Source organism: Anastrepha ludens, chromosome 4, assembly GCF_028408465.1.
Source record: "Anastrepha ludens isolate Willacy chromosome 4, idAnaLude1.1, whole genome shotgun sequence".
Lineage (NCBI taxonomy): Eukaryota > Metazoa > Arthropoda > Insecta > Diptera > Tephritidae > Anastrepha > Anastrepha ludens.
This window is the reverse complement of record NC_071500.1, coordinates 6215515-6359693: the sequence shown is the minus strand read 5'-3', so window position 1 is coordinate 6359693 and position 144179 is coordinate 6215515.

Genomic DNA, 144179 nt, shown 5'->3' with positions numbered 1-144179 from the left:
TACGTCGATAAGCCAGCAACAATTCAAGAGCTAAAGGATGAGATAATTCGGCACATTTTCGGCATAGAACCTCAATTGTTCCATACGTAATTCAGCCATACGAATATTATCATAATAAAGAGATATGACAATAATTTCCTTTATTCAAAATCAAAACCGGCCTTTGAAACTTAACAACCCTTTAGATGAACCTGTTGCTGAAAAAATTTTAAGTTGGGTAATTGTGACATTTTTTTTTTTGTTTTAATAATTAGAACGAGCCTTTAGATGGACTTTGATTTCACAAAACGATGCAGTGAATATACCGTCACCACAATTTAACCAGCGACAGAAAGATGAAAAGAAAGGATAAAGAGGTTCTGTAGTCCATGACATAAAGTTGTTCTTGTGCATTGGAATGGTTCAAGGTCAGTTTTACCAGCATCGCCCGCATATGGATGCAGCTCCGTGACTGAAGTTCGTCGTTGGTGCAAAAAGGATTAGCCTGCTGTAGTGCTTGAATAGAGTACCGAACTGTTTGCCCGGTAATCGGCAAGTCAGTAAAAGATGCTCCCTATTTGCGGTGGTTGAGGCTTTGGTAGAAGCTCAAACTTTTAATCACGATGTAAACTGGTGAAACAAAGTCGGAATAGCCTTAGCACATTGAGTGAGAACCATAACGTTACCTTAATCTGGGTCCTGGGACATCGGAACATTGAAGGTAACGAAAAAGCAGATACACTAGGAAGAGGATTGTCTGCCATGAAGAACGTTCTTGTAGAATGGATATTCATACAACTGGGTGCAATCAAGAATACAATTTCCTCAAAATACTGCATCTCTGAATCTCGTATTGTGGATGGAGAGGCTAAGACGGCATGCAAAAATAGTTCCGGCGACACGAGAGTCTCAAACACTTGTGTGGCTTAGCCGTAAGCAACTAAATAAGATTCTTAAACCGCGCAGACTGGATAGCGCCATGCCGTAAATAACCGCTATGCCAGTTGGTAGCAAGGATGTGGCAACAAAATGGTGCGGAGCCGCATGTTGGGTGCCGAATGAAACACCATTTCAATCAACTGACCAAGAACAATAATTGTTTCAAACTTTATCGTAGTATGAAATAATAAAAAAAAAATTAAAAACCCTCATATGTGGCTATGTTTTTTGAAATAAAGTTAGACGAGGATGCATCAAATGTGAGAGTCCTGAACATATTTGAAGGATATTTAAAAATCAATATATAATAGTTGAATGTGTTTTCGTACCACATAAAGACTTTGTATGTCAAGCAACGCAAATGAATTTTCAACAGTTAAGTGTCAGGTCTGAAAGTGATAGAATCTGAATCTGCAGTCGCAAAAATCTTTCCATACAATGTAGTCCTCCCTAATGTGTAAGCATGCCGATCTGTCTGTTGTCATTATTGGTAATGGTCGTCACTATTCGCTCGCAATAACTGAGGGCGCGATAGCTGCGGTTGGGAAATGCATATTTTAATGCGCTTAACACAGCAGTAACATTCCATTAAAATTTCGCCAAAACGTATCGATTTTCCCGAACAATGACAGAAAACACCGGCGATTGCATAAACAGCGCCGATAAATTTCCAGCAAAAATGCATTGAAGAGCAAACTCCTTCCACATCGAGTGAATGCCCATTGAATAAGCCTGCGGCAGGCATCCAGCGAAGCGAGCGACAGTAGTGAAGCATCATTGGAAGTGGTAGGTCACAGGAGCTGAAAACTCTTTTGGAGTAGCCGCTGGCAACAATTTGCAGCAGTTTTGTCGCTGTAACGCCGCGATAATCCGCGTTCATGCAATGCACAAGCGTTGCCGCGATTGCCGCTTTTAATGTCATTGTTGTTGCTTGCGCTGTTGCTACCGTAGCTGACTTTATGGCATTTTAATGGTCACTTAATTTTGTTTATGGATAATGGAAACATGTTACGGACGCACATCGATTATTAGCCAATAATGATTATTACCGATGCTTACTCTTATTAAGCAGCAGCAGCAGCAGTGGCAGTCGCAGTAGTTCCAGCCGTGGCGCTGGCATTGCGTCGCAATTCGCTACTTGCGCGTTAGTACTCACGCTGCGGCTAGTCCGCCTGAATACCATAGCCGACGCTCGCCGGCGGCGCTTTGTTGAACTATTGTTAAAGTAATTGTAAATTTGCCCATTACCGCATAGTTGGTATGGTTATTGTTGTAAAGTAAATTGTTCGTAATTTTTCTTTAAATTGTTGAGCGGCACAAATAGCGTAAAGAAATTTATCGAAGTGCTTGCGCTATCAGCCTGTGCTGGTAGAGCTTGGCAGGTGTTGTACGTGTGCTTTTTATGTAACGAAAGTAAAAAAAAAAAACAATATTTGATATCCTGGTTTTCTTCACGTCAGCATCGACATTTACATTCACATGCAATCGCTACTTCTACTACCTAAATGCGCTGGTATTAGTGTTGACGCTTGAAAATTCTAGGGTAGAATTCCTTTTGAAAATATTTCTTCTAAGACAAACAAATTGTAGCGTTTTGGCTCTCTAACCTGATCTTTTTCGGTGATTTCATAAATTTGTTAGGCAGCGTCATACACTTCTGGTATATGGGTGGTCACAAAGAACAGATACATTTGTTCAGAGTTGCATTTTATCTGCATACGTATATGTATGTATGCCCATAGTAATGGAATCGGAATATACTTATATAAGACCGCTTCGTATCAAAAGACGTTATTCAATAATTACTTCTGTGCATTCTAAACCTTTCTGGATATGGGGCGGAAATATTTCTGCTCCATCTTTACTCATATTTATAGCCATATCCATATCCATATCCATATCCATATCCATATCCATATCCATATCCATATCCATATCCATATCCATATCCATATCCATATCCATATCCATATCCATATCCATATTAATATCCATATCCATATCCATATCAATATCTATATCCATATCCATATCCATATCCATATCCACATCCATATCCATATCCATATACATTTCCATATTCATATCCCTATCCATATCCATATCCATTGTCCATATTTAAATCCATATCCATATGCATATCCATATCCATATCCATATACATATCAATATACATATCAATTTCCATGTTCATATCCATATCCAAATCCATATCCATATCCATATCCATATTCATATCCATATCCATATCCATATACATATCAATATACATATCAATTTCCATATTCATATCCATATCCAAATCCATATCCATATCCATCACCATATCCATATCCATATCCATATCCATATCCATATCCATATCCATATCCATATCCATATCCATATCCATATCCATATCCATATCCATATCCATATCCATATCCATATCCATATCCATATCCATATCCATATCCATATCCATATCCATATCCATATCCATATCCATATCCATATCCATATCCCTATCCATATCCATATCCATATCCATATCCATATCCATATCCATATCCATATCCATATACATATCAATATACATATCAATTTCCATGTTCATATCCATATCCAAATCCATATCCATATACATTTCCATATTCATATCCATATTCATATCCATATCCATATCCATATCCATATCCATATCCATATCCATATCCATATCCATATCCATATCCATATCCATATCCATTATCCATATTTATATCCATATCCATATCCATATCCATATCCATATCCATATTCATATCCATATCCATATCCATATCCATATCCATATCCATATCCATATCCATATCCATATCCATATCCATATCCATATCCATATCCATATCCATATCCTTACCCATATCCATACCCATATGCATATCCATATCCATATCCATATCCATATCCACATCCATATCCATATCCATATCCATATCCATATCCATATCCATATCCATATCCATATCCATATCCATATCCATATCCAAATCCATATCCATATCCACATCCATATACTACATATGCATATTCTTATCCAGGTAACTCTACCCTCATTCCTTAGGAGTAAAAAGAAAGCATCCATTTACTTAAATTATTATTGTTAATTATTTTTTACTAAATTTTGTCTCATATACGTCCTTGCTTTAAAATTTGTTGCGCAAATCTGATTCGCTTTATCCCGAAACTGTGTCAAAAGCGAAGTTTTGCCATGACATTTATTATCAGTGAAACAATTTGGTCGTGTGGCATGTCGCTTATCACTCCTTAGCACTTCGTAAAACTTTAAAAATATTTTATCAGCAAAAACCAAGCAAACGAAACGACATTTATTAAAAAAAATTCAATTAATATCAGTTGTTGGCGCAATATAGCCAAGTTGCATGCATGACGGCGCATTTAGTATGGCGTGGCATATCGTTGTGGCGTGGTTGGCAATGCGTGGCATGACAGCCGCATATCATAGTCGTATGCGTGGCGCATGTAAATGCAACGTACCAATTTAAGTATATGGGTATTTATGTACGTATGCCTGTATGTACGAGTATGCAAGTCCAAATTAGATAGGCGCTAGCAGCGTGCACTAAACGGCGCTATTGCTGGTGGCAGAGCGGCCGACATACATACGTACCAAACTACATACATACCGACACTTGTATGCTCATATTCATATGTATATATGTATGCTAGTATCTGTTTGTGTACATTTATGTGCCAAAAAAGCAAAAAACTCTAATAGAGCTGAGAGAAGAAGCTGAGGCAAATTTAAGAAAAGCAACAACAATAGCAACAATAAAAGACAACAAAGCTTGCTAGTGAATTTGCGGAGGCGTTCAAGCATAAAATGCATTTGCTGCACGGCTTATTTGTTATTACATTTTAATTTATTTGTCTGCTCGTTGAAGTAAAATAAATTATCTGTAGCACCTAACAAGCTGTTAAGCGGCAAGCGGTGGAGGGGCAAATCGAAGTGGGTAGACTTGGGGTCTGAGGCTGCCAGACGCGTATGGGCGGTGGTGAGCCATAAGCAGCGGAGAGCAGAGCATACTAGCGTGGAGGCTGAGGCAGATAGCCAGCGCAGACACGGTAGACAGGGCAGATTGGCAGTTGGTAGTGTCTTTTGACAGGCGGCAATAAATCAAAAAGTAAACTTCAAGTGTAAGCTAATTTTCATGTCAATTTATAATAACACCTCGTTAGTGGGGACTCTACACGCTTAACTAAACCAATTTTTCCACAAAATCTTTTATTTGGAATTTTTATTAATGTTCTTTAATATTTGCGCCTACTTAACCGCACTGAATACTTATGTGTGTATATATGTATGTATGTGTGCGTGCATATGTATCAATAAATATTTATGCAGCAGTGTCTGCTATGTTATTTATTCTGTAATGATGCTTATAAAGACATTCAATTATTTTTAATAAAGTGCAGCAATGAAATGTGGCATGCTGCATGCAACACAAGCCGCTCAGTTGACTATACGAAAAAGGTGTTGGCGCCAGTTTGTTGATTTGTTTACAGGCGATAACGATTTTTTTGACAATTTAAGTAAAACAGCCTGACTGCGCAGACAGAAGTTGAGGTGTTCTAAATAATTGGTTACAATTTGAAAATGCAAAATAGTAAAAAGTAAATAGCAATAATAAATTGATAGCTGCCAAAAAGTGCCAAGCGACCACCAAGAGCGCGTGAATGTGTCTGTCATGCGAATAGTCTGCGGTAAGTAAGTTTCTTGCATTTTTTAGGCTAGAAGACCATAGTAACTTGACGAATTCTAAGTTTCAGCAACACGTGGACAAATATTTTGATAAACCAATTTTTGAAGGAATAAACTGACCGCTATAGGTAGGATTTCGTAAGTCACTATCATACGACTAGTCTTGCTCTCTCGTACCATAGAATTGAAGGAAAAGCTCTTTCGAATAGTTACCACTGTGAGTAGTGACTAACTTTCGAGCGTCCGATACTCCTCAACTTTAATCCAAATAAATAGGAATTAAAACTATATCGATCTATGAGTTAAGACCTTATTTCAGAATAACTTCAGGTTGTTTAGTTTTGAGTTTAAAATATTTTTGCAAGGTGTCGAAACATTTTTTTGTCAAATTTGTCGCGATTTTACATTTTTCGTTACATCTTCGATATTTACAACTGAACCTTGAATTATGATATGTCGTATTCTTATCTCTTCCTTCCCAAATTTCAGCTCTTCGTTTGCATTGGCGTAAAGTATCTCTTTCTAGGACTCACCCACCAGATTTCAATTCCTACTCACATTAGGGTGGTCAGTAAACTAATAAAATTAAAGCTCGACAAAAGTAATTCAACTTTAGCTAAAGAATAACTTCAATTTGAAGGCAATAATTTTGTATTGTATTGCCCCACATAGGGGTCTCCTTTATATATTCTTCAAAGTTTTATCAACGCTTTTGTCTCAAAAAATTTCCTTTTGTTTCAAAAGCTAACAGTTCGATCAAAAAAATCTTATCTTCGAAATTACTTTACAAGAATACTTACCAGCATACGGCAAATCTTTTTCGGTATTGTCTAATGAGTACCACAATTTGCATTTCGAAGTAGTGAATAATTCCTAGACGGTACCTTATTTTACGGCAACTTTGATATTTGTCAAGTAGGTGTACAATTTTACGCGAATTATTGAGGCTTATTATGAAAATCTGATATCGTGAGATTTGAAAATTCTTCGGGGAAAATAATCGTTCGAGTCAAGAATTCAAAGAATGGTGAAAAAATTTCAAGAAACTCTTTCTGTTGAGGATAGAAAAAGGACTATCAGATAAAAAACTGGACATTCAAAAGAATGAGTTTTTCAAATTTACTTGTTAAGAGCCATATTTTGAATAAAAATAGTGAAACCTTTAAGAATCCAAATTTTTAAATGCTTTATTTGAAAACAACATATAGGCTTTTTTTTGGAAAGACCCATTATGATTATGAGAAAATTCAATTTGTGTAACCTCTTCCCAGAACAGGCGCTGCCTAAGTTACAGGTACCGAGCACAATGTCTCTCTTATTACACGGGTATAAACAAAAATTGTACCCAAAAATACGAAGCACCGCACAAAGCGGAGAAAGAGAATAGCTTGTATGCCGTAGGCTTATACATTTCGTGACGGTTTTTCGTAACGCTAGCTCGAGTGTCGCGGCCTTGAAATTATACTCTGACGCCCGTAAAGAAGTTTCACTTCATAAACGTTGCAGATTCTGAATGTCTGTAGACTCCAAAGGCTTTCAATAAAATACTTGCTAAGATATACAGAGATGTCACATTTTCATCCGGGTAACCGAATTACATTCATATTATTATTCACTTCATAGGTATCTTCATATTCGTTCTTTCAGGAAATCCTGCGGAAAACCACCTCATTTCAAAGCAAATACAAGTGCTGGTGAAGTTCAGCCAGCAGTCTTAATACCTTAGTGCGGATGGATGACAGTGCACCAGAGAATTGAAAAAATACTGCCCGTTGCACGCTTTTTATTTTGCTCCTATATCCTGTTATTTCTAATGCTGGCCACCAGCCAGACACGACTTAGAAAATGATGGGTTTGGCTACGGCTGTGCACATTTTCTTACGGCTGCTTTGTATGCAGAACTCATAAACAATATAAGTAAACGAACTATAAATTCCGGAAATAAAATTATTTTGTACTAGAATCCAAAATTTTCACAATTTTATGCCGCCTCCAAACGGCTGATCCTTTTTTTTGTTATGAAAAGCTTTTTCACGGAGGTTAGCTATTGTCTGCTGAGAGAGTCTGGCGACCGCTAGTAGAAAAATCAACTAGAGTTTCGTGCCCGGTGTTTCGAGCCTGTGCACTTCAGAGTGATAGTTATGTAACCAACCCATATCTCTACGTCTCTATAGTCTTTAGATTTCTGTATAAGTAAAATCTGCACTTCTGTTGTATTTTATTCAAAATTTCGTTGGGATTTTGACGTCACGGACTCACTCGTTATGTTAAATAAAAAATACAGTGGGCTAAAGTAAGAGCGGATCTGGTTCGTCCGCACGCTCTACCTAATTTAAGATCCCCGAGAGGTTTCAAACTCCTAAGTATTGTACTATATAATTTCGTTAGGGGGTTCATATTTATGTTGCCGGTCTAGAAGTGTTATTTTAGAGTTGTCAATAAAATTGGCAAAAGATGTACTTATATATATACCTTCCACAACAAAAATCTTAAATCTATCACTACCACATGAAACTATTTTTATTTCGCTCCAGTTCAATTCACTTGGTTGGTTGGTTGGTTTAAGGGTGACCCCGCATCGGAGTGCCACATAGACCGCAAGTTGGGTCCGTTGTGTTGCCCTAGAGCTCATTATGTTATATGATTTCCCCACCTAACTGAGATTTTTATTGTAGATTTTGGTCAAAGATATTAATTCGTTTCGAGAATTTGATGAGAGATTTGATTTTGAGGTTCGAGAGTACTGAAAGATTGTCAATTGTTGGAGAGCCAAGAGCGAGTCGACTTCTGGCTAGACCGGGACAACTGCACAGCAAATGTCTGCTCGATACTTCCTCATCTTCGTCCTCGCAGTATCTGCACAGGTCGTTTTGAGGAACCCCGAGCCGACGTGCGTGAGTGCCCAAAAGGCAGTGGCCGGTGATAAGAGATATTATATGCCTTAGTTCGTATTTCGAAAGACTTATAAGGGTTTTTGTCTGTTTCAGATTGCAGGATGGCCAGATTTGTCTGGTCGTAACGCAAGTAGTTTCCACTCGCCACCTCCGATCAGCAATGCTGTGAAATTCTCGATCAATGAGCATTTTACATGTTGAGAGCGGAATGTGGATTGTGGGTAAGTTACTAACATTTGATTGCGCAGCTCCAGCTCTTGCGAGCTCATCAGCTTTGCAGTTACCTTCGAATCCACTGTGACCCGGTATCCAGATAACTTGGACAGACTTCTGAACACTTATCTCGTTAAGAGATAAGAGACAGGATCGAACCACATCTGAGTGGGTATAAGAGGAGCTGAGTGCTCGAACGGCCGCTTGACTGTCGGTGAAAAAGCGGATATCCTCTAGTGATATTCTATTTTCTAAGAGAGTTTTCGCAGCATACCAGATAGCGCATACTTCCGCTTGGAATACGCTACAGTAGTCGGGTAATCTAAATGATAGATTGATGTGAGGGGAATTGGAAAAGATTCCAAATCCCACTTTGCCGTCTTGTTTTGAACCATCTGTATATATAGTCAGAGGGCCATCGATTTCGGTTAGATTTGTCTTCCATTCTTCCCTAGTTGGGAGTGAACAGGAGAATAGCAAGGGTGGTGATGGAAGACTTACATGATAGTTTATGTCGGAAGAGATAACAGTGTTCCTGTTCAGTGTGGCCGAATGGCCAAGATACTTATTCCATTTCGATATAACATTCATGCGTGTCGCTGCTTTCGCTGCAATCGCTTTGCAAGCCAGATCGATAGGGAACAAGTGAAGCAACGTATTTAGAGCCTTAGTAGCTGTTGTACTTAAGCATCCTGTTATCAGGAGGCAGGCTGTTCTTTGAACTCGATCAATTGTGGCTACTCTACACCGTTTTTCGAGTGCTGTCCACCATACAACCACACCGTTGAAGAGTATCGGTTTGATGATCGAGGTATATATCCAATATATGATCCGAGGTGAAAAACCCCAGGTTTTGCCTATAGCTTTCTTACAAGTATAAAGAGCTATGAAAGCTTTTTTACATCTGTTTTCGATGTTCAATTTCCAACTCAACTTCCTATCTAGAATAACTCCTAGATATTTAGCTGAATCAGATAGGAGTAATGATTCCCCTTTTAAGGTTATTGTTTGCAGTGGAGGAGATTGTTGTTTCCTATTGAAGAGAACAAGATCTGTCTTTGCTGGATTCGCATTTAGTCCGCATTCGGTGCACCATTTTGACAAAATATTGATTGAGCGTTGCATGAGCTCAGTGAGGGTATTCAGGTGTTTGCCTGACACGCAGAGAGCAATATCATCTGCATAGGCTACAACCTTGCAGCCTGCTTTTTCGAGATTTCGAAGCAAACTGTTTACAGCGAGATTCCAGAGAAGGGGTGAAAGTACTCCGCCTTGAGGAGTGCCTTTGACGGCGTACATTCTCATGCGGCTTAACCCAAGCTCTGAAGTGATTATTCTATTTTGGAGCATTTGTTCGATCATCTTTCGGATGGAGTAATTAATACCCAATTTGGCAATTTCAGACAGAATAGCGTTGGGCTCAATATTATTAAAAGCACCTTCTATGTCCATAAATGCGACAAGAGAGTACTCCTTATTCTGAAGGGAAGTTTCCACTGTTTGCACCAGTGAATGAAGTGCCGTTTCAGTCGATTTCCCTTTAGTGTAGGCATGTTGTGCCTCAGAGATGAACTTAGTATCAAGTTGGGTTTTGATTTGCTCATCTAAGACTTTTTCAAAAGCCTTTAAGCAAAAAGAGGTTCGGCTAATGGGCCTGAAGTCGTTTGGTTTGCAGTGTGAAGGCTTCCCCGTTTTCGGAATGAATACTGCCCTCGATTTCTTCCAAATTGTCGGAAGGTAAGAGAGATTTAAACACTTGTTAAAGATCCTTGTTAACCAAGGCAGTAGAATTTCCAGTCCTTCTTGAAGTTCTGCTGGAATGATGTTGTCAGGACCTGGTGATTTAAATTTTTTAAAACTTAGTATTGCTGTAGAGATGCTATTAGAGCTGATTAGATCTGATCTATTCCCATAATTACTCTGAAGAGTGCTGGGAAGTGCAGGTAAGTTGGCAACACAGCCTGGAAAGTGAGATTCTAGAAGTATTCTAAGTGTGTGGTCAGTTGAAGTAGTCCAAGTTCCATCTTGAGTCATGATAAAACTGGGAGAGACTGGGTTTGATGCAAGAATCTTGCGCAGTCTGCTTACTTCTGAAGTGTTCTCTAATTCTTGAGTGTATGGTCGCCAGGATGTGCGTTTTGCACTTCTGACAGCTTTCTTAAAGTCTTTGAGACATTGTCGATATTCTTCCCATTCGTCTGTTATTTTAGATTCGTTAAAGCGTTTCCGAGTTCGATTGCGAAGTTCTGAGATTTCTGGAGTCCACCAAAAAGGTTTATGCTTACCTCCTGTTTTTGTCAGGGGACAAGATTGTCGTGCTGCGCTTTGACACGTCTGCGTTATCATGTTGACAGCGTTTTCGATATCGTTTTTATTTGCCATTTCAAACTGCCTGATATCAGGAAGTCCATTGGCAAGATGTTCTTTATATTTGATCCAATTCATACGTTTTTTGTTAAGGTACTTCATGGGATTTGCCCTTTCGGCTTTTAAAGTGAATGTTATATATTGGTGGTCGGAAAAGGAGTGCTGTTTATCAACGCTCCAGTCCTGCACCAGTTGTGTACATGATTCGCTAGCAAGAGTAATATCGAGTACCTCTCTTCTAGACGAGTTAAGAAACGTAGGGGCATCCCCTCTATTACATATATCAAGCTTATTCGCTAGAATATAATCAAAAAGTTGCTCACCTCGTGTGTTGTTGTTTGTACTGCCCCAAACAATATTATGTGCATTAGCGTCTGCTCCAATAATGACGCGTTTCTGGTTCAGATGCGCCGTATTGGCGAGCCTTCTCACTGCTTCAGGAGGAGGCGCCTCCGCTGCGTCGTAAGGCATGTAAGCCGACACAATCCAAGTCGGGCCGTGGACAGCTTCAACCTCTATGGCAATGGTGTCAGCATTGCTAAAGGGAAGAAGAAAAGCATTAATATGTTTTCGAATGAGAATACAAGAGCGCGATCTAACGTTAGCCTCACCTTGAAACAAGGTGTAGTGCCTATCTTTCAGGCCGCATATCTTGTTGTTTGATATCCAAGGTCCTTGGATGAGAATGATGCCTTCTCTGAGGTCAGAGAGACGAAGAATAAGGGCTGCCGAGGCAGCCTTAGAGTGGTGCAGATTAATCTGCAGCACTTTTAGACGAACATTCAATGACTGTGGCGTTCGCGTCATCACCGCTATCTAAAAGTCTATCCTCGTCCTCGAGTTGAATGTTAAATAAGTGTCCCACAAGTTCGCTGTTCGATTCCGAGTCGGACTCAATCGTCGAAGCTTGTGAGAGAGGCTTATCGACATCCATCTTGGGGGCCGCCGTACTCTCTTCGCTGGGTGCGAGGAGATTTTTCGGCTGATAGGTCCAAATGGTAGTGGTGATGAACCCGAACGCCACAATCCCCTTGCGGTCGTCCAGTGCTTTAACGCTTTCCTGGTCCAGGAGCAGCGTGATATGTCTGGAGTTTCCTGAAGGCTCTTCCACCTTAACTACCCTCCAGTTTTCGGTGGGTAGGTTCGGGTTTCCGATCTTCAGTAGCTCCAGAATAGTTTCCGGATCGGATGGCTCTAGAGGTATTCTGGCTCTGCCGCGTGGTTGGTTTGGTATTTCGCTCTTATTGACGAGCTTGAGATTCGCCCCGGGCCATACCTCGACGAGTAGGTCAAGGGCCATGCCGTATAGGTTGACAGAACGTTGATCCGAGCACGCGATCAACTTGACCCTTGCCTGGAATCATCCCGCGTCAGAGCAGAAAGGAGTAGGCCCTGGTTTCTGCTTCAGAACGTCCAGGTATCCCAACTGAAGTTTTCTCTCCACAATCTTCCAGTTTGATGGAGAGATGAAACCGTCAGGGTGGCTCTTATCCACCACCGCCGTGACCAGACTATCTCTGGCAACTTCGCAGAACTTGCATAGTTTGACCTCAGAGGAAGCTTTATGCTTCTTGGGGTCGTTGGAGCTAGAAGGATCCTCTGCAGACCGCTGCCGCTTAGCTGCACTCGGTTTCTCTTTGGACGCCTCATACTTCCGAAGGAATTCCCGGGCCCAACCGAGAGTTGACTTTTGTTGGTCGGACAGCTCCTCCTCAGGGGTTTTGCCGAACTTTTCCATATGAAAAGTGGCGCGTCTTCGATCTCTGTATCGACGGAGATGAGGGGGGATGGGTTTTCTGGAGACTTCTGTCCGACTTGTTTTCCCAGTTTCTGGCAAAAGAGATTTGGTGATCAATGGGTTCTCCGCAGCCGAGTCGGTTTTGGAGGAAGAAGCCACAAGGGAGTGCGGTGGTGTCTCCTTGACGGTCTTGCTCTTAGTGAGCACTTTAGCCACCAAAGGGGTGGTTTTTGACCCCGCCATAAGTTTGGTGGAGCCAACAGGTCTTCCGAGTCGGGAAGGAGTTTGTGGTGTTGTTTGTTTTTTGTTTGTTGTTTTGTACATTATTTTGCGGTGTGGTCACTCAGCTGACGTGTCAGCAGTCATGACCTGGGATTTAGATAGGGAAATAATGGGGTTCGCCACGCCAGAGCCCTATGCCGTGGTAAGTCGAATTGAAACTGGGGTGCGACAGGTACCCCAGAGTCCGCATACTAGCGACTTAGCTCACCCTAAGCCATGCATCCCTCGGCGTGTGCTGTTCCACCTTGGATTGGTAGCCTTTGATATAAGGAAGTGGCCTTCTCCCCGTGAGTCCATGTTTATTCCATTCGTATTAGCAGAGACATGACCTACTAATACGAGTGGCTTCTCGCCTTCCACCGAAGTGGATATGGGTCACTGCCAGCAATTATGGCAGTTACGGCATGCGTGCAGTAACACTGCACAGCATGTTGTTCCCCCTACCATAGTTGTTGGTTGACGAGAACTAGGCTGGTTCGCGAGTAGGCTTTTACCAAGGCTATGACCTACTTAACCACAGAAGATAACTGTGGCGTACCCTATCCACCACCTGGGACGCACCGCAATAGGTGCCCAACCAAAGGGTTCAATTCACTTAATATTATTTCATTCTCTAGCTGTCTTCTCCACGTGTGCGCTGGAGTCCGGTTCTGCCTGATCCCTGTGGGTTCCATTAGATCGCTAGCCTCGTAATATTTCGCGCAGATTTTCTATACAATATTTGTTTTGGTGCGCGTATGTCTAGTCAAGTCCTACAGCCTGTCGCTGGATATAGTTTCTGGCCAACTTATCTTTAGTCTACGCCAGTCTAACAACGATTTGTAAAAGATTGCATGCGTTGTATTAGCCGTGGTGCAGTATTCTATGTTTGGCATCCATTTAGTAAAACGGATATGATGTTGGAATTAAATATTCTTAATTTGGTGGCGCGCGACAGGAACGAGGATCTCCAGGTGTTTTTCGCGACTTATTTCTCCTGTTTTCGATGTCTTCGGCACAGCCGCTAGAAGTCGAAATAATTCATCCTAGATAGCAAAAACTTTGAAGTTCCTCTATAGGTGTTTAGTAGAAATGGATGGGTGCTATTTGTATATATGCGCATGACTTTCGCTTTAGAGATATTGATGTTGAATCCCACTTTGGATGCCTGTGTTGATATTGATTCGATTTTTTGTGCCATGTCGTCGTAGTTGTGTAATCGAGGTCGTTTAAAGATCCACGGAAATCCCACGACTTTCTGACTAACTAGAGCCTGAAAAAAGATAGGAATTCACCAAAAGTCATAGTTAAAGGTTGAGTAAGGACAACCCACTTTTTTTTTAATATCAGCTGAGAGGCAACCTATTTCCATATGCTTAGAGGATTTCAGGGAATCGACTGCTACTCTTTCATATATTACTCCTTTTTGGAGTTTTTTACCGTGCTCCTCCTCCTATTTGTGATGTGCGTCTTGATGCTGTTCCACAAAAAGAGGGACCTACAGTTTCAAGCCGAACGGCAAATGGGGTTTTATTGCTTTTTCATTGTTTGTCGAAGGGCTTCTGCTTTTAGAAAAAACTTTTACTAGTATTTGGTGTCTCATCCACTGAGGTTCGAGCCTGCACACTTCCGAATGGTAGTCACTGCCAACCCATTCAGCTACGGCCGTCGAACTCCTACTCTTTTAGAAATATTAAGAAAACCTATTTCCTACTCAACAAATCTATAATTTTTACTTCGAGAATTCCCAGCAAGTGCACCAGAATAGGTGTAGATAATCCGAAGAATAGAAACCGCAGAAATAAATTGGAATATTGGCCCTCTTCTTTCGACTAAGACCATATAGAACTTTTCGACTTAAAGCAATATTTCTTGTATGTAAATCTTGCACTAACGGCTGTTATAGGTGCCAAAGTGGCTGGCGGGCCGGTAGTTTAAAGTTTCCCTTGCCAAACAAGTGTGATAAATAGACTTCAATCTAAATGAAAATTAGCTGCATGTAATTACCACAAACTGCCACTTCGGTGACCAGTTTCCACACACACACCTACATGCGTACGCACACTCCTAACAGAACCATTTCGTTTGTGCGTGCGCTTTGGTGACTGCCACCGCCAAACGCCACGGCCACTACCACCAACGGCTGTGGCAAGTTATACTCGTAACTACTTGTACAGTTGATCGTTTTTATTTTTGTTTTTGCATTTTTTCACCTTTTCTTCTTTTCGCTCGACATAGTCGTGTAATCGTGCCGTGTCGTTTTATTAGTGCAAGTTCACACAGACAGAATGCATTTTTAATTACCCACAGGATGCGAAAAACCGCGCGACACAAAACAAATTGCCATCATTTCACAACAACACCGTCGCCGAGGTGCTTGCAACAGCAGTAATAGTCGCTTTATGCGTATTTATTGTTGTTGTATTTGTAGTTATTGCAAATGCTGCTGCTGCTGCTGTTGTGGGGCAATGGTTGATTGTGTTGCTTGCTGACTTTTTTCTGGGCACTTCATAACACGTCGATGGAGGGCTGGCGGCGTTATTGGTGGTGGCAATGGTGGCAGTGAGGAGCGTAATTCGGAGTAAAGCAGACGATTTAGGTTCCAACAGTGACAATCACCGCAGTCGCAATGGCAGTAGTGATAGAGTTAACGGCCGTTAACGAGTTAAGTCTGCTGCGGTAGCTTTATGTGGCAAAATTTGTGAGCCGATCAACCAGTCGGCTTGTGGGCGCACACACCCGCGCCACTATGAAGTCCTTGCGTACACACAAAAAACACCCATTTTCGAATGTAACCAAGCGGCGCATCGTATTAGTTGCATGTTGCGCGGTGGGAATCTGCACGACTTTGCCACTGACCGGCAGTGAATTTTCAGCAGCCTGCATGTAACAAATTTCCCCGGTGAGTTGAGAAGTTACCGTGAGAGTTCATCTTCATGCGAATGTGTCTGTGTGCAAGGTGTAATGCAGCGGAAAAACCACACCAGTGGTTGAAGCAGCAACGGCAACATTGAGTCAATGAGGCATGCAGGCAAGAGATACATAAATACATACTTTTATGCACTGAAAAAAAATGAATGAATAATAAAAAAATGAATGAGAGTGAAACAGTTTTATGAATGCAATGAACGACTGAACCTTCTATTAGGTCGAGAAAAAAGTTTCGCCCATTTTCAGAAAGATATCTAGAAGGGAAAGCAGAACTATCGGGAAACTCTTGAACACCTTGCCCTGCGTTGGCTAGAACCTGAATGAAATGTTTAGGAGCTCTACAATATGAGAGGTTAGAATGACTCTCCGGGTTAGAGCTTCAGAGTTTACTTAGATTCGCAAAAGACGCAAGCTTATTACAAGAAGCCTACTACCAGGAACCGTAAGGGTGAAGCTCCATCTGGTAACACTAAGGACCAATAGGTCTATGTAATGGCTTTCAGGCAGTCAGGTCAACCAAACCTAACCTTTAGAAATATGTTTTTAGTGTCACATTAAAAAGATTGTGTGACTGTTTTTCTTAGCTCCAAGAGTCTATGGCTGAATCTGTTGTATGGGACTTAAACCCAAATAAGCCCACCCTCAGGTCTAATGGTAGATCTGCCTGGAACCTCACTGTTAAATAGTATGTCGGGAGGCCATCTGTTATTGTCGTTCTGCCGTAGTCCGATTTTTTGAAATACAATGCGTTAACGAGCTCTTTCTACGGATCTACGAACGTATTTCCCGTATTGAAGGATGTTCATGATATGTGCGGCCATTGTACATATCGTTTTCCAGTTTTCTTCATTTTCGCACATAACTATGGGGCATAAGATTTCCCCAAACGCTCTCTCAAGCATATTTCGCTCATTAATGAAATGCGGCCATCGCAATTTTGCACTGCGGGCTATAAGGTTCGTTCTTTAGATGGAGTCTGTGTAGTTATCCTTTGAAACAACCGTGCTTTGTAAGCAAATGGGTGGTATAGAAATCGATTTCTTTGTGTTTTCACTCAATCCACCTCGCAATGTTTAGAATCAGTTCAAAAGTCCATCGACCTTTCTCGGATATGACTCCCACCGAGTCTAGCATTCTGAAATTGTCCGCAACGTTTCTTCTTTCTTAGTTGAACTCAAAAATCTCTGCCCAATGGCATTATATAACCGAACCATCTCAACTGTGAGAAGGTCGATAGGCACTAGAGGAGGCAGTCGTGGAAACTACTAGCAAATAGCATTGGGACAGAAACTGCCTCGTACCACGATACCGCGCCGATGGTTAGAAACACCTTGGGGGCTTGTGCATTGTCCCCAGACATGGTCAAGTTCGACTTGGCTCTATACAAGCAGCTCAAGAACATAATGCCTAAATTCCATCACATAGATACCCAGCTTTCCGCACCGCGGGAGGAAAACCGGTCAATAATCGCAATACCAGTAAACATCTTTGCGTCCTTCATGACTCAGAACTCGTTTTTGTTTAGAAGAATCACCTGAACCATTTGTCCCATCTGAAGTCAACCATAGCTCGATTGGAGTGCCTGTGGGAGATGAAAACTTGAATGCCCAATACGTACGACTTTTGGACCGTGTCTTATGGGTGGGCATATACAACCAGAGATAGTCCACTTACCGGCAACATAAAAACTATATAAGTAAACTAAGCCTGTGACCACTCTCAAGGCGCCATTTGTGACTGTTGTGGGCTTGATGAAGCTGCTTAAGTGTTAAAGCGTTTCAAGTGGGAGCTAAAAAATAGAAGAGTCTCTACATTATTCAGTAGCACTACGACTCGAATCAGGAGGCTAGACTGTTTATACAGTTTTGAATGCAGTAACAAACAAGGGGTTCCAACGTTTCCATTCGATACGTCAATCATGGAAAATGTTGATAAATTCTGGAAATCGTGGAGTTGGGTTCCATCGCACGGGATCTGAATATTAGTCACATAACCATCTAAAATCGTTTTCATAAAGCTGAAAATGGTTTTGTTCAAGCCGCGTTAAACCAACTCAGACGAACGCCAAAGAAGGTTAGACGGCTATGTAGTTTAAGAGTTACACTTAGAGATACACTTAATGCGAATTGAAAACGATCTTGGTCAAGCTGCGTTGAACCAACTTAGAGGATCGTCAAAGCCCGGATTACCAGTTAAGAAGTTTAAGGGAGTGGAACGGAATCACTCACTAGAAGTTATTATCATCGCTCCAAATACTAAATATATTGAGGAAGAGATCGACTAGGGCAGGATGTTGTATTGCATTAAAACAACGAAAGACCGCACAATTCTTTAGCGATCGCTTTGTAGTGTAATCTTAGCGTCAAGAGATTTTTGAATAATTTGCAAACTTTTATTTTTAAAACTTCAAGCTTTTTATTAATAGGGACGAATGCCTCTTATTATTATCAATTTACCTTCAAAATGGGTAAAAGTTGTCCAGCAAAATCGGCGCATATTTTATCTAGATTGGATAATTCTATCTAATTTATTTCAGCGTAGAAATTAAACGGTTTTTCTTACTTGTTTTGTCACTCTTTTTAAATTTAAATCGTTAATATTTCTGCGTGCACGTTTCAGTTGGAATCTGAGACCAAGCCAACGCAATCAAACGGAATTGGGATATCAGTGTCGTGTAGAGTGTTTTTTCCTTTCTGCAGCGATACTGTGAAAAGTTGATTAGGTGACATTGCTTTGCTCTATGTAGGTGAGTTGTGGGCACATCCGGGAAGCAGGACAGCCATCGATTGACACTAATAGCGGAAGCAAAAATGGAAAAATATGCAAGCTGAGATTGAAGAGTTAAGTGACGCATGCTTGGGAATGAAAACGTTTAGAAATTTAAAGAATTATCATTTGGAAATATGTATGAATGCTTATATCTAATGTAGTTACTTGAATTGGATATTTTCACCAGTGGAGGTTTAGAAATGGCAGATGGTGATACTTTGCATAATTCTGTTTATGAAGTCGTGCGTAGAGTGGAATTTGTCTATTAGCTAATAATGGATTTTATTTATTGTTTCAGTTAATACAGAGTGCGCCATCTTTTATGTCGGCTTGTAAACGCTGAATAACTTTGTCATTTACCAACCGATCGATTTCAACGTATATGTTTTCGATAAGTCAGTCCAGTGCAATTTCAAATATGGATCGCTCTACACCGAAAATAGTCGTTCTATTGTTCTAAATCAACACGCACATCGCAGAAAGTATCGCGGCAAACAGGCACCGTCTGACAATACTATTCGTCGTTTGGTGTCGAATTTTTTTAAGCACGGGACAGGAGGAGATCGTCAACATGCCGTTCATCAACGACCAAGACGTTCCAATTAACTTGTTGAAGCTGTGAGGGAGAGCGTTGCCCAGGAGCCAACAGTGTCCTATTGTCGTCGCGCTCATCATTTTGGCTTTAGTGAGACCACAATGCGGCGCATTTTAAAGGATGATTGAAATTTGTTTCCGTATAAAGTGCAATTGACACAAAGAATATTGTCGACAGGCCATTAACGTCGCTTGGAATACGGCCAAACAGACGCTCGAATGGTTGACACTGAACTCAATTTTTGGAAACAAATTTTCATAACTGACGAGACATATTTTAGCCTCTCTGGCAGCGAGAATAATCAAAATAAGCATTCCCCAAAAACTTGGGGAACTGAGAATCCACACGAGATCAATGAAAAACCATTGCATGATCGAAAATTAACTGTTTGGGCCGGCATTTTCGCCAAAACCATCATTAGGCCATATTTTTACCGAGAAAATGAAACGATTGATGGAAACCGATATCGATGGATGTTGGCTCATTATGTCTGCCCGCAAATGCGTGAAAAAGATTTAGACGGTTACTGGTTTCAACAAGATGGTGCACTATGCCACACTGCGAATGCAACAGTGCAATTTCTGCAACGATAATTCCCGGGATGTCTAGTGTCAACAAGAGGCTACATCGACTGGCCCCCCAGATCACCTGACTTAATCCCCCCGGACTTCTTTTTGTGGGGTTATCTGAAAAGTAAGGTTTACGTCAACAAGCCGCAGACTATTGACCAGCTTAAGGCAAACATTCGTGCCGAAATCGACGCTATAAAATCCGAAATGCTTGACAAACACAGAAAAAAGATCGCAGTTTGTGATTGATAATAAGGTGGCCACTTGACTGATATTGCATTCAAAATATAGTTTTAATAAATTGTAAATAAACAAACCAAATAAAAATATCTCTCTTATACAAATCAGTTTTTTTTTTCGAAGTTATTCAATGTTTTCATACCGACATAGAAGATGGCGCGCCCTGAATAGTTTTTTATAATAAGTACTTGTACATATGTGTGTACATAACGATGGCCAAAGAAATTTATTTGCCTTGATGCTACTTCCTACTTCTTTGGTCGAAAAAAGGGTCGCCTAAGCGACAATCACGTCAAGTGATTCAAGTATTTTGGATATTCGCGAAAATTTTCTAAAAATTGATTTATTTTTATTAATTAATTAAGAACAACAATAGTAATCTTAATAATAACTAAACTAAAAAGAATTTTCAAACAAATTTTATAATTTTCAGATTTTTTCAATGCTGAAAGTTTTGATAGGGAGATCTTTAAAATGAAATAACTTCGGTTATTTTAAGAATTTGTTATTAAGTTTTAATTGCTACAATAAAATATACTAAAAAAAAATTAATTAAAAAAAAATTAAATATACAATTATAAATAAAATCTTATATGTAATTATAAAAATTATATATAATAATAATTTTTTTTGTTAATTTTTTTAAATAGTTTTTTTGTTTTTGCTTTCATAAAAAGTTAATTTTTTTGCTCGAATTTTTTGGGAAGAACACTCATCCTATAATTTTATTATTAATATTTATTTATATATAAATATATATATATTTATATATTCTTAATATTTAATATTTTAAAATAATTTCTAATTTATATTAATAAAATTTAAAATAATTCAAAAAAAGTTTTTCTTTTAAAACTTTCTTAATTTTTTTTTTATTTTTAGACAAAGCTTTCAGCATCAGCTTAGTAAATAACGAAACAAGTTTGAAAAAATCAGGGGGACGATGTTTTAAAAAATTACTAAAACGAAATTTCAGAGAAAATTAAAAAATCTCATAAACTATATCTTAATTTAAAAGTCAAAAATTTAGAAAATATTTAAAAAATCTACGATATTTCACTTTTCAAAACCTTTTATCAAATTTCCAACATCGTATAAATCTTAAAATTATAAATTTTGTTTCACTTTTTTTTTACTTCTTATTATAATCAAATTTACATATAAACCAATTTTCAGAAAATTTTACGTCAATGTCAAAAATACTTGTATCACTTGACATGGAAACGCTAACCTTTTGTTTGTAGTTTTTTTTTTTTTTTTATATAATATACTTACCCATGCCGCCAACGCGTTGAAGATTACTTTGAATTCAGATCTTCCTTAAATTTGGTTTAAAATGTCGATATTGCTTAATCGAAAGATCGATATTAGTTCTTCTTTCTTTCTAATTTCCATTCACAAATGTCCAATAAATAATAGCCTATGTATGTTTTATTCAAAAAAATGTGTGCTATTTTTTATAGGGACACTGAAAGCAGTTCAAAATTAAAAAAATTAAAAAGAGAAATTAATCGCTTTTTTATTTTTAGTATCATTTGTGGCAAAAAAACTCCTTTTGAGCCATCTTAATATACATACATACACACACACATGCACACAGATAAGTATATACAGGTGAATAAAAGTAAAACCAAAGATTTAAAGCACAAACTTGTGTTTTTAGATATTTACTGGCTTGGAAAAACAAAAGTTATGGAGAATACGACAATCCGAATCCAAAAAGAGCAAATACATCGAACATTAAGTGACAACAATAACGCGCCTGCATTTAGCATGAGACAACTTGTCGTCCTCGACGCGCACTCACTCGCTTACAGCTCCCCAGCTGTATCCTTTTCAATATTTCCAATGCCGCGGCTGCGGTGCACGCCATGCCATGCTGCCACAAGATTGCTTCGCCACGCTACGCTACATTGCATTTGACTGGTCCCATTCATCGTCGCCTTGCCGCTGACGTGCCTGTTGGTGTTGCCCTGTTCAAGTCACTCTCCACCGCACTGCCGAAATGTGGCCAGCTCGCTTAATGCAGCACAACTTCGTTTGCATTCGTTGCCACTCCTCGACCACTTCTGCATTTTCAGTTAGTATACACTTAATATTGTAGTTGTTGTTGTGCCGCTGTTGCAAATGTAAGTTGATTTATTGAATGAATAGATTAAGTTAGCGTATCTGTTGGTTCCTTTAATTAATTTGTTTCTTTCACCAAATCGAATGTTCATTCTTCGCATTTGTACGCCAAGTTGCACACTGCTGCTGCTGCTGCTGTTGTCGGCCATGAACGCTCATTCATTGATGTTACTCGGTGTTGCAGCTTGGCATGCCAATTCGAAGCGCTGATCCACCATATTTCGTATATGTGCATTTCTGTGCGTGTGTTTGTTTTGATGTCACGCGGTGTCCTTTCCGTTGCCTTCCTTTTTCAATTGAATGAGTTCGCCGTTTCGTTGTTGCTGTTGATATTACTCTGCTCTTGATTCCCTGTACTTACGCCGCCCTAGCCACGTTGTGCCATAAATTCAACATCGTCGCGCTGTCACTTCGACGCCATTGACATTTATTTATTTTACATGTCATCTGATTCACCAAAGCGTCCATTGCGTCGCTCTGGGTATTAGTAAGATTGTTGCATATATTTTCCACTTATATGAAATCATGCATATGCATGTATGTATGTATGCGCGTGCATTTGGTGTTATTTGTGGGCAGGAAGTTGTTAATGAAATTTTGATTTTGACTTATTTTCTCTCGTAAAGTGAAAATTAGTGATTTGGCTTGACATAAATTTTGCCAAGTGACAAGTACATTCAAGGATTAAACTTCTTTAGAGACAACAGTAAAATAGTGGTAAGGAAAAATGATGCTAGTAATATTCATAGTTTTCTGAATTTTTTGGGGCTGTTCTGATTATTTCGACCCAGACTCGGTTAAAGTGAACGCACTTACAATTGACTTTTTGTACGATTAATTTTTTTTAATGAAAATCTACAGAACACTAATTATATGAATATACTATGAGCGATGGCTCGCCGCTCTAAAATAATTTCTACAAAATGGTTACCATGAAGATGATCAGCGTAGTTGGTCTTTGCATGGCAATTGATGCTTTTACTTTTATGCGTAACCGCCAACCATCAATTTTATATTCAAAATAAATTGAATTGTGAGGCCACGTGAAATAATAGGTAGAATAAAAAAGCAATCTTACAAAACCGAAGTGCAACAGTTTTAAAAATTCGAAAAAAACTTGGATTAAAAAGGAAACGATATGGCTATAATGTTTCTTTTATTTAGTTTTTTATGATTTTACTTGTGTAGCAATCCCAATTATTTTGATCTTCATTATTCACAATCTTCATAAACTGATTAATTATTGTATAAACATTTATAAGTTTCTATTTTTTATATTGTAAAATTTATTTGTTGTTGTGTATTATTAGTTTTTTCGACACACCCCGAACACGATCATGGCCAAAAGAATTCAGAAGATATGTATTGCCAATGTCAGTCTGTTGGAATCAGCTGATTTGCTGACGTAACCGGGCTATCCTTAAATACATATTTATTTATTTATTTATTATTAAAAAGGAACCTTTATCTGTAAGAGTTTTTAGCCTTTTACAATACGGGGGCGGTTCTAGTAGTATCCGTGTTTGATGACAGAGGGCGTTCCTGAGGGAAGTTGGTATTAGTACTGTGTACTGGCATCTATAAAATGACGACAAATCAAAGTTCAGACTGATTGATAGGTTAGTTTGGATTTAGCAGCTATTCAAGTAAGACGTGTTTCGTGATTTGCGCTAAGATGGAAGAAGGGTAGCATCGTTCGGTAATTCGCTTTTTGTTATTGGATAGGGGGGAAAAGCAAGAAGATATATTAAAAACAAAGTTGAATGCTGTTTATGTGGATGCTTCGCCAACTATGACAACTTTCAGATATTGGCTCAACGAATTTAAACGTGGGCAAACATCCGTTTTTGAAGAGGAGCAACCAGGACGCCCAGCAGACGGGGTTGTTGAGGAAATGGTTCAAAAAGTCCACCACATGATTTTCGCTGATCGACTTACGAAAGTGGCGAAATAACAGAGGCCACAGGTGTGTCGATTGCAACGACAATTGATATTTTATATCACAAGTTGGGGATGAAAAAGTTGTCGGCGTATGGGTGCCGAGATTACTCACAAGCAACAACAAGCGGATGCGGTCGAGTTGTCATCATTATACACCAGAAACTAAGCTACAATGGATTTCTTCCGGTGAACCTGCTCCAAAGAAGGCGAAAACAGTCCCACCGGACGGAAAGGCCATGACGACGATTTTTTGGGATGCGAACGGCGTCATCCTCATGGATTTTGTAGAAAAAGTAAAAACGATCACTGGACAATACTACAGGGAGTTATTGGCTTTGACAAAAAATTAAAGGAGATACGGCCGCATTTGGCGAAAAGGAAGTTGGAGATTCATCACGAAGACGCACCAGTACATTCATGCGGAGTTGTCGCCGCCAAACTGCATAAATTACTTTGGGAATTGCTGCCGCCCATATTCACCCGATCTGGCTCCCTGCGACTTTTCCCTAACACGCAAAAATGGTTCGCGGGAAAAAAGTTTAGTTCAAACGGGGAAGGCATCGCCGAGACAGAGGCGTATTTTGGAGAGTTCGATGAATCCTGTTTTTGGAGAAGTTAGAAAATGCCCGGCGCTTTGGGAGAAGTGTATTTTTGAAATTCGGGGTCTTTGTACGTCAACTGGTCACAAAATTCAAGATCATATATATTTATACAAGGCAAACTTAAAAGTAGCTATGTATAATTAAAATCGAAAGAAACTGAGATATAAACATAGGAATAGTGAGACACATAAACCGGAATCAATAAGAGAAGGAGTAATAGTAGATATTAGAGAGACAGAAAAATGGAATCATTTAATAGAATTAAAGTAATCGTGTATTATACCTTTTTGGAATTGAATACCAGGACCGCCCAGCATTAACCACTTTGATGAAGACAAGTATGAATATTTCGGGACAATCAGAGTTTGATGCCTAATAGAACTTATAAAACTTAACCGCTCGTAAAGGTATTTAAGAGTTTTGAATTCACTTAGCTTATACAAATGTATATATAAAATTTCTAGCCGCCAAATAATCAAAAATGCTGCCCCCTTCAATTTTGCTTTTCCACAAAGAAATGTGGTCATATCTTTTGAGACCTTAGAGGAAACGCGCAACATTAATAAACGCAACAACCATTTGGAGAAGTGAAATAGAGTCAATACAAGGCAGAGTAAAAGTCAGTATATTACATAGTGGGATAGTTTCTATAACAACTTTTTTTATATGGTCAGAGCAGTTGAACACAGAATTAAAAACAAAGCTAAATTTTTTTAATCTTATTAGTAAACATCAGGGCAAACAATTTTGACCATATTTCGGCTAGAAAAATTATTGTGCACCCATTGTGAAAGTGCAGACAAGTCACTTTCAATTTTAAAACACAAATCCTCAACTAGATCAGTTCTGCGGGACAAATACAACGTAACGACAGAAACATTTCCTTATCTCTAAACGTCATCTTAAAGTCAATTTCTTAAATATTTTCAAAGCGGCAGCAACATAGCAAACGTTATGGAAACACATACTTTAGTTGGTGGCACCTTAAAATATTTGCTTTCGGTAAAAATAAAATATTAATGTTCAGTTATAATTTTTGGTGTAAAAATGAGAATAAATCGATTTAATTGTTTTAAATCATCGACTGCTATTACATTTCAAAAAGCATAATTATCTTATTGCGTGTTTTTATTAAATAACGGAAATGTTTAAAATTTTACAGACATGTCATACTTTAGTGACATTTAATTTAGCAATGTCGATAATTGAAGCCCTTCAGATTAACTGCCTTATTGTCGCCTAAATAATTGTGTTCTAAAAAAGGTGTGCTTCCGTCAACGTGCTTCTGATGGCCAAACCTTCTAATCTATTATTATTGGGGTATCATAACAAGCACGTTTGATTACTATTGTGTTGGGGAATAAGTGCATAGCGTTTTTGTATTTTCTTTTATTTTGTTTGCTGTTTGGCAAGAGGGTAAGTATTCATTCGATAGAACCCTTTCCGCTCTACAAAATTAAGCTAACTGTATTTTTGAATTATTTGATTTTTTATTAGTTTTGAGACTTAGAAGGTAAAAATCAAAATTTTCGACATCTGCTCTTCTTCGCTTTTTATCGGGGTCAAAAAGTTGCCGAAGCAGCCCGCGACATTTGCGACGTGTATGGGGAAGGTGTCATGAGCGAGTCTGCAGCACGGAAATGTTTTGCAAAGTTCAAAAATGTCGACTTTGATGTCGATCACCAACGAATTACCTTCATTCAATGGAATTTACCGAAAAATTAGGAGCCTGGATGCCTCACAAACTCAACGAAAAAAAACAAAGAAAATTGGCTTACTTCTCAGCTTCTCGCCCGCCATCGAGAAACACGCGGTCATAAACAGCGCTTTTTGTACCGAATCGCCACGGGAAATGAGAAATGGTGCCTACACATCAATATGAAGCTGAGAAAGTAGTGGCTGACTCCAGGAGATACGCCAAAGCCGAGAGTCAAGCCTGATTTTCTTCCAAAGATGTTCGGAGAATTACGGTGTTAACTGCATAAAAATGCTACCATGCCCTCTGCATCCTCCCCAGTTTAGTGATATTATAGCACTTCCGAAGAGCTTCCCACCAAACCAGGCATCCATCCTCCACAGAACCAGTTTCAGAAATTTTTCACGAATCTTTTAATTATCGATTAATTCGGACGAAAAATTCGAAATTTTTAAAGATCGACCATTTTCATAATAAATTTCAATAATTTTAATGCGTTTTCCTATCGTGAGGAAATGTACATCTGTCTACAGCACAAATGTCAGAAAGAAAGGTTTCAAGGGTGAAATCACCTCTTCTCGTGCTGCTCTAGACCAACTCATCAAACACTTACCTCCCTATATGGCCACAATCCATTGAAAATACTCGACTTCTGAGCTTTCAATTAGTTGACGTCGACGACATCAATAGCTGTATGCTGTTTGGCTATCCAAAGTGGAAATTATTGATGGGATATCTATAAGTAGAATAGTCCCAGGAGTTTCAACGCTGATATTGTAGTTGTTAAATAATAATAAAATTAGTTATCAAACTTACTTCTAAGAACGTGAAATGCTGCAAAGGCAATCTAAGGCCGACCAAATCTGTGGTGCAAACTATGCAGATGCAACTCAAAATTATTATCTAACAAACTTTACGACAAGTGCGCAAATGTGTGCATGAAATGTAAGAATTATAATAAAATAAAATAAGTAAACACGTGCAACGGCAGCCAACATGACGGCAAACATGCCAGCTGGTCAATGTCAACAACACGTTTGGGCCACGTCAGTAGCGAGCGCACCAACAACAATAACACTAAAAAAGCTCTATACTGGGCGCCGAAGGATACTGGAGCGCGCATTAAAAATGTTGCCAACGTAACCAGAGGTCCACTGCAGACCGCATACTACGGTAAATGAGCCAATTTCACAGGCAGAGCAACAGTAGTCGACAGCTGCAAAACAGCAAACATGCAGCGATGATTGACCAACAATTTCATTTTTAATGCTCATTTTTGTTTCTCCTTTTCACGTTGCGTTCCTGTTTCTTTTCGCGTTGCATCCATGGCGATATAGTCCCAGCTAGGAGTATGCGCGAGCGGCGTAATATGAGACAAATATGTGACTCGAAGTTGACATGGCGAACAGCAACGGTGGCGGTAGTTGATGCTGCCAGAAAAACATTTTTACATTTTTATATTTTTACATGTCATGCGCGCCGCTGCGTCAAGTGACCGGTATCCGTTTGGTGGTGGCTGGTTGGTGACTGCGCATGCGCAATGGCAGTGGCAGTGGCAGTTACGCGTAATAAAAACGCATGAACGGTAGTTGCGCCACTTGCTGCTGTTGTTGAGCGCACTTAATGCTTCATTCACTTAAATGTACGCGTCTACATATCTATGTGTTTGTTTGTCTGCAAAGGCGAAAAGTAAAAATGTCACACAAATCAACAGATAACGCAAGTCACTTTGCCACGTCGTAAATTTCGCAAAAACATTTTTTTTTTTTGTGTTTTCGCCGCTTTTCCAACGCGAAGAAGAGGTTCTAGTGTATTTTTTTTCTACAGCAGTGCAAATTTTAATTCTATTTATTGAATTAATTTTCCTTTGGGTGACTGTTTGTAGTTAAGGTATTGTACTTGGAGTTTTGTTGACGTGGATCCTATTGGGATGTGGTTCACAGGCATGGCAACATTAGTTAGACTCAAAACCATCATGTTCCGCTTGGCATAAATGTCATGTTTGGCGTTGGCAGCAATTATTCTTTGGTCATCAAAAAAAAAGTATAATAATAATAATAAAAATAAGAATAAAACTAGAAAATGAAATGTAGTAGTGGGAACGGAATAGGACGACCCTATAATAAATAAAGAAGATAATGTAAACTATACACTAAGAGAAAACCTCAATAGAGAAATTATTAACAATTCGATTTTAGTCTATACTAGCAAACCCGGCCCGCTTCGCTGGGTACACTAAAATAGAATAGATATGGTTTAGAACAGAAAACATATGGTTTTCATATTATTTATTTCTTTATTCTCATACTATTTATTTATTTATTCAATACCACGTTTTGGTCTCTATCTCGAGACCCTAGTCACGGAGCGGCATGAAAAATACTCTGAACTAAAGCATTCACCAACAGCTTCCATTTGATACCCATATTGTACATACACATCCGAAGGTTACCCGGGTCCACGTTTTGACCTATATCTCGAGACCCTAGTCACGGAGCGGCATGAAAAATACACTGCACTAAAGCATTCACCAACAGCTTAAAATTGATATCCATATTGTACAAACACATTCTAAGGTCCACGTGTTGGTCTCTATCTCGAGGCCCTAGTCACGGAGCGGCATGAAAACTACTCTGTACTAAAGCTTTCACCAACAGCTTCCATTTGATACCCATATTGTACATACACATCCGAAGGTTACCCGGGTCCACGTGTTGGTCTCTATCTCGAGGCCCTAGACACGGAGCGGTATGAAAACTACTCTGTACTAAAGCTTTCACCAACAGCTTCCATTTGATACCCATATTGTACATACACATCCGAAGGTTACCCGGGTCCACGTTTTGACCTATCTTTCGAGACCCTAGTCACGGAGCGGCATGTAAAATACTCTGTACTAAAGCATTCACCAACAGCTTCGAATTGATATCCATATTGTACAAACACATTCTAGGGTCCACGTGTTGGTCTCTATCTCGAGGCCCTAGTCACGGAGCGGCATGAAAAATACTCTGAACCAAAGCATTCACCAACAGCTTCCAATTGATATCCATATTGTACAAACACATTCTAGGGTCCAAGTGTTGGTCTCTATCTCGAGGCCCTAGTCACGGAGCGGCATGAAAAATACTCTGAACTAAAGCATTCACCAACAGCTTCCAATTGATATCCATATTGTACAAACACATTCTAGGGTCCACGTGTTGGTCTCTATCTCGAGGCCCTAGTCACGGAGCGGCATGGAAAATACTCTATACTATAGAAGTCATCAACAGCTTCCATTTGCTACCCATATTGTACATATACGTCCGAAGGTTACCCGGGTCCACGTTTTGACCTATATCTCGAGACCCTATCTACCAATAGGTATTCAAACTATACGGAAACCCTCTTCAATACCTACTTAACAATGTGTGTAAGTTTGGTTTAATTCGGTTTAAAGACACGGCGGGTCCACGTTTTGGCATATATTTCGAGACCCTAGTCATCAATAGGTGTGAAAATTACCCCACATTAAAGCACTTATCGACAGCTTTCATTTGATGCCCATATTGCACATCCACAACCAAAGGTTACCCGGGCCCACGTTTTGACCTATATCTCGAGACCCCAGTCACGGAGCGGCATGAGAAATACTCTGTACTAAAGCATTCACCAACAGCTTTCAATTGATATCCATATTGTACAAACACATTCTAGGGTCCACGTGTTGGTCTCTATCTCGGGACCCTAGTCACAGAGCGGCATGAAAAATACTCTGAACTAAAGCATTCACCAACAGCTTCCATTTGATACCCATATTGTATATACACATCCGAAGGTTACCCGGGTCCACGTTTTGACCTATATCTCGAGACCCCAGTCACGGAGCGGCATGAGAAATACTCTGTACTAAAGCATTCACCAACAGCTTCCAATTGATATCCATATTGTACAAACACATTCTAGGGTCCACGTGGTGGTCTCTATCTCGGGACCCTAGTCACGGAGCCGCATGAAAAATACTCTGAACTAAAGCATTCACCAACAGCTTCCATTTGATACCCATATTGTATATACACATCCGAAGGTTACCCGGGCCCACGTTTTGACCTATATCTCGAGACCCCAGTCTCGGAGCGGCATGAAAAATACTCTGTACTAAAGCATTCACCAACAGCTTCAATTTGATATTCATATTGTACAAACACATTCTAGGGTCCACGTTTTGGTCTCTATCTCGAGACCCTAGTCACGGAGCGGCATGAAAAATACTCTGAACTAAAGCATTCACCAACAGCTTTCATTTGATACCCATATTGTGTATACACATCCGAAGGTTACCCGGGTCCACGTTTTGACCATTTTCCCGGCAATGATTCGAATTTTTCTCACCTTTTAAACCTTCCCTAGACCTCCACGAATAATTCAAGACCAAGATAAGATAAATCCGTTCAGCCATTCTCGAGTTATAAGCGAACATAGGGACAGATTTTCACATTTATATATATAGATAGATTAATCTCTATCAAGAATTATAGAAACAAGATTGCGCCCATCAGAGAGTGCGTGACGTCACTTTTGCCACGTTGTGCAATGTTGCCAACCATTTGCTCTTCGCAATAAATTTAGTGCTTTTTTATATATCAAAATGTGAAATTTTTTAAGTTGGTGTTTGTTTCTTTTTGTTTTTAATTTAAAGCTACCGAAACTGTATGTTAAAAAAAAAACTGTATTATTAAACAAAAGAATGTGAAATAAGGTCACTCTGAGAAGATTTTAGTACTAATGCAAATTTGTTAATTCTTATAAAATTTGATATTTTGAAAATGTAAATTTAATTTGCTCCTTTTAAGGTTACGCAAGAATATTAAATGTCCCTCTCTCAACTCTTCTTAACATTGAAAACCTTTTTACACATTTCAAAAAGCGTTTGAATTTACTGAATGCGAATTAAAACCATAGTGGAGTAATCGTTTTTTCTGGTCCTAAATCCTTAGTGGAACATAGGACATCAAGAGGTGTATTCATAGTAAAAATAGGCAACAAAATACCAGAAAAAAACCATAACGACATTTTTACAGAAAGAGTACCTTATCTAGTTATATAACCTCAAATATAGCAAAAAAGTCGTTCCCTTAACAAAAGAGACTCGCTTAACAAAAAAAACTCATAAATTAAATTTTACATAAGCATAACACATTTATTAAAAAAAAAACGCACATTCTAAAGACAATTTGTCACGCATACAAAGTTCTTTAAGTGATTCAATAAAAATTTGGTATTTTCATTTCTTTAAATGGGCATTTTAGTGCGTTTTTATATCCAAAGCTAGGCAACACTGCAGTAGCGAGAGAGAGATTTGACTGCTGAAAGCAGAAGAACACCAACAACAACTGCAATCGCGGGCAATGCGACCAGATGTTAAAAAAAGTAAAGCTAAATAAATCTGAGTGAATTATTGAACTAATTAAAAAAAAAATGTATATTTTACAAAATTATAAACATTACTTTTAATTAGAGCAGGCTAGAAAAATGTCATGATGAAAGAACTAATATTCCGAGACTAAATAACAAAAAAAATCCTAAATCCAGTTACGAAAATGGTAATCTGGCCATACTGGAGCTAAAACCACGTCACTCATTATCAAATTCGCTGAGCGCAAAGTAACGGCACCACGATAGGCGCCATCTCATTATTCTTTCAATCATGAATTTCTTTTACATATGTCGACTCTCTTTTCGTTTCCTTTTCCTCTTCTTCTTTTTAGCTTCACAGTCTGTGGTAGACCACAGTTTCTCTTTTCGTTCGTTCGGTCTGCAAATGAAACGGATAGGGAATGATATGGTCCGCAATTACGCACTTTCAATATTTTTCGTTCAGATAGCCAAATGACCGGTATTTAAGCGGGCTGTGCTCTTTGCCTCGTCTATAATTATGCAATCTTCAGAAATAAGATGCGTTTATTGTCATGGTGAAAAGTCGAGAACATCGTTATCCCGCTCTCGGCGAAGAATTTGTCAAAATCCGCTGATAGTCTGTTGTAGCCGGGGTTATGAATGGGTTTGTTTACAAAAAAACTGAGAATGTATTAGTGATAAACGAAAAAAATTAACACAATGTCACTTCGTTCAAGCAACGACTGATTGGACGAGTGTTTGAATGCATGTGAAATGATCGTGCCGACTTCGGCTGGAGAATACCCCGTGACGTGGCAGCCGAAGTTCCCTTCACAATTTTGTTTTTCACGTTTTTTTTCAACCATACAAGTCGTAAATGTCGCTGGCAGCTTCGGCACCATTTTGCCCTCGATGAAGAGTAAAGAAGAGCAGGTGGCGAAAATGGTAAGTTTTGCCTCCTGGGTATTCCATTAACTCAGTAATACAATTAATATATGCAGGTTTGTAAAGCAGAAAGAGTTCTATCGAATGATCGTTGTAAAATAATAAAAAAACATAAAAATGCTACTAACTTATTCCCCTTCGGCTGGTGGTTGTTTTGTTTGAGAAATTTCAATTAAAAAATTTGTTTTAATAAATAAATATTTTTTAGTATCAGGGGGCTAATTCCCGTATTTGTCACCTACGATCCATATTTTACGGACAAAACTATCCGATCTATCTGACGACTAATCCGCGTAACAACCGTCTGTCGCACTACAACTTCAATCAGAATTAACTGCGCCGGTAATGCCGGTTAACGCCCCCGTCTGTCTAAGCTATTACCCACTTTTTCATGAAAGCACTTCGGCATTCTATTAATTTGATAAATTTTCAATAATAAAGTAACTATTTTTTTTAATAATGCAACTTTTTATATACAATTTTTTTTTAATTCTTATGAAATCATTTTCATATACAATTTTTTACCACAAAATCGAAACAGGAATGCAGTATAATTTTTTGTATCATTTGTCACTTTGAAAATATAAAAAATAATAAAACTAAAAAAATTGAAAAAATTGTCAAACAATGAAAAAACTGTAAAAATTATGATAGAGATTGATTCTTGTAATGCCATGAATGAATTTCCAACTCTTATAAAAATATTTGTTCATATTTAAATATCAATGAAAATAAAACCGTTATAATTTTCTACATTTTTCCCTGTGTGCTGTAATGGTGAGGCTAAGGTTACTAGCAGCATTAAAAAAGAAATAATGAAATACAGTCACTCGTCATAACCACGACGAGAAATAATAAAAAAAAATAAAAGCAAATCTAATCGCTTCAAAACATGCTGTGATTGAGGCAGAAAAAATCTGAAACAAAAACGAGTGTTTGCATGTACAAACAGCCTGAGCGAATTATAATAAGAGAGAACAATAAAAACACCAGCAACAACAACGAATATGCGAAACAATCGAACATCAATCAAACAGCATCAACAGCCACAGAAGCAGCATCAACAGCAGCACCAACAACAGCAGCGGCAACTAATAAAAAACGGAATTCTGACTGAAACAAATAAACGCCAACAATTGCTGCAGTGGTCGGTCGGCCAGGCAGCTGCTGTTAGACGCATCAGTGGATGATGTTTGGCACCCGCAGCAGCAACGAAATGTGATGATGAGCAGCGCTAAACAACGAACACCACCGCCATTCAACGCCCTGCCACATGCGGTGTCGAGCTGCCGAAGAGGCACAAAAGCACTCGTCGAACGGCAGCAACTGGCGATAAAGCGAAGACGGCAGCAGAATCTTTAGCAGCCAACGATCAGTGCAGCGGCGTAGCAAAGTGAGCTGTTCGGCGTGTACTAGCTGGCGTTTGCGCATTGTTTTCAGCTGACAGCGCATTGACGGTCGAACATTATTCATTTTGTGCGCAGCTACGAAAGTGGCAACAGACGTTGTTGCTTTGCTGGTGGCTGCTTTTGCGCCGATTGCTCCCTTCCGCACATTGTCGACTGAGGAATTGAATTGCTACGCTTTGAATTTCGCTTCAATTGATTTCCAATAGAGGTAAGAGGCAATGCAACTGCACTGCAACCTGCTTTGCCTGAAACGATTGCCAAGGTGCTAGAAAGGGACATACACACACACACACACACACACACATGCATGCATGCAAGTACATCTTGAGTTCAACCTCTCTTCGGCATTCATAAAAACGCTCCTACTGCTCTGCACTGCTGCCGCCCCCCATTGTCAGCGTGCCGTATTAAGTAAGAAATAATCGAGATTTTTGTAGTCTCGACTGCGAGTCATAAATCATTCGCATCCACCAGCGCTTCGCTTGCGATATCGGCAGCAAACAAAACGTTTTACAAATAACATGAAAAAAGGAACACAATTTGGTGTTGTATGTTGCAGTCATCTGCGTGCCATGTTCTTCAACTCTAACCCTTTTTTGTGCTGCTTCTAGCCGTGTGCGTGTGTGTGTGTAAGTTGGAGAGCTGGTCCTATGCAGGCGGCCAGCTTGTGCACCTTCGAGTCAACTCACTTTGTAGTATTTTACATGTTTTAATTTCATGTTCTCTCGAATATCATTAAAATTTTGACAAATGATGTGTATGGCACAAGAACCTAAACAGCAATAACAACACAGATGAAACCAGAAAATATTAATAAAGCGGATTGTGTTGCAGCCACATTTTAATTGCGCTAATAGCTGATGAGCGCTTGCGCTGCCATCCGTTCGCAACACTTTCGCAGGTGGAGTAGGTGGATGTGAGCAACTCGTGGGAAGGAAGAGCTTCAGAGATCGCAGTACTGCCTTGTGGTAGCCACAGCGGTAGGTGATCTCGTGTTGCGTAGCACTGCCAGCTGACTACGATATCCCGCGGCACCTAATTTGCCTCTCCACTGTCAGAGCTTCGCTGATTCTGGAGGCATTTATAAAAGCATACATACATACTTTAGGTATGCGGTGCTCATTTTTATGATTTTTGTGGTCTTGTAAGCGTCGTTCTGTTAACTTTCATTTTAATTTTCCCCGCTGATTTCTGATATTTGACTTTCCAACTCTAATTTCTGTACGCTTTCTGATCTTTACTCCATATACCCTAGCATTATTTGCTGGTTGTTGTTATTGTTGGCATGTTGTTGGCGGTAGTGGGCGCTTGAATGGCTCTGAAATTCGAGTGTAGGTAAACATGTAGTTAACAATAATACATTTTTGTGTTCAGCTTCAAAAGTAATTCACTCAAACATCCAACTCTCTCACACATCCATTTGGGTATTTGTAATTATATTCGACTCATCTGTCTCAACTCAGAGCACAGAACACCGAACATTTGAATAGGCATTCGTTGCGCTCATTTATTTGATTCATTAATTAGTGGCAACATAAATTTTTGATTGCCTCAAGTGGTATTTAGTGTCAGTTGTGGGTTGCTCGATGTTCATTGGCGGCAGTCCATTGAGCGTTGCAGTGGCGAACTTCAGGATAAATGAGAGGGTTTGCGGGTGGAAGCGAGGAAAAATAGACTGATATGATTTATTTATTAAACCTTTACTAGATGAAAATGATTGGAAAGCTTGAGCTGATATCAACAAAGCAGTTCGGTGTAAAAATTAGGTGTTTCTACAGCCAATGGGTTCTAAATGCGACATTAAAGACCAAAAAGTGTGTTTTGCTTTAGAAAAGCTTCTCATCAGTAATAGATTAGTGCGTGACTGCCATTCGATAGTGCCCAGATTAGAAACTCGCTGTGCGCGCGAAACACAAAATGATAGAAAATATGTCCTTTAATAGCGGTAGCCCCTCGATAGGCAATGGCAATCATCCGCGTATATTTCTGCCATAAAAAGGCTACTGATAAAACCATTTGCCGTTCGCATTCGGCTTAAAACTGTAGGAAGTGTACGCGCCAAGTATTGATTTTTTAACTATGAAGGGAAAAAGATGAATATCAGTGAATAATTGACAAATTCTGTGAACTTTTTGAACGGAAGCTCTTCGCCAGGCTATAATAGGTAATATCTAAATAAAAGTTTTTCGGGGTTTCTTCAAATATCTTTTTTCTCTCTTAGACAGGGTCTTCAAAAACTTTGACTGATTATCTTTTACTATAACACTTTGCAGAACTCGTTCCGAAAGCTTTATTGAAAACATTTTTATGTATATTACATATTTTTTTTTTTTTTGTTGATAGAAATGTACATGTCACTGAAATAAGACATCTTTTTTATCGATAAGGAAATTCTCAAGAATTAAAGTCACTTCTCATAAAAGTTTGTAACTGTGAAGGTGAGTTCGGAGGTCGCTCTAAATAGAAAGGCCCTACCATCCTGACACCCACGTCACTATTTACACTTATAATGACGAGGTGTAAAGAGACTTTGTCTATTTGAGAACCAGCGTCAACACAAATAATATTGTCAGTATTGAAATCCAACGTAGAATCACTCTTGGCAATAAGACACTCTTTGGACTGGGTAGGCGACTGAATAGTAAAGTCCACTCTCGACTAACAAAAGTAACAATGTGTAAGTCCCTCATCTTACCCGTCCTACTGTACGACGCAGAAAGTTGGACGATGACAACATCCGATGAAGCGGCCTTGTGAGTGCTCGAGAGTGAGATTCTACGGCAGATATTTGAACTTTCGAGTTTTGTCAAAGTCGAATATCGCAGACAATGAAACCAAATACAAGGCATGGACGTAGCGCAGCCTAAAAAAACCAAGGCATCTCATTCAAAAAACAACCAACACGCCAGTACTCTTAAAGTATTAAATGCGATACCAGCTGAAATTAGCAAAGTTCTCCTTTGAGTTGGAAGTGGTCAGCCGAAGCAGCACTTGCCTTCACTTAGTGTATGAAACTAACGCCGCTTAGCATGGGGAAGAAAGAAGCAGAAGTGCAGCGCATTGCTAGATTGAAAAAGCGATGAAATTTAATGAGAACCGATAACCTTTTAAAAGAACGAAAGCCCCAGTTACTTTAATATACAAAAACCAAGAGCAACTCATTACCTCGCATCAGTATGACACTACGGATCCAATTTGAATATTTCAATTAATTTTTAATTCTTTAACATTTAAAATATTCGCTTTGCGTTTTTACTTTTAGTGCGTGGGTCGGCATGTCTCGTGGCAGCAGCCAAAAGTGCGACTGCATATATACAAACTGCGACATGTTGCCAATTCGTCTGGTGTTTTTTGCTATCTGTTTTCCATCAACACCCGGCCCGTTCTCGAAGGCAGCTGCAACTCTTATTTGCATACTTGTTCATACCCAGCAGAAAGACAACTGAGATAAGTTGCTTAAGAGCTGGACCCGAACTGAACTTGCAGAGACTACCTGTAAAGTTGCGTAAAACGTCTGCACAGTGTAACAGTGAACGGTATTGTTCCGGTCTCGTTTAACTATATGATGGTGTGACTAAGAATGCCGCAAAGTAAAGTGATAGACTCGCGAGCTAACTAAGGACCGTTTTCGCAGAGATGAGTTACCCTGATCTTAATTTTTTTACATAGATTTATCCAGGAGTTTTTCAATAAACTTCGATTTTATGTGGTAAACATTTCTTTATTCCATGGACCAGACTCATATACTGAAAATCTTGAGAATCATAAATGATTAACAATTTTTTGGTCTCAAATTTCATATTTTAATTTCAAAGAACATTCAAAATTAGTTGATTTCCACTGCAGGTTAACTTGGAATTGGAAATCAACCGTCAACTCTGAGTTAACTCACCACTTAGAAGAGGACGCACAGGTTGCAACAAACATAACTAAGTTTGGATGTATCCATTGTTAAAAACCTTAAAAGCAAAAAATTTTAATTTGGCTGCCTTTTCGGAGAGTCGAACCAAAAATCTGCTGAAGGTCACACCAACTGGCAATTGCAATCAGCGAGTGGCACATATTTTAATCTAGCGATCTATAAAATGTAATCAGTTGGAAAAGCGTTCGAAAGTTAAGCAGAGAATGACAATTCTCACTTCGTAGTTCATCGTCATGTAAATGTAGGCAATTGAAAGCATTGCGTGGGGATGGAGGCTGAGCCAGTGCCTGAAAATTCAGTTCTTCACCAGTCCGATGCTAGTTCGATTTACTGCAGAGTATACGCAAGTATGTGTTCATTGTTGTTGCATTATTCCATTCAGGCTGCGTGGTGTCTCTTTGCTTTATCTGCCATTGGATCTTTTTAGTTATACTATTTTTAAGGTCCACTTGTCTGCTTGCCCGTTGCTGGTGTCTCACTTGTCCAGCATATTGACACGCTTTTGCAGTGGCGTTGCTTTGTATTTGTATTTGTTTTGTCCAACGCCGACATGTCTCGTAAAATATAAAGTATGATTTTTATGTTCAAGAATCAAAATAAATTGCTATCTACATTTTTATTATAAGTTATTGATTTTTTCGTAGCGGCAACCAAGAAACACCGACTAGACAAAGAGGAAGAAGTAGAAACAAGTTAATCGAGTTGTGGCGCGGGAGGCGAAATATTATATTTGAACAACTTTGCTTCTTATGCCGGGCTTTCGAACACGAATTAGCGTATAAATTGTACGATGATTTCTTTTTAAATATTAATAAAATTTAAGCGACTAACCAGTTGCGCATGCGTGTGTGTGAATGGCAACAACAACAACTGCATTATTCAAATATTGACCGGTGTGACAAAGTTTTGAAAAAAACTTTGAAATTTTTAAGTATTGATAATTGTCTAAAAATAAATCGATGATGGAAACGAAAAACGGATGTTGGTTTAAGTGATTGGTAACTAATTGCAGTAGAAACAAAAAAGATATGACTTAAGGACTTTGCCTTTCGTCAATTGATAAATATTTTTTTTAAACTTGTTTATGTTGTTTTTTCAATTTTCATATGGGCGTGGCAGGTGTATGTATATGTTGCGCGATTGCTGGAAAAAAATTGTTTTCCAAAAGTCGTGCAAGTGTCGCAAAATTCAGCTTTAAAGTTATAAATTTACTACTTCTCTCTCGATGCTTGCCTTGAGATTTTTGCACTACGCAAAAGAGGAGTTGCCGATAATCTCTGTATTCTCCTCTAAAAAATATTTTTTGTGTTTTTTTTTTATTTATGACTATCTTGCAGCAGAGAGGCGTTATACATATGTATATAAAACGACTGAAGGGAATTTAGTTTTTAGGTCTCCATTAAGGAGATTAAGGAATAAAATATTTACTAAGATATTTAATTAGTCTTCCTCATAAAAGTGCTTATGCGGTTTAAGAAAAATTGTAGAAAGACTCGCGCTATCGATAATATCCAGATAGAAGATGGCGCAGTTTACAAACGGACAAGGAATTGAGCACGTGAAGGTCAAAATAAAGAATTCCATCACTCAAAATAATTTTTTTTGTTTAGTGAAAAACAAATATAGGTATATAATAGGACTATGAATAAGTTCGTGCGGTTTTTTTTCGAAATTTGAAACTTTATTGACGTAAAATGGTTACAAATTTAATATTCAAAATATTGTCCATCGCTTACTACTACTTTTTCCCATCTTTCTGGCAATTCACGGATTCCCTTTGTGAAAAATTCGGTCGGTTTTGCCGCAATCCACGAATCGATCCATTTTTTGACTTCATCGTAATTACGGAAGTGCTGGTCAGCCAGGCCATGTTGCATCGATCGGAAGAGATAGTAATCGGATGGCGCAAGGTCTGGACTATACGGCGGGTGGGGTAGGACATCCCATTTGAGCGTTTCTAAGTATGTTTTGACCACTTGTGCAACATGTGGCCGAGCATTGTCATGTTGCAAAATAACTTTGTCGTGTCTATCGGCGTATTGCGGCCGTTTTTCTCGCAGTGCTCGGCTCAAACGCATCAATTGTCGTCGGTAGACATCCCCCGTAATCGTTTCATTCGGTTTCAGTAGCTCATAATACACAACACCCAGCTGGTCCCACCAGATACACAGCATAACCTTCAGGCCATGAATATTCTGCGCCGACGTCGATGTTGAAGCATGGCCAGGGTATCCATACGTTGCCCGACGTTTTGGATTGTCGTAATGGACCCACTTTTCATCGCCAGTCACAATTCGATGCAAAAAACCCTTTCTTTTGTGCCGTTGAAGCAGTTGTTCGCATGCCATAAAACGGCGTTCAACGTCTCTTGGCTTCAATTCATACGGCACCCAATGGCCTACCTTTCGGATCATTCCCATGGCTTTTAAACGTTTGGAAATGGTTGATTGATCAACTCCCAAAGTTTTTGCAACCTCTTCTTGCGTTTGAGCCGGATCTTGATCGAGCAACTCCTCCAATTCGGTATCCATGAACTTTGGCGGCGCACCCTCGCGTTCTTCGTCTTCCAAGCCAAAATCACCACTTTTAAAGCGTGCAAACCACTTCTGGCACGTTCGCTCAGATAGAGCATGCTCACCATAAACTTCCACCAAGATACGATGACTTTCGGCTGCTTTTTTCTTCATATTAAAATAATGAAGAAGAATTCCCCGCAAAAACACATTATTTGGCACGAAATTCGACATTTTCAAGTGTGGTAAAAATATTGTTGTTTACGCTTCAAATAAAAAACTTATACTGACGTTTGTGCCTTACGACAGTAGCTCTCCAATGAATGTTTGGAAATGTGGATCGATGGAATAATAATCAAGTTACGCCATCTGTTGTAAAACCGCACGAACTTATAAATAGACCTATTATTATATATATATATATATAATTAGCGCGTACTCCCTTTTTCGGTGTTTGGGTGAGCTCCTCCTCCTATTTGTGGTGTGCGTCTTGATGTTGTTAAACAAAGGGAGGGACCTACAGTTTCAAGCCGATTCCGAACGGCAAATATTTTTAAGAGGAGCTTTTTCATGGCATAAATACACTCGGAGGTTTGCCATTGCCTGCCGAGTGGCGACCGCTATTAGAAAAATGTTTTTCTTAATTTTGGTGTTTTCACCGAGATTCGAACCAACGTTCTCTCTCTGAAATCCGAAAGGTAGTCACGCACCAATCCATACGGCGGCCGTGCCGTGTATAGTCCGTACAATTTCCGCCTAGCGTCGTTTGCCATTTTAGTGAACATTTCTGAATCATTTTTGCAAATTTCGAGCTCAACATCATCAATGATATCGCTTTAGTTTTCAGTACATTTTCGAAGCAGTTAGGTACGAGGTCTACTCCAGCGCAAAAATCACACTCGTTGTGCGTGCACATTTTTTCATGAATGACATGTGGATTTTCGATACCTCAATACCTTTGCTTGTTAACGTATCCATTTGGATGAAATGTGCCTCTTCCAGAACTAGCATTTTAATAAGGCCAGAACGCAATTCGACAACGCAGAATACAGCAACAGAAACTGGGCGGAGAATATCGACAAAGAAGCAAAAGCAGCAGCCAAAACAAAACGCAGCAAAACGTCTGACAAACAGAACAAAAGCATCTTCCGAGCTAATGGAAGACGATTGCGGCAAGGTCTCTACAGATACCCAACTACAGCTCTGGACTGATTTCTACAGAAAATGTTGGACACACACCGAGGGCATCACACTTTGAAGCATGGTAAGCAAATTTATAGCGCATCTTCTGAACAGGCGTTAAGCCGCAGTAATATTATCGAATATGAGGAAAGCGCAAGCCGTTGGAAAATGTAGACTTTTTTGTTACTTAGACAAATGCCACTGATCGGCTTGCAAAAGCTAGACAAGCTAACGGCGACCTAGGCCCAGTGTGATACTCGCGTGTCATTTGCCGCCATACAATACTAAACATCTTCCAATCGAACGTAAAATCAACACTATTGCCCTGATGCGAAACGTGGAATGCAGCAACAATAGACATACAGAAAGCACATGTGGTTGTCAATAAGTGCCTTCGCCAAATCATCACAATCTGCTGGCATCATACAAAAAAACAAAAACGATAACCTGTGGCAATTGACACAACAGCAACCGATTAATACAGAAATTGTAAACTTGTAATTGGCAATACGTTACGCAGACCATCCAACGAAGTCGGTAGAAGAGCCATTGCATGGAACCCAGCTCATACCTGAAGAAGGCGGCTGGAAAACGAAGTCGAGAACCTCCAGCTTGGAACAAGATCAAACAGAACTTGTTACGGGCCTTTGCGCCTTAACGAGACGATAGGAACTTATACATATGTATGCTAATATTTCGTAAACTATAGGATCGAGTAAATGAAGTAAGGAGTTTTTGTGGAATAGATGAATGACTAGAAATTTGGTAGTGGATTTTTTTTCGATAAGAATTGTATCGAAAGTTATATTACTGCCAGAGTACTTCCATCAATTTCCCACTAATTGATTCCACAGGCCCACAAACGGTAGCGAAGAAAGCATTTTTCGTAAGGAATTGGCCAGTGTCGTTCCAAATGCGAAAATTTTACTTATTTATAAAGCCAAGGAACTTGAAGTGAGCCACTTCTTTGGTAAATAATGAAGAATGAATCCTTTTGTGAACATTCCATACTGGACACACGTGCCATAGTCAGTTCCCCCAAATATCGTATTACGAAGCAAGTGCTATGTCCCAATGAACATGAGTTTGTTTGCGTTAACTAATTTAGCTGCCTTTACAGAAGATTGTTTGGATACCTTTCAAAGGGCCTTTCAATTTACATAGATTTTTAGAAGACTTTTGATAGGGTATCTCACCCAATACTGATAGCTAAGCTTGAGGATTTCGGCTTTAATTCTCAGCTTCTCAAGTAGATAACTTCCCATCTGAATAGATACTGTGCCGTTCGACTCGATAATGTATAGTATTATTCTTTTGTTTCTTCCCCTGGTGCCCCTAAGGATAGGGTCCTAGGCCTGTTACTATTTATACTCTTCATCAACGATATTTCCTTCTATTTTTCTAAGTCTATTTTTGGTCTATACGCGGATGACCTAAAGGTCTATTATGAAATTAAATGTCCATAAGATTTATCTATTCTTCAGCGCGAGTCAATTAATGCGTAATCGGTTATTTCTCAAATTAATAAATGTCACCATCTCATCCGATAGTTTTCCGTATTTATTTAACTATTTATTTATTAAGCCAATGTATACAAGAGACTCCTATGAACTAAGTGGACATATTTTGAGGTAAAGAAATACAATTAAATATAGAAAAACCATTAAAATATTTATAATAAAATGGGAATGCCAAAATAAACAAGACTGAGCTAAAATAGAAACGACAGAAGCTTTGTTCTGATAACTTCGAGTTTATTTATTCAAAATAGTCCCCTCTGACCTCGATAAACTGTTTTGCGCGATCTAAAAACTTTTCAAAAGAGTGTTTCAGGTCATTGACCGGAACGCCCTTCAGGATGTCGATGCAACCCTTTCTACGGACGCAAAACGTTTTCCTTTCATGACCAAATGCAATTTTCTGAATAGGTAGAAGTCACAGGGAGCCATATCAGCCGAATACGGTGCCCGATTTATGGTTAAAAAGCGATTTCGAGTCAAAAAATCCCTCACAAGAGTGGATCGATGAGACGAATGCGAAGCAACAAACGCTTCAAAGCGCCAAGATGGAAAATTGCATTGACGGTTTAGCCCATTGGCACGAACTCTTTGTTGACAATTCCCTTGGAATCGTAAAAACAAATGAGCATGGACTTGATTTTTGACTTCTCCAAACGTGATTTTTTGGGTGGTGACTCGTCTGGGGCCTTAGTTTCAGGTTCATGTTTCATCACCAGTTACAATGTTGTAAAGGAAGTTCCCGTCTTTTCTCGCCTCTTTAATGAGGTCTTTCGAATGTTGAATTCTGAGCAATTTTTGGACCTCAATTAACTTGTGCGGAATGGTACGTGCACAGACCTTTCGCAAGCCCAAATGATCAGTTAAAATGCGATAAATCGATGTTTTCGAGATATTCAACACCGATTCCATGAATTTCAACGATAATTTCGGTTCGTTTTTGATAAATTTACGAACAATTTCGATGGAGTTTTCGATGATTACTGATTTTCATTGTCATTTATGTCCTCACAACCATCTCTAAAACGTGTAAACCATTCATGAAGTCATGCACGAGATAGGCAATCATCGCCATAAACTTTTTCATCAATTAAAAATGTTCTTGTGAACGTTTTACCGACTTTAAAACAAAATTTTATATTAGCTCTTTGTTCGAAACTCATTTTTGTATCGATGACACAAAAGCAATAACTTCGCTTCCACTGATCCAAATGTCACCAAGCTTTTAATGGAAGTCAGCCAGGAATGTAACTTCCAAAGCACTAACTCATTAAAAGGAGGCGCCATCAAAAACATTTTTATGATGCCAGTCTTTTTTTATTTTTGAGTTCTCCTTGTAAATATGGAAATATTGTTCCAGCATCATCCTGCAACTCCCACTCGCAGCTAAGGACAATTCGTGAATTAAAGAACCTGAGGGACATTTTTGACTCCAAGCTAAACTTCATCACCCACATAAACTTTATTCTTTCTAAATCTTCCGCAATGTTAGCCTTTATTCGTCGAAATAGATCTTCGTTTTCTGATCCCTATGATCTCAAACTGTTGTGCTCGTCTTTAGTTCGGTCCAGGAGACCGTTTCATGCAGTCTATATATATATATTTGAGTCTGTTCAGAAACCTTTGGTGCGCTTTGCTTTGCGCTCGATTAAATTCGTTAGTCCCATTCTGTCCGGTCGCTCTCGTTGCTTACTAGTAAATCTCCTTAGGGTCTAGGCGTGTTCTGTTGTCGATGTGTTGTACTATATCTTCGATATTTGTGCAGGCTCAATATATAGAGAATTCATTTTAATGCTTCCTCACGCTTTTTCCCTTCTGAATTGTTTTTTGTGGGTATTTCTTCAACTGTTTATGGAATAAATACTGCTTTAGGTAGAGCGCTATCTCAATTTAATGCTTATTCCTTCCTGAGACTTCGATTTTTCTTGCTCTTTATCTAAAGAAGAAGAATAATAATGAGAAGACTCAAAAGGTGTACATATGTTTGGATGTATTTATCATAGAGTCTGTAAATATTCTGTTTATTCATTAATAAATAAAATAGAAATAAAATAAAATGTCAAATGTCAATCGCCTCAAAATCATTTTGCATAATCTCTTCTAAAGTAAGACAATAGCTGTTAAATTTAAACATTTTTATTTTATTATAAACATTTACATATAGAAATCTCGTATGGAAAATTTGGTATTGGTTTTCATCTATCTTTGCGTAAAGTGAGTATAATTGTACCCCAGTTTTAAAGTTTTACCTTCTCTTCATTTGGACACACTCATTTCCATTATAGTAATCCAATTCCACGGTTTTTTTAATAGCCGATAATCACAACACATATTCGAATGTAAATTCACGCCCAACATCCCAGGTCAATGGGCAGTTCATTTCGAGCGATTGACTCTGAAGTAGTGAACGATGGTGAGGTAGGGGGAGTCTGCTTACAATACCCACACAATATTTACATTTACGAACGCTACTATAGCACATATACATACACACATGTGTACGTAAGTAGTTGCTGCTGTTGTTACTACATTTTTAATATTATTTCTCATATTTAAAGAAACTGTTGAAACATTTAACGGACTCACAATTTTCGATTCGCTACGCTACCAGGCGTAAAGTTGTTCGCGTCAAAGATTTGCCTTAAAAAGCTGTTAATTTTTTTTATTGCCCTTAGTAAAGTCAAGGCAAACCTAACATATACAAATGTGCGTATAAACAACAACAGCAACAACGGCCACAGAGGCAAGCACACATACCGCAATAGTGGCAGTAGCAAAGATTGCCCTTGCTGTTCATGTGGCTGTGGATGATTGCTTTGCGTCGCTCCCAGACTTTTTGACGCCGCACAACTTTAGGAAGGCAACCCCACCCGGTGTGTTGAGTGTGTTAATCGTTAATCGCTGGATTATTAAGCCTGCATTTACTTCTAGTTGGGCTTTTGGAAATTTTTAGTGTGTGAAAGTAACAAACAGTACATGAAATCATTGAGAATCTGAAACAAAGAAAAAAACTGAACAAAAAAATTAGTAAAAATGTAGTAAGTGGGCCAACAAATTTTGTACGAGTATTTGCACAGCAGGGAATCGGGCTCGAGTTTACTTAGTGGGAATCACTAAAATTTGTGGGCTTTGCGGTCGAGTATTTGGGAGCATAAATGATTTGAAGAGCGGAGCCTTTATAAAATCAGTTGATGCTATATTTTGTAAATATTTTACATTCAAGATTATAGCTACGCTTGGACCTATAAGGCCGTGAATGCCCGGTGAGTTGAGTTTGAGCGAGCTAATGTGAGAAGGTGAAACAATTTAGGATAGCTGATTATGCGCTAGGTTTGGGACTCGCCCGAGGCCCAAGACATGGTAGTCTGCAGCACCAGATTATAGCATAAGAAGATAGGTGGAAGACACATTGCTAGTATTTTAGAAGTACGTAGGATCAGAGGACTCAACACCGACTCGGAGCAGTACCTTGTTACAGCCAAGTTACGCACACGCCTCTGTGCAGGGAAAAGCGTCCATCTAACTACGCAAAGAATGTTCGACATCGGCATGCAATAACAACAGACAGCCATACGATCCGCCACTTGATTCTCACTCCTGCTCTCAGAGAGTACTGCCCTATTATGCGGCAACATTTCTCGTTATTTAGACATTTAGACCTGGAAAGTCCACCATCGACTAAATATTCACAATACCCCAACTCTTGGAAAATACCCATGAAAGGAGAATCGACACACACCATCTTTTTGTCATATTGTACTTCGACATTACCTATATGCCATGATGTCTGAATTTTATATCCCCGCGAAACTAATGTTCAGTATCAGCAGCGCCGTCAAAATTGGGAGGAACCTCTCCGAGCCGTTTGATGCGAAACGAGGTTTCAGATAGGGTGACTCGCTGTCGTGTGACTTCTTTAACCTGATGTTAGAAAAGATCGCACGAGTGACAGAACTTAATCGCTCAGGTACAATTTTCCATAAGAGCTTACAATTGTTGGCGTATGCCGATGATATTGACATCAATCAGGCTGTTAGTTCTACTTTTTTCAAGCTGCAGAAAGAAGTAAAGGGAATGGCTCCGGTGGTGAACGAGGACAAAGCAAAGAACAAACAAACAATCAGTGCACTCGCGTATCGGCACCCACGTCACTGTTTACAGTTATGATTCCGAGGTTGTAAGAGACTTCGTTAATCTAGCAACAAGGATTAACACCGATAATGTCAGCCTTGAAACCCAACGTACAACCTCTCTTGCCAACAAGTGCTACTATGGACCGAATAGGCAATTGAGTAGTAAAGTCCTCTCTCAATGAACAAAACTAACACTCTACGAGACACTCATCATGCCCGTCCTATATCCGATGAGGTGTCTTTTTGAGAGTTTGAGAAAAGATTCTACGGAAGACTTTAAGACCTTTACACGTGATGGCATCGAATAAAGACCCTCCGGTTCTGAAAGTATTCGATCCGGTACCAACTGGTGGTAGCAGTTGGAAAGATCAGGTGAAGAAGGACTTGACTGGTACCAGAAGGAAACGACTGCCAATTAAGAAGAAGATAGTATCTCGAAAAATATAGGCATAATAATAAGCTCAAACATGCTCCTTAATCGCGTAATTAACGAATCATAATTGAACTCTATTCATAGTAGAAATATTAAATTTCTTAATTATTCAATTACTACTTCATTGAATATAAATGAAGTGAACTTTTCTTAAAGCTCTGTCATGTCATGAAAAGAGAAACAAGTCGGAGGCTAAGCAGATGGTGAGTTACTTCCCTTTTTTAATTTGTACTCAATAATCAAATTCTTTTAGAATTGTAAAGCAAGCACAAGCTGAGCTGTAATAAAAGTAGTGGGGCAGTGTTCCTAAATTTTCGGCCAAAGGTAGTGGCGTAGGTCCACAGCCAACGGAAAAATGGGCATATCAGCGCAAATATGTAATGAACCTTTCTAAATGTTTATACCGGCAAGCACTTGTGCCCAAAGGTATTAGAATTTGTTTATCTGTTTTCGCAAACCAACACAAAACATTTCAACTATCAAATGCATATTAAGTTTATTTAATTAAAATAAAAAACAGGTACCAGGCTTGGAATTATTCACTACTGACTGGCGTCACTTTCGAAAGCCATTTATATAAAGGGTGGTTAAGTTTCAAAGGCCGATGTTGAATGTGAACCACACCTAAACGTCAAATTTTTTCTTTCATTTGAAAGTTTTCAATTCCAGACTAATTCAATTCGAACCATGGAAAGGTACACAATTAAACAATGCGTTAAAGTTATTTAGGCTTTTTATGAAAACGGGCGCTCAAATCAAAATGCATATCGCGCACTTCGTGATTTCAGTGATGAGACACATTTTCACCTCAGTGGATTCGTCAATAAGCAGAATTGCTGCATTTGGGCGAATGATAATTCAAGAGTGATTGCCGAAAAACCAATGCACCCACAAAGAGTGACTGTTTGGTGCGGTTTATGGGCAGGCGACATCATTGGGCCGTATTTTTTCCAAAATGAGGCCGCTCAGGCAGTTACTGTGAATAGTGTTCGCTATCGTGAGATGATAACGAACTTTTTATGGCCCGAATTGAAAGATATGGATATGGACCATATGTGGTTTCAACAGGACGGTGCCACTTGTTACACAGCTAACGAAACAATTTCTATTTTGCGCGAAAAATTTGATGGTCCAATAATCTCACGTCGCGGCGATGTCAATTGGCCGCCAAGACCATGTGATTTGACACCGTTGGACTTCTTTCTTTGAGGTTATTTGAAATAAAAGGTGTACGTCGATAAACCAGCAACAATTCAACAGCTAAAGGATGAGATAATTCGGCACATTAACGACATAAAACCTCAATTATGCCTCACCGTCATCGAAAATTCGGACCGTCGGATGGAGGTATGCCTCCGAGGCCGCGGCTCCATTTGGCCAATATTTTGTTTTATGCGTAATTGAGCCATACCAATATTATTGTATTATAGTAAAGAGAAGTGATAATAATTTCTTTAAGAAATTGTATTTATTCAAAATTAACACCGGCCCTTAAAACTTAACCACCCTTTATTTTTACATCGATATCTTATTGCAGAATTGCTATTCTTCTCATTTATTTTTGGGTTTTTAGTAAATGCTCATTTTTTCATTCAAAACACAGTATTAGCAGAGAATGTTGCATTAACATTCTCTGCTGATACTATCTGTTGTTTTAATTTTTGAAATGTCATTCCATCGGAATATCGATTGGCAAGTAACAGATTTAAGATTTTTGAATTCCACCTTACGGACCTGCCGATTTCACGCAATTATTATGGGACAAGAGCAAAATGGAGCTCTATATGCAGTAAATAAATCGTATAAGGTAGATTAAGAAACACCCTTGCGGTCAACTATACGAACGGGTCGCCTCTTGTAAATGGATAAACACAGAATTTGGCATTGCTCGCTTTTGATACGAATGGCTATTCCACAGGCAGGTGTGCCTTTTAGCATCACTGGAAGCATCAGTGTTTGCTTGCTTAAACTTGATTTTTTTTGTATTATAAAAAAGGGCAAATCATTTCCGAATAACTAAATTAATCAGTTCAAATATTAGGGACGCTCACAATCGAGTGCAAATGGCCTGGCATAGCGACATTTGTAAATTATGATGGCAAATATGTATATACATATTGTTGTTGTCTTCCATCACCACCCTTGCTATTCTCCTGTTCACTCCCAACTAGGGAAGAATGGAAGACAAATCTAACCGAAATCGATGGCCCTCTGATTATATATACAGATGGTTCAAAACAAGACGGCAAAGTGGGATTTGGAATCTTTTCCAATTCCCCTCACATCAATCTATCATTTAGATTACCCGACTACTGTAGCGTATTCCAAGCGGAAGTATGCGCTATCTGGTATGCTGCGAAAACTCTCTTAGAAAATAGAATATCACTAGAGGATATCCGCTTTTTCACCGACAGTCAAGCGGCCGTCCGAGCACTCAGCTCCTCTTATACCCACTCAGATGTGGTTCGATCCTGTCTCTTATCTCTTAACGAGATAAGTGTTCAGAATTCTGTCCAAGTTATCTGGATACCGGGTCACAGTGAATTCGAAGGTAACTGCAAAGCTGATGAGCTCGCAAGAGCTGGAGCTGCGCAATCAAATGTTAGTAACTTACCCACAATCCACATTCCGCTCTCAACATGTAAAATGCTCATTGATCGAGAATTTCACAGCATTGCTGATCGGAGGTGGCGAGTGGAAACTACTTGCGTTACGACCAGACAAATCTGGCCATCCTGCAATCTGAAACAGACAAAAACCCTTATAAGTCTTTCGAAATACGAACTAAGGCATATAATATCTCTTATCACCGGCCACTGCCTTTTGGGCACTCACGCACGTCGGCTCGGGGTTCCTCAAAACGACCTGTGCAGATACTGCGAGGACGAAGATGTGGAAGTATCGAGCAGACATTTGCTGTGCAGTTGTCCCGGTCTAGCCAGAAGTCGACTCGCTCTTCTTGGCTCTCCAACAATTGACAATCTTTCAGTACTCTCGAACCTGAAAATCGAATCTCTCATCAAATTCTCGAAACGAATTAATATCTTTGACCAAAATCTCGGTTAGGTGGGGAAATCATATAACATAATGAGCTCTAGGGCAACACAACGGACCCAACTTGCGGTATATGAGGCACTCCGATGCGGGGTCACCCTTAAACCAACCAACCAACCATTGTTGTTGTATTGCCATGATGCAAAGTTATTTGCACTTAATTGTGATTTGTCCCATTTTTGTCTTAATATTCGTTTTAGTTTCTGCCTTAACCCCTTTTTTGTGCCTTTTCCATTTGGATCTTCTCTGCAACTTCCACAGTTAGGATTATTCCACCTATTTTGGAGAATATTTAATTTCCTATAAGGCAGACGTGCACCGTGTTTTACGTGCTTGCACTTATGGTGCGAGTATAGAGCTCTGGTTGTTGTACTGCAACAAACTCCCCCACATGCAACATTCGCAAGAGTTGCATTTCAACGGACCACTGCTGAGATTGCAAGTGATTTTCTTCCCTTCTATGATACAGTACTCATTAAAATTCTTCTTCTTTTTTTCACTATTTATTCGATATTTTCTGCGTTTTTTCTGTTTTTTCCGTATTATTTGTTGTTTTTCCTCTTGGTTTCACTACAGCCACATGTGGCCTCCACCACCGCAACAGGCAATGTATTTAATTTCTGCGCATTGCACCGCCTTCAAGTGCAATGAATCTAAAACATGACGCAAAATAGTTTCGATTTTATTTATGCGACAACGGCAAAAGTTCACTACACTCCTGACGATGTGACAGAACTACAAACAAGACAACAAAAACTGCCGCACACATATGTATTTAAGTCTGTATGTGTATGTGTAAGTGCAGTGGATACTTGACACAAGAGTGGAGGTGGAGGTGTGACTGGCGCGGGCAGTGCTGAAGTAATGCAAAAAATGTTGGAAAGATATGTGCAAAAAGCTGAAAAGGAAACAACAAAATTACCGACAGACAGCCAGACAGACAGTCGAGCTGTGAAACAATGTGATAAATCTTGTGCCACATTACAGCCATCGCCACCGCCACCACCATCATCATTGCTGCCGCCGATGATGCAGCAGATGCTGCAAGCATGTTGCTGCCACCGATGAGACTGCTGTTTTGGTTTTGATTCTACATTTGCTGTTGCAGCAGCAACGGTTGGTGATGACGCTGCCACATTTGGTGCTGACGATCATGTCGATGACGTTCACTGACTGCTGCACGGTTTGGCGTATATTCTTGTTGTTCCTGCTGCTGCTATTGTGTCTGTGCAGATGCATGTGTGCAATATACTGTGGAAAGTCCCACAGCCAGTGAGTCTCTGTGGTGGGAGTGATGTGTTGCAAGCGCCCATTATTGTGTCGGAGCTCGTAGTTTTCTATGCGAAAGGAGGCAATGACGCAAATGCTGTGCACCGACTCCTACAACGTATTAAATATGCACTTCCATACATTTATTCCACACATACACACATACATATATATATAGTAAACGTACTTACGCACGCATTCGTTGCAGCAATGTGTCAACGTTTCAGGCGATCCGCAGTAACAGGCGCAGACGATCGCTTGTGATCGGCGAATTTTAGAATAGATACAGCGAATAGTGAAAACTTTGTTGAGGGCTTTGCAGCTACAAATAAATGTATCTAGTTAGTTTGATTGTGTGTATGTATGTATATGTCCGGACTGCATACACGCATACATACGCATACGTTTTTATTTCCAAATGCGTCTACGTGCAAGAGTAAATGAATAATGTCGGGATCAGGGAAGAGGGTTGGGAATCGGTAGTTTCATTTAATGTAGACGGCATTTGGTAGCTTAGGTAAACAAATTTCTAGGCTTTGAAATTTGACTATACTTTAACATCTGTTATTCGCAATGCTCAACCTCCTCTGCAGACAACAGCGCTTTGCGGACTATCTGCGGATTCTGTAACTTTTCCGATGATGCTTCCTTCGTCATTGCAGGACCAATCCCGGTAGCCATATCTGTAAAAGAAATGAATAGAGTATATTTAAGGCTATCCGAATACGACGGTCGAGCAAGACGTAAAGAAATTGCAGCAGAAGAAACTCGTCGATCGATCGCGCACTGGCAAGACCGGCGGAGCAGATCACGTAAGGGTAGATGAACGCTTGAGCTAATGCTCATCCTACAACGTGGTTAGAAGAAACTTTAAAGGAACAAACTACCACCTAACTCAATTTCTTTCATGACACATTTTTGGGTGTTTGGCGAAGCTCCTCCTTCTATCTGTGGCGTGCGTCTTGATGTTGTTCCACAAATGCGGGAACCTGCAATTTTAGTCCGACTACGAACGGCAGATATTTGTTTTATGAGAATTTTTTCATGGCAGAAATACACTCGTGGGCTTGCTATTGCCTGCTGAGGGGAGAAATTTTAAGCTGGGAAAATATTGTGAATCGTATGTGATAACTAGAAGGGAGTCTGCGCGCATATAACACATACTCATAATGATCTAAGACGCGTGAAGATTCATAGGCGTCAACAATACTTTTAACCTTTGAGCTAACCATCCCCATGATGTAATACCGTCTTGGCAGTTCTGCCATTAAATAGAAGATTGTGGAGAGGTCTTTAGCACTTAGAAGTAGCCGTGAGGTTACAAGACGCACGTACTGCTATGCCGGTATAGTTTTACTCATGAGGGTTTCCTCGTCGTGGGCATCATCCCAGAGAAAAGAGCTCAACCTCTTCAAAACAGAACTGGGAATAGGCAGACGCAATCATAGATGAGGTGAAAATGACGGTAATCGGTTAGGTTATCTTAGATGTTTGCCCTCGACTAAAAAAGCGCTCACTTACTAATCTACTGACTTAGCAATCGATCTTACATAGGGTTTTCATGGTCTGGTTCCAGGGTAAAAGGTCATGAATTATTTGTAAGCCAGTTTAACCAGGAGTCCGTCTGGTGAGATATCAATAAAGTTGAAAGGTGATGAGGCGATTGAGTGACAAGGGAAACATTCAAGCAATCAGAATGAGGAATTGTGGGTGAAAAACGGTACGGCTAATAAGAAAATTCTTCAAGCCGCTATATTCAAGCCCGATAGTTACTAATGATGATTTTCGGCTCAAAACTTTCCTTATTTCTTTGTAGGAAATCCCTAATCTCCACAATACTGAAATTCTAATTCATTAAATTACCCGATTTAAATATTGAATCTTAGTCTAGGTAGAACAGAACTGTGGTATAGAAGCTGTGAGATCATTTCTTTCGTTTAGTGCGTTCCGATTTATTCATTCATAAGGTTCACTGTGAATTGGAAGCATCAGGCGCCATTGTCGAATCTGCTGCCATTGACCATCGACCATTGACGAGGACCCTTCAATATCAATGAGAGCCCATACGAGAGAGCTACATATTTCTTAGATTCTTATCCGCCGAGCTGTACATGAAGATCTCCAGTACAAATCCTACTTTATGCGCAGAAGACAGTTTATGTCGGAGCAACATTAAACACCCTAAAGCGCATGAGATGTTATGTTTGACCTACCGCACAAATAACAGCTGACTACATTCCATTCTACAGAGATTCTTCTTTTCACTCTCAAGTTGTCCTCGAATGCCGTACTACCCTCTATATATACTAGTGTTGCAATTTTTCGTAGAAATGTGACTAATCTCACCTGCAGCATATGTTTTAAGATTCATCGAAAGACTATAAATAAAAAGATTCCGAATAACTCCAATCCGGTGCCAACTAGATTTTTGCAATATTTGAATTCTAGCGCCACCTCATTTGTCGTAGAACTATTTTTAATCTCATTTTTAGTTTCATCGAAATGTGGCCTTAAATACGAATTTTCCGATTAACGCACATCCGCATCATGGATCAAAGGAATATACATTTTTTAATTTGGTTGCTATCCGTTCATTCGTTTTTGAGGCCAGTTTTAATAAGCACAACTGCTACGTTATCATATATAGATTTTCATAATTTTCTTATCATAAATTCCTCAAATTCCAGCCAAGAACATAAGGCCACGATGCTCTTGGTTCACTTCAAATTATCATATTTCAAAATCACTACATAAGTAAAAAACACAACAAACGGACTAAAATATACGAAAAGGGAAAATAAATTCCAAATTAGAAATTTCGAAAAAGTAGTAATAAATCAACAAATATCAAAAAGCGATGCTGAATTTAGTAAAAATATTTGGCGATCCAGTATATCACTTCACACAAGATTGTAATAATCTAATTGTAATTTCAGGAAAAGGCAGCCATCCAATTTAATTTGTTTACTTAAGGGGTCCCGGTGGTCTAGAGCTCGGAAAAAAATGAAAAACGATAATCAAATTGTTTAGGCTTTTATTTCACTTTTTTTACATACAAAAATGCAAAAAAAAAATGTTTTTAAATTTTAATAATTAAAAACATGACGCTGTTTTGAGCCTTCTGAAAAATTGGACCTGGACGGTGTTCTCTAGTTTGGCTCTGCTATTTATCTGAAACACAAAAACCAAAAAAATTATAAATCAGTACGACTGTAGTTATATCCCGCTACTATATTAATAGGTCTATTTATAAGTTCGTGCGGTTTTACAACAGATGGCGTAACTTGATTATTATTCCATCGATCCACATTTCCAAACATTCATTGGAGAGCTACTGTCGTAAGGCACAAACGTCAGTATAAGTTTTTTATTTGAAGCGTAAACAACAATATTTTTACCACACTTGAAAGTGTCGAATTTCGTGCCAAATAATGTGTTTTTGCGGGGAATTCTTCTTCATTATTTTAATATGAAGAAAAAAGCAGCCGAAAGTCATCGTATCTTGGTGGAAGTTTATGGTGAGCATGCTCTATCTGAGCGAACGTGCCAGAAGTGGTTTGCACGCTTTAAAAGTGGTGATTTTGGCTTGGAAGACGAAGAACGCGAGGGTGCGCCGCCAAAGTTCATGGATACCGAATTGGAGGAATTGCTCGATCAAGATCCGGCTCAAACGCAAGAAGAGGTTGCAAAAACTTTGGGAGTTGATCAATCAACCATTTCCAAACGTTTAAAAGCCATGGGAATGATCCGAAAGGTAGGCCATTGGGTGCCGTATGAATTGAAGCCAAGAGACGTTGAACGCCGTTTTATGGCATGCGAACAACTGCTTCAACGGCACAAAAGAAAGGGTTTTTTGCATCGAATTGTGACTGGCGATGAAAAGTGGGTCCATTACGACAATCCAAAACGTCGGGCAACGTATGGATACCCTGGCCATGCTTCAACATCGACGTCGGCGCAGAATATTCATGGCCTGAAGGTTATGCTGTGTATCTGGTGGGACCAGCTGGGTGTTGTGTATTATGAGCTACTGAAACCGAATGAAACGATTACGGGGGATGTCTACCGACGACAATTGATGCGTTTGAGCCGAGCACTGCGAGAAAAACGGCCGCAATACGCCGATAGACACGACAAAGTTATTTTGCAACATGACAATGCTCGGCCACATGTTGCACAAGTGGTCAAAACATACTTAGAAACGCTCAAATGGGATGTCCTACCCCACCCGCTGTATAGTCCAGACCTTGCGCCATCCGATTACTATCTCTTCCGATCGATGCAACATGGCCTGGCTGACCAGCACTTCCGTAATTACGATGAAGTCAAAAAATGGATCGATTCGTGGATTGCGGCAAAACCGACCGAATTTTTCACAAAGGGAATCCGTGAATTGCCAGAAAGATGGGAAAAAGTAGTAGTAAGCGATGGACAATATTTTGAATATTAAATTTGTAACCATTTTACGTCAATAAAGTTTCAAATTTCGAAAAAAAACCGCACGAACTTATTCATAGTCCTATTAGAATAAAAAAAAATTGACAAGATGGCGCGCTTTTGAATTTGATTCTCTAAAAATCGATTTTTTTTCATGAAAATTAAAATTTAGGGTACAGGAGCGCGCGGACCGCTCTCTACCTAGTCAATGGGCTGTAGAAGCTATAATATTGAGAATTTCCTCATGAAAATTTCACAGTATATTCTTAAGATACTATACTCTCGAAATATCGAAAAAATCGATTTTTTGAAGTTTCTAGACCACCCGGCCCCCCTTAAAGGCATTGCTATGAATATAGGATTCACACATAAACAGCTTAGGGCTGGTTTCTTAAGTAGCCTTTGAAATTTATTTGCCTTTTGGAGCAAAAATGAAATGTGTATGTGAGGCAGACAACATCTGCCCCGTCCTCGAGTGTTCTATGCATTTGTGTGTAAAAAGTTTTGGCACCCGCTCCAACCGCTAGCCATGGAACTTTTCCATTACTATTCTTGGCATTTCGCATTATCTCTGTCACATGCAACAAGTCGTGGTGTGGAAGGTGGATAGAACCAAATCAGTGCCGACAATGTTATTGTCAGTGTCGTGTCGGTGTCGGTGTCGGTGTCTGTGTCGATGTCTCGTTGTTGCTCATCATGTACGGCGATTCGTCACTCAATTTGACAAACGATAAGAATCGCATTTACGCTAAACATGCAATAAATGCACACATGAATATCACATAAAACACACACAAATACACGCAGACACAACGCACGCAGACCAACAAACCACCGACCCACAGACAGGCAGACGGACATACATGTCAATTGTCACAAACGGCAGCCAAAAAGGAAATACGCAGCCAACAACAACGAATGGCTGAGGCCATCAAAGATGCAAATGAGGCGAGTGCAGCGAGAACTGCCAGCGATGGAGACACCCAGTGCGGCGAGCGGCCGAAGCAACGTAGTACGATGCGATCGATGGCGCGTTGGAGCGATTAGAGTTGGACGGCCAAGCAGATCATCGCATCGATCTTTAGACTCGAACAAAATGTGTGAAGTGGTGGAAGGAGTGGGCAGGCCGTGCTAGTTGTTGCTGCTACTGCCGCTTGCGGCGTTTGGCTAGCGATGCTGCTAGTGAGATATGCGCGCCAGCCAACAACTCTTTTAGCGCGGGGTGTTTTTTAATTAAAATAATATGCCTACTCAAGTTTCGATTGTGATCACGCACACGAAAGGCAAACTAGCGGACTATTGACTAGCGACAAACGAACGACGGATAAAGAGGCGAATGAACCGACCATAAAAGGCGCGAAAAAACGCACTGCAATGCGCTGGAGGTTGGCAAGGTGTGATGCGAATTTGTTGGCGCATAAGGCTGGAAGAATGTGTGAGTCGGGTATATAAATATAGCAACAATAAAAATCAAATCGCAAATAGAACGAAATTTAAAGATGAGCGTGTGTATGTGTGCGTGAATGTGATAGCACATCAATCGCCTAGAAAACATATTCGATTGTCGCAAATGTCAATAAACAAAGAAGTTGTCTGGGTAGATGGGTGGATGGGTGGCTAGGCCGTTGGGCGATTAGTATAAATGAGTGCTTTGCGCCTGAATATTGAAAATATGTGTTGTACTCGTATCTGCAATTTTCCGGTATGTATGTATGTATGTGCAAAGATGGTGTTGTATGTAGAGTATTCAGATAAGCAACATCGCTCGGAAATACTTTTAAAAATAGACTGAAGGATTTGAATAACGCAACATGTTGCACGCAGCACTTGCAAAATATTTGTGTGCAAGTACTTGCTGCATAGTCTGTGGCATTTTTGTGTTGCGTTGGCCGATATATGTATCTACACTGAAGTCTGCGAATCAAAGCATGGATTTTCTGAACGATTAATTCGTGGCGTCCATATGGATGGAAATGACTTTCAGTTTGATTCAAAATTTTCATTCCTGGCCCTTCAAAGTTGCTTAGAAAAGCTAAATCGTAATTAATGAAGGCTTCGACAATTAATCATCTAATGGAAGATGAGTTCGAAACATCAGAGTTGTAATTTGCGGTCGCAGAAAATGATTTACTTTGAGTTCTGCGAGATGTGTGATTGAATTTCTTAACTGGTGATTGCCAATCTGCAGACTCAGCAATGAGAATGTCTTCCTCAAATTCAAATATCAACATCGACTCTCTTTTCTATTTCATATAATTTAGAGTTGGTAAGAAAATACTCGTAAGTCGCTTAATCAAAAAATTGCACACCAAAAGTTGGTAATACATTAAAAAGTAAAAAAAAAAAATTTATATTAATCGGGTTTTTTCTGGAAATCCAGAGAAACTTTAAAAAATTTAAATAAATTATAAACAAAATAGGAAAATATATTAAATATCAAAATAAATTTGGAAGGTTGAATAAGTAAAATGCCTTTAAACCATAAGCTTTAATTTCAAGAGATATTTTTACAAGACACATGGGATGAAAAGTTCCGTATGTAACAAAGAAAACACCTTTTTTTGTTTGTTCAAAATTAGCTTTCTTCAACAGCGTAATTTCCTGGAACCACAACGCAGTCATTCTAGCGCCACTCTAACATTTCAATACCACTTTTGTAAAACGATTTATTTTGAGCCTCAAAATAGGCCTCAGTCTCAAAGATAAGCTCTTCATTCGAGCGAAATTTCTTACCGGTGAGCATTTCTTTAAGTCTTCGAAAAGCCAGTAGTCGCTAGGAGCCAAATCAGTTCAATTCATGTATTTTTGTTACTAGTTTGATTGATTAGTGACTCGGTGTGAACCACTTATTGCTTAGGCAGTTAAGGCTCTCACTAGAAGGGTTCGCCAAAATATCGGAATGTCTTGAGACATTTTAGAGTAGCTTTATTCAAAAATAAAAATTCACTATTTGACCAATTCGATAACTGTTTAAGCGTCCATATTTGTTTTTCTTTGCATTTTTGCTAAAATATTATCTAAAAATGTTCAATTGCTTTGGCATCAGATGACTGTGAAGGCCAATCTAACATTTCATCCCAATTTGCTTTTTTCACTCTACACACCTCCGGCTTCGATACTTGGGATCGTTGTCCGCTTGGAAAATCCTAAGTTGGTTTCTGCGCAGCTGACATTTATGATGCTTTTTGGTAAATTTTATTCATCAAAAATGCTTTCAAATTGGCGGTAAACATATATAAACGGCCTAATTTGTATTCGGAGAACCCCAAACATGAACCTTACCTGATTGATTAACAGTTCTTTGAAGTTGTCGACTGTCAACAGCACACCAGGGGGTCGATTTCCATTTTGTGTAAACGTGGAGTGAAAAAAAGTTTTCATTTTCGTTTTCTTTTCTCTGTCACTTTTTCAATATGTCTTTTCACAAACGATTATTTTAGGATTATCCTTTGTGCGATGAAACTTTTGCAAGTTTGTTATTCAAATTTCAAAACAAATTTTCTTAAATTATGTCGCGAATATTTATGTTGATTGATTTGGAGGCAAGAGTTCATGATGAGGAAGGGTAAAATAATGATTTTTACTAACTTTATTTCTATTTTGAAAATAATTTAATATTTATAGGATTTTATTAAAAATGCTAAGATCTTCATTTCGCGTTGGGCGAAGTCCTTTGAAATGACCACCAACGAGCACTTCTTCGAATTAAGATTTAATTAATGAAATAGCTCCATTTTTGCCACATTCAAAACTCGATTTTATTTCATTTGAGTGCCTTAGTACCTTCGTTTGCTCCCTCATAACTGTAATGTGTTCGCGCTTCTTTTAATTCGCCAACTTTTTTTCTTTTTTCACTTTTCATCCAATAAGTAGTAAAAAAAAACTTACTTATCGTTAATGAAAAACTCCTTTTCATTCGCACTTGCGCGCTTGCCCGGGACCTCCTTCTCCATTTTTGCATATGAAAATATTTTGGCGGCGTTTTTCACTTTATTACGCAACCAGAATCGAGAGGGAAATGAAAAAGCGAAACTATTTCGTTTCATGCCGCTTTGTTATTTTCATGCGAAAACATTTTGACGTTTCTTATTTTTTTTTCACTAGGCATGAATCGAAAGTGTCGGGAAAAAACTTTTAATTTTACGTGCATACGTTCATACACAGAACTGGAATCAGCCCCCAGGAGCGACATAAGCAACTAATAGCTCATTTAACCGTGAATATTGCATTCGCCGAATTCGGTTCTGAATCGTATCAGCGTCGCTCAGGTATTGTTGAATGACGTCAACGATAATCCAGATTTGCCTAAAAGGGTCTTAACTGGTGACGAATCATGAGTATATGTCTATGAAATCGAAACCAAAGCCCAATCGTCCAATGGAAGAGTCCAGGAGAGCCAAGAGTCGATAGCAGAAAATCACCGAATACACTAAACCCTTGTCTTATTTATAGCTCTCACAAGCAAACTAAAAATGCTAATATATATTGCCAAAATTGTGAACATATCCTCGAGACGAGTGTACCAACATAAACAAAAATAATAATCGAAAATTAAAATGTAAATTTCTCACAAAACTAACAAATTGCACAGTGCGTTCTGAGAAAAGCCTAGGCCTACTAAGCAGTATTTAATTTTTTTTGTATAACGGAACTCTGAGAACGAATTTTGCTGGTCTCGCTTCCATCAGACAGACTGCATAGGTATTAGTAGGTGATTTTTAAGTATTTCTACTAAAGGCAGCTGCGCTATGGTTTTCGTTTACAAATCTTGGGCACTAGATGTCCTCTATGGAATAATTCTCTAATGATCTCTTATATTGTATTATATTACATTCCAATGAGGGCTTAGAGTTTTAAACTTGGGTCTTATGATACCAATAATCCGATTTAATATTTTTTATATCTCTAATATTTTTATCCCAAGTCAACTCATTAAGCATAATTTCTCAAATAAAAGAACTAATTTAGGCTCACACGCACAAAGATATTGCACTACCCTGAACTGACTTATAGGATTATTAAAAATTTAATTGAAGACATTTGTAGTATCGAATCAATAATGTCAACATATGCGCTTAACTGCGTCATAATTTATGGCCAATACAGAATAAACGGTTTTTTGGTAATCCTGCAACTGGCCAACAACACAAATAAATTCAATTCAAAAATGTGTAAGCTTAAAAACAACTAAATAGCGGCGATAAATCAATGGCCAGAATAGCTCAGTGCCGGAGACACGCTTGACCAGCGTATCGGCATGTAATCCGTTGCTTTAATTTGAAGAAATCTCCATCTGAAAGTGGAAAAGAATTCAAGTATTAAAAACCCAGTGCGCTCTTTTAAAAGCTAATACCGATAAATCTCTAAACAACCAAACAAAGCAGAGAAAACAATGCCATTCTTATCATTGAATAAGTTTAAGTTTAATAAAGTTGTATTTAATTCTAACTGAAACTTAAGTGGACTTGATGTGTTGATATGTGCCAAAGTATAGGTGTGCGTGATACCTGTAGTCTTATTTAGTGGTGCGCGCGCGCGCGACATGACACGTTGTCACACGCATATCAATAGCACAAGTAGCAACAACAGCATCCCCGCAGGAAAATGTAATCGCTGGAAACCTTTCACGGCTATTTGGAACTAGTACTAAATTGTACAGTTGGAAACTAGTACGCTTTGCATGCTTTGCTCGATAGTTAAAAACGAGTTTTTAATTCGACAAATTATATCTGCAGAACTGTGTTTTAGCTGCTGGCTACCGCTGTCTCGTTATTGGATAGGGTTGTGCCACTTATATTTTATATACCGGTGTATTTTTGCTTCTTATTGTGGAAATTTAAACCTATTCGCGAAGTTCATAGAGCACAGTGTTGCAAAAGACGCCGAAATATCTATTCGTTGTCGTTCTCAATTTGTGAGCCTTTGTCCTTCGACTACGTGGCAAATTTTATGTAAGGATCTTGGCTTACGCGCCTATAAAATGTAGTTCGTGTGTCGCATTTTCACTTATTGGACTCATTTACATTTATTATTCAGATTTATTCGAAAGTAGTCAAAAATTGAACTGCTGGAATGGACAATGTGACTTGAAGCCGCGGCGGACATAAGCCAGATTTCATGTTAGAAAAATAAATTCCATGAAAAAAACACAAGATTATATTAAAAAAAAATCATTCCGAAAATATTTATTTTTTGTACTCTCAAGCTCTTAAAAAACACTGATATATACTTGCATTTAATATAAATGCCTTGCAATTTTAGTACAAGTTTCTTGGATTAACTATTTCGATATAAAATGTAAGAGGTATTCGAATTGTGATCGTTCATTGAAGAACAAACTAAGAAAAATTCAGTTGTATATAAAAAAATTAACTAATCAAGTATGAAAATTTTACCCTAGCCATTTATCTGATTTTAAACACCCTGTTCTTTCTAATTTCCGTTTCCAATTTTCTTATTTCATCTTAATTTCTCATTTCCAGCTTCGGCTAGTAAATTTTCCATACGCCTCCACGTTTTATATTCTGTAATTCCAATTTCTTTCAATCTCGCGTCATACCACTCTTGTATTCTATTTATTCTTATGTCATCCGCAGCCTGTTGTGCTTCTGAATTTGACTGTCACGCCTCTGCTGGATTAAAAGCCTACATTTCATACTTACATTCTGTGATCCGTGTCATTCGAGGGATACTTAGTTCTCTAGATTTTCTTTCCTTGTTCACTCCTCTCGGGAGCATAGGACCTCGACAAGACTTGTCTTGCGTAGGTTTCCTTCATCTATTTGATTCCTGACAGGGTAGGTGATATGCCGCTATCAGTCCTAAGTAGTGGGAATGCCCACTTGTCGTTGCTTAGGAACAACTCCTTCTTATTGCTTGGAGCGCAATCTGTATGTCACGTTTTTCTACCAGAAGTATAATTATATCATTCTACCAGAAGGATAGATTATGTTTCAATTTATAAATTTTTTAATTAACATTTTATCAAAATTAAAATGGCATATACTGAGCCACTGTTACTGAGTTCGAATACACAACCTCAACCAACAGCTCTGCTTGAAATAGCAACTTACGGCAAGCCAGAGTCATCATTGTATGATGCTACAGTTGTAGTGCAAGAGATGGACGATTGTTTCCGCATACTTTTCTCCTTTCTATACTCCATTCTGTTCGCTTGCTACGAAGTGGTCCGCTAAGGGCAAAATCAGACTAGTTCTCAAACTCAATCTTCCATTGCCTTTTCTAGTTTACGTGGTTCTCACAGGGTTAGTTGAGCTAAAATAGAAGTCAATAGCGCTCAGCTTCTTCTGATCGGTAAGTAAGACCTGTTGGGCTTCAAAATTCAAATTCTGGTTCATATGAATTTCTCTACTTCGCAGTTTTTGTTGCTCACTACAAGTATTTCAACAGGTGGGAGGGTAGAGACCAACAACATTTCCTTCAGCTTAGCATTAATACAAATGCATACTTACATGGGCCGCACACACTTTGTTTAAAAATCAGTAACTAGCGCTTATATTAACATATTATGACCATTGCCCTCAACACCAATCGCTGATTGCCGCTGCGGACTATGACATGCTCGGATTTGTATACATAGGTTTGTCAAATTTAATTTATTTTACGAGCGGCAATTTGCAAATGAAATACCTCTGGAAGCAAATTATTCATGCAAAATTTGGTGTATAAATTATGCAAATTAAAAAAATAAAGATCTAGAGGGGATTTTTTTTACCTCTTTTTATCTCTTTAGTTGGTTTGTTGTAAGCCTATGCGTACTGATTTAAAAAAAAAAACAAAAAAAATTACTCACCAAACTGACAAGCCAAAATGTTTTAAAAAGTTCCTTTTGCAGACCTTTAACCACTTTGCGCTCTGTTTGACTTTCGGTGGCTCATCATTAAAATCAATGACCAGAATTTTTTGTAATCGAATACCGGGAACACGTGGCCATAAAATGTAATATTCCAATTGAGGGTGTTTGGAAATGCAAAACTAAAAGAGACCAACGACGGCAACAAAATTAGTATTCAGTTTTTTTGTTTTTTTTCCGCCGTAGCCGAATGGGTTGGTGCGTGACTACCATTCGGGCGTGCGTAGGCTCGAATCCCTGTGCATGAAACAGAAAAATGATAAAAAAGTTGTTACTAATAGCGACCGCCCTTAAGCAGGCAATGTCAAACTTCCGAGTGTATTTTCATGTAATGAAAAAGCTCTTCGTAAAAAAAAAAAACATTTGCCTTTCGGAGTCGGCTTAAAACAGGAGGTCTCTCCATTAGTGAACCAACATCAAAGCAGTGATGGTAAATGTAGGGGAAATTCCCTACATGTAGGGATTTTTGTCGAAAAAAGTGGGTGTAGGGAAAAGAAGAACAGATTTTGTTAAATTCTGTAAATGTAAGGAATTTTCAAGGACAGAAAAAAGTTTAAAATAACGGGAAAATTAGAAAAGTTCATTTAAAATAGAAATCCGCAGTAAGGTTTCATGCCAGACTTTTTTTCTTTATGGCAGAATACTTTTAAAAGCGTTAATATGGCAACATTGCCGTATTTTTCTTCGTTAACGCTAACGCGATTTTTTTGTTCGCGCGAAAATTGTTAGTTTTCTGGTGATTTTCATTTTTGAAGTAAGTGTGCAAATAATTTAGTTTTAGCTTTTTTTATATTTAAAATGCATATATATGAGTTCCCCCTCTTCGACTGCCTCTTCGGAGGAACACCAGAAAAAACAATGCAAGTATCGGAAACAAAAGTTCAATAACAAGTGGCTTGACGACAACAATTTTAATGGCTGGTTGGAAGCTGTGGCTAACAATCCATTCAAATGAAAATGCGCTGCGTTCGACAAAGTTTTGAACTGCGGCAAGTCTAATTTTCATAAGCACGCCGAATTAGAAATGCACCAAAAAAATATGAAGGCAATAAAAAAGGCACCTAAAATAAACAGAGTTTTTTAAGAAAAAATCGAGTAAGCCAAATGATTCCAGAAATTTCGAATTAAGACTTAGTATGTTCTTCGCTGAGCATAATGTCGCGCTGCAAGTGGTCACTCTTAAAAGAAACCGTGCCGAATTCTGAAAAAATAAAAACTATGCCTTGCTTTAAACAGAGCTGAATGTAATGGAAAAGTCTAATTTTTAGTCTTTTTGCTGAATTTTTCTTTACATTTCTGTTTATAATATAATAAATATGTGTACTTATATATATTTTAAATAAAATTTGTTTTTATTATTGTATAAAGTGTCAAAAGAGCACCAAGTCCAAAACTTAAGCAAATAATTCAATTTTGACGTCGCAAGTGCCTCATTATAGTGTAAACAAAGGAGAAAAAATGTAGGGAATTGTATAGGGATAATTTTTTGTAAGCGTAAGGAAAAGTGGGGATTTTTTTTGGGTTGTGTAGGGATTTTTCAAAATATCATTTACCATCACTGCATCAATGAGACACACCACAAATAGGAGGGGGAGCTCGGCCAAACACATAACAGAAGTTTACGGGCCAATTACTTATTTTTTTTATTTCTTTTCAGATCTATTTATATGTACAGTACCTCATAAAAGTATTCGGGAATACTTTTTCTCTGTTAATATATAAAATATCAGAATCTCCTTTCAGTTCTTATTTATTGCGCAAAAACTTATTCAGCCATTTCACTGTGGTCTAAACTTTAACTTAAATATAATACAATAATATTTTTAACTAATCTCTAATACCTTTTCATTTTAATAACTTCTCTTAATCTATTCTGCATTTAGAAAACTAGCGTTTGTGTTGTATGCCCATTCTTTGAGTATCGCTGCTTTAAGGCGGTTTCTTGACGTAATTTCGTATTTCCGAATTGTACGCCCCAAATCTACCCACAAGTATCCAATCGGATTTAGATCCGGCGACGGAGGTGGTGCTTCCAAAATATTCGGGATGTTATATTATATCCAAAGCTCGACCCAGCCAACGACGCCATTGGATCTTTATTCGCTACACTATGTCCATATCCTCATAAGGCTCATTCAGCTCATTGTTCCATCGCCTGCGATACTCGCCTTTGCTAACGTGCAAAGGTCCAAAAATCTCCCGAAGAATCTTTCTCCCAAACACTCCAAGAGTCATCGTCCAAGCTTCTGCGCCGAACGCCATGCAAAACAAACCTCACAGCTGTCGAAAAGAAAAATATTAATAATACTCACTATACGCCAAACTACAGAAATTACAGTTATATATTAAGCAGGCGGTCTTAATGGAACGCCCATATATTCTAAAATCTCAGAGTTTACTATACAAAACTTGTTTGGATTTAGGTTGTAAAGAATAAAAAAAAAATTAAATATGAATTACAAAAATAGGGCAAGAGATTTATGGTTTTATTTAAGTGTGCCCAGTGAGTTGATCAGTCCATTTACCCCCAACGGCCTAACAAACTAATGGCAATCGACGGCTTGATCTGCGAGTACTCGTTGCGCAGCGAGAAGAATGAAACTGCTTCTCATCACATACTGAATATGTATAAATACATATATATATGTACATATGTATGTGGGTATTATAAAAACATAAAAAAATTATAAAAGTTTCCGATGCATACGACGGCGTCAGCGCTGAAAGGTCCGAAGCGTTCGAATCGAATTATGATGATAATTTCGATTATGAGTGAAATGTTCCCAAAACAAAGGGTGGCAATTGGGCAGCGCAGAAAGGCAACAACCGATGGGCTTTAGCTAACACCTTGCTTGCCGTGTTGGTGAATGTGCCGATGCGCACATTAGTTGGAGTGAAGTGCGACTAATTTGCCATAAACTCAATGAAAGTTTCGCTCCTATTCATCCAGCCATTTAACGAGTCGAACTTTTATTCATTTATTTATACGCTCCATCGTTTTATATTTCTATATATTCATTGATGCTGTTGTTATAGTTTTATTTAATTTTTGTGCCCAATCGCAGACGGCAAATGTGGCCACTAAAATTCACTTTGATGGTGGCCTAAAAGCGCTTAAGCGGCCACTCCCAATGGAAATGATCGCGGCACAGAGTGATGCGCACACACAAACAACTACATACATATAATCCTGCCAACATATGCATGAACACACATATGGGCATATACTATACATACACTTGTGTTCACAATAATAGCAGTGACACATAGAGCAAAGTTTCGACTGTTTATTACTTAATTAATTTAATGTATTCTTTTTTTTTACTTTATATATTATAAAAAAATTGCTCATAACAGGTGGCGCAAAATTAATCAGTCTATCAGAAAATTTATAACTTTTGCAAATGGCTTCGTACGTCAATTTGACGTGAATGGGACAACTGCAGTATACAAACAGCCGAGTAAAATAAAGATTTCCAACACCTAAAATCTTTTATTTAGTAGAAAAGTTATTTAAAAACAAAATTGGATGATAAATTGTGTTCGACAACAAAAACTGAACAACTTGAAGTTTCAGGCTTTGTATAGGTAGACAATTTAGATGGCAAGAGTACCACGGGCAAGCTACAAGTAGCCGTTTTGACCCGCGAAAAATTTCACAACTTAAAGGAAGAAAACCCATTGTTGATGCAGTGGAGGTGAGAAAAGGGATCTATGCTGGCGAGCTGCCTTAGGCTATTCCCAAAAGGCACACTAAGCAACATAAAGCGTCTAGTCGGCAAACCCGGATATTTACAAACAAAGTTTTCAACCGTCTCTTTATCTGTCGGAACCCCAAAGATTCCGTAAAGGGGGTTGTGCGGAAGTCCTAGCTTCTCCGCATGAGTTTCGTTCACCCAGTGACCGGTGGACGCTGCTATGAGTTTAGAAATTGAATGGTGGGGGATCCCCAACAACCTTAGCGTCCTGCTTCTGTCGTACTCCATCTTATTTGTGCTTTTGTAAGAAATAAATTGTGCAGTTTCGTGTCCACAACGGTTAAGGGGACACCGATGTCTCAGATGGGGACAACAGAAGCCGGTTCTGTCGATCCTTTCTGGCAAGCTGATCGGAAATTTCATTTCGCTCTATATTCCTATGCCCTGAAACCCAGATAAGAGAAATGTTTCCTGCACGTTCGAGACGTTTGATCTGCTCCTTATAGTAGTTGACCAGAAGAGAGCTAAAGCATGGCGACGACAGGGCCTTAATCGCAGCTTGACTATCGGAAAAAATATTAATGTCTCCCGCCCAACAGTGATTCTTAAGCATTTTGCATGCCTGTAGGATCGCGAAAGCGAAAAACACTACCAGTTTTCGGCAGTTTAAAGGAGACTGAAATATTGGCTGATTTAGAGGCATCACATATAACAAATTTCATTCAAAAATTGGAATTTTTTAAATATAATTTTTAGTTTTTTAATTTCGGATATGCATTTTTAAAGCCCATTGAATTTTGTCATACAAAATTATAAACTTGAAGTGGGTAAAATAATAAATTTGCGTTGATTAAAAGAAAACAATTTTTTTACGGTTTTGTGCATTTTATTCATATAATAAAAATTTCGAGCATTCATTATATGGAATAAAACGCATAACTTCGTCAACGAAAAAATTCTGAAAAATCAACATGTAATTTTAGTCTCTTTACACTGATGCAAAGTTTTTCTAAAAAATTCTAACGAAATGTGGTAAAAAATTGTTGTTTTTTTACATTTTTTTAAGCTTTTGTTTTATAGTTGTTTTGTTTAGAGTATAGATTTTGTTGTAAAGGGTGGTTAAGTTCCAAGGCACGGTGTTAATTTTAAATAAAAGACAATTTTTTAAAGAAATTATTATCACTACTCTTTACTATAATAATATTGGTATGGCTCAATTACGTATTAAACAAAATATTAGCCAAATGGTGAAAATTTTCGATGACGCTGAAGCATAATTGAGGTTCTATGCCGTTAATGTGCCGAATTATCTCATCCTTTAGTTCTGGCTTATCGACGTACACCTTTTCTTTCAAATAACCTCAAAGAAAGAAGTTCAACGGTGTCAAATCACATGATCTTGGCGGCCAATTGACATCGCCGCGACGTGAGATTATTCGGCCATTAAATTTTTCGCGCAAAAGAGCCATTGTTTCGTTAGCTGTGTGACAAGTGGCACCGTCCTGTTGAAACCACATATCGTCCACATAAATATCTTCCAATTCGGGCCATAAAAAGTTCGTTATCATCTCACGATAGTGAACACTATTCACAGTAACTGCTTGACCAGCCTCATTTTGGAAAAAATACGGCCCAATGATGCGGCCGGCCCATAAACCGCACCAAACAGTCACTCTTTGTGGGTGCATTGGTTTTCCGGCAATCACTCTTGGATTATCATTCGCCCAAATGCGGCAATTCTGCTTATTGACGTATCCACTGAGGTGAAAATGTGACTCATCACTAAATATGATTTTCTTCGAACGCCCGTTTTGATTTGAATGCCCGTTTTCATAATAAGCCTCAATAACTTTAACGCATTGTTTAATTGTGTATCTTTCCATGGTTGAAATTGAGTTAGTCTTGGAAATTGGAAAATGTCAAATGAAATGTAGAAAAAAAGTTTGACGTTTAGGTATGGTTTACATTCAATATCGGCCCTTGAAATTTAACCACGCTTTAATATGAACTGCATTTTTATAAAAAAAGTAAAAAATATATGGAAAATAAATTAACAGTCAAGACTTGGCAATATGTCACGCTGCTATTATTCCGAACACGGGTGTATGTACATATGTATTTTTTATATATTTATATTTACACATTCGTATATTTGAATCGAACAAAAGTATTTGCTGATTTTATTGCTATTATTATAGCTGTTGCTGTGGCTATTTTGTGGCTTTCAGCAGTGCACTGCGTGGCAAGTGGCTTTTGATGGCTCAAATATGTTGACTGCGTTGTTCACAACGAAACCGAATTACCAAATATTTATGATGCAAATTTGAATGGCGAATCAATGGACAAAGTTCGGATTGACAAATTGATTTCACTGTCGTCGTTTCAGCCTGGTGATGATTCCGCTGATGCCTTTTGTAGTGCTGATTGGCTGATGATTTCGTGTAACGCTTTTATTTACTGATGCATTTTTTCAAATAATATTTAGCATAAATTTATCTACTATTTGAGTGACTGCTGACGAGGCGAGCAAAGAGTGTAACTTGAATGGCATCTAATGGCATTTTTATATACACATATCGGTACATATGCTAGTGCGTGTGAAGCTCACAACTAGGAGGCTTACTGACTATGGGATTACAGGACATTAGCAAAGGCCATATAAGCAGAAATTAAGTGCCATATTTATTTATATTTTGGTTTAGGTCTAGCGGTTCTGCGTTGAATTTTTCCTTACGCAATAGTAGGGTAATAATGATCACGTCCAGCTTTTTTAACAGATGCCTGAGGAATATACAGATTTTAAAGAATTTTAACTCATTTGGCTTAGAAAGGTTTAGGCATTTATTTAATTTTTCGTCGGCTAAGTGTCATTAAAACCTGCTAAACCCTTAAAATAATCCTCCTATTCAGCTACAATTGCATAGCCTGAAGTTCAGTTATACATTTTTTTGCTATTATTTTCATTACTTTGGCAAAATCTTCTGCCCACTCATGGCGTGTGGACAAAACTGCGCTTGTACCACTCAAATAGTGACATGACAACTTTGGTATTTCCTACGCTTTGGTGGACTCACTTGAAATGGGTCTTGCAACATTATCACCATCATGTTTTACAAAATGCCAATGCTAGTATTTGAGATGCATTTGCGGTTGATACGATTATATGAAAACATAAACGCGTACACTGTGAACAAAATTGGAAAATTCAAAGGTTTGTGTATGTATGACTAGCCTTCCGTGGCGGTGTAAAAAAATGTAAGCCTCCTCACTTTAGACTTCCCAAATTATCGCGTTTTCTCGCTTGAAGGGATACTTGACTCCAATATCCATTGAAGCTGCATATTCAAAATCCAGCAAAGAAGGCCAGCATAGCTTTCTACTCCCGCAAATCTATATTCAGCAAAACACGAGCACTCAAGTCTTTTGATGTGGAAAGTAGTTGTTATGTCAATTTTAATGTATAGATGCCTGGTTTAGTGGGCAGCTCTTCAGAAGGCTTATAATATCTTTAAACTGGGGAGGGAGCAAAGGACTGCACGTATTTGCATCACAGAAGCATGTTGAACCTGGCCCAGTGCTGCCCTGAATGGTGTTTTGCAATTACTTCCCATCGACTTTTACGTGATTTCTATCGCTGCTTAAAGTGCAATCAGCTTAAAGGAGATTGGACTCTGGAGGCAAGCTGTTGGTATTTTTTAGCTGTTAACACCGTATTTCTCTGACCTTCTTCCAGATTTCTCTACCCGCGAACTGCATTTCGAGGATCGTGCCAGAGCAATATTTCCAAGTAGGCAAGATAGGAACATGCCGAAAATCTGTACTGATACAGGTACCTAAGTCTTCACTGACGGCTCCAAGATAGAATCGGGAGTCGAGGCAGGGATTTCTTCTAACTCAGCCAATTTGTCTTTTTTCCTAATACTGCCGAATACTGCTAGTGTTTCTCAGGTAGAAGACTTTGCGATCCTGCAGGCATGCAGAATGCTTAGGAAACGTGGGAGAGAGATATTAACATTTATCCAATAGTCAAGCTGCGATCAATGCTATGACGTCGCGATGCTGCAAATCCAAGCTCCTGTAAGGAGAAGATCAAATATCTTGGCGTGCAGGTAATATTTCTCTGATATGGATTCCAGGATATAAGAACGAAGAGGGAAACGAAATTGCTAATGAGCTTTCAAAGAAGGAGTCGACTTAATTGGTCTGAGAGATCTACTGCTCGGTCATTCGGATCCTCCTGACTGTTGTTAAAGGCGACACAACTTGTTTCACAGGAAGACGCAGACGACATGGAGTTCCATTTATTTCTGAACCCCTTTGGACCCAATACAAAAGGCGCAGAGCTCAGAAAGAACTCCACTTAATTCCATTCAATTTCCAAGCTCGTGTGTTGACTGTGCCGTTGGATGTCGCCGCACACGCAGAAAAGCTAGGAATACCATTTAATCTCTACTGCAGGAGCTGTGGAGAAGGAGACTATTGAGCACTTTCTCTGTCTGACAACCAGATGATTAAGGTCACTGGGTCCTTGTTTATTCGATAGCCTGTGGCATCAATCTTTTCTAATACATCAATAGCTCTGACCGGCTTCAGATATCTGCCTGTTGGAGGTCTCATAATGGTATCAAAACGGCGCTTTAGTGCTACTTGGGGAGTGCCTTCCACCATTTCATCTACCTACTCTTACGTTGGTCCGCGATTCGACGCTCACCGTGGACACGTAACATCATGTAATGGAACACGTTTTTTTCTAATAGTAGTCGACCCTCAACTGTTCAAAAGAGCTAATTTTCTGCATTTGCAAGAAAAAAGAGTAAGACGGTCACCGCAAATTGGAGATGGAGCTCTACAAAATGTACATTAAAAGGAAAGAAATCAGACTTCGAAAGCAGATAATATCAGAGACATATAAATCTGTTCTACAGGTAAGATCCACTCCCGGGCCTGTCACTAGTGTGAGGAGAGGTGGTCAGCACACACTATTACCTGTCTGCAGTTGGCAAAGGGTGCTCCGACTGGAATGTTTATTTGTAACTGGACAGCCTGCTTGAGGTCTTCGACGGCGCTGCAGAAGCTACTGGGCATTCCACCTGTAGATATTCGTTTAAGAAGCTTTGTATCTAAGAGAGCTCTAAGGCTTATGACTTCTATGAGATGGCGGATGACTGCTAAAACCCATGCCTCTGTCTTAGAAAGAGTTGAGGTAAATTATAGCTGTGACTAACACGGCGACTGACTTCCATTTCCCCAATGGAGTTGACTGGGTGTTAACAATGAGGGTACGAAGGACCTTGGATCAGCAAAGACTAACTGAGTGTGTGTTCAAAAAAGACAAGGAATCCAATCTGAACGGTAAAAAGTGGTGTTACCGGATAATAATAGAGCACCTGAGTAGTCGAAGGATAGGTTTGCGACAGGATTTGGGGAGTCTAGTCTAAGCATACATTTGTATCAGTGATGCATATGTACGAGTATATTTGAAGTGGAAGAAAAAGAAAAGTAAGTAATATTACAATTTGTTGATTTTTAGTATAATTACAACATCAATAAATTTTATCAATAAAATTTGATTGGGATGTGAGACTTTCTTCAAATTGAAAGGAATATTTTAAAAGTTCAAGAAAGAATTAATATCAAAAATGATATTCTTAAAACCATGCCAGTCCTAAGCCCAAAGCAAATTATTTCGGGAAACATTTCATATTAAAATTATTTCCAAATACTGAGATGCAAAGGCTGAGCAAATTAATGCAGAATACCGAGCAAATACCGATTCTGTAAAGATTAAAAAATATAGATCTTGGCTTGGTCATGTCGTCCGAATGGATACAAACGCTCTTGCGCTGAAGGCATTCGATGCGGTACGAGCTGGTGGTAGCAGAGCTAGAGTAGGGTCTCCTCAGCGTTGGAAAGACCGGGTGGAGAAGGACTTGGTGTGTCCAACTGGCGCAGCTAGACATGAAATGAAACGACTGGCGCAAATTTAAGAAGACCTTGCCTATAATTTACATATTTTTGGAACGAAATAAGCCAACTATCAACCAATTCGTTGGATGAGCATCCTTTTCCCAACATAAAGTGAGTGACACAGTGATAGGGACACCACACAAGGCATTTTTCATTTATACATTTCATGTATACATTACAACAGCATTCAATCAATATTTTTACGAGCTTTGTTTTTTCATTTTTCAGTGAGTTGAAAGATTTATTTCTCTCAAAAGATGGAAGTAACATGATTACAAGATTATTACGATTCTCGACGTGGATTATCGAGTGCATTGGTCGACTTTCTTCGATCTTTGGCGTTGAATCGGCATTAAATAAAAAGTTCCATATAAATTCGGACCGTACAATCTACTTTGCAGTGTAGCGATAGAACATTCAATGCAGCGGGTAAAGAAAAACCCGTGCGTGGGTCCACTGCACAGCTCCTATTTCTCACACATCGACTTTGCACTTGTATGTATACGCATGTACATTAGGGTGCCTCCCCAAAAAATGTGAGGTTTTTCCAGCGGACTTATAAAACTTACTATATTTTAAGATTTCTGCTGAATATTTCGGTAAAATATTAAAAGTTACCGATTTGAAAGGAACTTCAAACAGCGGGGTTTTCTATAAAAAAGTAGTTTTTTTAATATTTTTTGCATAAAATCTCTTCAGCGTGTAGAAAAATTTAAGCATAAAAATTTTATCAATGGCATGAAAATAATGAGATTTCGGAGGTACCTTCAAATCGGTTCAGTTCACGAAAATCTTCATATTTTTTTAAATATTTCGGAAAAAGTCTTAAAATATTAAATAAATAAATGATTCGCGCGTTCTCTTCTGTTAGATGTTTGGACGAGCTCCACCTCCTATTAGTGGTGTGCGTCTTGTTGCTCCAGTTTTAAGACGACACCGAACGGTAAATGATTTTTTTATGAGGAGTTTTTCTTGGCAGATGTGGTTTTCTATTGTTTGGCGAGGGGCAACCGGTATCAGAAAAAACTTTCTATCATTTCGTCATTTCATGCACGAAGATTTAAACCTACGCACTCCTGAATGATAGTCACTCACCAACCCATTCGGCAACGGCGGGCGCCAAATATTAGTTCCATAAAATCAGCACAGCTTATAGAAAAGTTTAGGTACAAAACTGTGTCAACGGTATGAAAATAATGAGATTTCGAAGGAACTTTGAAATCGGTCCAGCTCACGAAAATAATTTTCAAAATATTAGAATTTTTTAATTATGTATGTAAAACAGTATTAATATTTCTATTTTGTATGGAGAGTGACGCACCCTAATGTGCATATTGAAGGCCCCGAGTAGCATTGCGCACTTGCAACACCCACATTTGCTGCAGTAATACCCGCACATAAACAAGTGCTATTGTCTCATGATGTGAATGCGAAATCTGGAGTATCGTTTTACAGCAACTTTGCATGTTTGCCAATTGCAATCATTGATTGCCCCAGCTGAGAAGACCGAACGAAAAAAAAAAAACAAACAACGAGAGCATAAACGGCGAATTGGCAGCACTCTGCCGCATGTTGCAATCACCCCTGCTGCATCAACAATTGCAGCGGAGCATTGGCAGCGCAATAAAATGGCCAGCGGCGTTGGTGCGCCACCAATTGCTGCAAAGTGCATCTGGCGATCGAAGAAAAAAGTACAAATATAGGCAACTACTTCGATTTGAAAATGTGTCTATTATTATGTGGCAGTAAGCTGAGTTGCATGTTGAAAATTCTTTGCCTTCGCAATTGCCGGAAATGCGTTCATAAACAAATTCACAACTTTCGAATTTGCATGCGAAAGTGGAACGGAAGGTGTTTGTGAGGTGCAAAGCTGTGGATGGGCACACCGGGCATGATGGGTAATCTCACATTAGAGGAAACTATGGTAAACAAAACTAGGCCAGCACAGTAGCTGCTACTGAGTGAGTCAACAAGCGAAGGCAACCAATGTTCTGGCTGAAATACGACTACTGGGTCTGATTCCATTTATGTGCAACCTATCATTTGGCAATGGCCATACTTAAATTAATTTCTATATCAGTTTCTTAGAAAGCAGGTAGTTCATTCACGGTGTCCACCGTAGAAAAGCCCGTAATGAATTGGAAGAAATGAGTATCACTGAACCCATGTGAAATAGGTCATTCACACCCTTATGCATACCTCTTTTTTCGCTTGCTCGCCTTTACCATTGTTCTTTATCGTCCAAAAACCGACCGTCGCTCTACCGAAGATTGTTACAGCACAACAGCATAGCTTTTCTATCAGTGATTTAGAAAAAAGCCAGAATTTTTTCTCCTTGCAGCCAAAATACGCTTCAATATCCCTTTTTATAGTTTCTTTTGAGGAGTAGTTCTTGTTACTCATATGGGATTGAAGTCCACGGAAAAGGTGATAATGACAAGGTGCAATATCCGGAGAGCATGGTGGATGCGGCATTAGCTTCCATCCGAGATCGTTAAGCTTGCCTAATGTTTGCCCTGCGGTTGAGTCTATGCACTAAAGGCGGTCGATATTTTTAAGTGCCTCATTCAGGTTTGATAGCTGATGAGAATAATAATCAGCAGTTATCGACTAGTTTGGTTCCAGAAGTTCATAATAAACAATACCGGCCATACCCCACCAAATAGACAGGATAATCTTCTTAGGGTGAAGGCCATCTCTAAGAGTCGGTTCTGGTATTTCATCTTTATCTAACCATTGGCGTTTGCGAACAGGATTATTGTAAAGAACCCATTTTCCATCACCAGTAACGATACGGTTCAAAAAACGTTCACTTTCAAGCCGTTGCAGCAGCTGAGAACACACATTCACTCTCTGCTGAAGGTTGGCGACGGAAAGTCTATCCTGTGAACTGTTCCATGCGACGAATTTAACCTCTGAGCTATCATATCGACTGTCAAATTTGGCTCAGCTTCCACGAGTTCGAGCAAGGCGTCGGAGTTACAGACTTCAGGACGACCAGCTCGCGGAGCATCCTCCATGTCGCAGTTACCACTTAGGAATTTTGAAAACCACTTTTGCGCAGTCCTTACACTCACGGTATCCTCTCTGTGAACAGTGACAATTGACAGAAAAAATTAACTGCGTTCATAAAACAAATTTGAGTCACCTACATTCAATGGGATTTACTGGAAAATTGGTAGCCTGGGAGCCTCACGATGTCAACGGATAAAACAAAGAAATTCGTTTTCAAATTGCTTCTCAGCATCTCGCCCGCCATCGAGCAACACGCGGCCATAAACAGCGCCTTTTGTAACGAATCGTCACGGGAGATGAGAAATGGTGGCTACACATCACTAGCCAAAGTCGAGAGTCAAACCGGATCTTCATCGAAAGAAGATTAGGATATGTGTTTGGTGGGACTGGGAGAGCATGGTGTACTGGGAAATACTTGAAAAGAATGCCACGGTCAACACAGAGTTTTACATTGCCCACCTACATTGCGTGAATGAGACTATTCGACTGAAAAGACCTGATCAACTGGGTCAAACGATACTCCTTCACGACAACGCCAGTCAAAGCCTACCTCCAAGAGCTCGAGTATTCTCCGGACCTTGTATAGCCCAAGCAAATTCCTTAGTGCTACTCATATTATGCTGGCAGTTTTTTAGCTGCTTTTACGTTAATGACAGTGGGCTTTAGGAAACATTCAAAGACACATACATAGGATTTCCATTTCAGGTTCTTCAAAAATATCGGTGTCAAGAAAAATCAGGTAGGCTTTTAGTTTGTTCATTATTTAAAGTTAATATTTACTTAGCATTTATTGGATTGAAGATTAAAATCTCATAAAAATCAATCTGCTGCTCGGGGTTGGCTTAAAACTGTAACCGCTCCATTTGTGGTACAACGATAACGTACACTCCACAAATATGAGGACGAACTCGATTGAATACCCAACAAAAGTCGTTAATGCCGATTATGAATATATAGGGTTCCGCAAAATTTACCAATCACTCTATCGCAGGATGTGTTCTAATTTTTATGAATGGCGTCGTACGTTTATCATATTTGACACTTGTGTATTAGACAGTTGCAGTATACAGACAGACGAGCAATGGAACGCTATGCTCCCCAAGAGTGTGGAATAATTGTGCCGTTTTTTTGACGAATAATCAGTCGGTAGTGTTGGCATAGCGTGAATATGCACGTCGATTTACTAATCAGGCGCTTAACTACTCGTCTCGAACAAACTGGAACCACGTGGCCGTCACCACACTGGTCCTTTTGTCGAGAATATCGCGGCTGTGGCTGCTGATGTCGTGTGTGACAATTTTATGTCGAACAGCTGCATAAGCGGCTTTGCACACTTCCGCTTAAGCGGTGACGTCAATAAACAAAATATTCGTTTTTAAAGGGGTTCACAGGGGAGGAAGGATTTTTCTGTCATAGATAATACAGGGCCCGGCACTCGAAATGTAACCAACTTAAGACCACGCGAGCACCTTAAAGTAAATAAAGTTACTCGCTACAATGATACTGGTAGCACCGGGAAGCGTCATGGAGGTGGACGTCAAAAGACTGCAACGTCACGTGAAATGGGCCAAAAAGTGAAGAAGCGACTTGAGCGAAATCCCCGACGAAGTGCTAATCAAATGGCGAAAGGAGTAAAAATATCTGACCGTAGCATCCGGCGCAAACTGAAAAATTATCTTAAAGCCAAGCCTTACAAGGGGTCCAAAAGGCGCGTGATCTCACACCAAAGCAGCAACAAATCAGATTTGAGAGAGTGAAGCAGTTGCTTCGCTTAGCCGAAAGCGATCAATTTCCGAATATTGTGTTTTCTGACGAGAAACAGCAAATTTTCCAAATTGAGTAATTCGTAAACTCCCTAAACGATAGGGTTTATTGGGCCGCTGTAACCTCAGATGGGCGCTCTCCAATCGTTTTCACCGAGCCTGGCGTCAAGGTAAAAGCGAAATGTTATCGGGAAAGTAATCTGGAGGTTGCTTTGAAGGCAAACACTTCGGGGGCAGACCATGAACGTTTCAACAGGACTCGGCACCGTCTCACAAAGCTCGAGTGAACCAAGAGGATTTAAAAACAACGTTCCGAACTTCATAACGTCCACAAAATGACTCTCAAATTCACCAGACGCGAATGCGATGGATTATTCTCTTTGGGCCATTTTAGAGATCAAGGCCCGAACCAAAAGATTCACTAGCATCGAGGCGCTGAAGAAAGCCATTGTCCGCGAGTGGGCCAAAATACCTGCAAGTTCAATTCGGACAGCTTGCGATTTGTTACTGGACCGTCTCAAGGCCACAACCAAGGCAAAAGGTGGTCATATCGAGCAAAAATCAATTGATTCTTAATTATATATTATTTTCACATAATTTTTACTTCGAATTAACACGTTCCCTGTCCCAATACAAAAATGCAAAATTGACCGACAAGTCCAATATTTCACAACGTAAACATGTCATATAATCGGTTCTCGTCAATATTACGTTGCTGGCACTTTGTTGATAATGAAGCTCCGAGGGATCAAAACGAACGTCTATACAAAATAAAACCACTTTTGACCTTGTTATCAATAACTGGAAGAGCTTACTAACACCTGGTGAATGTATCGACATTGACGAGTCGATGATGCCGTTTAGATGCAGGATATCTTTCCGTCAATACAACCCATCAAAAGCTCATAAATACGGCTTGAAAATCTATAAACTGTGCCCAAAAGAGGTGTTTGTCTGGAATTATGATATTTACATAGGGTGTGACCCCGAGATTGCTGATTTGGATAAGCCTGGGAGTGTCGTAATAAGAAATAATTAAAAATAATTTGTGATTTCTGCGTAAAATAAAAATATTTTTTCGTATGTCACGGCGTTTTTCTTTACTTTATTATCGTACCAGCACGTCCAGTGTAGAAACTGTACAGTTCCGTTACGTCTAGTCGAATAATTTGCTTTAGAAGTTTCATATACCCCCTGACACACATATGGCTCAGGAACGTATCAGTGCTTATCAGGCGCATGTTTCCTGAACCATATGTGGCTCAGCGGGCAGGGAACGTGTTAAATAAAAGTAATTTTCCGAACTAAGTTTATGGTCTTTTTAATTGGTTACATTTCGAGTGCCGGACCCTGTACGGTCATTGTTACTGGCTGGCGCTACAGAGCTAAGATAACGACTTTTTAATTCCAGAATTGAATGAGTGGGGCTTGATGAAAATGTGGTGTCAACAGGACGGTGCAACCCAGCATCGACCCCAATTGCTAATGTGAAGTAAGCGTTTCCTGGTCGCGTAAGCTCCCGTTTCGTCGAGTTGAAGAATCCCGATTTAACCATCTCAGACTTAGGTCTTTAGGGCTACATAAAGTCGCGGGTTTATGCCCCAAGCATAAAACAATGGCAGCCCTTAAGGTGAATAGTCGACAGGAATGCGAACAATTATCACCGGAGATTTTGCGGAAAGTCATGGAAAATACCATAAACGGGCACTGGCGGCAGGCACTTGATGAATATCAAATTTTGAACTTAACAGAAAAAATTGATCCAAATAAAGACTCAAAATCATATATTTTTGTATATACAATGAAGAAAAAATAGTCCAAGAGTACTCGTATATTTGCATCAACACATTCTTTAGCTTTTTATCAACACGTCGACATTTAACTCCATTTAATTTTTTCACAGAATTTCATATTTACCTAGCTTTTCTGACTGATTTGGGCATCGAACACATGCACATGTTTATCTAATTTATTCTTGATTGTCAGAAAGTGATTTTCAGCTATTCATTGTATCCCTATGTGATTCTAATCATAACCTGCAGTGGCTATAAAACGAGAGTACACTTTTTTCGATTTCTCTTCTTTTCTCAAGCATTTGATCGATACATCTGCTCGAATAGATTAGCAGGTGCTTGGATTTGACAAGATTTTTTCATCTAACGTCAAATAAACAAACTTATCCAGTGGAATATTTTAAATACACATCCAATATATTTTCTAATAAGCAAATTCATTCAAATTTAACTGCCAATTCAACAGCGAGTTACTGCTTCAGCAATGCGCCGAAGACAAAAGGAAACCTGCTTGACCATCTCATAATAATTAAAGCTGTAAATTAAGTCATAAAAGAATCTGTAGAGCATCAAAAATGTGCTATGTTATATGGACTTAGAGTCCAAAAAGTAAAAAATAAATAAATCAAAAACGAAAAAAAAATACACAAAAAAAGTCTAATCAAAACTCAAATAGCCATTGAATGTTAGTCGCTATTGGCAACTGGTATCTTCTAATATATACGTTAACGAGTAGTTTCCTTTACACCACCCCACATCGATTGGTATAAGAAAAATGGCTCTTCATAGGTGTGCGCGGACGCGTTGATCACTGCGTGCACCATTTTTATGATGCTCATCATCAGCCGCTTTTATGCTTCACAAAACTTTTTTAATGTGCAGTTATTAAATCGGACATTATCACATCGTATTCGCGATACTACAAGCATTTTGTGATGCTGCTGAATTTACACTATCACTTTATTACTTTATTTTTGATTTTTTTTTTATCGTTGGTCGTTCAGCTGTAGTGATTATCTTTGTGTCATGTAAAATGTATAAGTAGGTATGCGCGTTATCTGGGTATTTGTATGAGTATGAGTGTGAATGTGAGTGTGTGTGAGTATATGAGTGTGAGTGTGTGAGACTACGAGTGTGAGTGTATGAGTGCGTAGTGTGCATTATCATAATTCGATTTGCTTTCGTTAAAGTTGGATAATCATAAAACTGGGTCAGCAATTAAAGCAGCAGGACTTATTTATTGCCTCATAATTCATATCAACAGGAGCCCATGGTTATGAACGCCTTTCATAGGCCCATTGGTTGCGTTACACTTACATACCTACCAAATATTAAGTGTAGCAGTTGCATACATTTCTGATTGCTTTGTTATGCTTTGAAATGAGCGTAAAATTAATAAAAGTTATAAAGTCGAGAGAAAAGCATAAAACTATTTGCATAGTTAATACAAAGTAATAGACTCAAAGTGAAATGGTTACAATTATATTTAGATCTGTATTTAATTAGATATGGTTGATCTTAGTTGTTCGAGGTGTCGTTTCGGATTTAGGAAAAAATGTTTCATAATCAAAATTGGAATGCCATAAAAAACAAAGCCACTAACATCTTATTAGTGCTCTATGCAAAAGCACCTTTGGTTACTGCGTTCGCAATGTCTCCACTGATGTGCTTACTGTTGTTGTTTGAGTGGCGCAGATGACTTAGCAATTGCCGTTAAAGGCAAATACCCTAACACCCTTATGGATATTCTGTGCTCTAACATGGCTTAGAGCTGGGCTGAGATCAGGGGACTCGATATAAACCCCTCAAAAACTCAAGTAATTCTCTTCACAAAGAAACATAGGCTCCCTATAATCTACCCGCTAATTTTTAAGGGTGTGGATATTCCTTTAAAAGAGAATGTCAAGTACTTAGGACTCATATGAGATGGGAAACTCACGTGGAAATCTAATATTGAGGAAAGAGTAAAGAAGGCAAACGTTGCATTATATACCTGCACAAAAGCGGTCGGTATCAAATGGGGACTAACACCTCGTATTACGCACTGGCTCTATATTTCTGTAGTTAGGCCAATTTTAATGTATGGAGTACTTGTATGGTGGCCATCTGCTCAAAAGGCGACTTACGCTAAAATCATGAGTAAGGCCCAAAGAACAGCTTCTTTATGCATCGGCGCTTTAAGGAATACCCCAAACAAAGCGCTGGAAGTGCTAATCAATTTACCTGCCCTAAATCTGGTAGGGAATCATGTGGCCGCCACCTCGGCGCTCAGACTCAAAAGTATGGCGCCATGGAAAGACCAGTGATTTGCCCACGCTTATATTTTGCACTCTTTGAATAGTCACAAACAAGAAATATACTACTTTATCCCTAGACTCACCTTTGAAAAGATCTTCAAGACGAGTATACCGTGAAGAAGGGAGTGGCAGACACCAAGGCCATGGAGAAGGGGGACAATAAAACTTTTATACAGATGATTCGAAGCTAGACGATAAGGTTGGCTATGGAGTATTTTCGAAAGAATAAGGACTGGAACTATCCGTTCGACTACCAGACTACTGCAGCGTCTATCAGGCAGAGGTACTAGCTATAAAAGAAGTGGCTACATATCTAAATACGCACGGCGTTACAAAAACGACTATAAATATATTCGCGGATAGCCAGGCGGTCATCAAATCAATGAATGCGGCTATGCTAAGATCAAAGGTTGCACAGGAATGCCGAGTAGCCCTAAATGATATTAGTGCCGTGTTCAAGGTCAGCTTTATTTTTGTTCCGGGACACAGAGATATTGAGGAGATAGATATCTCGAAGGTCGTGGCTTGTGTCACTGGTCACTGGCTATTTGGCAGGCATTCCTTGAGACTAGGAGTTTTCTCCCATGAATATTGCAGAAGTTGCAGAGATGAGGAAGAGGAAAAAACAGTCGAGCACTTCCTTTGCAATTGTCCAGCCCTAGCTAAAATCATTAATTCTCTTATATTTAAGTTTCGGATATTTGTCAGTAAAATACAGGCAAAATAAGTTATGGCAAATTTTACTAAACGACCTATAATAGATTCCCTATAATTTTCCTTTAGTTACAATGGTTTGGACGCTGATCCCACGACTGGAAACACCTTTGGTAAACCTTCCAAGTTAACCCATTCGCAGTACCGCTTACTTGAACTCCTGTACGCCGCCAAGATGAGTTCGCTTGAGTTCCAACCTCGTTATGGCGAATAAGAACAAGTCATAGGGGAGTATTACCTATATCTGCTAATGGTAGATCAAGATAAGACATCGAGAGCTTTCGGTGCTTTAAATGCTGCGAGGAGCTCCACAATTATCACACGGCGCACAAAAATTAAAAATTCAACTCCAACGTGAAGTCCTCTTTTATGTACGATTGCGAAACCGGAACCTTGCAGCCTCTGAGCTCCAAACATTACAGGCTTTCAGCCATCGTTGTCTCCGCAAGAATTTTCTGGCCTGACACGATCTCAAACACTAACCTGTGGAATCATTGTAACCAGACACCAATGCGCCTGGAAATCCTGAAAAGGTACTGGGGTTGGCTCTGACACGTGTTAAGTAGAGACCACTGAAGAGCAAAATCGACGACTGCTGGCTCATTACAGAGGGAAATGGAAGAACCTTATACCGACCCTTTGCTCCCCGTGGAGGATTTTTTGGGGAGGCCAAAAAAATCGCCCATTGCTCTGTGAAAATCATATTCTAGGGATCAAAATAAGAAACTTTGCCGAAGGAACCATACCTCTAAAACGAATTCTGATGTCCCCCAATTTGGGTCGAACTTTTTAGTTTCTTTTCTCATGTAAAGGCCAAAAATCGTGATATTTTGAAATGATTGTATGGGGAACCCCCAGGGGAGTTCCAGGGGGTGCGCTACTGGCATGGGTGGATCGGCCGTCCAAAGTTAGTTGGGGTCGGTCATACATTTGGACTCGATTGGAGTACCCTAAATGGGTCAAAGTGGGATTTTTCGTTCGAAATGTTTTTTTGCAATATTTCAGATAGATCACAAGATGTTGCCTTTAATAAAGGCGCTACGAAAAAGTTACTTTCGAAAAACTCGCAAGAAGTACAAAACGTGCTGACTGATTTAAACATCGACCGGACTTCAAAAAAATATATATACGAGTAGTTGTGCCGCCAGTTCATAAGTTAAAACTAAATTCCCGCCACACCTGGTAGAACTTTCGATGCTGTTTACTTACTTAAGCCTACAGCCAGTGAGCTGATTGAACATTATCAGTTTGGTCTAAGAACTGGTAGATCTATCTTCGATCAGATACTTCAGTACTAAAACTTGGAAAAGACTGGAGGAAAAATAGTAGGTCCATGCCATCACTTTGTAAGACTGTAATTAGCTGAGATAAGCTCCACCGAAATGGTAGGCATTTCATTACTTTCCTGTAAGCATCGGGTTAGCAGGGTTTTTAGCGAAGAGACAAATATTCTTAGTTTTTTTGATTGTCGCGATAAACGCGCCAGTCGTTTCTTTCTCGTGCTAACCGGCGCCAGTTGGACACATCAAATGAACCCAAGAACAAGATATCGATCTCTACTGCCATCAATCGATAAATAATATATTTATTTTTTCCCAGACATTTGTTAGTGGGTTCCCAGTGGTTTTATTGAATTAGTGTCGCCGAGCTTCAATAGTTTTGAGGACTATCACTATTCGTTGAATTTTCTTATGTATTTTTGGAAAACCACTTTGCTAATTTTAGGCCTGCCGATACTAAAATTGTGTTTACTTACTAATGTATCTGGGAGAGGCTTTCTATACTGTCTGATGCTGTTAATAGGTCGTCGACGAAAAAGTCAATACGAATGACTTTGCCACCGAGTGAAAATTTAGTTTTATTTGTGTCGCTTAGCATTTGAAGACAACATGTGGCGTGAAATGGTGCAGGCGCAGTGCCTGTCTCCACACTATGAGCTAGCATTTCCTGTCACCTTCGAGCACCAAGATTATAGATCTATCCTATTGGCATTTATGCTGTATTAATTTTTTATTATTTTTCGCCTAATAATAAATAAGTTGTATTTTTCATGAATGGATTTAAGTGGATTAATTTAACATCGTTGGTCTTTCTTATGAACTACACGCATCTGCTGTAACTTTCACTGTACAACTAAATTTTGAGACTTAATTGGTTTTTTTGCCGAATACAATCGCGTAGTCGAGTTGTTACAATTTGCTCGCCTCTGTAGCCTTTTAATAATAAAGCAAGTAGTCTTTTGTGGCCGCCGTAGCCAAATATGTTAGTGGAAAATTTTATCTAATAGTGGTCACCCATTGGCAGGCTGTGGCAAACCTTCGAGTGTATTTCTGCCACGAGAAAGCTCCTTCTTTCTCTGATAGTCAAGCAGCGATTGAGGTTCGGACGACCCCATAGTGCAAAACGAAATTAGTAAACTCTTGTAAGGAGGAGCTCAAATCTCTTGATTTTGAACATAGTTATCCTAATACCAGTATCACATATGTAAATGTGTTACTTATGAAATATTTATAAAAAATAGTTAGTATTTAAACAATAAATTTAAATTAAATGATAATTGCTGCCAATTACTATAAATAAAAATAAATTAATTACTTCATACGTGTGGTTACTGCAAAGCACTTTTTTCTTAATGCACCTTTCATTTCATGCAAACCCATTGTAGGAGTCCATTTGTGATTTAAAAGCTATTTAAACTCCTCTTAATTCTATCATTGAAGCATTGGTCAAAGGCAGAAAAACCATAAAACATATTCGTAAGAGTAGGAAATAAAATGACCTCACCGCATTTGAATTTCCCGCAATCAATGCAAACCACGCTCGTTTGAACCAACTACCGCTGCGAAACTGTAGGAAAGCAGGAAAGCTGCTATGCGCGCCCGCACCAAAGACCACCACTTGGACGTGGCTTTAACTCTTACTCTGACATGCACACTCGAAGTCGCATACAGAAATCCAGGAATTGATCGCACATAAGCACTTTTAATTTGAATTAATTATATTTTTATTTGCGTGTAACTATGAAGCGCTGACCCACACACACACACGCGCACACGTTCCGCGGCATGCAGCTACCAGTGTCGACTGCCATTTACAGTAGATGTTAAGGATGAGGGGGATGCTGGGCAGTTCACTATGTGTGTGTAGGTATATATACTTGCATTACCGAGGTAGTTGGTGGCGGTGTTGGTGGCACTGTTGAGCGTGAATATGTCTACATACATCACATCGACCGCGTCTTCTTTGCTGTTGTTCTCTATGACATACTGTTTAAGTACATTTGCTGGCCATGCGTTGGTGGCTGCGCGCGAGCCTGGGAACATCGAACCTCTTCAAAGTTGACGGGTTAGATAGTTTTTTTACTGCCGGTGTTTTCGATTTCCATGGAAAAGATTCATCTCTATGTCAGCATAATAAAACAACTAGAAAAGAGAGTACAACAAGAAGCAGGCACAAGAGCAGCCACCAAGTAAGTAACAGATTTGAACAAGAAAAAATGAAAAAATCTTTGGTAGAGGGAGTAAGTGTGGCGGCGAGAAAATATCAAGACCGCGCTGGCCGGCTATTACACTCGCGCTGTTGAGATTTCGTAGAAGTGTGTGGCCAGTATAGCGCGGTAGGTAGCCGAGCGCGCACACACACTTAACTACATATGTGTACACTTGACTGGATACTGACATACGCATTTACATGGCTGATGAACAACACGCCGCCATAAACTTGCATTTAAGATGACTTTTGGGTCAGTTGGTTATTGTAATGTTCGTCGCTTAAGTCTTTTGTTTCAGCGCATCTCATTTCAACAGCTTCCTTTTATTGTTTTTCATATTTCTTCCCAATTATTATAATTTGTTGCTATTGTTGTTGCTTTTTCTGTAGCTTTTGTTGTTGTTTTTTTGTTTTTTGTTAGGTTCATTTGCCGCTGACATTGTTTTTTGTTTTGTTTTGTTGTTGTTGCTGGGTTTGTTCTACACACTTCACTTCATCAACGAAAACACTTAACGTCTGCCGAACGTCTGGCCGGCCGGCAGGCCATCTCACCGCCAGTAGCCTTCGCCTTCGCCTCCGACCAAGACTTCGACTTCGACTCGACTTCTACCTAAAATCTTTTGCTTTGATTTGCCAATGTAGCGTTGATGGGTTACTTGTGTTTTTTGTTTTTCTTGTTTTTTTTAATCTGTTGTATATCCACATGCCCTGTAGGACAATTTGTGCTTTTCAAACTAAATGATTTCAGTTATTTCGGAATACCTCGTTCTTCGCAACGATATCTGTAAAGACCAGCATTTGAGAAGAGCTAGGAAAAGACGTTGACGTGAAACGAGCGAGTAGTAGTTAGTTGATGTGTAGATGCTAGACACTGTGGAACAGATCACGACGGCGTAATAAACGAAATTGTGAGTTTTATTTAGCGGAGGAGGACATATAAAAAGTGGTTATTGCAGTCATACAATCCTTCACATCATGGAAAACTCTATACCTTCAGCTATGGGAATATGCGAGTTTGTGATATATTACTACGAGGAACCCGTATCGTAATACCAAAAACGTGAGACCCCATAGTAAAACTGGGTAATTACCAACAAAACTAATGTTCAGTCGCATGATTCGAGATAAGATGCCGGAAATTTAAGATTTAACAGACGATATGTGGGACTCAATTGCAAGGGATTATGACATGATTAACAAATGGAAAGGAAAAGAGAAGGCGGATATGAAGCAGGGGGCGAAATATGGCGTCATAGATGTAGGGGATAAGATCCTATTGCGAAAGGTTGTATTGCGGCCCAAACTCACTGCAACATTTAGACCAACGCAGTACGAAGTAAAATATAGAAATGGAAATGAGGAGACAATAGCCTCTGCAGAAAAGTTGTTGAGGAGAAAAATAAGTCGTATAAAAGAATTACCATCGTCGGCGACGTTTGCCAACGAAACTAATCTCTCGATTTCAGGGGATCCCTAAAGTTGCGAAGAACTAAATACGCAGTTTCCTGCTGACACGATCCCAGAGCCAACCACTTTATCCGGAAATCTGGGTGGATAATATGAGGATTCCGGAATTGGCAAAAATACTTAAAAATAAGAGGCATCATTTGAGAAGAATGAGGAAAAGATGTTGACGTGACAACTAGCGAGTAGGAGTTAGTTGATGTGTAAATTCGAGACAGTGTGGAACAGAGCACGCGGTCGTAATAAATGAAAAGCAACTAATTTTGTTTTATTGCGAAATTGTGAGTTTTATTTAGCGGAAGAGGAAGGTGGGTTATGCAAAAGTCAGTAGTTATGAACCCGTGCCTGATTATTAAAGGCTATGTTCAATAATTTCCTATGCACCACTTTTTCGATAGTTTCTTTGTAGTTTCATTTATTCGACGTTAAACAAGTTTTTCAACCCATTAATGCGTTTCTATTCCAGAAATATTTCTCGAACTTATAGGGAAGTATAGAAGGTTCTTAGTAGACGATTTCGTGTTTTTCATGATTACGGATGGAGCTATGAAATAAAAAAACGTATGGATGCCCCAAACGTCAGTGACTTCCAGCTGATTTGGGTGAGGGCTTCTCTCTTGTGTGCGACACCAGTCGTTCAGCACTCGTTTAACATGAAAAATGTTAATTCTAATAATAGATTAGTAAACATAGGCTGCGATGGCTGCCACCCTCAACTTGTTTGGACTCACGCTCCCCCTCTCCACTGCCCAATTTCGTGAAACCACATTTTATCGCTAATAAAATATGAAATATTGTGAATTGCTATGAATTCTAAGCCTGTCAAACATTCAATGAAGTAAGAGTTTAGAGAGCGAAGCTTCGTTTTGGCAGAGCGGGACATCCACAGAGAAAGTTTTCAACACTCTCCATTTCCTTCTCATTCTTGCGACTACAATAGAGGTTATTGAGGATAATTCGCGTACGCTTCCCAGTTGTTGTTATTAGCTAGTGCCCGTGATGATATCAACTACTGCACTAACAGATACTCGGTCGAAATGGATGAGTGACTTAAAAATGTGGCTTTTCAGTTTCGAACAGTGCAAAATTCGCTTGGAGAGTTACAGGCATAAAAAGTGTAAAAAAGATATTTTATATTGTCAATATCATTACTAAATAGCCACACCCCGTACATATAAAATTTGTAAAAGTAACTCAGAAAAAATTTAATAAGTTACTGCTATAAAAGCTATATTTTTTCCTTATACTTTTTACGAAAATCTAATTTCGGTTTCCCTACAGGGTAATACATATACTCTCATACATACAAACAGTTTACTTCCAAGTCTGTCTATTAACCTTTTGATTTACCTGTTTGTATGTTTTTTGTTGAATTTTATTGTTACTTCTTCCTTCTACACTACTTTTTAGTGTCACTTTGAGCATACTTTGTTAAAGTGGTGTGTGGCTTCCAAATGTCAACGCCACCACCACCATCAAATCACCACCACACTATCCATATCGTCGCATCGCCTCCTTGCGCCCCCATACGCTTCATCGTCGCCCTCAATGTCATGATGACGACGCTGCCAACTACAAACGCCATTTTTTGTCTCAGTCTTTATGTTTTTATGTAATTTTTGTATTTCACGTAAGTTGTTTTTGTACAAGTATTTTTTTAGTGCTTGTTGATTTTTGAAGTAGCCGTAAATGTTTCGACGTATTTGTATTGTGGGAACCAGCGTAGCAGACGGAAGTTGGGTCAAACATTTGCAGCAAAGTGCATCAGATATGTTTGAAAGGAAATGTTTTAAGTGGCGAAAAAAATAACCTAAAAGAACCTCATCTCAATAAGAACCTAAAACTAATTGGAAATATCAAAAAGACTTGTGTAGGACTTAGAAATTTATAATTTACGTCAAAGTTTTGGTAGTCTTGTAGGAAGACAGCGTCTTGCTGTATTGGGCTGCCTCACCAATTCAAATTTTGGGGGTTTTCAGCAGAATTATAAAACCTATTATTATATTTTGAGACTTTTGTCAAAATAATATATTTAAAAAAATATTAAGATTTAAGTGATGCAGAACGATTTGAAAATACCTCCAAAAATCAAGTTTTTGTAAATAAAATTACTTTTAGAAATTTTTCGAAGACAACTTATGAATTTTTTTCCCCAAAATTAAATAAAGGAGTTTTTGCTTAAAAGTTCTTCATACAAATGTTTTCTCTTTCTTACCGAGCGGACGTGTGTGAAGTGGCTCCGGGAAGAATCTAAAAGAGTCACGCAGTGCGGGCGCGCCAAAAGCGAAAAACGCCACAAAAAATAGCAGCTCTCGTAGCTGCTATCGGGTCGCAAAAACCAGCTATCTCCATAGCGCTGTGAAGGCAAATTTGTCAAATTTTGATTGAAATAATAAACTTTTTTGTTCGTTTTATTATAACAAAAAACACTCAAAAAACTAAAAGAGAAAGTGAACTCACAAACAAATTTAACACTATAGCTGTTTCACGTTGCTGAAAAGCAGCTGACATTCGAATACAGTGTTGTAAAACGTAAATTTACTTTACACACTACATTAAACTTATAAAGGCATGTACGCAGCTCAGTCGCCAATCAAACAAAAGTTTGCGCAAACAAGCGATCAAACATGCAGACAAAAAAAATCTTGGAGCTCTCAGTGTGAGTCACCAACAACCAAAGATAAATCGACCTCTCCGAAAGGTATCACAAATAACTTGAAAAACATGAATAAAGGTGCTACGCCTGCAAAGCGCGGGAGATCTAGTCCAGGTAAATTTACACCTAATAAAACAAAACAATCAAAGCTTGATAACTACTGGCTAGCATCGCCATCTGCAAGCAACTCAAATCGATTCGCAGTACTCGACCAAGAGGAAATCAATCGTAGTACCCCCCCACCTCAAACGCGCAAGGAACCTAAGCCCCCACCGATATTTGTATCTGGAGTGAGCAACATCCAGCCACTTCAAGACCTACTCTTAAATGTTGCCGTAGATGGCTTCGTATTAAAAGTTACTGGAGGAAGCGAGGTTAAAATCCAACCGCAGTCAGCAAAGCAATACACTGCAATAACTGCGGCCCTAGCGGAAAAGAAAACTGAGTTCCATACATATAAATTAAAACAAGAACGTAACTTTAATATAGTCCTTAAAGGTATGCATTCATCGACACCCACAGACGACATTTGTGAAGCAATAGAAAACCTCGGCCACCAAGTGGTAAATATTTGCAATATGCGTCAATGGAAAACAAAAAAACCGCTTCCAATGTTCTACATTAGCCTCAAAGTAGGCAACAAAAATAAAGAGTTATATGCATGCGATAATCTGCTTTATACAAAAATTAAATTTGAAGCACCAAGAAAACGGCGCGAAATTCCACAATGCACAAGATGTCAACGCTACGGGCATACAAAGCACTTTTGCAATCGTAGTCCAAGATGCGTTAAATGCGTTGGTAATCACTTAACCATTGACTGTCCAAAAAGGGGTATTTCAAAGGAAGTTAAATGCGTGCTATGTGATGGTAACCATCCCGCTAATTACAAGGGTTGCACTATTTACAAAGACCTGCAACGAAGAACGTACCCAACGCTGCGAAAAAAAGAGCTGCCAAATGTTGTGCCTAACTCCGAAATCTCGCAACCCGCAATAACAAAAAACACGCTGTCCTACGCGGAAGCTCTGAAAATCAATAATGGAGCACAAGAAAAACCACAACCAACTACTGAAAAAGGTACTGTTCAGAAAGAAACTAATAATGAAATAGAAGAACTAAAAATAATGGTCAGAACTCTAGTCGAACAGATGGGTACTGTACTCAATCTGCTTACAGCCATGCTTCCGAATGTTCCAAAATGAATAGGCCGCTGCTGCTTGCAATTTGGAATGCCAATGGGCTCATCCAACACCGCTATGAAGTGGAAGTATTTCTAGCAGATAAAAATATTGACATAATGTTAATATCTGAAACACACTTGACAGACAAATGTTACGTAAAAATTCCAAAATATGATTTATACCACACAAATCATCCTGCTGGTACAGCAAGAGGAGGCACAGCCATCTTAATCAAAAATAATATTGCGCATATGGTTCATGGAAACACTAAAAATTACAATCTACAGTCGACTGCTATAACAGTCACAGATGGAAAGAGCTCTCTTGTGATTGCTTCTGTGTACTGCACTCCAAATCAATCAATAAAAAGCGTTGAATACCAAAGGTATTTCAAATCGTTGGGACCTAGATTTATAGCAGGTGGCGACTACAATGCGAAACATCCGCAATGGGGCTCACGCTTAATAACTCCAAGAGGGCGCGAACTCCTCAAAGCAATGCAGGTCAATAAATTATTCCACGTCTCAACAGGACAACCCACTTACTGGCCTAGTGACCCAAATAAAACACCGGATCTTATAGATTTTTGCATATGCAAAGGTGTATCTAAAAATCAGGTCTCCATAGACACATGTTTAGATCTCTCATCAGACCACTCACCTTTGCTGTTAACAATAAACTCTTGTTTTCAAAAAAGGGAAATGACACCAAAGCTACACAATAAAATGACAAACTGGGAATACTTTAAAGAACTAGTCGAGGATACACTGTGCCTAAATATTCCACTAAAATCCAACTCTGATCTGGACACGGCCGTTGAGATTTTCAACAACTGCATTCAAAGAGCTGCGTGGACCGCTACGCCGGAAATTAAGCACACTCACGCTGAAGCGCACATTAACGATCACGTCAAAATTTTAATATCAGAAAAACGCAAGCTTCGGCGCATATGGCAAAGCTCCAGAAACAGAAACGACAAAAAAAAACTAAATAAGCTCACAAAACAATTAAAAAACACTATAAGAGACGCAAAAAATTCAGAACTGCATGAATACTTATCCAACTTGTCACCCACGGAAGCTACTGACTACTCACTCTGGAAGGCAACGAAAAAGATCTCACAACCAACGCCTCACAACGCAGCGATAAAAACGTGTAGTGGAGATTGGGCAAAAACTGATAAACAAAAAGCAATAGAGTTTGCCAAACACCTATCAATTGTTTTCCAACCATTTCCGAGTCAAAGTGTGTAGGTAGACTCAGAAGTTAACGAATTTCTCTCAGCTCCGTTTCAAATGGATTTTCCGACTGTACGATTTACCTGGAAAGAAGTTAGATACGCAGCAACCAAAACTCTCAAAACCAAAAAGGCGCCAGGTTACGATCTAATAACTAGTAAGGTTTTAAAAGAACTGCCCAAATGTGGATACAAATTCCTCACCATTATATTTAACGCGATGATAAAACAAGAGTATTTCCCAACTCAATGGAAAGTTGCTGAAATCATCCTTATACAAAAGCCAGGGAAGACCCCGAGCGTGGTATCCAATTACAGGCCAATAAGTCTACTGCCTGTTGCCTCCAAGCTCTTCGAAAAGCTGCTTTTAAAAAGGATAAATCCAATAATTGCGCAAAGAAATCTCATTCCAGCCCACCAATTTGGTTTTCGTAAGTATCACTCCACCATAGAGCAAGTTAATTGTGTGTATGATTTCGCTAGACAAGCACTTGAGATGCGGCAATTCTGTACAGCGGCATTTTTAGATATAACGCAAGCCTTCGATAAAGTCTGGCATGAAGGCCTGCTATACAAGCTTAAGCAGGGCTTACCGCACAACTGTTATATGCTCATAAAGTCATATTTGCAAAATAGACATTTTCTTGTTAAAGTAAACAACGAAACCACTAACCTTCACGCAATCAGAGCAGGTGTACCACAAGGAAGTGTTCTAGGCCCCGTCTTGTACACTTTGTTCACGGCAGATCTTCCACTATCAAAGAACACATATACAGCCACGTATGCAGATGATACAGTCGTCATGGCCAGGAGTACCCTTCCCTCAATTGCTTCTGATTACCTACAAGAAAACCTTAACAGTGTTAGCGGCTGGATGAAAAAATGGCGCATAAAAGCTAACGAAAGCAAATCGACGCAGATAACATTCACTCTTCGAAATGGCTCATGTCCTGCCGTATCTCTTAACAGCGTTCCAATACCACAAACAGATAATGCCAAATATTTAGGTATTCTATTAGACCGGCGTCTTACTTGGCGATCGCATATATTTTTAAAGCGAAAGCAACTTGGACTGAAATTGCGATCACTACACTGGTTAATCGGCTACAATTCAGCACTTACACTAGACAATAAGGTGCTTATCTACAAAGCTATTCTGAAACCGATATGGACGTATGGCGTTCAATTATGGGGCTCAGCAGCAAAATCAAATCTAGAAATCATGCAAAGATTTCAGTCAAAGGTGCTCCGCATGTGTGCCAATGCGCCATGGTTTGTACGAAACGAGATATTGCACCGTGACCTAAAAGTTACGACAGTTTTCGAAGAAATAAACAACCTCAGCCAGAGATACAACAACCGACTTGCCACTCATCCGAATAATCGAGCAAATAACCTTTCCAAGATAAGCTACTCCTCAAGATTAAAAAAATGTCAGCCTAACGATTTAATGCAAAGATTTAAACCGTAATATACGTAAATGCAAAAGTTGTAAAATTGTATAATAGGACTATGAATAAGTTCGTGCGGTTTTTTTCGAAATTTGAAACTTTATTGACGTAAAATGGTTACAAATTTAATATTCAAAATATTGTCCATCGCTTACTACTACTTTTTCCCATCTTTCTGGCAATTCACGGATTCCCTTTGTGAAAAATTCGGTCGGTTTTGCCGCAATCCACGAATCGATCCATTTTTTGACTTCATCGTAATTACGGAAGTGCTGGTCAGCCAGGCCATGTTGCATCGATCGGAAGAGATAGTAATCGGATGGCGCAAGGTCTGGACTATACGGCGGGTGGGGTAGGACATCCCATTTGAGCGTTTCTAAGTATGTTTTGACCACTTGTGCAACATGTGGCCGAGCATTGTCATGTTGCAAAATAACTTTGTCGTGTCTATCGGCGTATTGCGGCCGTTTTTCTCGCAGTGCTCGGCTCAAACGCATCAATTGTCGTCGGTAGACATCCCCCGTAATCGTTTCATTCGGTTTCAGTAGCTCATAATACACAACACCCAGCTGGTCCCACCAGATACACAGCATAACCTTCAGGCCATGAATATTCTGCGCCGACGTCGATGTTGAAGCATGGCCAGGGTATCCATACGTTGCCCGACGTTTTGGATTGTCGTAATGGACCCACTTTTCATCGCCAGTCACAATTCGATGCAAAAAACCCTTTCTTTTGTGCCGTTGAAGCAGTTGTTCGCATGCCATAAAACGGCGTTCAACGTCTCTTGGCTTCAATTCATACGGCACCCAATGGCCTACCTTTCGGATCATTCCCATGGCTTTTAAACTTTTGGAAATGGTTGATTGATCAACTCCCAAAGTTTTTGCAACCTCTTCTTGCGTTTGAGCCGGATCTTGATCGAGCAATTCCTCCAATTCGGTATCCATGAACTTTGGCGGCGCACCCTCGCGTTCTTCGTCTTCCAAGCCAAAATCACCACTTTTAAAGCGTGCAAACCACTTCTGGCACGTTCGCTCAGATAGAGCATGCTCACCATAAACTTCCACCAAGATACGATGACTTTCGGCTGCTTTTTTCTTCATATTAAAATAATGAAGAAGAATTCCCCGCAAAAACACATTATTTGGCACGAAATTCGACATTTTCAAGTGTGGTAAAAATATTGTTGTTTACGCTTCAAATAAAAAACTTATACTGACGTTTGTGCCTTACGACAGTAGCTCTCCAATGAATGTTTGGAAATGTGGATCGATGGAATAATAATCAAGTTACGCCATCTGTTGTAAAACCGCACGAACTTATTGATAGTCCTATTATTATATTAGGTACGCAACTAAATTCCCGCTGTTTGTCAAAAGATGCCACCAGCAGTGTGTGCTAGTCGATTCTAACATAACCTAAACGTCATAAACCAAGCTTAGACATATGGTAAACAAACTATTTCGACACATTAGTGATTTTGTTTAGGTATGATACACTTTTGATTTTGTGAAAATGTCTGATTTTGTGCCGAATAATCGTCATTTGCGGGAAGTGTTAATTTTCCTCTTTCATTCGAAAAAACGGCGGCTGAAGCGCATCGAAAGCTACGAAAAGTTTATTTAGATGCTGCTTTAAGTGAAACAACGTGCCGAGATTGGTTCCGTCACTTCAAAGACGGTGATTTTAATGCTGACGACCGTCCGCGTGAAGGAAGGCCAAAAACCTTCGAAGATGCTGAATTGGAGGCATTGCTCAATGAGGATCCGTGTCAAATGCAAGAAGAGCTTACTTCAGTATTAGGAGTTAACCGCCAATCCATTTCCAAGCGATTGCATTTTTTGGGAATGATTCAGAAACAGGGGGCTTGGGTTCCTTATGAGTTAAAACCAAGGTTGAACGTCGTTTTTTCGCTTGTGAACAACTGCTCCAGCGGCAAAAAACGAAGCGCCTTCTTCATCGCATCGGGACGGGTGATAAAAAATGGATTCATTACAGTAATCCAAAGAAAAGAAAGTCATGGGGAGTGCCCGGTCATGCTTCCACGTCGTCGCCTCGGCCGAATATTCACACTGTGATGGTTATGCTATGTATTTGGGGGCACGAAGTTGGTGTTATTTACTATGCACTATTAAAACTAAGCGCAATCATCACTGGGGATCGGTAGCGACTTCAATTGATGCGATTGAGCCGAGCACTGCGCGAGAAGTGGCCGCAATACGCGGAGAGGCATGAAAAAGTGATGCTACAGCATGGCAACGCTCGGCCTCACGTTGCCAAACCCGTTAAAACCTACCTAGAAGCACTGAAATGGGAAATCCTACCCCATCCGCCATATTCTCCAGATATTGCGCAGTCCGATTATCACCTGTTCCGATCGATGGCACATGTGCTAGCTGACCAGCAGTTCCATTCATGAAGACATCAAAAAATGGCTTGATCCGTAGATAGCCTCAAAAGATGAACAGTTTTACCGCGACGGTATACGAGATCTATCAGAAAGATGGGAAAAGGTAGTAGCCAATGATGGGCAACACTTTCAATGATTCACTTGCAACCATTTTTTCAGATTAAAGTTGTATTTTCATCAAAAAAATATTGAGAACTTAGTTGCGCACCTAATATTTATAACAAAACTAAATTTTGAAAAAAAGAAAAAAGTTCTCTCGTAATGTGCCCTAAAATACCCTTTTAATTTGTTTTATTTCTCTTCTAATTTCTTTTATATGAATAACTACAAAATTCATAGCATTTCCACTTAGCACCACTACGGTTTCTCCACTGCCAGATGTCATTAAAGTGTCTAGTTAACTTTTATTTTGACATTTCGCCGCTTTGAGTGTCAATTTGACCGCAATGCCATTCGTCCATATTTGCCATATAAAGTGACGTAAATTGTCGTGCATTAAGGTAACAGGCATTAGATATTACCTGCGTACCAACTCGCCTGCCTGAGTGACTGCCTGCCAATCGCGACTCTCGTGCTTGACTGTTTGACTGCTTGACTGCCTATTAAACAATCACTTGAGAGTGCCATAGCGCCATCATCACTAATAACAACAATGTTGCTAAATCAGCAATCACGACATCAACCGCATCAACCGCATCACCGTCAATCGGGACATCTCTTCACAATCCCACAGCAGTGACATCATCTCATCATCCTGCGCTTGGGCTGCTTCTGATTTTGACGGTGGCATTGAATTTGAACGCTCGTTAAGCAATTATATCGCGCCCGCGTCACTATCGCCATCGTCATCGTCATATTAACTGAAATACTCGTATCAGTGGCTACTACACTTGCAACTCGAAATGATTTGGGGCGACTTGTTAATGCCAACACGAATGATGGATTGTGTGAATTTTTCGCATTAGTGAAACAACGGTGGCGGCGCTTGCCGCCCAGATAACATGAACGTTTGCTCGTACAAATGTATGTCCTTGTAATTGTGTGCATACATACACACATACACATACTTGCATGTAATATGCAATAAAACATATTCCGAGCCATGTATTTAATCGCTTCGTTGGTCGGTCAGTGAGTGAGACTAGTAGATCGGTGGGGCGTGGAATGGGGAGCTGCACCAGACTCTGTGCAAACAATACCTGCGGCCTCCCATACATCCAACCATGCACGCATACATTCACACATTCATCCACACATTAAACGTCATTCAGCCACATGTCCACCTGATTGCGACGCGCCCGTCCTTGTCCGTCTGTCGGCGGTCTGCTTGTCATACACCTGACCAAGACGCGCAAGCATTTGTCCGCCGGCACAGCAGCAACAATCATAACAACAATAATAAGCCATCAGAATAGGAACACTGGCAACAACAATTAACAACAAATGGCATTCGTGCTGCTCAACAATATTAACTACAATAATAATAACAAATGTAACATAACTCCTGCCAGCTGCTGCGGAAGCTAAAGCTGAAACTGATTGCCCGTAAGCCGGTGAGACAATGCGCCAGTGAGTGATCATCAACGAGCCGACAAGCATTGTTAGCTGATTTATTGGTGTTTGTGTATCCATGTATGCCTGTGCGCATGTGTTTGTGTGTGTGATTGCTGTTGTAATTGCAATTGATCTGATCGTTGTGCGCTGATAAATAAAATAATGTTTGTATTCAATTGGAAATTGGATTTGATTGCATTGGCCTCGTTGGAATTTGTCGATGTTGTTATTACTGCTGTGCTTACAAGTGTGTGGATATTCATAGTTATGGGTATACATACAAACACATTTAAGTCATAACATTTGAACGCATGAGCGAGTGAGTGTGGCCAATTGGAGACATGGTGGGACATCAAGCCAACAAAGCCTATAGACAGTTGGAGTGGAAGGATGAGCTAACGGATGACTGAGCTAAGCTTCAAGCGCACTGGCGGCAGTTAGTGCGCCAAATGTATTCGGATGCAAGGCTCGCTTGTACGAGTAAGATGTGACCTTCGATGTTTTTTGCCATACAAAATAGTCTCATTTCTACTCCTCTTCTAGCCACATTCCCTGCAAACATATTAGATGACCATCACTTGGTTATTGTATGTACATGTTTGAGTGCGTATGTGATCATTTTATGGGCTTGTCTTTAATGCAAACTTTCCTCCACAGCATAATTGTTCTCCGTGTTTCTTGGGGAAGATTGAGTGAATTCATATTTTTAATTCTGATATATTGCTAAAAAAAAACTAAAGGACGTTTAAAGTTTTTAGCTAGCTTCTACCAGATGTAGCTTTAAATAACAAGAATTGTGCTGAGACAGATGCTGTAGACAAAGCAGTAAAAACGATGAGTCCAATGGCCTTACACCAGCAAATCTTACTATTTTTGTTGATAGTCAAGCAGCGATCAAGACACTAGCCTCAACGCGCATCAATTCATGATGTGGAAAAGAATGCAGGAAGTTGCTCTCGCTTATCCAACAACATAGCACCACACTTTGTTGGGTCCTCGGCCACTCTGGAGTGGAGGGAAATGAAAGAGCGCATAAGTGTGTAAGGAAAGGCTCTGAGCTTGCCCTTCAGCGAGTCGTAGAGGGCATTAGCATTCCCCTAAACTAACTATACGCTACGATTGACTTTAGTGTAGTCGGGGATACACATACAAGGTGGTATCTGACTACTAACTGCAGGATTTCCAAAGCCTTCTGGCCAAAACTGAGTCTTAAAAGAACAAAATGTGTGCTTGGATTCAACAGATCAACTACCAGCGTCCTCACAGGTATTATAAAGGGCCACTGCGCTTTTAGCACCCGAGCCAGTAGAATGGGTGTACCTCACAATGACTTCTGCAGGAGTTGAGGAGGTGAAGAAGAAATTGAGTCGGTGCAACACCTCCTCTGTGAATGTCCTGTATTTCAAAGAAGCCTTGCTAAATAAATTGGCGATTATTTCTTTAAAGACCTGGAGAATTTGCCAAATGTCTCAGTGGAGTCACCTTCTTAAAAACATCTAAGTGGTTTAAGCAACTTAGTTAGGGGATGGAAACCAAATGCGGGGTGTTAAGACCAACGAGTGTCTTGTCTTAGACAAGCAACCTGGCTGACGTAACCTTACCTAACATTCCCCCTTCTTCTATTCCCACTTTATGCAAATATTCCATTGCATGGAGTCTACTACAGAAGATTTTAAAGCAGAGTCAACGCACTGAAATCGTATTCCTTCTACTGCCGAGTTCGCCTTTGGTTGACGTTGCTGCATTGCCTTGAAAAAAAAAGATATATAATTTGAACAGGATGGTTCCATGTGTAGAAGTCCACGCAAGTGGGGAAAGTTACTGATCGCCATTCACTTGGGAGTGGCCAGGACGATTCTTCTACATATGGTTCAAGCAGCTCACAACGGCCGGGATTAGCCCACGTATCCTCTGGGTAGCTTCCGAACACCCGTTCGGGAGTGAGCTAACGTGAGAAGGCGAAGCATCCCAGCATAGCTGGTTGTGCGCTGGGTTTGGGACCCGCCACTTAAAAATCCCCCCCAATGAAAAGAATTAACAAGCCTCGGATGAGAACTGCCTTTACTGATGACGACCCCTGCAAACGAAATAAGGAATATGATTTGAGGGCATGCACCTGGAATGTCCGGTCCCTTAATGGGGAAGGTGCCTCTGCCCGGCTGGTTGATGTCCTCGTGAGAGTAAAGGCTGACATCACTGCCATCCAAGAGATGCGATGGACGGGGCAAGGTAAGAAAACCATGGGACCTTGCGACGTCTACTACAGCTGCCATGTAAAGGAGCGCAAATTCGGTGTCGGATTTGTTGTGGGAGAGAGACTTCGTCGCCAAGTACTGTCGTTCACTCCGGTGGACGAGCGTCTCGCAACAATCCGCATCAAAGCCAGATTTTTCAACATATCGCTAATTTGCGCCCACGCCCCGACGGAAGAGAAGGACGATGCGACCAAAGATTCCTTCTATGAGCGCTTGGAACGTTCCTATGAGCGCTGCCCCCGCCACGACATAAAAATCGTGCTTGGCGACTTCAACGCCAGGGTGGGCAAGGAGGGAATTTTTGGTCCCACAGTCGGAAAATTCAGCCTGCACAACGAAACATCCGGTAACGGACAGAGGCTGATCGACTTCGCCGGGGCCCGAAACATGGTAGTCTGCAGCACCAGATTCCAGCATAAAAAGATACACCAAGCTACCTGGCTGTCTCCTGATCGGAAAACGCGAAACCAGATCGATCATGTTGTGATAGATGGAAGACACGCTTCTAGTGTATTAGATGTACGCACGATCCGAGGACCCAACATCGACTCGGATCATTACCTTGTTGCAGCCAAGCTGCGCACCCGCCTCTGTGCAGCAAAAAACGTACATCTACCTGCGCAAAGAATGTTCGACATCGAAAAGCTGCAATCACAACAGACAGCCAGAAGATTCGCCACTCGACTCTCACTCCTGCTCTCGGAGAGCACTGCCCAACAAACCGGCATCCACGAACAATGGAGCAACATTTCTCGTTCTCTACGTACCGCCGCCGAAGAAGAAATCGGATTCCGGCGAGCCCGAAAAAACAATTGGTACGACGAGGAATGTCATGCTGCCGCAGAAAGAAAGGATGCCGCCTATAGAGCCACGCTGCGATCGGGCGCAACGCGAGCCATGTGGGATCGCTACAGAGAGCTGAAAAAGGAAGAGAGACGTATTATCCGACAGAAGAAACGAGAGGCCGAAATACTTGAGTGCGAGAAGCTTGAGATGCTGGCCAATAGGAACAACGCCCGAAAATTTTACCAGAAAGTTCGGCGGCTTACAGAAGGTTTTAAGACCGGGACGTTGTCCTGTAAGAACAAAGACGGTGATCTGGTGACTGACGTACAGAGCAATCTTAAATTATGGAGGGAACACTTCTCGAACCTGTTAAACGGTGACAGCTGCGCATGTCATAGAGAATGTGAAGATCCCGATACCCCAATCGTTGACGACGGAATTGTCGTTCCGTTACCCGACCATGACGAGGTGAGAATAGCAATATCACGGCTAAAGAACAACAAAGCCGCGGGCGCCGACGGACTGCCGGCTGAGCTATTCAAACATGGCGGCGAGGAGCTGGTAAGGTGCATGCATCAGCTCCTATGCAAAATATGGTCGGATGAAAGCATGCCTGCCGATTGGAATTTAAGTGTGCTCTGCCCAATCCATAAGAAGGGCGATCCTGCAATTTGTGCCAATTACCGCGGGATTAGTCTTCTAAATATCGCCTATAAGGTTCTAGCGAGCGTATTGTGTGAAAGGCTGAAGCCCACCGTCAACCAACTGATTGGACCTTATCAGTGTGGCTTCAGACCTGGAAAGTCTACCATAGACCAAATATTCACAATACGCCAAATCTTGGAAAAGACCCATGAAAGGAGAATCGACACACACCATCTTTTCGTCGACTTCAAAGCTGCATTCGACAGTACGGAAAGGAGTTACCTGTATGCCGCGATGTCTGAATTTGGTATCCCCGCAAAACTAATACGGCTATGTAAGATGACGTTGCTCAACACCAGCAGCGCCGTCAGAATTGGGAAGGACCTCTCCGAGCCGTTTGATACCAAACGAGGTTTCAGACAGGGTGACTCGCTGTCGTGTGACTTCTTTAACCTGATGTTGGAGAGCATCGTACGAGCCGCAGAACTTAATCGCTCAGGCACAATTTTTTATAAGAGCGTACAATTGCTGGCGTACGCCGATGATATTGACATCATCGGCCTTAACAACCGCGCTGTTAGTTCTGCCTTCTCCAAACTGGATAAAGAGGCAAAGCGAATGGGTTTGGTGGTGAACGAGGACAAAACGAAGTACCTCCTGTCTTCAAACAAACAGTCGGCGCACTCGCGTATCGGCACCCACGTCACTGTTGACAGTTATAATTTTGAGGTTGTAAAAGATTTCGTGTATTTAGGAACCAGCATTAACACCGATAACAATGTCAGCCTTGAAATCCAACGTAGAATCTCTCTTGCCAACAAGTGCTACTTTGGACTAAGTAGGCAATTGAGCAGTAAAGTCCTCTCTCGTCGAACAAAACTAACACTCTACAAGACTCTCATCATGCCCGTCCTAACGTATGGCGCAGAAGCTTGGACGATGACAACATCCGATGAAGCGACGCTTGGAGTGTTCGAGAGAAAGATTCTGCGTAAGATTTTTGGACCTTTGCACGTTGGCAACGGCGAATATCGTAGACGATGGAACGATGAGCTGTATGAGCTTTACGACGACATAGACATAGCGCAGCGAATAAAGATCCAGCGGCTTCGTTGGCTGGGTCATGTCGTCCGAATGGATACAAACGCTCCGGCTTTGAAAGTATTCGATGCGGTACCAGCTGGTGGTAGCAGAGGAAGAGGGCGGCCTCCTCTGCGTTGAAAAGATCAGGTGGAGAGGGACTTGGCTTCACTTGGAGTGTCCAATTGGCGCCGGTTAGCACGAGAAAGAAACGACTGGCGCGCTTTGTTAATCTCGGCCAAAATCGCGTAAGCGGTTATCGCGCCAATTAAGAAGAAGAATTTGAACTGAGCTATACTGTTTTGTTTATGGCAGCGAGAGTTATTGAATTAGAAAGAGAAAACTTCACGTTAAATAGTTGGCGGTTGCTAGCAATTTGCGCATGCACCAAAACTGCGTTGGTTTTGTCATTTAATGACCACAACTGGTATAATCATAACCCTTTCAAAATTTCTTACATTTCAAATAAAACCTTATAACTGTCGAAGTTATGTTTTAATCCTAAATTCTTTGACATTTCTTTTTTCTTGCTCTTTAACTCTTTTTTGCCTTAATTTGATATTTAATTGGTAGGTTTTTTAACAATTCAAGAGCAAAATATACAAGCCACGACCTTCGAGATATTCTCTCTTGAGAGACTAAGCAGTTCCTTTGTATTTTTCTTAATTATTTGCAGCTGTAATAACCTAGCTGTTACGCATATTCCTTCATCTCTCCATGCCCTATTGGCCTCTAGGAGTAGGCATTCGAATTCTTGACTATTAATTTTGCTCGCGGCTACAGTTGCCCCAATGGTACTTTTATCACTGAGCAGCTGAGGAGTAGTACCTTTCCTGGCTGGCTCATCGGCTTCACAATTTCTCTCAATATTTCTGTGCCCCGGAACCCAAATAAGGCTGACCTTGAATACGGCACTAACATCAATTACGGCTACGCGGCATTCCTGTGTAACCTTAGAACTTAGTAACAGCCGCGTTCATTGATTTAATGGCCGCTTGGCTAGCCGAGAATATATGTATGTATTTATCGTGGTTGTTGTTACTGTATGCATATAGATAGATACGTAGCCACTTATTTTATAGCTAGAACATCTGCCTAATAGGTACTGCAGTAGCCTGGTAGTCGAACGTATAATTCAAGTCATAATTCCTTCGAAAATGCTCCTTAGCCTACCTTATCGTATTGCTTGGAAGTATACGTACAGAAATTGAATTCCCTCGTTCTCCTTTTTAGCATTGGTAATAAATTGTATTTAGTCAGCGCTGCACTAGATTTCCTCCACGCAATTTTTCTTCCTTTCATGCCGAAATGCAAAACTTACTTTCATCCGAAAAAATTAAGCTTTTCAAAATTTCCTCTTTTTCTATTTATTAGGGAAATAACCGGCTTCTTCCTACCAACTCTTCCATGATAGCCAGAATTTCTTAAGTTATTCGATTGGATTTCGAAATTTATTCCTTATTTCATCTTTCACTTTTAGAGCAGATATTTTTGCATTTCTCTTTACAAACCCTACTTTCTTCTTCCTTTTTGTTACTTTACAAGCACTCCCTGTTTTCATCTTTGAAGTTAAAATCCGGCTATTTTTTTTTATAGTTTTGAATTATTGTCCGAACTGATGTTTATGCCCTGCCTGCTATTCTTCCTCTTTGTCGATAGTTTTGCCCCTCCTTTCAAAACTTTAATGTGATTTTCTTTCGCCAATGCTAGTTTCTTTAGTTTTGTTTCTTTCTAAAAGCTTATTAAATAAAAAGAATAATTTTTCATATAAAAACTCGTCCAAATAACACAAAAAGCGAATCGCATTAACAAATAGTACCCTATGATCAAAAAGTACCGGGAAGGTGATGTTGACGGTTTTCTTCGATTGCCGAGGCGTAGTGCACCATGAGGACGTTGAAGTCAATAAAGATTATTATTTATCCATTTTGAAGCTTTTGAGAGATCGTGTACGTCGCAAACGGCCGGAAATATGGGCAAACAATTCTTGGTTTTTGCATGATAATAACGCCGAATTCGCACTGAGCCCAAATTGTGCTGGATTATTTGACCAAACACCAGGTAAATACCATCGTGCAAGCACCGCATTCACCTGATATGTCCCCGTGCGACTTCTTTTTGTTTCCCAAGTAGATGTTACCACTTCGTGGAGAAGATTTCAGTCGATGGAGGAGATCAAAGAGAATGCGACGAAGGAGCTGAAGGCCATCCCTTCTTCGGCCTACCAGATGTGCATGGAGGACTGGGTTAAACGTTGGCACTTGAGTGCAGCTTCAGACGGGTAATATTTTGAAGAGGATAAAATAAATTTGCCTGAAATTTAACTCTTTTTTGTTTTATTTAAACATTTCCGGTAATTTCTGATCATAGGGTATTTGAAAAGAGGAGGAGCGTGGAATTATGACACATAGAGTATGTATGTATATGCATTTATATTTTAAAAATATATCTTTTGCACCCGAAATCATCGTGAAAGATTTCATAAAACCGAGACGGCTCGAATCTGTAGTTCCTTTCTCATATCTGAGTAAACTTTTTATTATTATTATTTCTTTGCGTTTTTTTGTTTCTTTTTTGTTTATTTCCATTTCGCTAATCCACTGACTATTCACATATCAATAAAATGTCCGCACAGCATATCCCACAATTTAATTGAAATCATCAGAATTGACTTAAATATCTGACACACCAGCAGCAAACTTAACTCCAAACGCTCAACGACAAATGCCAAGCATTGGAAAGCTGAAAGTTACTGAAGGCTCGAACACGAGTTCATTAGAGTTGACGCTTTGGCCATAATTGACATACGTAACGACAAAGCGACATTTAATTTCGTCTCGTTCAATACTTTTTCACTGCACTAATGCCGCAAACTGCACAGCCAGCGAGACGCGACGCGAAGCGGAGTGATGATGGAGCGCGTGATCGAAACGGCAATGAAGTTTGGGGCGGTGGTGGCAACGACGACAGCGGCGTCGATTTCTGGCGTCATTGGACACGAGAATCGTGTGTCGGTGTACCCGACTCAAAATGCGACCCCAGTTGAAGTTGATGAGGAAGTTGGAATGAGTAAGGGCAGGGCGACGGAAGAAGGGAATTGGGGCGGAAGAGGTGTTGTTGATTGGTGTGCACCAGCGCTAGCGCCAACGTGAGCGCCGTCTGCCAATTTAGTGCGCGGACGTGCGACAGCTACTCGGCGGCCGCGCACAAGTCAAACAAATCATTCAAAATTCTCACTGTCGTCGTGAACAAAAATTGCTGAATTGTCATCATTAGGAGCAAGCGGCCGCACTTGGCTTGTGCAACAACCAATACAATAAAAATGAGTATACAAATGCATATAATGTGTGTATGTATGTGTGCATACGTACAAACAAATACATGCAATATTGTGCTTTCTCGAATTGGTCGAATTTGCTGAAACTAAACGATGTCAAATGCGACGACAGTTTGTCAGATTATTATCAAATTGCATTGACTCACTTTGGGCCAAAAGGAGGCGATCTAGATCCAGAGTTGAAGTCGAAGTTAAAGCTCAAGCTATGTATGTATGCTATGTTGAGTGAGCTGGCTCAGATCAAGCGTTCGACCAACCCAGGCCAACTACTAAATAGTTAATGGGCGCAGCGCTGCTGAATGTTTTTCGCGGTTATTGCGCCCGCGCACAGTTCTACACTGTAGTTCAGTTTAGTGGCGGCGAATTGTAAAGGAAATCAAAGTGAATGGAGAGCGACAACAGCAGCAATAGCGACGATAGCAACAATAGCAACAACAATAACAGTGACAAAAGCCACTAAAGCGACATTGACAACCCGCACCATGACAGCAGCACTGAGCGTGATCAACGCTACTGATACGTATTGTTGCCGCATTCATGCCGCTCTCGCACTCCCTGCCCTGCTGTGAAACCCTTCTTTGGCACAAGTATCGATGTACCTGCCTGCGAGTCTGTCCATTTGCACTGTCTCCGCGACGATTATTGTTTTTTTATGAGCACATTATGGCGGCATTTACTCGTAATTTTATGAGTTCGTCGTCTGTGCCGACAGGGGTTCGAGCTGACAACCGTCGAGTGTATTAACTACCGCGCGGACGTAGTGCATATACATACATACATATATACATACATGCATAAGTGTTTATATGCTTAACGTATGCGCATTGGTAAGGGTATGGATATGTGCGATGTGGGTGGATTTTAACCTGACCCTTGATAAAGCAGCGCTGCTGGACGAGTGGTTGGGGTACCTGCTAGCATTCAACAATCAACTTGTTGAAAAAGAAGATCTACTTACTTGTTTCTTGCGGTGAATGGAATTTATTTACTGCTTTTACACTCTGTTGGGTGCTGATTGACTTAACGATGCCTTTTTTGTGATATTCAGTGTTGCCAGAAGTCCATCTGATAATTGCTTTTGAAAAACACTCAATCGGAGCATATGAAAATGTGTAGGCAGAATGGATATGCGGATGTAGAATGTTGAAAAATATACATAGAATTTGTTAAAATGACTTAAAGGAATCAGTTTGTTTCAATACTTCATACATTTTTAAGAGTGTTTCACACATTTCTATGTATTTTCAAGATTCTGTACACATATATTTTCTTAAATATTTTTAGCATTACTCCTGAAATGCCTTTGGTGCGTGATCTTGCTCATAAAACTAAGCATAAACGATTTTAAATAGAAATAAAACAGCGAAAATTCAAACTGATTGTGTAATCTTTATTAATTTTGTGTAGAGCTATTCCGGACATATATTTTTTAAAGATAATCCCAATCCACAGCGCCGACTTGATGGAAGTAAATGTTGTGGAGGTCGTGGGCTTCAATTTTCGGCACTAAAATGCCAACTATCATGGCCCGCTAGCGCTCGCTTTTCACTGTTACATTGGCGCCAGCCTCATCTTCGAAGAAAATTGGGCCGATGATTCCTCCAGCCTCCTCCTCTTTCTCAAATAGGCCGCACCAAACGGTTGTTTTCAGTGAATGTAATGGCGGTTCTTGAATGGCTTGGGATTGCTCTTCAGCCCAATTATGACAATTTTGCTTATTACTTAGCCATTAAGCCAAAAATGGGCCTCACTGCTGAACATCATAAGTTGGCCAGCGCGTGCGATGAACACTTTTCACAGAGCGTCAACTTCCATAATACATTTGCACGATGTGTAAACGTCATTGAGTTGTAAGTATTTCTGTTCCATGTGTTCTTTGGCCAGCCGCGGCTTCTGCTTCCCGGAGGATCCCAATCTGGGGCCATTCTTGTGATGCTGTGGGGTGGTTTTCTAAGAGCGTGGCCTATACAACTCCATTTCCTGCATGTTAGCTGACGTAAGATGGGCTACTCGCCCGTTTGTCTCCAGAGTTCTTTAATACTTATTTTGTTGGACCAGAAGATTCTACATATGAACCACCCTTAGCGTTTGTTGATGAAGCATTGAAGTTCCTGCGTGATTGTTTTTGCTAAGGAAGTGATTCTGTATTGCAGCGTTGACTTGCCTCATGCGTTGAATATCCTAAGCTTAGTGTTTCTGAAAATTTGCGAGTTTACGCGAATTTTCAATAAGCACCCGAATCCAGCTCCTGCCTTGCTCAATCTTTTGTTGACGTCTTCTTGTTCCGAACTCCGCTGTTATAGAGCAGGCCAAGTAGCAGAAGCTATCAACGAACTCCACTTCTTTGCCATCTATGTTGTCATTATGTGGTTATTGTTGATGTGGTTGATTCTCAATGCCTTGGTTTTTGGGACGTTTGCTTCCAGCCCGACTTTGAGTGACAGCTTCCCACCTCTCGATCAATTAGTTGATGCTGTTCCACCAAAATCCGTCTGGTCTGGTGTCATCGCCGCTACGGCTGACAACGCGATTATCGAGCTTTGTCATTGACTTTTTCTATCCCGAAGTCAGAATTTTAGCCGACCCCTGAAATGAAAGTGTGCTTCGTCAGAAAAGATGGCTTTTCGAACGAAAGCCTACTCCATTTCGAGCTGCTCTAAGGCCCGTTGGCAATAATAACAAAGCGGATGGGCGTATGCCTAGGCATTGCAAGCGAATAATGTAAGGCCTCACTCTCGCCATTGCGCACCGTAGGACGATGGGAACCGTGAGTGTTGTTCATGCCATTCTCACGGATTTTTTGTAGAAACTTAAGTGGTTTAGTGATTTGAGCATTTTGCTGCTGTTTTGTACTCCGATCGAGACTGCAGTTGTTTGTGCGGTGAAAGAGAGGAAATAATTAAAAGTAACTGAGACTTAATTACATTCGGCTACAGTAGCCTTACAAGGGATTTTAAGGATGGGGAGTCTACATTGACGTAAGCGCTTAAGACAGCGATTTTGAAGTATTTTCGTGACGTTTATTCATTGCTAATTATATTAAAAAATTATCTCCCGTTTGCTTTGTTTTAACTTTTCAGTTTGTTATGAACGATTTCGAAAATTTTTAACCGAGAAGTAGTTGTGGTAACTCTTTCATCTGATCGCTGGGCTTATAATTCAAAATTCATTAGTTTGCTTGTTTTGTACATTTTACTTATTATTACATTTCGCTGCCCCTTTCGATGTGTGCGGTAGATTTCTGTCGAATAAAGCTCGTAAAATTTTAAGATTTCAGTTTTTTGTTTACCATACTGAAATATTTTTTCTGCGTTTGTTTTTATGAGCTTAAGCAGGTAGCCGCAACCGGCCACAGCATTTTAGTTGTTTTTAGGCGCTATTCTCTGAAACATTGTTTTGGACAATTTGTCAACGAACATAAAAAGTGGCTATATGTTGTTGTTCTTGTTGTTTTCTAGGCCTTTTGCGATAGGTTTTATAGCCTAAACCAATGCTAAGGAACAACAAAGGCCTTAATATCACAGGCGCACCGCCATTTGGCTACTCCGCCTTTCATTATGCTCCATTCACAAGTTGGCGAGTTGCTTTTTATTCATTACTTCGTATTTGTTTTTCTGTATTCTGGTTGTTTTTCGCTTTTTTTTTCTTTTTAAGTCAGCGATTACTTCTTTCTTTTGTGGCAATTTGCTTGGTGGAACAATCTGCACTAATTAATTTTTGTGTCTTCCTACGAATTCAAAACGCAAATAGTAATCACATTACGACATTATGGCGCTGCCTGTAAAGCAAGTGGCATGACTGCAAATGTACACAAAAATCATCTCCGCCTTCTTGCCCAGCCATTCATTCAAGTGCAACAAAAGCTGGTGGCAAATGCGGCACTTTTTATGTGTTGCTAATGCCGCGCCGTCGTGTTGCATGTACGCCCATTTCACCACGCTCTACCACAAACACATTCCATTGCAAGTCCATTGACGATTTTTTTGCGCCTGAACTTATTCCTATTTATTCTTTATGCGATGTAGTGCATATTTGTTGCACATTGCTTCAATGATTTCACTAACAATAATCCTGCAACATTTCTTGTTCGCCGATGGTTCATTGTGTTCAGTGAATCGGAACTTCTAAGACCTGCAAAAAAATTATACTCCGCTGAAGCCAGTAGGTAAGAAGAATTGAAATCATCACAATGCGCAAAGGCGGAAAAACGCTCGCGCGCTACTGTTACACGCCGCTCTAAGCTACTGTTGTCCGCTTTTGTTGCAGCATCCATTGCCAGCCAACAACAATATTATACAGTAATAAAAAGCAAGAGCACAAAAAGTAAGAGCTGTGCAATTGTATAGAAAAATTCCAATATTATTTTATGAATGCAATGCAGCCTCGTCACCGGCTATTGGGCGGTGGGTTGTTGGGGTGATGCAGCAACAACAGGGTTGCACTGCTGTCAGTGTTCATCTGCAATCGCTGCGGCTTATTGCAGGCCGTTTATTACTACAAACAAATACAGAGCAAATAAAAGCATGTTGAAGAACAAAAAGCCATTGATCCATTGTTTCATGCTGCTGAATATTTGCAATACTCCAGGGATTAGCGTGATAATGCATTTGATATGGATTTCCATGTGAAGCGACTTTAGTGTACTTAGTTCTCGAAGAATAGTTGATTCAGATATTATAGGCACCATATTTAACAAGACGTAATAGGACGCATACTTCCATATGTGCCGATTGTTATGAAAGTGGCTTAAGTCAAAATAAAAAAAAAAGATTAAAGCTAAATGAGCTTATCAGATATTTCACACCACATTATTTTAAACTAAATTTATTCATTCAATGTAAGGGAACTATTTTGTTTAAATCGGTTCAATTGCTGGCTTACGCGGGCAGCACAGAAATAATCGCATCCTCGCTGCCGAGTTTGAAAGAAGCCTTCGCAAGTATTGACAGAACAGCAAAATGTATGGGTTTAGAAATAAACGATGCCAAAACTAAAGTGTTAATTTCAACTGAAATACTAAAAATCGGTGTCTATGGTTTCGAAGTAGTGAAGGAATTTAAATACCTTGGTGTAATCATTAATCTTGGCAACGAAATTTCTGCAGAAATAGGCCACAGAATTCTTATGGCCAACCGCTGCTATTTTTCACTGTGTCAACACCTAAAGAGTCTCCTCCTAGACAGGCAAATAAAGATTTCACTGAACCGCTCAATTATAATTTCCATCTTGCTATACGGCAGTGATAAGGGCGAATGACGGAAACGCTACAATCATGAACTCGCATGCGCACTCATCTGTGGTAACCACAATCATGATCAACAGATTGAGATGGGCAGGTCACATATTGCGGGCTAACACGGATTACCCACCTCAACAAATACTCTTCGTTAAATGCCACAGACAGAGAAGAAGGGGCCTCCTGCCGCTTAGATGGATTGACGGCGTAGAAGAAGACGCAGACTTATTGGGATTTCGGGCATGGAGGACACAGGCACGATACCCCGACAATTGGAGGCATATTCTACAGCAGGCGAGGACCCGTCCAGGGTTGTCCAGCCAGCAGTGATGATGATGAAATTTTAAATATCCTCAAAAATGAATGAAATTTCACAATTAAATGGAATTATTTGAGTGTTAAGTATGAAAGTGGTATAAGTCGAAAATTCAAACAAATTCTATAAACATCTCTGAAAATGCCAGGCCTCTTTGACGCGCTTCTTTACTTTGAAATGAAGAAAATAACCAAACCTTTGTTAAAGAGTGAATCTGGAGGAAAGTATTTAATACAGAATTTAGCTCAAGTATCCATGCTCCTCGAAAAGATGCCTGCTAAAAATACAATACGAATTAAGATGGACAAAATCGGAGCATGCAATAATAAAGAAAAGAAAAACTGTATCTTAGAGAAATTCATGATGTGCATTTAGGTATGTACAAAATACTGAACGAAATGGAAACTGTCTTGTAAAGAATTAGAAAAAGGATGGATTCTCATTTGATTTGCAAAAAGCACTTCCGTGTACTAAATTTTCTGTTTCGTTAACCTATTAGCGAAATATGTATGTACATGTATGTTAGGGCGGGTCGATTTAAAAATCGCTCATTGCTCTGTGAAAATCGTATTCTAGGGATCAAAATAACAAACTTTGCCGAAGGAACCATACCTCTAAAACGAATTCTGATGTCCCCCAATTTGGGATAACCTTTGGTAATCTTCTAAGAAAAATGCCTTGCTTAAGTACTTTTTTAGCGACGACCTGTTCAGGTTCGTTGAGCTAATGGTTTTGCTTCGGTTATCCCGAAGTGTGGGTGTAAAGAAGAAGTATTTAAGCAAAGTGTTAAGCCACTGCTGTATGAATATATGTATATGTATATATGTTTGGATTCCATTGAAATGTATGCAATGGAATGAAAATTTAGGCATAAATACTACTGCGTTAACTTGTACATATGTGAGTAAAATGTACGCTCCATGCAACCGTTTACAATAACAACCACACGCGTAAAAATAACGCTGCCTCGTGTATGCTGTGTGTTGACGAAGAAGTAAAGGAGATTTTAACGAAACATAGTTACAAACCTTCTCCACATGTGTCTCTTCAATGTGACAAAGTTTGGTTAAAATCGGTTGAGCCATTCTCCGTAAAGTTCATTACAACGCGAAAAACGGTTGAATTTTTATATATATAGATTAAACTATTATTGATGTATGAATGTTAATATGAAAACGTATAATCCGCTGGCTAAGTGGGATGAATCTGACCAAACAAATGGGTTTTTGGTGTGTTTTTAAAAATAATTTCACCATACATTGAGCGCTTTTCAGCTAAATAAAAAAAAATGTAACATATGTGTGGTAAAATTTTTGAAACGTTTACCATGAAGGAAATAAGTAATGAGGTGTTTGTTTTGAAAAAGAAAAGAAAAGTCTTCTTTTCATTACAACTTACAATGGATACTCATGTGGTTCAAACACATCCTAGGGTTACCCGGGTCCACGTTTTGGCCTATATCTCGAGACCCTAGTTACGGAGGGGCATTCAAAATACTCTATACTATAGCAATCATCAATAGCTCCCATTTGCTACCCATATTGTACAAACACATCCTAAGGTTACCCCGGTCCACGTTTTGGCCTATTTCTCGAGACCCTGGTATCCGATTCTTAAAATTTCAAAACACAAACCATCTAGTGAATAGTCCAAACAAAGCCTGAAAATTTGGTAAAAATCGGTTGAGCCATTCTCCGTAAAGTTCATCACAACGCGAAAAACGGCTGAGTTTTTATATATACCTATAGATAGAAGATTATAAAGTGTGTAAACATCCTGTTTATTAATTAATAAATAAAATACAATATACTACATATAAAGGGTTTTCCAATAAAAGGTGTTATTTGTGAATGGATTGCGCTATCGGGAAATGATTAACGATTTTTTATGCCCGGAGTTGGATGATATTCATCTGGACAACGTTTATTTTCAACAGGACAGCACTACGTGCCACACAAGCAACGAAACTATTGATATTTTATGGGAAAAGTTTCCGGATCGTGTTATCTCTCGAAGAGGTGATCACAATTGGCCACCGAGATCTTGTGATTTAACACCTTGTGACTTTTTTCATTGAGTCCACGTGAAAGAGAAGGTCTACGCCAACAGCCCAAGGACGATTCAAGATCAAGAGTTTAAAGATGGAATTCGTGAGGCTATCGAGGACATAGGGCAGCTACTTTGCAATTCGGTTATGGAAAATTTCATAGAAAGGATATTGTCCAGTAATTGTGGTCGTGGTGGCCATTTGCCTGCCATTTGAAATAACAGAAAATATTGGAAAACCCTTTATTATAAATCTTAATAAATAAATGTTTGAATGCTACCTTTTTCTTTTGAATTACCCTATTTGATACTTGGGTTTATTTTTATTTTGTGCATCTGGTACCTTTATAATTAATTTCTAATTCATGAGGTAATTAATTAAAATATGTGGCTTGAACGCCAATCACTTTAATTACTCATTATCATTATTGATCATCTAAACTATGCTACTTACTAATAGATTCACAGAACACATGATGAGCATCACACCTGACACAGGACCTCAGCCATGGCAAATTCACACTCAGTTTTTATATGCCAGTCAGCGGCATGCGTTGCAAATAAACACGCCATCATGGCAATTAGAAGCATTTTCTACACCCGAACCGCCCAGCAGAAAAGTTCCACGGTCGACTAAAATATCCAAGCCGCAGTTATGGCTGCCACAGCCAGCAGAATATGCCATGCACGAAATTCGATGCCCGGCGCGTACTTGCGGTGGGTGTTGCCAACGCATGCACTACAACAACAACAGCCATCGCTGTCAACAGCAATACTATCAACGCACACCATCTTTAAGTTGAGAGCGGCTTTTGTGGAAGCTGCCACAGCCGCAGCAGCTGTTGCTACCACTGCCACTGCCACTGCCACTCTACTATTCCACCAACTTGCCACTCGTAATATTCATCAGAATGTAATTAAAGCGATATTAGCATAAAATGTTGATGGAAGTGGGCGTGTGAGTGTACCAACTAAGCATGCAAAGAAACAGAAACACATATGTGTGTGTGCGTCTTCATGTGTTGGTTGCAAGTCGTCAACCACCAGCATCGCCGATAACATCACACACATTTCCTGCTTTCCTGCAATACAACGTAAAGTGCTTTGAGGAGCGAACGCGCCAGTCAAGAGTGCGTGTAAGTGTATGTGTGGATGCAACTGCTGAGATTTTGCTACCTGCTACTTGATGTTTGAACGCTTCACAAACACTGTTCGATAAGCAGACATTTTATTGCCACAAACGCATTGTGTGAAGCTGTGGCTATGCGATCGGTGGATATGGGAATATACATTTCTTTCATTTCCTTTTGATGGCCCCATTTATTATATTAACACTGGCTACTCAAGTCAAGCCAGCAGCCGTAGACTACATGCAAACATAGATGCATACACACATTCCTACGCGCTCTCACGCATACATACATGCCAACAATGTTGAGCAACAGGCGGTGCAGCAGTTACAATTATCCCCATTCAAATGACACTACAGCTGCCGTATCCAGACATTTTATTTGTAGTTTTTTAATTTATTATTTATTTTCCTTTGCGCTTCCCACCTCTGTCGTGGGATTAACTGTCAACACCGATTAAAAGCACATTAGCATTAATTAGAGTAAAAAATTCAATACGATTTTTTATGTCTTTTACAATTCACACCGACAATGATCAAAAATGTTTGTGCCTGAGGATGCGTCAAACACCACTACCCAAGCGACTGCGTTGGCTGGCTAATTACTTACTTTTTAAAGTCACATAATTTCTCATAAACTTTAATTTAGATTAGTGCCACTTTCAACAGCTTTTATGTTCGGCAATCGATAAAGATGATATAGATGGACAATGGCCCTTGAGCCAGTTGACTCGAACACTTTAAGCAAAAACATGCCAGCATGCAGACATACCAAAATGTGAGACAAAGTGTGAGCCCAGCGCTTCGCCTTTTATCTTTTCGACTTTGTACTGATGGATAGAGTTGGGAGCGTTGAGCAACTGTTAATCATTGAAATCATTCTAACTGCTTGCAGGGCCTTTGTGTATTTCTTTGTTGGATCTGAATAGAAATTAAACGGCAGTTACTTACTTACAGACACTTGTAATTTTCCTATTTCTAAGCACGTGTGTCAAATTGATTATAAGTGGATTTTTTGTCGCATTTCAAAAAGCTGCATGAGACCGTCGCTGGCGAAAGATTGTTAAACATAAACTGTCTGAGTAATAAGAAACTTACCTTTACGTAGAGAAAGTAATAGCTTCTGATGGTTCTTCGTGAGAGAAACGACTCTATGCATATAGCAGACTGATTATTAGAATTTCCAACAAAATTTTTTTAGAATTATTTAGCAATTTTCATTCGATAATTTAACTTGTTTTAAGAAGCATTTTTCAATATAATCGCCATTCGATCTGCATACAAAATGCTACCGGAGTGCGGTTTAATATAAAAGTCTTTCAGAAGAATTCAGCCGAAGTAAGTTGGATGCTGCATCGTTGCCATGATTTTTAGACGTACACGACTCCTGAAGAAAAAAATGTGTTTCCTCCCAAGTTAAAATGGTATCCAAATCGCGTTGACAAATACTACGATTTCTTAAATGTAACTCCAAACTTCAGCTGTGTTAGCTCGGGCGTTATAAAGGGTGGTTAAGTTTCAAGGGCCGGTATTGATTTTCAATCAAATACAATTGTTTTAAGAAATCATAATCATTGCTCCTTGCTATGATAATATTGGTGAAGCTCAATTACGCATAAAACAAAATCTCGGCCAATCGGCCGCCGCGGCCTCGGCGGCACACCTCCATCCGATGGTCCAAATTTTCGATGACGCTGAAGCATAATTGAAGTTCTATGCCGTTAATGTGCCGAATTATCTCATCCTTTAGTTCTGGCTTATCGACGTACACCTTTTCTTTCAAATAACCTCAAAGAAAGAAGTTCAACGGTGTCAAATCACATGATCTTGGCGGCCAATTGACATCGCCGCGACGTGAGATTATTCGGCCATCAAATTTTTCGCGCAAAAGAGCCATTGTTTCGTTAGCTGTGTGACAAGTGGCACCGTCCTGTTGAAACCACATATCGTCCACATCCATATCTTCGAATTCCGGTCATAAAAAGTTCGTTATCATTTCACGATAGCGAACACTATTCACAGTAACTGCCTGACCGGTCTCATTTTGGCAAAAATACGGCCCAATGATGCACCGGGCCCATAAACCGCACCAAACAGTCACTCTTTGTGGGTGCATTGGTTTCTCGGCAATCACTCTTGGATTATCATTCGCCCAAATGTGGCAATTCTGCTTGTTGACGAATCCTTCTTCTTCTTAATTGGCGCGATAACCGCTTACGCGATTTTGGCCGAGATTAACAAAGCGCGCCAGTCGTTTCTCTCTCGTGCTAACCGGCGCCAATTGGACACACCAAGTGAAGCCAAGTCCTTCTCCACCTGATCTTTCCAACGCAGAGGAGGCCTTCCTCTTCCTCTGCTACCACCAGCTGGTACCGCATCGAATACTTTCAAAGCCGGAGCGTTTGTATCCATTCGGACGACATGACCCAGCCAACGAAGCCGCTGGATCTTTATTCGCTGCGCTATGTCTATGTCGTCGTAAAGCTCATACAGCTCATCGTTCCATCGTCTACGATATTCGCCGTTGCCAACGTGCAAAGGTCCAAAAATCTTACGCAGAATCTTTCTCTCGAACACTCCAAGCGTCGCTTCATCGGATGTTGTCATCGTCCAAGCTTCTGCGCCATACGTTAGGACGGGCATGATGAGAGTCTTGTAGAGTGTTAGTTTTGTTCGTCGAGAGAGGACTTTACTGCTCAATTGCCTACTTAGTCCAAAGTAGCACTTGTTGGCAAGAGAGATTCTACGTTGGATTTCAAGGCTGACATTGTTATCGGTGTTAATGCTGGTTCCTAAATACACGAAGTCTTTTACAACCTCAAAATTATAACTGTCAACAGTGACGTGGGTGCCGATACGCGAGTGCGCCGACTGTTTGTTTGAAGACAGGAGGTACTTCGTTTTGTCCTCGTTCACCACCAAACCCATTCGCTTTGCCTCTTTATCCAGTTTGGAGAAGGCAGAACTAACAGCGCGGTTGTTAAGGCCGATGATGTCAATATCATCGGCATACGCCAGCAATTGTACGCTCTTATAAAAAATTGTGCCTGAGCGATTAAGTTCTGCGGCTCGTACGATGCTCTCCAACATCAGGTTAAAGAAGTCACACGACAGCGAGTCACCCTGTCTGAAACCTCGTTTGGTATCAAACGGCTCGGAGAGGTCCTTCCCAATTCTGACGGCGCTGCTGGTGTTGAGCAACGTCATCTTACATAGCCGTATTAGTTTTGCGGGGATACCAAATTCAGACATCGCGGCATACAGGTAACTCCTTTCCGTACTGTCGAATGCAGCTTTGAAGTCGACGAAAAGATGGTGTGTGTCGATTCTCCTTTCATGGGTCTTTTCCAGGATTTGGCGTATTGAGAATATTTGGTCAATGGTGGACTTTCCAGGTCTGAAGCCACACTGATAAGGTCCAATCAGTTGGTTGACGGTGGGCTTCAGCCTTTCACACAATACGCTCGCTAGAACCTTATAGGCGATATTTAGAAGACTAATCCCGCGGTAATTGGCACAAATTGCAGGATCGCCCTTCTTATGGATTGGGCAGAGCACACTTAAATTCCAATCGGCAGGCATGCTTTCATCCGACCATATTTTGCATAGGAGCTGATGCATGCACCTTACCAGCTCCTCGCCGCCATGTTTGAATAGCTCAGCCGGCAGTCCGTCGGCGCCCGCGGCTTTGTTGTTTTTTAGCCGTGATATTGCTATTCTCACCTCGTCATGGTCGGGTAACGCAACGACAATTCCGTCGTCAACGATTGGGGTATCGGGATCTTCACATTCTCTATGACATGCGCAGCTGTCACCGTTTAACAGGTTCGAGAAGTGTTCCCTCCATAATTTAAGATTGCTCTGTACGTCAGTCACCAGATCGCCGTCTTTGTTCTTACAGGAAAACGCCCCGGTCTTGAAACCTTCTGTAAGCCGCCGAACTTTCTGGTAAAATTTTCGGGCGTTGTTCCTGTTGGCCAGCATCTCAAGCTCCTCGCACTCACGTATTTCGGCCTCTCGTTTCTTCTGTCGGATAATACGTCTCTCTTCCTTTTTCAGCTCTCTGTAGCGATCCCACATGGCTCGCGTTGCGCCCGATCGCAGCGTGGCTCTATAGGCGGCATCCTTTCTTTCTGCGGCAGCATGACATTCCTCGTCGTACCAATTGTTTTTTCGGGCTCGCCGGAATCCGATTTCTTCTTCGGCGGCGGTACGTAGTGAACGAGAAATGTTGCTCCATTGCTCGCGCATGCCGGTTTGTTGGGCAGTGCTCTCCGAGAGCAGGAGTGAGAGTCGAGTGGCGAATCTTCTGGCTGTCTATTGTGATTGCAGCTTTTCGATGTCGAACATTCTTTGCGTAGGTAGATGTACGTTTTTTGCTGCACAGAGGCGGGTGCGCAGCTTGGCTGCAACAAGGTAATGATCCGAGTCGATGTTGGGCCCTCGGATCGTACGTACATCTAATACACTAGAAGCGTGTCTTCCATCTATCACAACATGATCGATCTGGTTTCGCGTTTTTCGATCAGGAGACAGCCAGGTAGCTTGGTGTATCTTTTTATGCTGGAATCTGGTGCTGCAGACTACCATGTTTCGGGCCCCGGCGAAGTCGATCAGCCTCTGTCCGTTACCGGATGTTTCGTTGTGCAGGCTGAATTTTCCGACTGTGGGACCAAAAATTCCCTCCTTGCCCACCCTGGCGTTGAAGTCGCCAAGCACGATTTTTATGTCGTGGCGGGGGCAGCGCTCATAGGAACGTTCCAAGCGCTCATAGAAGGAATCTTTGGTCGCATCGTCCTTCTCTTCCGTCGGGGCGTGAGCGCAAATTAGCGATATGTTGAAAAATCTGGCTTTGATGCGGATTGTTGCGAGACGCTCGTCCACCGGAGTGAACGACAGTACTTGGCGACGAAGTCTCTCTCCCACAACAAATCCGACACCGAATTTGCGCTCCTTTACATGGCAGCTGTAGTAGACGTCGCAAGGTCCTATGGTTTTCTTACCTTGCCCCGTCCATCGCATCTCTTGGATGGCAGTGATGTCAGCCTTTACTCTCACGAGGACATCAACCAGCCGGGCAGAGGCACCTTCCCCATTAAGGGACCGGACATTCCAGGTGCATGCCCTCAAATCATATTCCTTATTTCGTTTGCAGGGGTCGTCATCAGTAAAGGCAGTTCTCATCCGAGGCTTTGTAATTCTTTTCATTGGGGGGGATTTTTAAGTGGCGGGTCCCAAACCCAGCGCACAACCAGCTATCCTGGAATGCTTCGCCTTCTCACGTTAGCTCACTCCCGAACGGGTGTTCGGGAGCTACCCAGAGGATACGTGGGCTAATCCCGGCCGTTGTGAGCTGCTTGAACCATATGTAGAAGAATCGTCCTGGCCACTCCCAAGTGAATGGCGATCAGTAACTTTCCCCACTTGCGTGGACTTCTACACATGGAACCATCCACTGAGGTGAAAATGTGCCTCATCACTGAAGATGATTTTCTCAATGCGCGATATGCATTTTGATTTGAACGCCCGTTTTCATAATAAGCCTGAATAACTTTAACGCGTTGCTCGATTATGCATCTTTCCATGGTTCAAATTGAATTAGTCTGAAACTGAAAAAAGGCAAATAAAATGCGGAAAAAAAAGACTTGTAGGTGTTGTTTACATTCAACATCGGCCCTTAAAATTTAACCACCCTTTAGTTGACGAAATTGTATCGAAATAACAGAGAAGATAAAATCTGCGGCAGATAAAATGTTAGGTAAAAAAAAGTTTTCAATTCTGGTTTGATTGTCAGTGTTATAACGTTCGAAATAAAATGCTGGACCACCTTAACCTTTTAATCTGGAATCCGATCGAGTACTATATATTAAAAGCCGATCCTCTTACTTCAATTCATGTCAAAATAAGTTCGAGTGGCACTGCAGCCAGATCGAATACTTGAATACAATCAAAAATAGCGGAGAGTGGTGGCGTCTTGCAAATTATATGAAAAAAGTTTACGTAATTCTCCTACTCTGTCTGAATTTTACGAAGATTTTCAATCACATTTATTCCGCCTTTTCAGACCCTTTCCTAGATGCTCCTTTTGAAATGCGCAAAATATTATTTATTTGACTTTAGAAAGTAAAAAACAACTAAGCTGCTGGCCTGGATCGGATTAGCTATGAATTTTATAAATCTGCACCAGCAAATTTCTTGTCTCAGCTACTAAAAACTTTCAATTCAATCTACATAAGGAAGCAAATTCAAACTTCTATTCGAAAGGCAGTGATGGTTCGTCTATTTAAAAAGGGTGATCCCGGTCCCGCGGAAAATATAGAGGGCTCTGTCTGCTTTACACTCTATATCAAATTTTACTGGGCTTCTGTTAACACGCATTAATGTTCGGATTGATTTGAAAAAATTCATTACGGAATTTAAAGCTAGTTTTCGCAAGGGATACTTTCATGTGCTTTCGATACGATACCTTATGGCCTCTCCACCCATATGGTGGTGAAATGGTTGAATTGCCGGTCTGGCACTCTTCAAGTAGCACTAAAGCGGCGTTTTGATAGCAATCTTAAAACTGTTATTTGACTTCATGACGAAGTTTCTCCCCCTTTTTAAGCAAATCAAAAGGGAAGACAATGTTGTCTGCTAAGCCAAACCTTGTTTCCTCTGTATTTAAAAGATTTAAACGATTAAGTTGGAGTTTAAGTGAGTAATCCTCCTATCAAACTGTTAATGTACGCCGATGGTTTGATGCTTTTTGCCGAGTCTTCGAATGGATTGCAGGTTATGATCGATGCAATCCTCGATTATAGCATTCAGTGGGGCCTTAAAGTAAATTTTACCAAGTCTAAATGGTGTTTGTAGAGAATTCCTTCTACTTATAATAGGAAGTTTGGCGTCAAGAATATCGAGATTGTTAAAGATTATAAATATCTGGGCGTGCTGCGTACATATAAACTCTCTTATGTGAAACACTTAAATCTGAAGCTTGCTGATTCTAAAACCGCTTTCAATGCAACTTGGCCTATACACATTAATAATCCTCGAGTCTGCATTTCAAATCAACTAAAACTTTTTGAGGCATGCTCAAGGTCGATTATGTTTTATGGAGCGCAAGTTTAGGGTGTCGACGATTACGATTCAGTTGAGGGACTTCTACGTTTCTTCATTAAAAAAATATTTTTGTTTGCCACCGAATACTCCGAATTATATGACTCGTACAGATTTGCTTCCGCAATATCTACATACACCCCGAACACATAGGGACCTATAGTTTTAGGCTGACTTTATTTTTCGTGAGAAGTTTTCTCATGGCGAAAATTCATTCGGAGGTTTGCCATTGCCCGCCGAGTAGCGACCGCTATTAGAAAAAAACTTTTTCTTTATTTTAGTGTTTCACTGAAGCTTTAGTAATTTTTTGCAGTTTATAATACATCTTTTTAACCTGAATCCTTTGAATTAAAAATGAGGAAAAATCTCCCATCAAATAATTATTTTATATTATTCCGACTGACAAGTCCCACTGTATATATCTATATAATTATCTTGTATATACCAACTAATTGACTAGTATGGCGCGATTACTATGCTACGCAATAGAAAGACACATAAACTCAGCCTAACCCAGTTTCAGCTTAGTTTTACTTAGGGAACTGGGATTGGTTGAGGTATATTACCTTCGCGAACTCGGTAAGAAATCAAAGCTTTTGTAGCGGCCTAGTGTATTAGTGTGTGATATATTTGCATATTGGCAGTAGGTCTTCGTTTCAATAGGAATCGCCACTCAACAGACCCCCGAGTGCGTACCGTAAAACTCATGCGCCGTTCGAAGGCGGGAAAGAGATAAAGTTGAAATACCTGAAGGGTTTTTCAATTGGCGCTGGTCGATTTTGGCGCCCAGCCATCATGTTTTGGTGACATCTGTCAAATCTTTTGTTTGTTATTCAGTTGTTTATGCCAAATCATCATGGCAAGTTACACGATTGAACAGCACGTTCAAATGATAAAACTTTATTATCAAAATGAGTGTTCATTAACGCAAACGTTGCGCGCATTGCGCCCATTTTTCGGTAGACGTGGTGGCCCTTCCAATTTCTTATGGCCCATATTGAACCATATGGACCTAGACGACATGTGGTTCCAACGGGACGGCGCTAAGTGCCACACAGCAAACGCCATTTTATTCCATTTGAACATCTACCCGCCCTTATTGAAAAACCCTTTACTAGGAAAGTAGGTAACATTATAGAATATTTTTAATTATAGCATGCGGCATATTTGGTGCAACGCACAACACAAACTACCTCGTGGTGACGTACAAAATAGGCAACGAGCTCGCTTTTTAAGCACCTTTGCATAACTGTAAACACATTTTATTTTATTATTTTTATTTTATTTTATAAGAGATTACATAATAAAAAATTAAACTATAAGAAACGCAGCGCTCGCTACATAAGAATTCGGCTGGGTGATCAAAGAATTATAGGAGGGGTTGAAATCCACAAGGAGTTACTAAAACTTAGCTGGTTACTTAAAATTTAAATCCTCTCTCACCGTAAAGAAGTCTTCTAAGCACAAAGCTTTTGACGCTGAAATTATCGTAGCTCGCGCCGTATTTAAGAAAGAACTTCTCCGGCAGATATTACCTTTGTTACCCAAGTTTTCTGGCAAAAACCTGTTAAACTGGCAAATGCCACGTAGAAGTGATATTTCTTTTACATCTTCATTATTACCATTTGGTGATTTGCAAAATAAAAAAAACTTTTGTAAAAAGCTTTTTTTAATATAACTGTCATTGCTACACCGTTATTTGCAACTTGCAAGACTTATTATTAAATAATATGGAGATTAATGCAAAAATGGAAAATCATATCGTTTTTTTCTGAAACATTTTTGCCACTTCACTAAAAATCGCAATCTGCCCGTGGCCTACATATTTCAGCTGAAGTCACTGCGAGCAGCTCTTCGTCGCTCCAATCACTTGTTGAAGACATTGGTTGGTCAGAGCTGTAGCTCAAGTAACTATGTCGATTACTTCTTCTGAAATTTATTTAAGTTACACAAACATATATGCATACATATAAAAACAGACCAATAAAACTGCGTTAAAAAAGTATAGTACTTGCTGACGAATTTTGACAATTTATTTGTTGCTTAACTAATTTCAAAAATTTTTTTATGAAAATACACAGCAGTTGTATCCAAATTTGCTTACATTTAAAAGTGAACAGGCATACAACAGCAAAACAAAAGCAACTGTATGAAAATCGTGAAAAATATTCAGGTAGCTCCCAAATATTCGTAGCCGTGCATGCAAATAATTTATATATATTCCTTAGTGTATAAAATAATTTCTTGTTTGTGTTGCGCCTGATAAGTGTGCGTCGTAATTTATTTCGGTAGTCGATGGCGTCGACTCTTTGGGGCGTTCACAGAACGAGGCATAAACAGAAACATCCCTCAGCGAACGTATAAACAATGCAACAAGCGACTTGTACCTGTAGTCATGTGTCTTTAACGCTCGTACATGCAACCTGTTGAATCTTATCTTCAAAGTCCTTTTTCATTTCTTGTCAAATTAACAGACAGCTCAAAGATAACCATAGGACACCCTTTAGTGCGTTGAGTGTAGGTCAGTAATGTTTACATATTTGAGCGATGCGTGGGAAGTAATGGATTGCAGCCGGCATCGTAAAATACAATAACAAGGATACGTAAAGGTATTGTGGGTACTAAAGGTAAGAATAGTTAAAAAATAAAATAAAATTAAATGGATATGCACAATTTTACTCAATATACGCATTTCAGCGGTATTCTTTTCCAATTTGTCGCTAAATGCTTGTTTATTAGCCGAGAAAGTTGAAGATGATAACAGATCCTTGAATATTGTCGGTGATTCTGAGTTGTGTGACTGCTGTCCAACTAAATACAGAATTTTTTCAGTATTCATTTACATTTCAATAACAAAGTTTACGAAGCGTACAATCGAAAAATCAAATCGAAAATCATTGCTCTGTGAAAAGTGTTCATCGCTCGCTGAAGCCAACTTATGGTCCACTAACGGGGGTCCATTTTTAGCTTAATAGCTATGTCAATAAACGAAATTGTGATAAGAAGAGCAAACTCGAAGTATTTTAAGTACGGCCATTATATCCATTGAAAACAACCGTTTGGTGCTGCCTATGGGCTAGAGGAAACATCGTATTTCTTCAAAGACGAGACTAGCACCCAAGCAACAGTAATGGCGAACGCTATCGCGCCACGATAAACGACTTTTTGATGCTGGCAATTGAGTCCGTGATCTCCACAACATTTAATTCCAACGGCTTAAGCGCTATTTGCTATACAGCCCACACAGCCCGTGAAATAATGGACTTACTGCGCCGTCGTATCGGTGAGCAATTCATCTCTCGTGTCCGACCGGTGGATTGGCCACCAAGACCGTGTGGATATCACACCTTTGGACTTTTTTAAAGTCTAAATGCTACATGGATAAACCAGCTTCGATTGAGGTATTGGAAGACAACTTTACTAAAGGTATTCACGAAGCCCTCCAGCGTGACATTCAAAATTGGTGTTTATGGATGTCCGAATTACGGCGCAGTTGCTGCCAACAATGCCGTAAATAGTTCTACAATAAGGATGAATTTCAATTTGAAAATTTTTTGTTTTATATCAATTTAAAATTCGAACCTCTAAATTGATCACCCTTTAGTTCAAAGGCCCCACGGCTACGGCCGGATATGCATAGGCTTAAATGCTAACTCAGCCTACCTTATTCTTCAAGCTAATTTCAACAGGGAATCAAGGATACTATTAGAAAATGACGAATGGTGGAAGGGGCAACTTTCAACGTGCCACACCTTTAAAATATACACGGATGGTTCCAAAATGAAAGTGGGTGTTAGAGCGCAATATTCTGTTCGGAATTAGGCTATGAACAGTCATACTAGCGGACTACTACCGTGTGCGGCAAGCTGAGATCTACACAGCAACGAAAGCAGCGAACTTAGCCATGGGGAACACTCCTCCGAACTCTCAAGTTAACTTCTACATTGATAGCCAAGCAACCATCAAAGCAATAACAGCTGTAATGACAAACTCACACTGCGTACGACAATGCCGGAAGAGGACGGGCAAGCCAGGAACTGAGAAACAAGCCGCCATCTACTGGGTTCCAGGACACAAAGGAATTGAAGGAAATGAGAGAGGGATATACCAGCCAACCTTCCGGTACTTAGCACGGCCGAAATAAAACCTCCTCTGTGCAAACAACGACTGGATACCAGTTAGATGCAGCAATGATTCAAGAAGCGCACTCAAGATGGATAAGAACCAGCTCATGCAGCATCGCGAAAATGATGATACGCAGGCTCAATGTCAGGTCTCCTTCTTCTTGATTGGCGCGATAACTGCTTACGCGATTTTGGCCAACAAAGTCGTTGTTCTTTCGTGCTGACCGGCACAAGTTGGAAACATCAAGCGAACCTAAGTCTTCCTCCACCTTAACTTTCCAAAGCTGAGGAGGCCTTCCCTTCCTCTGCTGCCACCAGCTGGTACCGCATCGAATACTTTCAGAGTCGGAGCGTTTGAATCCATTCGGACGACATCACTTAGCCAACGCAGCCGTTCGCTGCACTATGCCTATGTCGTTGTAAAGCGCATACAGTTCATTGTTCCATCGTCTGCGATATTCGCTGTCGCCAATGTACAAAAATCTAAAAATCTTACGCAGAATCTTTCTCTCAAACACTACAGGTGACGCTTCATCGGATATTGTCATCGTCCACGTTTCTGCGCCATACGCTAGGACGGGCATTATGAGAGCCTTATAGAGTGTTAGTTTCGTTCATCGATAGGGGACTTTACTACTCAAACTACCCTTCTTAGTGCAAAGCAGCACTTGTTGGCAAGAGCGATTCTCCGCTGGATTTCAAGGCTGGAAGATGGTTTCATAAGTAGAACTCCAGGCAAGTGGGGAAAGTCACTGATTACCATTCACTTGGGGAGCCCGAGACGATTCTTCTACATATGGTCCAAGAAGCTCACAACTTCCAGGCTTAGCCCAAGTATCCTTTGCCTACAAACTAGTTATATTTTATCTTTTCCCAGGAAAAAGTGTACACTTGAGGTGGTGATACTGGCGAGACACTGTGCCACTCCATCGTACGCGGTAAAACTGACGCTACTGCATAGGGATACATGTACGATATGTAACGAAGTCAACGCGAGAGGAACTCAGGAACATCTACCCTGCCACTGCCCTGCATTTAGCAAACACGAGTAAACTGCTTAAGTTCTTCATCATTTTCAACCTTAGAAAGCGTTGCAAATCAAACAATTTACAGACTGCGTATTAAAGACAAAAAATAAAGTCTTAAACTCTCGATACAAATACTTGGTATTACAATGGATCAGTTTCTGCTCTATGTGCGATCTACTGGATCTGTCAAGTCCAACCTAACCTAGCCGTGTTATTGAAACTTTTGTTCTATTGGTATTTTAAGCTGGAACTCTTTTAATTAACCGAAATACCTGCAGTTGAGGTGAAGAAAAATGTTATGAGTGTATCTTGTCCCATTTGGTTCGAAGTAGGAAACCAAAGGCATTATAAAGTTAAGCATTTTATAAGCATGCATATATTCATGGTATGTAGCCTCAATTGTTGCACTTATGCAATTTTCCTTTCCCCGATTTAAATATCCATTCGCCCTGCACGTGCAATAATCATCCATATCTCAATCTCACTTTTACTTCCAGTTACGCTATTAGCCAACGAGCTGGATATAATCAGAGTAACTTTCACACATGCACACCAACATTCTCCACCTGCCACATTTGTGCGCTTTTGAGATTAGCCAGCAGCAGTCACAGCAGCCACAGCAGCGACGCCGATGAAGGTGATAAACTAAACCGTGGCTCACATTGCATATTAATCCAATTTGCAACGTTAATGTGCGAGCTCAGCATTGCCGATTACCACCGATTGCCACCAACTGCTAGCCCACAATCGCCGCCCGATGGTTGCGGACTGTTTTGCCAGTGGCGACCGGCTGTGCTTCCGTTCCGCAATAATTCGCCTCTTGCAGCCAAGCCGCGAACAGTGTGTGGCTGGCAATTGTTGCACAATCGGATGCAAACTGTAACGATTACTAGCATTGTGGCGACGACAGCAGCAGCAACAACAGCAACAGCAGTAGTTAGCAATCAGCAACAGTTATATTTTGATGAAACCAACAATAAAAATATATCAGAACTAAAAAATGTACGCTTTTGAATTTCCGATTAACTTTTGAGTTGAACTCGACGTCGGCGACGACGACGCATAGTCACGTCTACTGTTGTTGGCTGGTGTTAATATATAACTTTGTTGTTGTGCACACACATACTCGTGCATGCATATGTTAATGTTTCTGTAGCCATACATCTACTTTGTAAGCTACTGGTATGGTGATCTCGCCTGCAACACTGCTGATGCTATTTACGCTAATGGCAATTACATACTTTGTTGCAAGCAACCTGTTAGTCAGCTGAGGCGCATACTTCACGTGTTGCAACGTGAAAAATTAAGCGGCAAAAGTTCAAGACCGCGCAGAATTTCACGGCGCTGTGTCGACAGCTTACCACCTGAGCGTAGCAGCTCCAACGTAGATTGGATATTTAGTTTTGATGTGAGCAATGGCACAAGTGGGGCAATGTGGAAGGCACTGGCAATGAATTCTGCTCTTATTGTTCATAATAAGAATGTTTTTGCCTTTCATTAGTGGTCTGCCCAATGGCTACTAGACTCATGTATCTGCGGCATTACCATTGAAATTCAGCACAATAAAGTCACGCATTGCGTGTAGTGCATGTGTGTATGTGTATCCGACCGCCGTAGCCGCATGACCTGGTGCGTGACTATTCGGTAGGGCTCGGTAATGCCGGTAATGCCGGTAATGCTCGAAGCCCACTGTTCGAAGCATCCAACACAAAATTATCAATGGGTTTTTTTCTAATAGCGGGCGCGCCGCGTCGGACTCTGGAAAATCTCTGATTCTATTTCTGCTATGTAAAAGTTGCTCTTAAAATTCCATCGGCCATTATGAGGCACCACAAAGCTGCAGGTCGCTCCGTTTGTGGGAAAATATCAAGACACACTCCATAAATTAGAGAAGGAGTTCTGTCAAAAGTCCAAACAGAGGATATACGAGGCAATTATAGATGCATATACAAGGTGGCGCAAAATTAATCACCCTATCGCAAGTTTTTTATTATTTATTATTATATTATATTTATTTATATTATAATATATTATTCAATCATATTCCACACTCGTGAACTAAACAGCTGCAGTTTACGAACAGGCAAGTGCTGGCTCGCATAAAAGTCAAAATAAAGATTTCCATCACTAAAAACAAATTTTTGTAAAAAAATTGGATGATAAATTTTGCGCCAACTTCTATATATTATATGTGTATGTACATGTGTGTGTGTGATGCAAATATATAATAATATGCAATGCAATAACTACACGCCACGCCGCACAATCAGCTAGTCAGCCTCAGCTATGCAGTCAAGTGACTAACTCATCATCCAGCCATATGACAGCGCCCCTTTTTTGTGCCACTACAATTGCGACCTGTGCATCTGCACATGCGTCAGCTAAACTCTGAAATTAAGTTTGAGATTTACATACCTACTTCGAGGGTAGCAGCGTCTGCTGTGAGAAAATTCTCCATGACACCAAAGGTGTCGAACGCTAATGGAATAACACCTGCGCGCCACTGTCTTGCCGTTGATTACGCATGCAACGTGCAACTGCCACCGCCACCAACCATACTTGAAGCAGTTGCTGTGGTAGCAACAGGCGTTCAAGGCAAATCAATAAAACTATGAATATTACCGCCGCCGCCGCCGTATAATCTGGTGTGACTTATGCGCTTTTGAATGAATAAAAGCGTTCACTTGGCGTGTGATTAGTCGTTGAGTAGCCGCGTGATTGGTTCGCCGGCTGGTAGCGGCCTGACCGGACACCAACCTAGATGGCATCGGAAGGTAAGGGCGGAATGGGAAAAATCACTGTTGGTGGGAATGCTGTGGTGATATTTAATGTAAAGGGAAAATTATGTTAGCACGCCAAGTAAACTTAAGTTGAAGGCTTGAAAAAATTAGCAAAAATCCATAACATGCGCTCATAAAATATTGCGAAAAAAGAATAATTGAGAAATTGAGGATATGAGGAAATGAGGAAATGATAAAAAATAAGTAAAATAAAAATAATTCATTCTTGCTAAAACTACATAAATGACTAAGCAACCAAGTATTGGAGTTTTAAATGTTTTTTTTTGTTTGGGTTTCTAGGCTTGTTTTGTTTGTTTTGTGGAGGCAGCAACACAGTTTGAGTAATTTTTCGATTAAATTCTTAGTAAATTTATTAACTACTTTTTAAGTTTATTTTCGAATTATAACCAGTTACAAAATAAAAAACTTATCAAGCTTCTGAACACGAACTACGGTGGATGGATGGCAAGGTATGACATCTGTCGTTCACCGTTTTTTAAATTTACTTCAGAATTTATTTTTAAGATCAGATCATCGGATGGCTTGATCGGGGCCTCCAAATATCAGCGAAAATTTTTCTATGCCACCACCGCCTGGGACAATAAAAAGCTGTATCTGTACTAAAAGAAAGGCTTCATCTGAAGCTGCCCACGAAAGGTGTTTTGTGACACTGCGGCCACTGGCGAGGAGTAACCCTACTCAACGTCTTTTACAAAATTGTAGCCACAATCATAAAAACCAGACTCCAATATATCGAACGTTCCTTAAGAGGCGAGAAAGCTAGATTCAGCCCTCACCGAATCTGTATTGACGCTGCCCATGACCTTTGTTGAGTGTTGCTCCCCGCTTTGCATGCTGTTCGTTGGCTTTAAGAAAGCTTTCAACTCAATCAAACGAGATGTAATATGGCTGGTCTTGAGAAGAAAGGGAGTTCCCGCTAAGATAATCCGCCACATCACAGCCCTTTATGAGAACTTCGAACAGGCAGTGCTTCACAACGGCAATATTAGCGACCCATTCACCACACTTCTCTTCCCCCGTTCTCTTCGCCAATGTCCTAGACGACATCATGAGCCAATTTACCCTGCACAAAAGAGGCATCGTATGGAGTTTCATCAGGCTTCTTGAGGACCTGGAGTTCCCCGATGACATCTGCCTCCTCTCTCACAAACTCACTGATATGCAAGCGAAGGCAAGTCACACTGGTGCGCACTGTAGGAATTGAGGTCAACATCGCCAAGGCCACAGCTATGAGAGTCAACCTCAGTAAAGCAAGACCAATAATGGTTCACGGGGGATTGGTGGAATTTGTCGAGAGCTTCTGTTACCTCGGCTGCACTATCACGGCAGACTGCGGAACAGCTGAAGATGTCAACTGCAGGCTACACATAGCAGGGGTGGCGTTCGGGCGCTTTAAACTGCGAATATTCAGCTCATGCGTGAAGTCAGTATTGTTGTACGGAAGTGAAACATCGCTGGTGGCTAACACCATCACACAGAGGATACTATCTTTCGTCAACAAATGCCTTATTATAATTTTGGCATGTCGGTTCCAAGCCCAATGAACAACCACATTCATTTCAGAAATCTTCACTTATCGGTGGACACTCGACGCTGCAGACCTTGGTGAGCCCTCTAGTCGAATACGTCGGAGAGGTCGCGGAAGTGTTCGCTTTCTTACTTTAGCTCACCTCCAACCGGATGATGGCTAAACAGGAAAATAATCGGTTTTGTGCAATCCACGTGAGCAGTAGTGGCATACGGAACTGATAATCCACTGGGCCAAAATAGCTTAAAAAGTTGTTGGGCTAATCAAGAAGATGCAGTTGAAACTCAATTTAACCCCTTTTGGGTTATGGGGAACTTTGTTTTTTTGCGGGTGAGGCAGGACTCAAAACGCCTCCGTCCATACAGCGACCGTCTTCTACTGCGTCGAGTGGGGTGACCACTAAAACAACTCCTATCCTTCTGGGGAGACACTCTTCCCGGAACTACTTTCAGCCTTACTTTACGAGAGCCCAGAACGGCATCCACAATGGACAAATTCTATTCAACCACGCCAGCCTTGATGCTGTAGGGTTGTCTTCATGTGTCTCTCTCTGTGCGGCTTCGCTTTGCTGCACTGTGTGTAGATCTATTTTATTCATCCCATTGGCTTTGCCACCGCAGCATGGCGTATCTCCTCGCTGATCACAAAGACTGCAGCACCAGAGACAGTGCGGTAGGCTATGGCAACTATGAGTGCCGCTGTTCGTTGCACAACCTCCAGTGCTTTGCGCTTGGCTTTAAGGTTTAGCGCACCTCCCCATATTTCGTTGCTGTACAGGAGAATTGAGTTTGTGACTTTCATGATTAGCCTCATTTTGCTCCGTGTTGGCCCACCGATGTTTGCCATTAGCCAATTTGCTCTGTATTACCATAACCTTTGCTGCTTTGGTAACCACAAGCGTATCTGCGTCCAGCAAGTATGAATACCTAGGTATTTCTCAACTTTTTGGATCACTAACGACGTGTCGCGTATTTGCATGCTGACCTCGAGTGGCGAGCTCCAGGCCGTGGAGCTCAGTGTCTCGGGCTCGTATGACCGTCTGCTATATCGTCCGCGTACCCCACTAGAAATGTATCTTCTGGCATTTCTGGGAGCATTTCATTTCGTGGGAACATTAATGTTGGGCAGCTTGATGAAAACTATAATATTTTAATTGTAAAAATTTAAATAATTCCCTTCTTCATTATGAAATATCAACAATAAGGCAAGCCAGTAGCTAATAATATTATTAAAAGCAATAAATAACGAGTTCCCGAGTTCCATCGCACTACTTCATCGCATTCGAGGCATGCAATCATATTGATGCAAGCGTTAATGTGCCACTGATGCGTCCTCCAGCAGCATGTAATAAAAAAGCTACATTCTCATGCTGACTTTCTACAGCACACATTCTGCCACATGCACACGCACACACACATGGTTTTCAACCAAACAGTGGCATTACCTCCGACTTGCCCACGGCCAACGGATGATCAATTGCCGCTGATTACCCACGGCTGATCCAATTCCAGGACGATGCATGTAGTCCCAGTGTTACGATTATTACTGTTGCTTGTGCCTCCGTGCAGCTGTAAAGCTATAAAGCTATTGAGTTATGCGGCAATATTGCTCTATTAACGGTGGCAAAGGCACGTCGCCGGCACCGCTCAATGCGAGATTAACTGCCAGCGGATGAGTGGATAATCTGCGAAAGGAGAACAATAACAAAAGCCAATCAGAACAGCGGTTGCAAAAACCAAAAAATGGCAAAAGTAATTCCACCAACAATGGGCAGAAGGCGAAGGAGTGGAGTCGAGCTAATAAAAGAACTGTAGAGCTGGCAGTAATAATGATTTACAAGAATTTAATCTGCTCAGGTGCTAATTTCACCATTCAACCATTCATCCATTCAGCCAACATAAAGCCAACGATGTCAATACCATGCAGCGGGCAACCGCTTTAAGCGGCAGCAGCAGCTCATCAGTTAGCTGCCTGGCATTGTGGCACTGTAGTGTCGTGGAAATATTTGTGCGCGCATTCGCGTCTCATTATCGTCATCAGCATTCGTCATTCAATGCGTTCAATGCCGTTGGCTGCAATCAACAATCGAGCGTTGCGCCATGCAACGCCGCTATTGACTTGATTGGACAATCGTCATTGCAGTGGCAGAAGAGCAAAAGAGCCGCTGTAAGTCAGAAGTCGAATTACGCCAACCGTCGACAAAGGATGCCGCGCACAGTGGCAATTGGTGCAATTTCAACTAACTATTGTTGTAAATGCCGCAGAGGCCAATGCCAATGCCGAAGATGCCACTTCCAGCAGTGCCATTACAATCGTCGCTACCGCCCCCTCCACCTCCACCGCCGTCAAGGGGAAGTGCGCGCACTTTGACGAACGGGCGTCAATCGATTTGGAATCACTGCCCATCCATTCAATGCCCAAGGCGCATGCACATGCGCACTCATGTCTGCGCTTCGATGTCGCTTATTTATTATCCACAATGCCACCTGCGCCGCTACCGCTACAGCTGCCGACATCATCGCCATCGCCAACGCCATCACCACCATCACTTCATTCACCAGCAGCGCACTGTTGTTTATCCACAACCCGTGATCATTAGGCGAGCCGATTGTGCAACACTAACATCATCATCATCATCACCACTGCCACCAACGACAACATTGCAGGAACAACAGTTAATGGCAACCACCGACTGGGGACAGGAGGCAGGCGGTAGGCTGCAGTCGGCAACATCAACAGCTGCTGCCGCGTTCGATTTGTGAAATGCGTGGCAAATAGTTTAAACAAATTGCAATTTCAATTGGAAAATGATGCGCCGCGCTGCGTTCGACCATTCTTCGAGCCTTCGCGCGACTGTATCAATGGTCGGTTGTTTGGCTAGTTGGCGGCTACGCGACTTTGATGCTGTAATGCGCCACCACAATTTGACCGCTGCTAAATTAATCGAACGAGTACGCGCTGCTTTGGTTTTGCACAACTCGATTGCGTTTCCTGCCGCGTTGCAAGTGCCAATGTATGATATTGGTTTATTGGCTTATTTTCATGTTTGTTTGTTGTTGGTTGCTTTTGTTACTTGTTATTTGTTTGCTGTTATATGATTGTTGCTTGTGCTCGTATGCGGTGGCATGCGGAATTGCACGTTTGACAAAGTGGCCTGAACCGATTCGTTGAGAAATGCGGCGGATTTGTTAAATCACCACACAAATTGACCCAAACGGCCAACCGTAAAGGATCTATTAAGTCTTCAGTATTACATACAAATGTTTTAATGTTTGAGTTATTGGAATATTGGGTTCAAACTACATATCCAACTGCGTTGGGGCCAAGTGTTAAAAAATATACTAAGCTATTCTACAATAAAAAATTTTACTTTATAGTCAGCAAGCGTATTTTTAATTTTCTCATCCTCAAAGGGCAAACTTTCAGTAAGATCGATTGAATTGAAACCCACTGTATTGCCTGTCGTTTGTTGCAGCCGAGTGGACTTGTACAGCGTTCGGAGCCCCGTGTGTACGAGTATATTAAGTTATTATTATTTTGAGCGGATGAGTACTGCGACCTGAAAGATCTATTGTGCCCCTCAGTGGATACAGAGTCTTTCTATGTGCCCGACTTCCTCAATAAATTTTAGCAGGTCACATGCTTTTTTGAGTGTTATTTCCTTATCTAGTAAAATAATTCTACCCAGGTGTTTGTTCCGCTAATGTATCGGCGTTGGGCCAATGCCAACTCTAGTTTGGCGGCATCATCTTCCAAGTTACCTGAACGCCTCAAGCTTGCTGTCAACATGGCCGTTAATCTCAGCTTCGTGAGGTGGCAACGAGATGCCTGCATTGAACTCGGTTTTTGCCACTTCGTCAGCTTTCTTCGCTGCTATCTCATCCAGAATTTTGTTCCCGGTGTTGGCGTCGGCTATTGCTGTATGCTTGTTTAGCTGAGACTTCCGAAATTTCTACGGGTGATTTTACCCTTGTTGCTGATATCTGATTCTTAAGAGTAGGACAATTTTAGTGGTCTGTATAGAGAATTTTGACTTTACCCTTCTTGTCGTACTAAATTATAAAACCTACGCCTTTTCAGCCAAAGAAACTTACCCGAAATAATTATTCTGTATTTGCACTCATGAGAGACCCCGTCAGAGAAGTGTAGTTGCCTGCTCTTCCGAGGTTGCTGTTATTATACCTAAGGGTTCGCGTTAATATCGCCAAAGACATGGTTTCCAAGGCTGAATCCGACCCAACATTCATCATTTCAGCATCATTATTGGAGGCGAGACGTGAGTTTATGAGTACGAAACGCAATCTAGACATCAGACAAGTGAGTGGTGAGCTTCGAATGAAAAAAATAAAAATAAATAATTGGCGCGTACACTTCAGTTAGGTGTTTGGCCGAGCTCCTCCTCCTATTTGTGGTGTGCGTCTTGATGTTGTTCCACAAATGGAGGGACCTACAGTTTCAAGCCGACTCCGAACGGCAGATATTTTTATGAGGAGCTTTTTCATGGCAGAAATACACTCGGAGGTTTGCCATTGCCTGCCGAGGGGCGACCGCTAATAGAAAAAATTTTTTCTTAATTTTGCTTTCACCGAGATTCGAACTAACGACCTCTCTGTAAATTCCGAATGGTAATTACGCACCAACCCATTCGGCTACGGCGGCCGAGCTTCGAGCTTCGAATGAGCCAAGTCCAAAAACCACAACGTTTTCAGTCAAAATCGTTATATTTTTTATGGATTACCACGGCATTATACATCACGAACTTTTTATAGAGGGTCAGACAGTTAATAGGCACTATTATTTGGCCGCTATGGGACGTGCAAAGGATTTGTGGGAAAACAACTCGTTGACTTAACACCATGATAACGGACCATCGCACAGTACCCTTATTATCCATGAACTTTTGACCAAACCGAAACAAATGCCATCCAACAGCCATCGAACTCACCTGATATGATTTCTGTTTGATCGAGTCATAAAACCACTACGGAGATCCACTTCGGCGTTTTAGCATCCGAAAGAAAGTAATGGAAAAATCAAAGAGGGCTGATGGCTATACCGAAAATAGAGTTCCAGAAATGTTTCGAGAGCTAAATCAAACGCTGGCATACAGGGTTTGATTGAAAAGTAATAAGCCTTCCCGCGCGGAGCGTCTGCCAAGCGATCAACCGAATCGGCTGGTGGGGAAAATCATCGTTGGACCTTCCCCTTCCACTAAAAACCGGTCCCAGTTCGCTGGAAACAGCGGTGCAGTCAACATCGCTCCGCGCGTGAAAGCTGTTTTAAAAGTGTGTTGGGATTTTGCAGTTGCGAAAATGCAGCGATCGTTGGAGCAACATTACTCGATCAAATTGTGCGTAAAGCTAAACAAAATGAGTACCGAAACCATTGGGCTACTCAAGGAGGCTTACGGGGACCAATCTCTGTCCAGTGCCCAGTTAAAACGGTGGCCAGTCGCCACGTCCCAAGAAGGCGCGCATGTCGACCCTTCATCACGACAATGCGCCGGCGCACACCGCCTTCCTCTGCACCTCTGCATTGGCCAAGATGGGGGTTCCGGTGCTTCCCCACCCTCCCTACTGCCCAGACCTGTCCCCTCCGGACTCCTTCTTGTTCCCGCGCCTGAAAAGAAAGCTGAAGGGGAGGCGTTTCGACTTCATCGAGGCGATCCAAAAAACTGTGACGGCCGAATTGAACGCGATTCCGGCGGATGAGTTTAAAATATGTTTCCTGCAGTGGAAGGACCGCTACCAGCGGTGTATTGACGCTCAAGGGCCCTATTTTGAAGAATATTAGTTGTAAAAGCCAAAAGGTTTAATAAAACTGCTTAAAAAAGTAAGGCTCATTACTTTTCAATCAAACCCTGTAAGCTCTTTGCAGTTAATGGGGAATACCTTGAAGGCGATAAGCTTAGTTTTAGGGATAAACTTTTAAAATAAATTTTCTGAATATATTCTGTGAACTTTTAAGATTCTGATTAAGATCGTTCATAAATTGAATAGAAACCATATACGGCAGTTGAGGAGCTTTCACTGAACCTGAAATCATGATGATAATATTGATATTTTTTATAAGGCTTTCTAATGTGCTTTTATATATTAGAAAATTTTACATGAAATTGTAGATTTCTGTTCTGCCAAAAATAATTGGAAATTACAATAAGAACTTTTGGCTGCTTACTTTTCAATTATTCGCAAAATATTTTGTTATCTTTCAACTTCGTTGCGTTTTTCCTTTTCCTACTTGTAGTCAATTGGTTTAAAGAACGTCGAACTGGTAGTGGCCGTTTCGGTTTTATTACGTCTAACGGACATTAAAGTCTAAAATGGGTTGGAGTGTAATACCCATTAATGTGTTGTTGTTTGTTCGCACAACGGAGCTTAAATATTTTTAGAATTCGCTACTGAATTTTGTCTGTAAGAACGTGCAATGTTTTTATATTCCTCTTTGCTTGGTATCACGTTTCGCAGCCATGGTGCATTAACTATGATGTTAACTGTTGAGTAGGAGTAGTAAAATGAATCGCCCAATTTTGTTTTTGAATAACTTTTATACTAAATAAAAAAATAATATCTTGAGTGATGAAAATATTTACTTTGACTCTTACATCCTCCATCGCATACTGTTTGCATACTGACGCTCTCCAATTCACTAGTGTCAGTTACGATTGAGGGGCGACGCCATTCGAGAAAATTATAAATCAGCTGACTAGGTAATTAACTATGCGCCACCTTGTATAAATGGCGCGTATATAATTTGCTGAGTGCTTGGCTGAGCATTTCTTCAAATTTGTGGTGTGGATCTTGGTGTTTTTCCACAAATGGAGAGACCTTCAGCCATATGGTTTTTATGACTACCTTTTTTTATTGATTTATTTAACTCAAACATACAACCATAGGTTACTTTTACAATGATTTCCCTCAAGAAAGACTCACATAATTAAATCCTATATAAAAGAGTTAACAATAAAATTAAAAATCATAGTTAGTAGTACAGAAGTTGAAGTTGTAGAGGAAATTAAAGAAAAAGATAAAAAAAAGAAGTATAAGCAATAGGGATTAATTGGAATTAATTGATAAAATTAGAATTTATTTGAGTCCATTCAGTAAAATTCGGCAAGGTAATAAAGCAATTTATGTCTGAAGCGTAAGTTCTCATTTATACAATTAATATTTTGGGGTAAGTTATTCCAAAGACGGACAGAGAACACAAATAATGGATGTTCAAGGAGTGACCGGTGTTAGAAAAAGCCTTTTCCGATTATATTTTTATTTTGTGAGCTCAAGACCGGTTTAACAATAAAGCTATCCAAAAAAATCAAATATCTTGGAGTTATCTTCGATAGTAAGCCTCTTTGGAACTCACACGTTGGAACAAAAGCGTCCAAAGCACTGACAGCTTTCAGGCGGTGCAAGGTTGCCTTTGGTTGTTGTGGAAAACAGATGGAGAGGCAGATCTACGAGTATATATGTCTGCAGCGACAGCCAAGCTGCGCTCATGGCCTTAGATAGCCCCCCAACTCCATCAAGGGTAGTCGAGTCCTGTAAATCCAGGCTGATGCTAACATTGGTCCCGGAACACGTAGGTATCATGGGTAACGAGAGCTCTGACTCTTTAGTTAGGATGGAGTCTGCCACTCCCTTCTGCAGCCATCAAAGCCACGGTTAGCAAATGAGTTACTACTACCCACAAGCTGGCTTGGTAGGCAGAGAGAGGCTGCAGAGGCAACTAAAGTGATGTTAGCTGTCATGTCTGACCGTCATTAAGCAGAAGGAACTGCAGGCAGCTAGTTGGACTGATCTACTTAAATTTCTTCGGAGGTCGGGTAGATTTAAAGAAAATTAATTATGTGTCTGAAACAGCAAATTGCATTATTCGATTGCTTAACTGCCGATATTTCGACATCAATTAGAAGTCATCTTCGGGAAATTTGCGCCGTGTCTGATTTATCATCCGAGCACTGAAGCCGCCGAGGAATAATCTTACCATTAAAATACCATAGAACCATTCATCTAAATTAAAAAAATAATAATAAGAAAATAAAAAAATAAATATAAACGTTTAACGGCACTTTGCCGAAATAAGACAAATTCCTGAGCAAAGTGCATTTGCCACATTCCCATTCGCTTAGAGTCAGATTTTCATGGATGTTTATAAAAAAATTTATTTACTTTACATACATACATTTCGATTACGCCAAAGTGGGGTTAAAATGATTCATATCCGCTAAGTTGCAGCACACAGAGTGGTCACACGAACCACAAACGGCAAACAGCAAACGATAAACGACAACGCGCCAACGACGACGGCTGCTAACTAATTACATAATTCGTATAATTTGGTCAATTAAACTGCGACTCGGTTAATGAGTCGATTACGTATGACAACACCGTTTAGCCAAGTGTGAGCGCCTACCAAATGACACCAACGGCACAGTGACCAGCTTTTTATTGAGCGAGAAAACAAACGGGCGAAGTGGAAGGGTGTCAGCTTACGCTGTAAGCGCTCGATAGCAATCGATGGTAGCAACTGCTCGTTATTTTTGTTTTGCTTATTCGTTTTGCATGCGTTCAACGCAGCACTCTAGTCTGGTGGAGAAGAGGAGACGAGGTGACGGCTTGAGGGCTTGAGGGGTAACAGATTCGTCGATGCGTGTCGTTTGCCCACGTTCCGGTAAGCAGGGAAGCCCCTGGCTCACACACATTTGTGCTACTAAAACAGTTTGGTGTTTTCATTTGCATGCGATTGTGTGTGTGTGTATGTGTGTACCCGGCAGGGAAAAATACTAGTTGTGAAATAAAATACTATCAGTTCATTTTTCAGCACAACCAGTTTGTGCTCTATATTTTCTCAACGTTTGTAAGTGGTATTTTTAACACGCCGATGTCCTGCGGAATTTGAGAGTTCTTCAAATTAAATCAAAATCCTTTTAGGCACGGAAATTGGTCAAACATAAAAAATTGGTTCAAATTGCATATGGACACTTGACCCTAGAGGTCTAAGTGAGATATTTTGAGATTAGTCAGACCTATCTAACCTAACGTACATATAATTAAATCATAAAAAAATTAAAACAAATAATTAAGAAACCAAAAAACTAATATAGAAATATAATTTAAGGTATTTACCTTAGAAGCTCTAGGAACTCGAGCGAATGGCATAAAATCAAAAATATCTATTACAGTGGGTATTCGACAAGGCGACAGCCTAAGCCCAGTACTGTTTAATGTTATTATGGATGCGATTATTGAGAAAGTACGAGAAGCAGCTCCTGGGTATAGATTGGCAGTAAAAATATTGAAATAATGTGCTAAGCTGACGATGCGGAGATTTTATCAGAAACCTAGGATAACCTTCAGCGACTTCTGTTTTAGTTTAAAAAAGCGACTGGCAAATTAAATATGGCAATCTTAGCTGAAAAAAGCCTAATCTATCGCAATATCCAGAGAACCTCTCCGTTGTAAACTCGCCGGTTAACAGACCAATCCAAAAGGTGTTTAAATTCAATATACCTTGGAACGTTAACAACCAGCAACAAAGATATAAAAAGGAATCGAAAAACCAAGTTGCTAAAGCGGCTGCCATATCAGGAGGTTTAACAGATATAATCTGGCGTTTAAATATTATATAATACATAAAAAGTAAAACGCGTGTGACCAATACTAACGCATGCTTCAGAAGCGAGAGAAGTAACACAACAACAAGCAACAACTGTTGAAATGCATACACTTGGGGCAATCGCCGGGCACAGGATAGAAAACGAATGCCGATATGTGGGGGGTTGTGAAATGTGTAAGTAGCAGGTCAAAAATCCTAATAAAAGAAGAAGAAAAACTCTAAGAAATAAATTAATTCTAGTTAAATTTCGCATTAATGTTTCATTCGCCAGTTTGCTGCGAGGATATCAGTTTAAAGTATTTATTAATCAATAATATATTTTCGTTCATTATTTACAATGTCTTCCCAACGTTTAGGCAAACTTTTAATTTCCTGCTCAAAAAATTGTTTGTCCTTGGAGCCGAAATACGCTTCGATATCCTTTTTTATAGCTTCTTTTGAGGAGTAGTTCTTGTTACTCATATGGGATTGAACTCCACGGAAAAGGTGATAATCACAAGGTGCAATATCCGGAGAGTATGGTGGATGCGGCATTAGCTCCCATCCGCGCTCGTTCGGCTTGCCTAATGTTTGCCGTGCGGTATGAGGTCTTTGCGTCTATTCACTTAAAACAGTCGATTTTTGTTAAGCGCTTCATTCAGGTTTGATAGCTGATGGGAATAATAATCATTAGTAATCGTCTGGTTTGGTTCCAGAAGTTCATAATAAACAATACCGGTCATATCCCACCAAATAGACAGGAGAATCTTCTTGGGGTGAAGGCCATCTTTAGGGGTCGGTTCTGGTGTTTCATCTTTATCTAACCATTGGCGCGTTTGCGAACAGGATTATTGTAAAGGACCCATTTTTCATCACCAGTAACGATACAGTTCAAAAAGCTTTCATTTTCAAGCCGTTGCAGCAGCTAAGAAAACACATTCACTCTCTGCTAAATGCTGGCGGCGGAAAGTTTCCGCAGAACCCATTTTTCCAGGTTTGAAACTTTTATCAACTGAACCAAATGCCTGTGAACTGTTCCATGCGATGAATCTAACCTCTGAGCTATCATATCGACTGTCAAATTTGGCTGAGCTTCCACGAGTTCGAGCGTTGGAGTTAAAGACTTCAGGACGACCAGCGCGCGGGGCATCCTCCATGTCGCAGTTACCACTTCGGAATTTTGAAAACCACTTTTGCGCAGTCCATACACTCACGGTATCCTCTCCGTGAACAGGGTTTATTTATGCAGCAGCAGTTGTTGCATTTTTACCACTTTAAAAAAAAAAAAACAAAATATGAATACAGAATATGGAACAAAAGATTCCATTTTATTTTTTAACAACGCGTGCCTCTATCCGCGACTAAAATCACTTGTTGAATGCACAATACAGGTATATCAAAGAAAATATAAATAGTTCCGTTATATTCTGCATATAATTTTTTGTATGTAAGTGAAATTATGGGTAAAATACGCACGAACTTATGAACTGACCTGGTATTTCTGCGATGGCCCTTTTGCGGAAAACCCGTTTTCTGTTCAATTGAAGTGCCTTTCTTTATTGCATTTTTGGTTAATCAGCGCCGGTAGAGCCTTTTATAGAATCTTAAATAAAATATTATACATTAATTACATTGCATATTCACGGTTTTCTTGATATTATTTAAAACCGCTTAGAAATGTGCATGTGTTTCGGCCTGTTTTTTCCGTGGGTCCAGTCTAAGCTGTATTCCATCGCTGCTAAAATCATTTTTAAGATTCTCTTAGGTCTCACTAAATACGTATTTTCACAATTATATTTGAAAAGTT